Genomic DNA, 141174 nt, shown 5'->3' with positions numbered 1-141174 from the left:
TCCAAGTACAGGATTATGCCCAGCACAACATGGGGCCCAGAGAGTGGAGGCTGGAGATGGTGTTGGGAAAGAGCTCCCTGGGCAGGGCTTGGGGGAGGAGAGGAGCTACTGCCCATGGGGTCTTGAGCCAGGTTCTGGGTGCGCTCAGAGGAGGGAGGCAGAGAGAGCTGGGTGGGACCTCCAAAGGTGAGCAGGAACTTTCTGGATGGCCACCCCAATGAGCAGGGCCTTGAAGGCCGGCGGGGCATGGGACAAAGACGCACCCTTTGTTTCGAATGCTAGAGGAACTCTTTTGGGGGTCTCCGGGGGAGTTCCCTGGAGATCCACACACGGGAAAGGGGGTGAGGAAACCTCAACATTTCACCTTGAAGTAACAGAGCACCGCCGAAATCACCAGGGTCACCCAGAGGGGGTGCTGTGGACCCGTCAACCAGCTCTCCCCAGTGATGACACCCTAAGTGTACAAAGTCAAGATCAGAAACTTGCAGGGCGCCGGTGGCTCACGCCTGTCATCCTAGCTACTCAGGAGGCTGAGAGCTGAGGATCGCGGTTCAAAGCCAGCCCAGGCAGAAAAGGCCCTGTGAGATTCTCATCTCTAATGAACCACCACAACCGGAAGTGGCACTGTGGCTCAAAGTGGTAGAGCGCTAGCCTTGGGCAAAAGAGCGCAGGGACAGCGCCCAGGCCCTGAGTTCCAGCCCCACAACCACAAAAAAAAAAAAAAAAAAAAATCCACATACTGCCCTAGTGATTTAGCCCAAAACAATCAACAACCAAACAAGTCCATTCTTTTTTTATTGCTGAGCAGTGTTCTGTGAATGAATGAATGAATGAATGAATAAATGCGCTAGTTTGCCTGTGAGCCTATTAGCAGGACATCTTAGCTGCCAACAAAACTCCAGCACACACGTCAGCGATCGGGGGGTGGGGGGGGAGACAGGCTCCAGGGCCTTGTTTGTAACTGTTCAGTGCATTTTTGAAGAAATGTCACTTTTTAAAGTTCATGTTGATGACGTCATTGTGTTGACGTGTGTGTGTGTGTGTGTGTGTGTGTGTGTGTGTGCCTCCGTCTTCCCAAAAGGCTTTGAAATGACCTTTAATTTTTAAGTACATGCCATATTTTTTAAAAATATAATCAGGGTAGGGAAAGGAGACGGAATGCAGGAGATTTAACATCAGGGCAAGACAGAGACAGAAGCCGGCAGAGCGCCGTGGCTGCGTTTCTGTCTTCCGTGAAGCAGCAAGTGCACACGCACACGCACCCGTGCAGACACACTTGATTACTGTTACTTTGGGTCAGTGCCGGGGCTTGAACCGAGGGCCTGCGTGCTGCCCCAGAGCGCTTGTGCTCAAGGTGCTATTGCTCTCTACCACTCTGAGCCGCAGCCTCACTTCCAGTTTCCTGGTGTTTCCTTGGAGAGAAGAGGCTCCTGGGGCCTTTTCTGCCCTGGGCTGGCTTTGAACAAGCGATCCTCAGATCCCATCCTCCTGAGCGGCGGGGGTGACGGGCGTGAGCCCCCGGCCCTGGGCCCCTCTGTGACCTGGCTGAGGGGGTTTCTCCATCACTACACCAGAGGCCAGGAAGGGGCCCCGCAAAGCGAGTCTCTGCCCTCTAACAGCTGGACCGCCTGTGAGGGTTCTATGTCACTCTGTGGGGGGCTGTGCCTGAGCTGGGGAGGGGGGGGGCACCAGGACTTCCAAAACTGAGGGGGCAGATGGGAATGAAGACTGGGGCTTGGCCTCTCCCGCGCCTCCCCCTGCAGCCCAGGGGTCCACTGGGCCCCTCGGGATCCAACAGCCCCCCCTCCCAGCCCCACATGGCCTCCAGAGCTGCCCCCCCCAGCTCTGTGCTGATGGCCCTCCCAGGCTGCTCTGAGCCAGGCCCGATAACGTCCCCAGAGCCAGTGCTGAAGACGCCTCCTCCAGGAAGTCTGAAGACGCCTCCTCCAGGAAGTCCTCCTTGATGCCGGGGCGGGGGGGGGGGGGGGGGGGGGGACACCATTCTTCACCTGGGTACAGGTGCTGAGGGCCCGTATGGAGAGAAACTGAGGCCTAGGTGGGTGGATCCACCTTGCCGCCTCTTCTGCTGTCCTCCTGTGAAGAAGGGGGGGGGGTGTCTGGCCTAGAGGCAGGGAGAGAGGTCATCTTGAGCCCCCATTTTGAACGGAGAATCTGGGTTCCCCCTCAGCCTGGGGGGGTGGGTAATTCAGGCATCGCAAGGCCGGGCCAACTCGACCTCTTGGATGCTTTGTGCTTGGCTCTAGCCAAACCTCCTGGGAAATCTTGGGGTGCACAGGTCACACTACAGCCCCTCGGGAGACCCAGAAACCCAAGGCCTGGGGTCAGCGCCATTGCCACCGGTACCGTCCAGAATCCGGCCGGCTGGTGACAAGCCCGTGGAAGAGGAAGGGGAGACATTTCTGCGCAGGTCAGCCGGGAGACGAGGCCCCGCGGAGCCCGCCCACCCCGCCCGAGCCCCCTTTCCCGCGTGGAGACTGCCCCCCCACCCCACTTTGCTGCCCCCCCACCCCACTTTGCTCATCAAGCCAGCTCCCCCTCCTGACTCCCGCGCGCTGTCGGCTCGACCGCGATACGTCAGCTCGGGGATGTGTCAGGACTCGCTCCTCACCCCGTTCTCTGCAGAAAGGTGGATTCCCAAAGTGACATTCTCTCTATCCACCGGAAGTTCGGCCTCCTCCCCCCCCCCCCCCACAAATGTCACCATGGCCCCCTGGGAAGGAGGAGGGGGGAGGAACTATCTCCAGGCTGCATTTGTGCAGGGAAGAAAGGGAGCCTTTGTGGACTTGAGGTTTGGGAAGGGAGGCTGGGTATGAGCTACACCTCCAGCCTCCCCCCACCCCCAAAAAAGGGGAAGCAAGAAGGAGAAATAGAAACACTCAGCCCATCCCCAGCTCTACCTGTATAGGGGGTGGGGGTGGTGACCCCATTCTGTGACCTGGGCTCCCCAGTCAGGTCAGTGTGCCCTAGCCAAAGCTGTAAGCCAATCTGACAGCCCCCAGAAAGGCGGGCTGGTTCTCTGGGGGTGATGCCAGATTCTGATTTCTTTTCTTTTCTATTTGTCATGGGGCCTGAACTCTGGGCCTGGGCGCTGTCCCTCAGCTCTTCAGCTCCAGGCGAGCGCTCTACCACTTGAGCCACAGCGCCACTTCCAGTTTTCTGGTGGTTTATGGGAGATCAGAGTCTCATGGACTTTCCTGCCCGGGCTGGCTTTGAACCGCGATCCTCAGATCTCAGCCTCCTGAGGAGCTAAGGATGATAGGCATGAGCCACTGGTGCCCGGCTCAGATGAGCACTGAATTCTTATTATTATTATTTATGAGTACTGAATTATGGTTATGAAAACGGAATTATAAAACATTAAAAATGGAATTATATACTAGTAACAAAAATTGGACTTCCACTGAATTATTATTATATTATGGAAACTGAATTCTTATCTTGTATGCTGGCTGAGCAGCTTGACTTGCTCATGTGAAAGATGGACCGGTAGCCAGCTGTGATTCCGAAATCGCCTGATGTGAAGAGTTGACCACAGGCCTGGCCACAGGGGCTGGGAAGGTGGCTCCATGGAAGAGTGCTCGCCTAGCATGCAGGAAGCCCTGGGTTCCATTCCTCAGTACCACAGACACAGACAAAGCCGGAGGTGGAGCTGTGGCTCAAGTGGTAGAGCGCTCGCCTTGAGCCAAAGACGCTCAGGGACAGCGCCCAGGCCCTGAGTTCAAGCCCCAGGACTGGCAAAAAGAAAGAAAAAAAAAAGTCAGCCCTCCTGCACCCGTCTTGTGAGGTTCCGAGGTAACAATGCATGGTGTCTTGGGTCGTACATTTCTGATTCAAAGTCGCTGAGGAGGAAGCAGCCGCAGCCCGGAGCAGGCCCACGCAGGCAGGCCCTGAGATCGGGCAGCCAGATAGGTGTTGCTCACCGGATGGTTCCCTGTGGCAGAGCTCCGCCTGGGCTGGGCCCACGGGTCCCTCACCAAGACCCCCAGGGCACCCCACCCACCCCGGGGCGCCCGCCAAGCCGCCACACACCCTCCCCGCCTGAATATTGATTTAAGGTTTGGGAAGAAGGGGGTGGGGGGCGAACACATCTAAGCCGACCTGCGGCTGCGTCTCACCAAGAACGGCTCCTGACAGGCGGTCTGTGGCTAAGGACCAGGGCCCCACCTACGGTCACCCCCAAGACACGCCTCCACACCCCGCCCCAGGCCAAGTCCTGCCAGGCCAAAGCTCCTGGTGTACCCCCACTTTGAACAGCACAGGAAGCGAGGCTCCCAGTGCCAGGAGGGCAGAAATGGAATCACACCCAGACAAGAGCCTTCTGCAATAGGGAGATTCTCTTGGCCCCCAACTTCCATCCCACCTGGTGCCCCCCCCAAACTGTACACCCAGGGTTTCCCCGGGCTGAAGCAGGGGAGCAGCTCCCCCCCCCACACACACACACACCCTCCACAACACGGAGGAAACATAAATATTTCATGGGCAGCTCCCGCCCGGCCGGGTCTCCAATCATGTTTCCAATTGTCATGAAACAATTCAGAATTTCCAACTCAGGGCTAATAGGCTGCCCGTAGCCAGTCAGCCCGCGCAGGCCGGGGTAATTATTTTAAAAGCTTCCGACGGGACTGTTCACTGCCCCAGCTCCCCAGATTGCCTGTCTGTAGCAGTGGCGTTGACCCCCTCGGGCCCCCCAGTGCCCCGTCTCCCCACGCAACCGGCTAACACCTGGAAGGCAGCTGAGGCTCCGGCCCCGAAGCCTGGAAGTATGGCAGGGGGCTGGCAGCTTACAGCTGGGGAAACTGAGGCCCTCCACGGAGACACCCCCCCCCCAGCTTTGTATTTCCCAGACCAAACCATGAGTGGATGGGTGGATGGACAGATGGAAAGACAGAAGGATGGGTAGGGGTAGCCTCCCATTCTCTGACTCTGGGCAAAGGAAGCTCTCTCTCGTGATCTCTCTCTCTCTCTCTCGTGATCTCTCTCTCTCTCCTTTTCCTCCTTCTCTTTCAGTGTTGGGGGTGGGAGGCTAACCCCGAGCTTCGTACAGCTCCAGTGCCAGCAGATTACTCTGTGTGCAGTATAAAGTGGCCTGATCTCTGGCCATCTCCACCCTCCTCAGTTCCTCTCTGCCTCTAACAGGGATGAAGCAAGCCCGGTAGCATCTGGTTCCCAGCGGTCTCCAACTTCCTCTTCCTGTGTTCTGCTTTCTCACCTGTGCTCGGTAAACACGGGGCTATTATGCCTTTCAGATTGTCAATAAACCAATTTCTTCCCACCACCACCAAGTTCTCGCACACGCCAGAGGTGGAGAAACTGTCCCAGGAAACCCCTTAGAGCGTCGCTCAAGGCCCTTCAACACTAGGCTCGGATTTCCTCTCCAGCACTTCAGTGCCACAGACGGTTACTGGTTTGTGGGCCTGCCTGCCTGCCTGCCTGCCTCCTGCCTTCCTCCCTGCCTGTCTGCTGGCCTGCCTTCTTGGCTCAACTCAAATGAGCAGCAGTTGTCTGTCTGCACCTCTGTAATCACAGACACCAAAAAGGTTCTCTGGAAACTTCTGCTGATGCGAGAGAGGCGATCCAGCCAGGGCCCCTTTCACTAGGCACAGGGCTGTCATTTAAAACAAAAACCATGTGAGATGCCCGAATGGCTTCACTTTTGGCTGTGGCTGCTCGGGGATCTCAGGGTGGACAGACAGGATAATGTTCAACCACACGCATAGCCTACGTGACCCTCCTCTCCGCGTTCAGAGGTTCCAAGTCCTTCTCCTCATCCCCCCCATCTCTCTCTGTAAAGCTGCCCCCCCCCCCAGCTGTAAAACCACCTCTCCCCACAGATAACTGCAGGAACAACTCTGGTAGACTCACTCTCCTGACAGAACCCCAGCTCTTCCCCATCGCCTTGGGGTGAACTCCACACACACACACTTTCAACAGCTCCCCCACCCCCGGGCCCTGAGAACCTCCACAGGACTAGGGGCTTCTATGGGAAGCCTATCCTGACCTGCTACCAGCTCAGAGAACATGTTCCTGGGGGGTGTGGTAGCGATTCCTGCCCTTAGTGGGAGCCCTTCACCCACCCTTCTGGGGTGGAGCCTAGGAGTCTTGACCAGCCACAGCCCTGAGCCACTCTTCCCTACAAGCTGATTGGCTCAGGAGTGGGCATGTAAGCTGAACCCAACCAATCAGCGTAGCCAAATCCCTTTGCCTAGGCCAGGGAGGGTCCTATGGCTGGCAGGAAAGGCTCACTCAGCTCCGCTCCCAAAGAGCTTACAACTGGTGAGAGCAACAGGTTTTCTTGTTGTGGTTGTTTTCTTTTCATTTCTTGCTTCGTAGTACATGTTCTACCAGAGCTATGCCACCCAGCCCGTGAGCGCCGGCTTTTAAGCAATCATCGCACAAATATTCATTTCAATAGTCTTGAAATAAAAGCAGCGGAGGACAAAGATACTCTCCCTTGTTTCCACTAGGTATTGAGAAAAATGCTACTTAAAGAATTGTGTGCAGACACGCGCCAGCGGCTCACACCTACCATCCTAGCCACTCAGGAAGCTGAGATCTGAACATTGCAGCCCCAAGCCAGCCTGGACAGAAAAGTCCACCAGACTCTTATCTCCAATTAACCAGCAACATGAAGCAGGACGCAAAGGTGTGGCTCACGCGGTAGAATTGCCAACGTGGAGTGAAAAATTGAGGAGACCATGGCTGGCCCAGAGTTCAAACACCAATTCCAACACACACACACACACACACATACACACTACCAACACACATACATACACACACAGAAAACCAACATACATACTGCCAACGCACACACATAAATACATACACACAGAATACCAACACACACAAGAATTGTTCTGGCTTTCGACAGCACTGCGACTAAAGACGTTTGTCTACTATTGTTAGTGTGAACCAGTGCAACAAATTCGTCTCTGGTTCTTGTGGTGGGAGAAAAGCTAACAGAGAAAAGCTAACAGAGACGCCGTCAACGTGAGCCATGAGCTTTTCCAGTCAGAGTCCTGGATCACCGCTTCGCCCTTCCAGTCTTCCTTCTCTCTGACTCTCCGAGCCTCTGCCTTCACCGTAGACGCCTATGTGTCCCGAGACAGCGAAAACCTAAAGGGGAACCGTAAAAAACATCCTTTTGGGAAAGAAGAGAAAGCGGGGTTAGGAAAGGTGTGTTTGGGCCCATTCCAGTCTCCCCTAGAACTTCCTGGGTTCCAGGGGGACCCTGATCAAGCCCCACCCCACCTGCCCCCCACAACCTTTCCCAGCTAGAAACTTCCTAGTCGCCAAACAGGGGATGGAAACAGATCTTATTAGAGCAGAAAAAGAGGACTCCGGCCTGACCCAACCTGCACCACCAAGGGAAAGAACAAAAAGCAGAGGAAAGCCAAGAGCAACACGGATGCCCAGGCTGCACGCTGGCTGCCCCGAACCCAGGGCAGAGCCCCCCGGGCCTCCGGGGCCTCACTGGCTGCTGGGAAACAGGAGTTCTCATCCTCCCATTTTCCAGACAAGGAAGCTAAGGCTGGGAGAGGCTCCATCCCTTCCCACCCGCACCCCATCCCCACCCGGCACCCCATCCCCACCCGACACCCCAAGCCTTGCAGGCCATCCAAACCAGAGGCTCTGCCCGGGAAGGAAGAGGGGCAGAGCGGGAGGAGAAGTTCACACACTGCCCAGTGCCAGGAGCAGCCAGCCAGCCAGCAGCAATGGGGATGGTGCATTTCCTGAGCGGCCACCAGAGTGAGGGACACCCCGGCCGGCTGGGCAACCCACCCGACCTGGCCCCTGATGCCCGGCCACTGGTGGAAGCCGCCGAGGGGGACAAAGCTGGACTTGCTGAGAAAACTGCCAACAGGCCATTTCCACACAGGAACAGCCAGAGGAGACACAAAGGGCTGGCGGTGCGGGACGGGACAGGAGGCCCCACGGGGCAGGCTCCAAGTCGGGGGGCGCTGGCCTTTCTACCCTGCCACCCCCCCAGGTCCAGTTCTGCAAGCACTAACTACCAGATTCCCTTAACCCTTTCCGCCCTGTGCGCACGGAGCTGCACACACAGACACGCACGCACCCATGGGGGGCTCCTGCGTTCTGAGGGAGCAGGGAAGCTTGTGGGAACCTCCCTTCCCCACCAGCCACTACACAAGGAGGCAGTTGGGGGGACCCCCCGTGGGGCTTGGGATCCTGTCCAGGCCTTCACAAACCAGGTTGGGGAGGATTTCTGGGTTAGGGAGGGAGTGGGGAGGGGGGAAGGGGCTCCTGGGTCTCCGGTGTACCCCGGGGCCAGGCGGCCCCCAGACGCCAGGACGCGCTGGGGGGGGGGGGACAGATGGGCGGACACAGGCCTGAGGCCCCCCCCCACCCCGCAGCAGCAGCCGTCGGGGACAGCGACCCTGGGACTCAGGACCTCGGACCTCACCGCCCCGTGTCCGGGGGCGCCCGGGGAGCCCCCCGACCCCACCTCACCCCCCACACCGCTCCAAAGCCCCGCGGGCCCCCGCGCCGCCCCCTCCCCGCCGGCGCGGGCGGGCGCCTCGCTCCCCCCCCCCCCCCGCCCGCCTCCCCGGCCCGGTGTCCCCGCCTTCCCCGCGGGCCGGCGGGCGGCGGCGGCGGCGGCGGGCGGAGCGGGGAGGCGGCGGCCCCGACCCCGCGCTGTGCGCGCCGGGGATGTAGCGCACCGGCCCCGGGGACCCGACCCGCGCGCGCGCGCGCGCCTGCGGCGGGAGGCGGAGCAGGGGTCCCCGCGCCCCGCGCCCGAGCCCACCCCGGAGCCGGCGTCCCGCGGCGGGCGAGCCCGGAGTCCACGAGCCGCAGCCCGGCTGGGGTAAGAGGCGCGGGGGGCGGCGGGGGCCCCGGGGCCGGGGCCGCGCGCCCGGCTGCGCCCTCGCCCGACCTGTCGGCCAACCCTGGGTCTGCGGGAGGGGGTCCCCCACACACACACCCCAGGGACCCCACAGAGGGGCCGGACCCGTCGGGGCCGACGGCTTCGCGGCACCAGGGTTCTTCTCCCTCTCTCCTCTTTTCTTCAACGAAAGGCGCCTGGCTCGCTCGCTCGCTCGCTCGTGGGGCCCCGGGGTCCCCGGAGGGGAGGGCGGCGCGCACCGCACCAGCCCCGGGGTCCCGCCCGCCGCGCCCCCCAAATCCTGCATCTCCCCCCCACACACACCACCCGCACCCCAAACCCGCCCTCCTCACAGACGGGGGGCTCTGTTCCCCAGTGCTTTCCGCCAAGTCCCAGGGAGACGTTACCCCGCGGCCGGGCCTGGGGTCCCCGCCGCCGGGGGAGGCTGCGGGGGGCGCAGGTGGTCGGGGGGGGAACCGGCTTCCGATCAGGGGGGACCCGGGCCGGGGCGAAGCCAGGGCCCCAGCCCCGGATCGCAGTACCCGGGTGAGGGGGGCCGAGGGGGGGGATGTAGAAATTTCCAGAATCTAATATATGTATATATATTTATATTTATATTTGAACCCACTTTCCCGAGGAAGCGTGGCCTGCCTGTTCTCTTCATAGCCCGTGTCCCACCCTGGAAACCACCTGGGGGCCCCAAAGGTGGACATGCGCCCCCCCAGCCCTCTCCCCGCTTCGCTTCGGGGAGGACACGGGGCGGGGAGGGGGGCGGCGAGGGGGGCGCAGGGTCCAGGGTCTGCGAGCCAGCGGGGACCCCTCGGGACGCCCCGTCTCATGCCAGGGTCCTGGCGTGTGCAGAGCCGGCTGGGTGGACCGGCCGCGTCCTGGAGACCCGAGACCTTTGGAAAACTCTGAGCTCTTGGGTGCCCTTGTCCCCAGAAAGCAGCTGGTGGAAAGACCAGGCGCGGCCTGGCGAGGAAGAAACAAAAAAAGCCCATTTTGTGTCCCCCCCTAGTTTGGGGAGCAAGCCCCTGCCCGCTGGCCTGGCCGCCCCTGCCCGAGGGGAACCCGCGTCCTGCAGGCCCAGGGGGTGACCCGGCCCGGGCCTAGGAAGTCGCGGTGCTACCGGCCACCGCAGAGTCTCCAGTTCCACGGGGAGAGTAGCAGTGGTCTCCCCCTCGACCCCAGGACAGACAGGGGGACCCCACTACTGGCAGGAAGCGTCAGACCGGGGTCTTGAGAAGCCTAACAAATCCAACAAGTGTACCAGCCTCCACCTGGGCAGCCTAGGGTGCCCGACCCAGTCACTGCTCGTGTTCACACACACACACACACACACACACACACACACACACAGCTTTTTATTGGGGAGGGGTGTTAGTTAGATCATGCTGGAGTAGCTAGGTGGTCCCGGCTCCACACTTCCCAAACTGGGTTTTCTAGTTTGAGCTTCTTCTACCCGGGAGAGACTGGGGGCCCGGAATGTCCCCGAGACTCGCAGATGGCCCTGGGGGCAGGCCGCCGCGCATTCCTGCCTTTTCCCTAAAATCCCTTGATTCCAGGAGCAGGGATTAGGGCAGCGACGGACACCCCCGTGGGTGTGTGGGAAGATGCCCCCCGCGGGGCCACCCCACCCGCCCCTCCCCACTGAAACTCCCCAACCATTCTTCTTGGGCCCTGGGTCTGTTTTGAGTCAGCTGAGCTTGAGAACAAGTCCCTGCAGTGATCACACACTCACACACACACACACACACACACACACACAGCCCAGGCTCCTCTGTTCAGCTCTGTTAGGATCCTAAATCTCCCCCCCCCCCCAAATTTCTTGAAAAAAATCACAGAATCCTGGCTGGCTCTGTGGAGCTATGGATAGAAGGGGGGGGGGAGCGGAGGCCTGGTCCGTGCCTCAATGCACCTTCTTTACCCAGCCACTCCCCATCGAGTTAGCCGCAGTGGGCAGCTGCCGTTGGAGTGGCAGGAAATGTGGCCAGCCGTAGGTCAAGCGATGCCCAAGGTCGCACAGTAGGCTGGAGGGGGCTGCAGGAGGCTTGCTACGGTTGGGAAGAGCGGTGTGTGCGGTGTGTACAAGTGTGCGGGAAGCCCCTACCTAGGGACTGTGATGGGGAGGAGAGCTGGGGGACAGGCAGCTTCTCCAGCCAACAAAGGGTGGGCTCTGCGGCCTCCTCGCTCAGTCCCTCCCTCATCCCCCACTGGACCGCAGCCCTTCCTACGGTCCCCACTGACCTCGGCCCTGAGTGGGGCTCCCGCCTGGTGAGGATACTGGAAAGTGCAGGTAGGGCCTTTCTAGGGCGCACGGCGGCGAGCAGGCATCCAGGTGGGGGGTGCCTGCCCAGAAAACTGGCCCGCACGGGGGCACAAGATAGGCCCAGGGCAACCGCACACTTGCTACCGAGAAGCTGCGGTGACAGAATCGGGGAAACCGACCCCCACGCGCCCATGCTGGCAGACCGCTCGTTTCTGCTGTCTGCGGGCTTAGGATACACCTCTCCCATCTCCTACAAACACACGCGTGTCTACGTGCACACGCGCACAGCGTACCCACCCTGCGTGGAAGTGGGGTGAGGATCTGAGCGTGCCCAGGGCCCCCTCTGAGCCTTCCTAGTCCCCCACATACACACACCTTCCAGGGGTCATCATAAGCCTCCCCACCTGAGCCTCGGCCTCCAGAGGCCGCGGAGGCCACTGCACCGGCCAGGCCCTGGGGCTCCGAGTCCTCTCTCCATAGCCCAGAGTTGGGGACATCCCTCCCCCCGGGGGTGGGAGACAGGCTGGGTTCCACCCTGGCACAATCCTCATGGGGGATCCGGGCCGGGCGCGAGGCCTGGCTGCCTCCCTGAACCGGGAGGAGGATGCGTGTCCACGCGCTGACCAACACCTGCACTGTGGGTGCAGAGCGGACACCCGGGAGGAGACCAGGGAGCCTGGCGGGCGGGTGAGGACGCCACCCCGGGTCTAGGGAAGGGCTTCCCTCCCTGGGGCCTCCTCCCGCACCCCACGGCCAGCGCCCATCCATCCCTGGGCCGGCCGGGCAGGTCAGGGCCGCGCCTCGCCCCGGCTGCCGCCTGTTTGTTTAAGTCTCAGGGCCGGTTAACAATTGTCGAGCAAAAAGCCTTAGGCAAACGTCGCTGGACCAGGAGGGCCGAGCCGGGGACCCTCGGGGTGGGGTGGGGGGGCTGGAGGGCCTGTGTCCGGTTAAGGGGTCCCCCATCCTCCAGAGCAACCCCTTGGGAGGCGATGTGGAAGCCCAGGGTCGGGGCGCGCGGGGCTTGGCGGCTGCCCGGGGGGGGGGGGGGTCGGCCAGCACCGCCGCCCCCGGCCCCACCGCGGCCTGAGCCCGGGGGGAGCCAGCGCGGGGGGCGGGGGGCGCAGGCCGGGCAAAGCTCCCCAGCCCCGGCGGCCGGAGGCGCGGAACCCGGGAGGAGGAGAAAAGGGAAGGTGTCCCCGCCATCCCCGACCCCGGGCGGGGCGCACGGCGGGAAGGGAGGCTCCCCCAGCCCGCACGCGCCCACCGCACGCGTCCGGTGTCACCCCCCCCCCCCCGATCCCGGGGTCCCGGCTGCCGGGGCGGCGGCGTCCCGGGGCCCAGCGGAGCGCGGCTGCTGTCACGCAGCCGGGCCCGGGGTCCCGGGAGGCGAGTCCGGGGGTTGGGGAGGGGCGGGAGGGCGCGGGCCCCGTGGCCAGGCCGCGGCCCGCCACCGCCCCCCCCCCCGACCCCGGGGCTCCGCTCCCCGGCCTGACGCCGGCCCCGAGGCGCCCGGGCTGTCCGCGCGCTCCCGGCTCGGCCGGGAACCTTCGCTGGTCCCGGGCTGTTCTCCACCGCGCCTGTGGGATGGGGGTGTGGGGGGGAGCGGAGTGGGGGGGACGGGGCGGGGGGGGCACGGGGTGGGCACCGGAACCGGGCAGTGGAGTCTTTTGTGCGGCGCGGGCCGGGCCCGGTGTGTGTCACCGGGGAGGGAGGGGGTGGGGAGCGGCGGGAAGGTGGCGCGCGGGGAGGGCGGGCGCGGCGGGCGGGCGGGCGGCTCGGGGCTGGGTTCCGCGCCCGCGCGGCTCGCTCGCTCGCTCGCTCCCTCCCTCCCCGCCCCCCCTCCCACCAGGGCCCACCCCACCCACCTCCCCTGGCGCGGGGACTGCTGGAACCTGGCGGTGCGCGCTGTCTCTTTAAGACAGACTCCTGCCGGCGCCGTCTTGGAGCCTCAGTAAACCGGCCCCAAATCGGGAGCCGGAGCCGGAGCCGGGGCCCGGGGGCCGGGGGGCCGGGCGGGCTGAGGCCGGAGCGGCGGGGGGAAGCCTGCCGAGCGCCGAGCTCCACTCCGCGGGACCGCGGGAAGCCGCCGCCGCCGCCGCCCGCCGGCCTCAGCCCGCGCGCCCGGCCCCGCACCCCGGGCGGCCCATGGAGCGGGCGCGGAGTCGCCGCGGGCGCGCGCGGCCCCGGGGGGCAGCCGCTTAGACGCCGCTCTCGTCTCCCCCCCCAACCCCCCCGCAGATCGCAGACCGCGGGGCGGCCGGGCGCGCCCAGCCCGGGGCTCCCCGGAGCGCCCGCCTCCCCCCATGGACGCCTTCAAGGGCGGCATGAGCCTGGAGCGGCTGCCCGAGGGGCTGCGGCCGCCGCCGCCGCCCGGAGCGCACGACCTGGGGCCCGCCGCCTTCCACCTGGCCCGCGCCGCCGACCCCCGCGAGCCGCTGGAGAACTCGGCCAGCGAGTCCTCGGACACCGAGCTGCCAGGTGAGCGCGGGGCGGCCGGGGTCCCCTCGCCGCGACGGCGGGCGCCCGCTCACGCACGGTCACACGCGTGTGCACACACGCACACGCAGCCGTGGGAAGGGGGAGGATCGGGCCGGGGCGAGGCCGGGGGGCGACCCGGACGGGGCGCGGGGGCGATCGCGGCCCACGTGCGCGGGGTCCCCGCGCCGGGGTCTCGGCTCCGCCGCCCCGCGCGCCCTTCCGCGCCGCCGCGGATTTTGTCTCCGGAGCTGGGGGGTGGGGGGGTGTTCTTTCCCGGAGACCGGGTGGCGATCGCCGGGTCCGGGTCTCTCCTCCTCCTCCCCGGGGCGGGGAGGGGGGGTCCTGGGGAGCCTCTCACCCGCTCTTCTCCACCCCAGTTCCCCGCTCCGGTCGCGCTCGCCCGGGGGGTCCCCGTGGGCGCGCGGCGCCGGCCGTGGGCCCGGATTTTGTTTTGTTCTCGCTGGACTCCCCGGACTCCCTCGCCCGCGCCGTGCTGTGCGTCCCGGGAACGAGTCCTCGCTCGGCTTTGGGGGTTAATTTCTTTTCTAAAAAAGGAGGGAGAAAGAAGAAGAAGAAGAAGGAAAAAAACCCCTCCCTCGCCGGGCTGCGCGCTTGGTGTTTTGCTTTTGCAGAGTTTGGAGCGGGTGGTGTTGGGTTGGTTGCTGGTGGCGTGCGTGAGCGTGTAAGTCGTGTGTGTGCTGAACCCCGGAGAAGCAAACACAGGTTGCCTTTCAAAAAGGCCCTGGACGGAGGGTCACTCGGGCTGCGTGGGCCTGTTTTACTATTTACACGCGCGCGCGCATCCCCGGCCCGGCCCGGAGGCCTCCCCACCCGGGCGGATCCAAAACAACCTCCTTAGGAGACTTGATTCCTGCAGACGGATTTTTCTTTTTTTCCTAAAAAAGAAAAAGAAAAGTCCCTCCAAAATGGCGCATTTCTCCGGGGGAAAATATATTTTTCCCTCCTCAAAAATGCGTCTTCACGGTGTTGGGGGTTTTGGGGGGGGGGGGAGAGAATTGAAATCATGAACCAGAATGCGGGGCGCTCTGCTTGGGACTTTTTTTTTAAAAAAATGAACCCGGCGAAGGGGTTGGTGACGCCGGCCCCGGGGCCGACACGGTTTCTCCACCATGCCACAGAGGTTTAAAAACCTAAAAAAATGAAACCAAAAAAAAAAAAAAACCTCCCCGAGGAGCGTCCGTCCGTCCGTCTGTCTGTCCGTCCGCCTGGAGGGCGCGCGCGCGTGGAGGCTCCGGGTGTGCGCGCGGGGTTGGCGGTGTCCCGCGTTCGCCCGCTCTGTCCCTGGCCGGCCGGCCGGGGGTGTTGGGGCGCGGGCCGGGCTACGTGGGGTGTCCGGGGCTAGTGCTCGGCGGGGCGCTGGGGACTCTTAGGCGCCTGTGCTGTGCGCGGGTTACTTTTCCTTTTGCGCTTCGGTGAGGGGTCCTACGGCTTGCGTGAAACGCCTAGCTTTGAAGATAAGAGAGAGAGAGAACGAGAAAGAGAGAAAGAACGAGAAATAGAAAGAGAGCGCGCGCGCGCGAGGCCCGGAGCTGCCCACCGGCCGGCCGCGCCGCGCTGGCGAAGGTTTTCTAGGCCCGGGAAGTTCCGCCAAGGCCCGGAACCCCAGTGCCTTCCCCGGGGTGAGGGCGGGAGAGAGCGGGAAGGCCCGGGGCGCTCGGGGCTTTGCCTTGAGACGACCTCCTCCCCAGCCAACTTCATTCCAGAAAGTTCCATCCTGATTCACATTGGCAGGGACACCCCGCCCGCATCCTCAGACTTGGAATCTACCCGGGGGCGCGGGGTGGGGGGGGCTCCCGCAGCGGCGCAGGCCGGGCCTCGCCGGGCTCTGGGGCGCGGGGCGCAGGCCGGGCCTCGCCGGGCTCTGGGGCGCGGGGCGCGGGGCGCAGGCCGGGCCTCGCCGGGCTCTGGGGCGCGGGGCGCAGGCCGCTGCTGGGTTCGGCGGAGCCGGGACGGCGCCCGGGAGGCCGGAGCCGGGCCTCCCCGGGGTGTGGGGTGGTTGGTGACCGCGCCGAGCCACCCTCCCACCCCGGCCCGTCCCTCTTGGCCCCGCGCAGACAAGGAGCGCGGCGGGGAACCCAAAGGCCCGGAGGACGGCGCGGGCGGCGGCGGCGGCGCGGGCGGCGGCGCGGGCCCCGAGGACCCCGCCAAGAAGAAGAAGCAGCGGCGGCAGCGCACGCACTTCACCAGCCAGCAGCTGCAGGAGCTGGAGGCCACGTTCCAGAGGAACCGCTACCCCGACATGAGCATGCGGGAGGAGATCGCCGTGTGGACCAACCTCACCGAGCCGCGCGTGCGGGTGAGCGCGGGGCGCGCGCGCCCACGGGAGGGGGGGAGCCCGCCCGCCTCGACCTGCACCCACCCCACACGCACGCTGCTCCACGCGCCCCGGGCGCGGCCTGCCCCGCAGCGCCGGCCCCGCTCCCAGCGGCTCCCCGAGGCCCCGGGACTCATTACGGAGTCGCAGCACACCCAGGGGTCCCCCCCACCCCGGACTGGCGGAGGATTTCCCCCTGCCCCCCCACCCCGAAAGCGAAAGGGAAAGGCCAGGAGAAGGGAAGGACGGGCCGGCAGGTCCTCCCCGCCTCCCAAGGCGTCTGGAAACTTCTTGGAAGTTGAGGTCTCCTTCTGCGCTCAGCTTCCCCTCCCGGGGACGGCCTGGCCGGTCACCCCCGGCGCGCGCCGAGGTCGTGACTCCTTCTCCCTGTAGGTCTTGGGGTGCAGTGTGGGGGGGTGCTTCCACCAGGCCGCAGTACCCTTCCTCTGGGTTCCCAGTAAGAGCAAGAGCTTGGACAAACCCTTCTTCCCCGGGCGGGCAGGCGGCGGCGGCAGCGCTGCCCAAACCGGGCCAAACCCCAGTCCGCGGGCAGAGCCCCCCGGCTTTGAGCCGCTCCCCCAGTCAGGTTGGCCTGCTGGCGAGTAGCGGGGTGAAGGAAGACTCAGCCATCTCGAATTCGTTAATTCTGCCCGGGGTGGTGTGTATGTGTATTTGTGTGTGTGTGTAGTTGATGGGGGGTGGTAGAATCAGGCAGCCACAGTGCTGGGTCCATGCCCCCCCAAAAAAGCTGAGGTGCTCAGAACCGGCTTGGGAAATAGCCCCTGGACTGAAGAAAGGTCCCGAAGGGCAGGCGGCCTTCAGTGGGTAGACTTAGCTTAAGAAAGGATGTGATCGTTTGGAAGGAAAGAAAAGGTTCTCACCAATCTTTTTTTTTTCCAGGAGAAAAGGTGGAGATTAAGGGGAACCAAGTGGGCCCGCGGAAATTAAATATTTGTGGAGAAACATAGTTGGCAGATATTTAGGCAACAGGAAAGAAATTAAATATTTAAGGGAGCAGCAAACGGATCGAGTATTTTAGAAAAAGAACCAAGCATTTAAAAGAAACAGCGGAGGTCAGATATTTGGGGGGAAAGAAACACCCTGAACATTCGGGAAAGAATCTAAAAGGATAGAACGGAGGATTTAAAAAAAAACAAAAACAAAATTTAGACTTAGGGAGAAGAAAGGGAGCGTAGCGAACAAAAACACCATTCGGGGGTAGAAAGGATGAAACGTGGTCAGCAAAAACGGACTCGGGCTGCGCAGCCAAGGGGAATAGATGGAGGAGTTGGAGACGGTCACTTCTTAGGGGGCAGCGCGCGTCCTTTTTGTGTTCGCGGGACAAAAGGAATCAAGGGATGGACTATTTCGAGGCTGGAAGGGAGACGCGTTGTTGGGGGGGGGAGATGGAGAAGTAGAATGGTTGGAAAGGGGGGACAAGAAGAAGGAAAAAAACAAAACGAGAGCGGAGAAAGGAGAAAGAGGGGAGGGGGAAGGAGAGAAGTTTAGAATCCGTGTCGGGAAACCTGGGAGGGAAAGGAAGATTGGTTGCAAGAGGGAGAAGGAAAGAGAGAGCGAGTGAGGAGAGAAAGGAAGTTTAGAATCTGTATCCGAACGGGGAGGGACATGAAGATTGCAAGCAAGAAGGAGAAGGGAAAAAAGGAGGAAGAGAGATTTAGAATCCGTATCCGGAGAACAGGAGAGGGAGATGAAGATTGGTTGGAAGAGGGGAAGAAGAGAGGAAGGGGGGAGAGGAAAGATTAGAATCCGTCTCGGGAGAACAGGGAGGGAAGTGATTGCATGCAAGAAGGAGAAGGGAAAAAGGAGGAAGAGAGGGGAAGGAGGAAGAGGGGGGGTTAGAATCTGCATCAGAAGACGGGGGGGGGGGGGGATGACTGTTGGGGAGGAGGAGGAGGAGGAGGAGGAAGGGCACGGAAGTGTGTGTCCGGGGAGATCGCGCTTCCGTGCCAGGAAGAGGATGAAGATGGGGGTGGGGGGGGAGAAAAAGCAAAACAAAAAACCCACCCTACTTTCTGGGGATCAGTTAAGGATCCCCGGGGAGGGGTGTGTGGGGTGGGGAGGGAGGCGACGCGGGCCCCCGGGGAGGGGGGAGCCGCGGGGTGGCGTTGGGGCGCGGCCTTGGCGCGCGCCCCCCTCCGACCTCCCTCCGCGCGCACGCGCGCGCGCGCGCTGCCTCCCCCAGGTCTGGTTCAAGAACCGGCGCGCCAAGTGGCGGAAGCGCGAGCGCAACCAGCAGCTGGACCTGTGCAAGGGCGGCTACGTGCCGCAGTTCAGCGGCCTGGTGCCGCCCTACGAGGACGTGTACGCCGCCGGCTACTCCTACAACAACTGGGCGGCCAAGAGCCTGGCGCCCGCGCCGCTCTCCACCAAGAGCTTCACCTTCTTCAACTCCATGAGCCCGCTGTCCTCGCAGTCCATGTTCTCCGCCCCCAGCTCCATCTCGTCCATGACCATGCCGTCCAGCATGGGCCCCGGCGCCGTGCCCGGCATGCCCAACTCCGGCCTCAACAACATCAACAACCTCACCGGCTCCACGGCGCTCAACTCGGCCATGTCCCCCGGCGCCTGCCCGTACGGCGCGCCCGCCTCGCCCTACAGCGTCTACCGGGACACGTGCAACTCCAGCCTGGCCAGCCTGCGCCTCAAGTCCAAGCAGCACTCGTCCTTCGGCTACGGCGGCCTGCAGGGCCCGGCGTCGGGCCTCAACGCGTGCCAGTACAACAGCTGACCGCCCGCGGCGCCCCGGGGGAGGGGGACGCGCGCGCGCGCGCAGGGGACGCGCCCCGGGGGAGGGGGACGCGCGCGCGCGCGGAGCGCACGCAGGGGACGCGCCCCGGGGGGGGACGCACGCACGCGCGCGCGCGCGAGGGACCACGGCGCCGACCTCTGCTGCGCCTGCGCAGTCACCCCCCCCCCCCCCATCCATCCATCCGTCCGTCCGTCCGTCCGCCGCCTTCTGCCAGTTTGGTTTCGTGTTTGCTTCACCGGACCCCCCAACTCTGCCCTCCAAGAACAAAAAAAGTACTATTTTTTTTTTTTTTTGGCCAAAAATGAAAAAAAAAAAAAAAAAGACCAAAAGGATAAGAAAAAGCTGGAAAGCGGCAAACAGAAAAGTCGGAGGGGGAAAAACCCGCCAAGCTACAAATGGATGAGTTGCAATTTCCACACGCCTTCCCCTCCCCCCCACCCACATCCGGGGATGCACGGGTGGTGTGCGCTTCGTTCCCCCCACCCCGCCCCGCCCGGGACCCCGCGACCCACACCCCACACTCCGCGCCCCGCCCCGCCAACGACGTGCGGACAGATCCACGATGGAGCCGTTTGTGGGGCTGTGCGTCTGGGCGCACCCCTCTGTCCCCAGCCCTGAGCTGAGCCGCTGCTGGCCCAGGCAAACTCTGCTCCACCCACCCCGCGCCCCCGTCCGGGAGGGGACCCCCCCCCCCAGTCCTCACTGCGCCCTCCCCCAGCCCCCCCGGAGAGAGCGAGGGGCGCGGCCCCAGGGCCCCCCGCGCCCACTTTGCACACCCGCTCTCCGCCCCCCCCTGCGCGCCCCGGTGTTTACAGCGTCCTGGTGTATGTCGGACTGACTGTACAATTATAAATCTGTCTATATCGACTTGTCCATGTTACGTCTATTAAAACCGTAGCCCGAGCTCCCCTCCTCCCCCGCCAGACTGCTTCATTCGGCTGAAGAGGGAGGCACCCCGAAAAGCGCACCCCCAGAGTAGGATGGAAAGCTAGACGTCCCCCCCACACACACACTGTTACTCTGGCCGGACTCCCCGGCCTCTCCCACCAGCACCCCCTCATTTTCCTCCCCTAACTCCACCTCTGGACACCCCTGCCCTCCCTCCCTCCAGAATGTCGGGGTGGGGTCCCCCTCCCCAGACCCTCTTCTGGACTGGGGTGGTTGCTTCTGGAGGAATCCATCCTCTGCCCCCCCCCTTCTTGAAGCCCTGGCCTTGCTGCCCTCCTCCCTGGTACCCCCACCAAAGGGAGGGCCTTCTCCCCAGTGGATGGAGAAAGTGTCCAGCCACACAGGACTCGCTTCAGTTCCATCCCAACCCAAGGGGGCTGCGGCCGCCTCCGCCCTCCCCGGGTGTTGGAAACTACTGAACAAGCCCAGCCTGTGAACTGCGCCTCCCGCCTCCCGTCCAGCAGTTACTTCTCAGGGCAGTGGCGGGAGGAAGGAAGGAAGGTGAGGGACAGGGCGAGATGTGCTGCAATTCTGCAATCGCCTGGTGATGCTGGCCATCGCGGCCTGCCTGGGAGTCGGAGCCCAGGCCGGCCTCCGCTGGGGAGAGCCCTGCCATGGCTCCCTGAGCCTCCTCCAGACAGGCCCAGGTCCTACCGTAGCCCTGGAGATGCACCCACACCCTCCCCCCGAAGCCAGGTCTCCCCACCTTCCAGATGAGCCTTGGAGTGGAGGGAATCCTCCCTGGAGGACCATCCAGACTTGGGGGGGGGGGAGCCCCGTGGTCTGGCCACCCTTCCCCCCACAGCTCCAGTGCAAGAGCTCAGACCCTCTCTGGAAACATAAACACGGCCACATCTGTATTCTGAGTGCCTCCCCCAGACCCCCACACATCTGTCCAGGCATGGTTGGGGGTGTGTGTGTGTTGTGGGGTGGGGGGGAGCCCCGGGACTCCGTGGAAGGCAGGAGAGGCTGGAGAGATGGAGAGAAGGCCGTGTGGGGAGGGAAGGCAGTGGGAAGCAGAGAGGAAAGCTCTGGAGAAAGTCAGCTCCAGCTCCAGGTGAGAGGGCTCCCCGACCCCATTCTGGGGCTCCGGTGTGGGTGAAAAACCCTTCCCTGCTGCGCTGAAGCCCCCCAAGGAGGAACCGGGACTCCCTCCCAAAAAATGCCCTCCTCTGGACACTGCAGAGGTGACTATCATTCATTCATTCATTCATTCATTCGACGTTGTTGTGCTCTTGATTTTGATGCTAGGGATTAGACGGAGAGACACAGCCCCACTCCACCCCCTTTCCTGGACAAGCGACCGCTCAGGCCTGCGACTCTGGCCTTCGCTCTGGAGCCCATGGCAGAGGGGGAGTTGCAGGAGTGGCTGTGGAGAGATCTCGAGTGGAGCCAGAGCCCTGCGCGAAGTACACAGCCTCCTTGTGAGGCTGGGACTTTCACAGTGCCCCCCCCCCATGAGCACGAAGCGTGAGCACACGAGGCCACGCATCCATCTGGCAATGCTGGACTCAAGGCAAACCCAGCCTCCGCACGGATCACCATCTGAAGAGGGCCATACACAACTAGCCCCCCCACCCCCTGCTCCCCAAGAAACAGACCACTAGATCTGTTCTTCCATGGCCCTGGCAGAGTGACTCTCCCCCTCCCACCCCCCCAATAGAGGCAGAAATTGGGGGTAGGAGTGAAAAGGAGGCTGGCTCTTTTAGACAGGAAAGGAAATCGAGACCGGCCACTGTGTGTAACCTTTACCTCCTGAAAACGAGAGTTGAAGTCACCTCCCCCAGGCTTCCAACGCCAGGCGGGCTGCAGGTCTCCCTCCCTCTGGGCCATGTATTCCCAGAGTCCGGCTACCCACAGCTGTGGGAAGGGGCTGTGGGAGCCACAGCTGGAGATCTGCCCTGGAGATCTGGGTGGGGTGGGGGAGCTGGCACTGGGGGGAAGGGGGCTCTGTTACTGAGCACTGCAAGCATGCGTGTCTGTCCAGGTGAAATATCAGCCCCCTCCCCCTCCCCATTCACAGAGAAAAAGTGGGGGCTGGGTAGTTTGGTCTGCCTTACCTTCCACACTTTCTAGGCTAGTTCCTGGGTCCTAACATCCGCAGGAAGTTTTGCTGTTTGTTTTTGTTTTTTTAGTGTGTGCCAGTCCCGGGGCTGGGGCTTGAACTCAGGGCCCAGATGCAGTCCCCGTGCTTTTGTGCTCAAGATGAGCCCTCTACCACTTTAAGCCACAGCTCCATTTCCAGGTCTTCAGGTGGTTCATGGGAGATAAAGAGTCTCACGGTCTTTCCTGCCCAGGCTGGGCTTTGAACCTTGATCCTCAGATCTCAGCCTCCTTGGTAGCTAGGATGACAGGCGTGAGACAGTGGTGCCCAATTGGCCACTACTGTTTTCTGTTTTGTTTTGTTTTGAGGGCAAAGGCTGGAATTCAGATTTCACTTTCGGAAGGGACTTCACGTCTGGGAACCTCTCTGGTCTTCATAAAAAGGAAATCACCTTTTCACACAAAGGAGTAACAACTCACCTTGGTTGTTGCAAGAACGGAGACAACGCATGTGACAAAAGCACTCAATAAACGATGGTTATGGATAGCATTAATTACTGCTGTTATTCTAATTTCACTTTAGGACCAGGAAGCCCTGATTCCCCCCTTGGGCTTCTCCATCTCAGCAGGGCAACGTCTAAGCCACTGGGAGCCAGTGGCTCACACCTGTCATCCTAGCTACTCAGGAGGCTGAGATCTGAGGCTCTCCATTCAAAGCCAGCCCAGGCAGGAGAGTCCATGAGACTCTCATCTCCAATAAAATACCAAACCCAGAAGTGAGGCTGTGGCTCAGTGGTAGAGCACCAACCTTGCGCAGAAAGAAAAAACTCAGGGACAGCGCCCAGGCCCCCAAAATGAGCACGCATGTGCGGTTGTGGGGTTGACAGGGCATGCATGCACACACACACACACACACACACACACACACACACACACACACACACACACATGCACCGGTCCTTTGGGGCTCAGCTGGATTTTCCTCCCCAGTCCTCAGTGTCACGTGAGCCATGATGGACAGTTCTTGCCAACCAATCCTCTTCCTGCCCTGCTCTAGACACCATCCTAGGCTTGGGCACCCAAGAATCCAGCTCATTCCCCTGGAGTCCAGCTTTTCATCCACAGACAGGGCCCAGGTCCTGCCATCTGCTGGGCCTCCAGGGGAATAAGGACCCTGCTCTGATGGCTACTGAGATGGGGCACACATGCACCCCAGATTCTCCTGTTTGGTTTTAAGAACACTTCCCATGTGTCTGAGGGGCTGTTCACCCTTATTTTTTTGTTCTTAAGAAGCCTCTGAAGTTCCTAGGGAACAACAGTAAACTCACCCAAAGATGGCCCCTCTAACGAAGGGTAGAGTCAGCCCTTGCACTTGGGACCCTCTGGTCAGGTTCTGTGCTCTTAGCACAACCCTGCGTGTATCACATTTGTCCTCTTCAGGTGGGAAACAAAATAAAAAGGTGTAAGTCACAAGCCAGGCATGGTGATGCACGCATGTAATCCCAGCACCAAGGAGGCCGAGGCAGGAAGAGCCAGTTCTAAGCCAGTCTGAGTGACGGGAGTGTGAGGCTGTCTTAAAGCAATTAGGTAAATTAATTGTGCAGAGGTGTTTGTGGTTTATTTGTTGGTTGGTCGTGGGGCTTGAACTCTGGGCCTGGGTCCTGTCCCTCAGCTCTTCAGCTCAAGGCGAGCGCTCTACCACTTGAGCCACAGCGCCGGTTTTCTGGTGGTTCATTGGAGATGAGTCTCAGGGACATTCCTGCCTGGGCTGCCTTTGAACAGTGATCCTCAGATCTCAGCCTCCTGAGTAGCTAGGATGACAGGCGTGAGCCACCAGCGCCCGGCTTTGTGCAGAGGTTTTGTTGTGGTATTTATACATGTGCACAGGTGTACTATGATCAAACCCACCCCCTCCATTCCTAAATAAATAAATAAATGTAGGCAGGCAGGCAGGCAGACAGACAGAGTTCAAGAAGCTGAGCTTTGAAGATCCAGAAGAAAGAGAAAAGCTGAGCACAGGGTGGATTTGCCCTTCAGAGCTCAGGCCTGTGTCAGAGCAGCAGGGGGCGTGGGCAGCCCAGGGTATAGAACAAAGAGTCCTGGAATATCAGCCCTGAAACCCAGACACACACACACACACACTCACGTGTGTGGGACAGACACACATACACACACCTCTGTGCTGTCAGTACTGGGGCTGCTCCTCTCCTGGGTGGCCTTTGTTACCTTCAACCTCCCAAGAAGTCCCTGTGCCCCCCTCCCCTCCCCCCTGCAGGCTCTGCCCCCTGCCCCTTGCCAGGAGCCCCAGAGCATTGGCCCCAGCACTGGCGGGCTAACTGGTGCTACCCAGGCAGGTGTGCACCTATCAAGCAGCTGCTCGGGAGCCAGGAGGTGGGGCCTGTGCGGGGCACCAATGGAGAGCTGCAGGAGGTGGGGCAGGAGCAGCATCTGGGTCAAAACAGAGGCAGGTGTCTCGGTGCTGTTGTTTCTCTTCCTAGCTGCGTCCTGTGGCTTTACAAGGTCACACGGCTTTAGGACTCGAACCCGAGCCTGATGATTACAGAGCGGTTTGGGGCTTTTTCTCTTCTAGGCTGGCAGAAGCCACCAGGGCAGTGCTGCTCAGAGTCAGACCAACACAGGGGTCTGAGACCCCTCCCCCCCCGGTGGGGAGAAAGGAAAGTCCTGGATACTATGTTATTTATTTATTTTTGTCAGTTGTAGGGCTCAAACTCAGAGCCTGGGCGCTGTCCCTGAGCCTCTTTGGAGTGCTCAAGGCGAGCACTCTACCGCCTGAGTCACAGCTCCACTTCCGGTTTTTGAGTGGTTCATTGGAGATGATAGTCTCATGAGGACTTTTCTTCCCCGGGTTGGCTTTGAACCACGATCCTCGGATCTCAGCTTCCTGAGTAGCTAGGATGACAGGTGTGAGCACTGGTACCCAAGATATTCTTATCTCCAATTAACCAGCCAAAAAAAGAAAAAGCTCAAGTGTGGTAGAGCCATAGCCTTGAGCAAAAAAAAACTCAGGGACAGAGCCCAGGCCCTGAGTTCAAGTCCCAGGACGGGTGGGCCTATGCATAGATAATTCTCCAATGGCCCAAAAGCATAAGAAACAATGTTGTGTCATGAAACTTCCCTCATTTAGTATTTAAAAAATCCTGAAAAGAGCCAGGTACCGGGGGCTCACGCCTGTCATCCGAGCTACTAAGGAGGCTGAGATCTGAGGATCGCGGTTCAAAGCCAGTCTGGGGCAGGAAAATCCGTGAGACTCATCTCCAATGAACCACCAGGAAACTGGAATTGGTGCTGTGGCTCAAGTGGTAGAGCGCTCCCCTTGAGCTGAAGAGCTGAGAGACAGCGCCCAGGCCCAGAGTTCAAGCCACAAGACTGACAAAAAACAAACAACAAACAAAAACCACCACAAACTGAAAATATCAAGCACTGATGAGAATACACTGCTGACAGAACTGTAAAATGATGTCACTGCCAGACTTGGAGAGAAACCAGTTGGATGGTTCCTCAAAAACTTAAACAATTGCCTCCTGATCCAGCACTTCCCCTTCTGGTTGTGTTTATACTCATCCATGCTCACAGCCACAGCTCAGACACATTCATCCTAGCAACCAAAGGTGTAAGTGGCCCAGGTGCCCATCAACAGGCGAATGGACCCACAGAATGTGGTGCGATCATTCTAGGAATATTATTCAGCCTTAAAAAAGGATATGCCAATATATGGTAAGTGAAATTAGCCAGACATGAAAGGAAGCACATTATTATGATTCCACTCATGGGGGTTACGTAGGTAAATCCATAAATAGAAATCAGGATGAAGGCAGTTAGGGACTGAGGGAGGGGGAACTGGGAGTTACTCTTTTATAGGTGTAGTGTTTCAGTTGGGAACAAAGAAAGTTCTGGAGAAGTATACAATGTGAATGTATTTAATGCTATTGAATTATACTCATTAAAATGACCTAAATGTTCACGCCTGTAATCTTAGCTACTCAAGAGGCTGTGATCTGCCCATGTAAACAAAGCAAGACGGGCTGGGAAGGTGGCTCAGTGGTAGAGCGCTGGCCTTGCATGCCTGAGGCCCTGGGTTTGATTCCTCAGCACCACATAAGCAAAAAGAAAAAAAAGCCGGAAGTGTTGCTGTGGCTCAAGTGGTAGAGCGCTAGCCTTGAGTTGAAGAACTGAGGGACAGCGCCGAGGCCCAGAGTTCAGGCCCCATGACCAGACCCCTCCCCCCCCCCCAAAAAAAAACCAAAAACACAAAGCAAGAGATTTTATTTTTTGGTGTTTGTGGGGTTTGAACTCGGCCTAGACACTGTCCCTGAGCTCTTTTACTCAGGGCGAGCGCTCTACCACTTTGAGCCACAGCCCCACTTCTGGTTTTTGAGTGGATAATTGGAGATAAGAGTTTCACAGGAACTTTCCTGCCCAGCCTAGCTTCCCACCTCGATCATCCTCAGATCTGTCTCCCAAGTAGCTAGGATGACATGTGTGAGACACCGGCGCCTTGCAAATCAAGAGATTCATTCTTTTTGTTGTTGTTGTTGTCAGTCGTGGAGCTTGAACTCTGGGCCTGGGCGCTGTCCCTCAGCTCTTCAGCTCAAGGAGAGCGCTCTATCACTTGAGCCACAGCGCCACTTCCGGTTTTCTGGTGGTTTATTGGAGATAGGAGTCTCACAGTCTCTCCTGCCCGGGCTGGCTTTGAACTGCGATCCTCAGATCTCAGCCTCCTGAGTAGCTAGGATGACAGGCGTGAGCCACCAGTGCCCGGCTAAGAGATTCATTCTTATTTCCAATTAGCCTGCAAATTGCCAGAAATGGAGCTGTGGCTTAAGTGGTAGAGTTGCCGGCCTACACTTCTTAATTTTTTGGTGTGTGTGCCAGTTCTGGAGCTTGAACTCGGGGCTTGGGTACCATCCCCTGGGCTTTTTAGTTCAAAGCTAGTCCCCTATCCTATGAGCCATGGCTCTGCTTCTGAGTTTTCTGGTGGTTCACTGGAGGTTAAGTCTCACGACAGACGGACGGTCCTGCCCGGGCTGGCTTTGACTGCGATCCTCAGATCTCAGCCTCCTGAGTAGCTAGGATGACAGACGTGAGCCACAGGTGCCCAGCTTTAATTGCACTTTAAAATAAAAGTAAAAAGAAAGTAAACAAGGTGATAAAAATAAACACAATGAGTAATGAAACAGTCTAAAGCATTGTACTATTTTTGTTTGTGTACAACAGAGAAATTTCTGGATGTGTGCAGTGTTATTTAAACAATACAAAGTGGGGGGGGGGAGGGGATGGGAAGGGGAAACAAAGGAGGAGGCTACAATGCTTGATAAGAAATGCACTCATTATCTTGCCCATCTTGTAACCCCTCCGTGCAGTATTTTCACAATAAAAAAAAAAAAACAATACAAAGCTGGGCATTGGTGGCTGACGCCTGTCATCCTAGCTACTCAGGAGGCTGAGATCTGAGGATCACGGTTCAAAGCCAGCCTGGGCAAGAAAGTCTGTGAGACTCTTATCTCCAATGAACCACCAGAAAACTGGAAGTGGCACTGTGGCTCAAGTGGTAGAGCGCTTGCCTTGAGCTGAAGAGCTGAGGGACAGCGCCCAGGCCCAGAGTTCAAGCCCCACAGCCAACCAAAAAAAAAAAAAATATATATATATATATACATGTGTGTGTGTGTGTGTGTATGAAAAGCTGAGGGGGTGGGGGGAGAGGGAGAAAGGGACGGAGGGAAGAGGAGAGGATCTATTTCTCCCTAAGATGCATCAAGTACCTGAGAGCCAGCCAGGATGACAGGTGAAAATCTATACCCATGTCGCAGAAATACAATTTTTGTTTGCAAATACATTCCAATAGTAGGTTCCACCAAGAACATGCGGCAGGAGGAATGGCTGGGAATGATCTGATTGCTGTGTCAAGGGAGAGCTGGCCTCTGAAAAAGGAGGTTCTCTCAAAAGGAGCCACCTTCTTCCCTCTGTCAGGCCCCACACCCCCACACCCCCCCGCTCAGCAACCTCTCCATTTCTACCTGCACACACACACACACACACACACACACACACACACACCATGCCCGCCAGCACGCCATGGAATCTTTATTAAAGAGGTCCAAGTGACCAAGGTTTTACTACCCTACTAAAAATACTCATGCTTACTTAGCCTGTTTAATAAGCACCCAGTCCTAATTTTTCTGCCTGGGTAAACTAAAACATCATTCCAGAAATACATTTTTACTGAAACAAGAAGGCCTGCTTCCCCCTTTCTGCCTTCATACCTCGCTCACTCCTTCCCCTTATCTCTCCTTTCCTATCACTCCATCCCTGCTCCTACCCTTTTGAAATACACACATATATATACATATATATGTGTATAAGTATATGTGTGTGTGTGTGTATTTCAAACATACAGGGAAAAGTAAAGTGGAATTTGGACTTGGCTTCCATGTAAGATGGACCAATTTTTTTTTTAAGTGTTGGTAATTTGTCCTGAAAATGGATATAGGGCATTGGGCTGGCACCGTTTTGAAGAATGAGGTTTTATGAGTGGAAAACTGTACGTGTGCTGTGCTCCTACACACACACACACACACACACACAACATGCCCAAGACAGTACACACGCATGGTAATCACGGCTAATAATGCCGTTATTGCTATTATCACATTACATTATGATTAGCTATCAAAATCAGACAAGGCTTGTTAGCCCATCTAACTGAAGTAAGGGTTTAACGTCCCGGCGACTGCATGGGAAACACTCCAAGAATGGCTGGCGTTTTTGCTGCTTGCTCAGCTGTCGCAGGCTGCGGGGCGGGCATTCCCACCGTTCCTCTCCTCGCTCTATCCGGGAAGCCGCCAGGAATCCACACCCAGCCTTTTCATGCACACACATGCTCACACACACCCAAGTTAATAAAGGATATTTTACATGATACACACACACACACACACACACACAAAGCCAGGTGCCGGTGGCTCATGCCTGGCATCAATCCTAGCTACTCAGGAACGAGAGACCTGAGGATCGTGGTTCAAAGCCAGCCATGGGGAAGAAAGTCTCTGAGACTAATATTTTCAATTCATCACCCAAATGACCAGAATCGGCACTAGGGTTCGAAGTGATAGAATGCTGAGCAAAAAGCCAAAGCAAGAATGAGGCCCTGGGTACCAGCCCCAGTTCCAGCACATTACAAAATAATAATCATCATTAAAATAATAGTCTTTCCTTCATGAGGACAAAAGTAAAGGTCACTCAGCAGCCTCCAGCACAAACATGGACACCTAACCCAGGCCACCCTGCTCACCGTGACAAGGACATCATAGCTGTTACCCTAAGAAGGCATTTTTTCACTCCATAAAATCTAATCTCTTATGAAGAAACTCTTATTTATAATGGCCACATGCTACAGATCCCTAAGAACTCAACCACTCTTCTATCCAGGGAGTATTTAGGTAATCCGTTATTTTTTCTGTCGGTCATGGGGCTTGAACTCAGGGCCTGGGCGCTGTCCCTCAACTCTTCAGCTCAAGGCGAGCGCTCTACCACTTGAGCCACAGCGCCACTTCCAGTTTTCTGGGGGTTTATTGGAGATAAGAGTCTTATGGACTTTCCTGCCCGGGGCTGGCTTTGAACCTCCATCCTCAGATCTCAGCCTCCTGAGTAGCTAGGATGACAGGCGTGAGCCACCGGCATCCAGCTATTTTTGTTTTTGTGGCACTGAGATTCCAACTCAGAGCCTGGCACTTGGTAGGTAGGTTTTCGAGATGGGATCTCTCTGCCGTGTCTCCTAACAATCCTATTTGAAGCCTCCAGCGGAAGCTAGGATGACAGACGAAACACATCACGCTCAGTTTCTTCCACTGAGATGGATTCTTATTTTTATTTTTTTCCTGACAAATCGATAGATGTATCCGTATATATGGTAAATACCCCCTTATCTAGGCATCTTCATGCCTTTGTCCCGGGATCTCTTAGGATAATTTCAAGAATGGCTGGGCCCTAAAAGTACATTTATAAAATCAAATTCAGTTGTGGGGCTTGAACTCTGGGTCTGGGCGCTGTCCCTCAGCTCGTCAGCTTAAGGTGAGCACTATACCACTTGAGCCACAGCGTCACTTCCAGTTTTCTGGTGGTTCATTGGAGATCAGTGTCTCACGGACTTTCCCACCCAGGCTGGCTTTGAACCGTGATCCTCAGATCTCAGCCTCCTGAGTAGCTGGGATGACAGGTGTGAGCCACCAGCACCCTGCCAATCCTAGATTTTTGTCTATCATGTCTGTTACCTGAAAGGAGGCCGGGAAGGAACTGTCATTTGTGCATAAGTGGTTTTATTCATTTCTCCTTCCCAACCAGTGTGTTTTCCCATCTCATCCCTTTCCAGATCTTTTCCTTCTGCTTGCTCTTTCAGGGCTCAGGTGAAAAAAAAATACTACTCTAAGCTGGGCAGTGCTGACTCACGTCTATCATCCTAGATACTTGGGAGGCTGAGATCTGAGGATCACGGTTCAAAAGCTAGCCCTGACAGGAAAGTCTGTGAGACTCATCTCCAATTAACTACCAGAAAATGCTGGAAGTGGAGCTGTGGCTCAGCCTTGAGCAACAAAGCTTAGGGATGGTACCCAGGTACCTTGAGTTCAAGCCTCATTACTGGCACAGAAAAAGGAAGAAAGGAAGGAAGGAAGGAAGGAAGGAGCGAGCCAGTGGCTTATGCCTGTAATCCTAGCTACTCAGGAAGCTGAGATCTGAGGATCACGGTTCAAAACCAGCCTGGGCAGGAAAGTCCGTGAAACTCTTACCTCCAATGAACCACCAGAAAACAAGAAGTGGCGCTGTAGCTCAAGTGGTAGAGCGCTCGCCTTGAGCTGAAGAGCTGTGGGACAGCGCTTAGGCCCAGAGTTCAAGGCCCATGACCGACAAGAGAAAAGAAAAAAGAAAAAAGGAAGGAGAGAAGGGGGGGGGGATCCCAGGGGCCTGTAGCAGGCGGGCAGCGCGCAGGAGGCGGGCAGCGTGCAGGAGATGGTCGGGCTGTGCTACCTGTCATGAGCAACCCTGCCACGGCCTCCACTCGGGCTGTGGTGCTGAAGCTTGGGGAGAAGCGAGCCGAAGCCAAACCCTCTCTCTGCCCAGGCTGTAATTTCCTGATTAGACGCCCAGTCACCACCCTTTTGGCACACACTGATTGCTTCCTGCCGGTCCTCTGCACCGGTCCCGTTCCCGAGGCTCCCGAGGCCTCCACCACCCGGGCCAGCATGGAGAAGGCCTCCCCCCCCCCCCCACACCCCCTCTTGAGCCCCTTCTCTCAGCCCCTGCTCAGAAGGGGAATCCTGGCTTGATTTGTAAAGTTCCAGAAATCGTTTTTTAACAAGAAAGAAAGAGAAAAAATAGAAGGCTGCGGGGAGCCAGCACAGGAGAGGAGAATGCGTGTGTGGCCTGTGTTCCAACGCCCCCTGCCCTGCAGTTCACCCACCTAGAAAGTGGGGAGACTGCTCTGCCTTGCGGCAGACTGTTTTACAAAGAGCCAGATGCCCTCACCCGGGGAGATCTTGGTTTCCCCTTGGCTGTGCGATCGCGGGTAAATTACATCTCTCCTCTTTGTACCTCAGTTTTGCCACGTGTTTGACAGAATTACTTAAAAAACCTAAGTCTGTCTATAATGGTGTACAGTTGGGATGGAGGTGTGCGTGAGAGAGAGACAGAAGGCAGGGAGCAGGAACTTTTGGGGCCCAGGACCGAGGTTAAAATACCGATGGAGCGCTAGTGGCCTGTGTCCCCCTGGCTACTCAGGAGGCTGAGATCTGAGGATCACGGTTTGAGTCCATGAGATTCTCATCTCCAATTAATGAGCAAAACGTAAGAAGTGGATGTGTAGCTCAAGTGGCAGGGCACGAGCTTTGATCAAAAGAGCTCATGGATGGCAGCCAGGTCCTGAGTTCAAGCCCCGATACCGGCATCAAAAAACAAAGAACAACAACGAAAAGGAATAGAGATGTACTTAAGAGCAGCAACATCTGCCGTGTTGAAGCCAGACTGGTTTCCAGAACATTCTGTCTCACCTACATCTGAAGACGGCAAGGGACACAGGCCCCAGTGTCTCCCAGTACTGAGTTTCTAGAAAATGATCAAACATATTCTCCAGCCAAGCACCAGTGGCTCACACCTGTCATCCTCACTACTCAAAAGGCTGAGAGCTGAGGATCCTGGTTCAAAACCAGGCAGGGCAGAAAAGTCTGTGAGACTCTTATTTTTCCAATTAGCCACCAAAAAGCTGCAAGTAAAGCTGTCTGCTCAAGTGGTTGAGTGATAGCCTTGAGGAGGAAAAAAAAAGATGCTCAGGGACGGCATCCAAGCCCTGAGTTCGAGTCTCAGGACCAACTGCGCATGCGCGTGCGCACACACACGCACACATACACGCGCACACACACACACACACACACACACACACACAAATACTAACCAACCCACATATTCACGGTCACTGCTTGGTGGTGAAATCAACCAGTCATTAAAAATAAGTAAATAAATACATGTCCAGCCTTGGATTCCTGGTCTTCCTGGAGAGACCTGGACTTGGACATGTGGGGATCCAGACCCAGGTCCTGCGGGTGTCCTGCTGCCGCTCCCCTCCCACACACCCTGAACCCCAAGCTGGCAGGCTGGAGACCAAGCCACTCCCTGGGGGGGGGGGGGAGGACAGCCCTGCTGGCTCCCGAGGGCGGGGCTGGGAGGAGGGGGAGCTGCCTTCCCACAGCCAGGCAGGGGCCGGCAGAGCCACTCTGCCCCTGAGCCAATCAATAGAAGGTCTGGGCCGAGCCTGTTTGAGTTGGTGAGAGCCCAAGTGGGAATTCCAATCTGCCAGTGTTTGCTCTGCGGCCCCAGAGAGCCAAATAGAAAGGCTGCTTTGGGACTCTTCGCCAAATAAGACTCTGCCAGCAGCGCCAGGCCAGCCCTGTGCACGTCACCCCGCCCCCCTCCCGGCTCTCTGAAAGCCTTCTTGTGCCCTTCCAGATGCGTGCCATTGTACTCAGAAGTCCCTGTGGTCTAGGCCAAGGCTGCCTCCAGCCTGGCACCCAGTCTGATTGACCCTTGACCCCTTCTGAACCAGCTCTATCTGGAGATCTTTCTCAATCATCTCTGCTCACAGCCATAGCTCCACTTCCAGCTTTTCCTGAGTGGTGTATTGGAGATCAGAGTTTCATGGATTTTCCTGCCCGGGCTGGCTTCGAACTGTGATCTTCAGATCTCAGCCTCCTGAGTAGCTAGGATGACAGGTGTGAGCCACCAGTGCCCGGCTCAAGCTTAGATTTAACATCCTATTTTTTTTCCTCCCAAGGAAATAGGTGAGATTTCCAAGAACTAGACACTTGCCAAGGAACTCAGGGCTTCTAACTCTAAAACTTGAACACTTTATGCCTTACTGCCCCCAAGGACAAATTTTTAGGATATCTGTTTTTTGTTTTTTTGTTTTTGTCAGTCATGGGCCTTGAACTCTGGGCCTGCGCGCTGTCTCTGAGCTCTTCATCTCAAGGTGAACACTCTACCACTTGCGCCACAGCAGACAAGAGTCTCATGGACTTTCCTGCCCAGGCTGGCTTTGAACTTCGATCCTCAGATCTCAGCCTCCTGAGTAGCTAGGATGACAGGCGTGAGCCACTGGCACCCAGCAGGACACATTTTTAAATCGTTGGTGGCTCCAGAATGCCCAGAGCAGTAATGCAGAGTTTACCTGAGTTACCAGGGCACACCCAGCATAAGCTGTTGACAGTATCTGCTTTGCCCAAGCTCTAGGACATAGACATGGGCTGCGGTCACCAACCAACCTGGCCCCCAAAGCTTCCCCTCTCCCCCCTGTTTGCTGGCAAGGGTACCAGCAAACCTGGGACTCCTGGCATCTTCGATTACCTCTATTTGGCTGGGTCAGAGGGGTGCCAGGACCTTGGTACTTCTGGGAGACATTTGTCCAGCAAGGATGCAGGTAATGCTACTGTTGAAGCGAAGGGTTTTAGGCTCAGAAAGTAGAGGGTGTGAAGCAGGGGCTGCTGGGGCGGCTCCAGACTTCAATACAGGGCCTGTGGGAAATCAGACCAGACTTGCAAAGGGAGTGGGTGGGCGGAGGGCTGAGACTCTGCCAGGTGTTGGGTGCTCACACGGATCACATCCCAGAGTCGTCCCCCCCCCCCCCCCCCCCGTCTCTATGGGCTTGGGTTTCGGGGCTGGGTGAAGTCTCTGAGTTTGTTTTATTTTTTTGCTCAAGGCTAGCACTCCCAGCTCCACTTCTGGTTCTCTGCTGGTTCAATGGCGATCAGAGTCTCCCGGACTTTTCTGCCCAGGCTGGCTTTGAACCACGATCCTCAGATCTCAGCCTCCTGAGTGGCTAGGATGACAGGCCTGAGTCCCCAGCTTGCAATGGGTGCTGGGAACCATTCTCAGCTTGAGGCCCTCCAGCAGCTTCCTCAGGAGCCTGCTGGGTCCTCAGGGGCAGATCTGGGGAGCCTTGGTACCATCATAACCCCTGGTCATGTGGAGTCTGAGCTTCCCTCTTCCCCTGCCTTTGTGGGCTACATCATGGGTGGGGTCCCAGGGAGTCAGATTTCATAGGCACCCCCAGTTCCCACAGGCAGGGAAGCCCCCCCACCCCCTGACATCATAGCAAGCCCGCAGAGGCCAGCTCTGAAAAGCTGTGTTTTAATGGGGTTGTCGTGGCTTTGGAGGGACTTCTAATCAAAGGTGTCTAACATGTCAGAGGTATCCTCAGGCAGGTCCTCGAGCATCAGGGCCAGCACGTTCACGATCTCATAGTAGAGCTCTTGAAGCCTGGAAGGTGAAGCGAGAGGGGACACCTGAGGCCGGGCAGCGGGTTGCAGGCCGGCCCCACCACAACATACACCTGGCAGGTGTGGGATCAGACTGGAGTAAGGTGTTTTATTTGTCATGGGGCTTAAACTCTGGGCCTGGGCGCTGTCCCTCAGCTCTTCAGCTCAAGGCGAGCGCTCTGCCACTGGAGCCACAGCGCCACTTCCAGTTTTCTCATGGTTCATTGGAGATCAGAGTCTCACGGACTTTCTTGTCCAGGCTGGCTTTGAACCGAGATCCTCAGATCTCAGCCTCCTGAGGAGCTAGGATGACAGGTGTGAGCCACAGGCACCTGGCTTGGAGTGAGGTCTTGAGAGTCAGAGGCGGTGGGCTGGCACTGGGCAGGAGGCAGGGGCTGGGCATGCATTAAGTTACCCCGTGTATCAGGTAGGAGACAGATCCCTGGACTGCTTTAGGAACTGTGTGGTGTGACAGATACAGCCTGCTCCACATGGAAGACAAAAGCGGGCCTTCCCTGCTTCCTTCTTCCTTTACGTTTCTCCAGTCCCCAAAACTCTCCAAGGGGCTCTCACATTAAAAAAGTCCACTGAGAGCCGGGCGCCAGTGGCTCACACCTGTCATCCTAGCTACTCGGGAGGCTGAGATCTGAGGATCATAGTTCAAAGCCAGCCCAGGCAGGAAAGTTCATGAGACTCTGATCTCCCATGAACCACCAGAAAACCGGAAGTGGCGCTGTGGCTCAAGTGGTAGAGCTCTGGACTTGAGCTGAAGAGCGCAGGACAGCGCCCGGGTCTAGAGCCTTACATACTTTACCATTGTGTCATCGACACAGTGGCTGTCGTGGGACAGGTTGGGAAAGGGGCTCTGACCAGTCCAAGGTCACACTGGAAGATAGTGGCAGCACCAGGCTAGGGCTCCCCACTAGCTACCCAGCACCCCTCTTTCTGCCCCCTGAGAAGGGGGAGGAGTAGGGAGATGCAGGGCGCCCCAGCCGCAGGCCTGCCTGTTCAGCACACAGCCCCTAGGGTCCCCCCAGCTCCCCTAAACCTGTCATCAAACCCCTTGTTCTCCGGGAAGGGTTTAGCCCTAGACACCTCCCCAACCTCCAAGTCCGGGGCACGGGAAAAGGCTGGGGCTGACTCTTGTGTTTGTTTCTCGGGACCAGGGTCTGAGCCCAGGGCCTGAAGCTTGCTAGCCAGGCGCTGCACTGCTTGAGCCACGCCCCCAGCCCCTCAGGACTGACTTGTTGATGGTGATGTCCTGATTGTCCAGGGTGGACAGGTAGATGTCAATGAAGGACAGACTAGTGCCGAAGTCATCCAGCACCATGGGGTCCGTGTGCTGCAGCGTCTTCTTGAAGTTCTCCACCAACTCGCCAAAACTCTTGTTGGAGCTTTTCTAGAGAAGGAAGAGAGACATGAGAACGGGGACAAGGAATGCTAAAGCTCAGTGACAGCTGTCACCCTAGCTCCCTAGGAGGCTGAGGTCTGAGAATCGAGGTTCAAAGCCAGCCGCGGACAGGAAAGTCCAGGACATACTCACCTCTAATTAAAAAACAAACAAACAAAAAAAAAAACCTTGGAGGTGAAAAAGGTCAGGGACAAGCCAGGGTGGCTCACGCCTGCAATCCTAGCTACTCAGGGGACTGAGATCTGAGGATCACGGTTCAAAGCCAACCTAGGCAGGAACATTCATGACTTTTATCTCCAATGAACCACCAGAAAACCGGAAGTGGCGCTGTGGCTCAAGTGGTAGAGCGCTCGCCTTGAGCTGAAGAGCTGAGGGACAGCGCCCAGGCCAGGAGTTCAGGCCCCATGACCAACAAAAAGAAAAAAGACTCAGGACACACACACACACACACACACACACACACACACACACACACACACACACACACACACACACACACACACACACACACACACACACACACACACACACACACACACGGCTAAGATACCCAGAGATCTGGGGAATCCTCTACAATACACCCCAGAAGTTTATCCTGACCCTTCTGAATCTCTCATGGATGAGGCAGCATCGTGAGCCACCAGCCCTAAATACAGGAGGCCAGGGGTAAACTGAGGCACCTGTGAGGGCCCCGTACAGCCCCTTGGGTATGGTCTAGACAGACGTCTCCACCCTGGAGAGGCACAGGAGGGCTGTTCTGGTGGCGAGGGGACTCGGCAGGGCGGCCACAGCTGGACCGAGCACACTCAGGAAGAAAAGGGAAGCCACACCCAGGCGGCACAGACATGGCCACTCCTGCTCTGGTTTTCGACAGCTGGGAAGCTCAGGATGAGTGCCACCCGCCAGGGCCTCTGGAACCAGGTGAGCCCTGAGCAGCCCCAGCCCAGGGCCCAAAAGACCCTGTAGCCTGTCATGAGGCTGAGCTCTGAGGATCACAGTTTGAGCCTGGACCTGAAAGTCCCTAAGACACTTGCAATTAACCACCAAAAAGCCAGAAGTGGAGCTGTGGCTCGCGTGGCAAAGCACTAGCCTTGAGCACAAAAGCTCAGGGACAACATCCAGAACGTGAGTTTAAGCCCCAGGACTGCCCCCTTTCTTCTCCCCCGCCCCCCCCAAAAAAAAGCATCCCAGTAGAATTCTGCGCACAAAGGAGTGGGCAGAATAATGACCACATTTAACACCCCAATTGTAGCTTGGAGACACTCAAGACTACAGAAAGCAAAGCTTGGTGTGGAAAATACAAAGGAAAGATACCTGCTGTACCTAGAGCCACCCGGATCTGAGGCCCCTGTCCTCTGCCTGCCCTCCGCCGCCACTTCCCCGGCCATTCCCTCAGCCGCCGCTGCGTGTACCCCCTGCCCGTGGGTGACTCACCTGCGTCTGGATCAGCCTACTGACCCTCTCCTGCTGCCGCCGCAGGATCACCTGCTTCTCCTCCATCATGGTTGTGTGCCGCTCGATCATGAGCTCGCGCTTAAACTTCTTGATGGAGTCCTAGAGAGCCAGAGGCTGGCGGTGAGGGGCAGCTTCCCCTGCCCACTGTCCCCTCTCCTGGTCTCCCTCTCCCTGCCTAGCCTAGCAGGAAAATCTGTCCACAGCTCCCAACTCAAGCTGCCAACAATGGCTGTGTTGGCTTCCCCAGCTTAACTCTGCTTCGAGCAAAGGCAGACGTTTAGAGAAAAGGGCCGTGAGGGTGAGAAGGACCCATCTAGTGATCTCTGTGTGTGTGTGTGTGTGTGTGTGTGTGTGTGTGTGTGTATAATGGGACTTGAACTCAGGGCCTTGAACTCTCCCTTAGCTTTATCACTCAAGGCTGGCACTCTATGCTTTGAGCCACAGTGCCACTTCTGGTTTTCTGGTGGTTCACTGGAGATAAAGACTTTCCTGCCCGGGCTGGCCTTGAACTGTGATCCTCAGATCTCAGCCTCCTGAGTAGCTGGGATGACAGGCGTGAGCCCCCAGCATCCATTGAGGGACCCATTTTTGTCCACCTCCACATCCCATCCGGAGACTTGGCCTCCCCCGTGGCCTGACCCCTCTCCCCCACATCCCTCTCCGGGAGCACAGCCTCACCTCGGTATGCATTATCATCACCCCCACAAACATGTTGAGGAAGATGAAGGAGGCCAGCAGGATGAAGGTGATGGTGAAGATGCGGCTCACCAGGAAGTTCTGGTTGTCCAACTCTTCTTGCAGGTTTGTCCATCCGTCGACCTGCTCAGGCAGAGAGGGTCATGTTGAGTGCCAAGGCCCAGGACAGTAGCGCCTGGGTCTCACCCCTGCTAGTAGGGGGTGTGGCTGGGGGCTGACAAGGAGCTGCCACTGCTTCTAGACCTGCTTGGCCCCTCCCAGCCCAGCGTCCGGAGCCATCCCCAACCCCCTGCAGACTCTATTCTCAAAAATCTCCCATTTTCTCCCCAAAGACATTATCCCTTACCAGCCCACCTTGAAAAGAAATAAGCAAAACAAAACAATGAATGGAGTTGGAGGCGTGGCTCAGGCGTAGGACATCAGCCAATGAGCGAAAGCATAAGATACCGAGTTTGAGTCCTGGTTGTAGATGGATAAGGAGGAGGAGGAAGGGGAGGAGGGGGAGGAGGAGGAGGAGGGGGAGGAGGAGGAAGAGGAGGAGGAGGAGGAGGGGGAGGGGGAGGAGGAGGAGGAGAAGGGGGAGGAGGAGGAGGAGGAGCAGGAGGAGGGGGAGAGAGAGGAGGAGGAGGAGGAGGAGGAGGGGGAGGAGGAGGGGGGGAGGAGGAGGAGGAGGAGGAGGAGGAGGGGGAGGAGGGGGAGGAGGAGGAGGAGGAGGAGCCACCAAGCACCTGTGGCTCACATTTGTCATCCTAGCTACTCAGGAGGCTGAGAGCTGAGGATCATGGTTCAAAGCCAGCCCGGCCAGGAACATCTATGAGACTCTTATCATCAATAAACTACTCAGAAAAAGCCAGATGTGCTGGGCGCTGGTGGCTCACGCCTGTAATCCTAGCTACTCAGGAGGCTGAGATCTGAGGATCGCAGTTCAAAGCCAGCCCGGGCAGGAAAGACTGTGAGACTCCTATCTCCAATAAACCACCAGAAAACCGGAAGTGGCGCTGTAGCTCAAGTGGTAGAGTGCTTGCCTTGAGCTGAAGAGCTGAAGGACAGCGCCCAGGCTCAGAGTTCAAGCCCCACGACCGACCAAAAAAAAAAAAGAAAAGAAAAAGCCAGATGTGGAGTTGTGGCTCAAACAGTACAGTACTAGCCTTGAGCACAAAGAGGCTCAAGGATAGTGCCTGGGACCTGAGTTCCAGCCCCAGAACCACCAGGAAAAAAAAAAAAGTAAAGAAACAACAAGAACAATACTCCATTCTTTAGGACTCCCACTGAGCCTAAAGACTTCAGGACTTGGCTCTGCAGACTTCTCCTGGGTGGCTTTGTGCCAGTCCATTTTCAAAAAGGCTTTGTGCTACGAGTCTCATTTATAACTTCATCCAAAGGGAGCATCGTGTGAGAAGACTTAGGACCCAGTACCACGTGTGGAAATGACTTAAAGAGGTCCCAGGATTAGAGACAGCACTAGCTCTCTCCTCACCCGCCGGCCTGCGGGGTCCCAGGGTACCAGTTCTCAGTGACCCCAGAATCAATGGAATGCCCAGACCAGGGGGAAGGACCACCTCCCCCCCCCATTCCCGCCCTGCAGCCCTGCAGATCTGCATGGTCTCCCTGCAGCCCTGCAGATCTGCACGGTCTCCCTGCTCCGGGGCCCTGCCCACCGCCCTGCTCTTCAACAGTACCGTGGCCAAGCTGAAGAGGGTGAAGAAAGCCACGGCCAGATTGCCCCAGTTATCCAGGTCGCCCTTGTCCGAGACTCCGAACAGGCAGAAGCCCAGGATGGAGAAGATGTACATGAGGATGAAGAGTAGCGTGAGCACGGAGGCCACAGTGTAGACCGTCTGTCCCACGGCCGTGATGAGGGTCTGCGTGGAAGGGAATACGGTCATCAGGCATGCGTGGCTGGCTGAGCCAGCTCAGAGGCCTGGGGTCCCCTTTGCCGGGCACACAGCTGTCCTTAGCCCCTGGTGGCAGGGAGATCTCCAGTGAGTGCTGGCAGAATGAATGAATGAATGAATGAATGAATGAAGTGGATCAGAACTTGTATGTCCTGGGGGCCACATCTGTCCAGCAGTAGCATCTGCCTTCAGCTGCCTGGGGTGGCCTCCCGTCCATACCACAGATGCCCCTGTGGTCATCCCAGGATGCAGCAGGCTCGAATGCTCGGCCCCAGGCCCAGGGGTCTGGGAATTGCCCTGCATTGGCCATGGAGAGGGCTCCAAGGCATAGGTTTCCCGCTCTTTCTGGGCCTGGCCTTCTCTGGGCCTGGCCTTCACTGGCCGGTCCTCAGCTTGTGACCTCAGCCTTCCCCGCTATGAAATGGGGCAATTGTCTCACCACCCCCTATAGGGCTGGCTGAGACCCGGGGAACAGTGTATGGAGCCTCCAAACCTAGAGTCTTGTAGAGAGCAGATACAATCTCTCAATTGAGTGCATGAAGGTCTATCTGTCTGTCTGTCTATGTGTGTATCTATCTATGTATCTATCTATGTAAGTATGTATCTATCTATGTATCTATGTGTGTATCTATGTAAATATGTATCTATCTATCTACCTATCTATCTGTCTGTCTAATTGTGTGCGCACGCTGGGCGTGTGTGTGCTCATACGCACTCCTAGGGCTTGAACTCAGGGCCTAGGTGGTACCCCTTAGCTTTTTCACTCAAGGCAAGCGCTCTACCACTTTGAGCTCCACTTCCAGCTTTGTGGTGGTTCATCGGAGATAATGGTCTCACAGACATTCCTGCCGGGGCAGGCTTCTAACTGTGATCCTCAGACCTCGCAAGTAGGATGACAGGCGTGACCACCAGTGCCTGGCTCCAGTTTGGTTTTCCGTCCACCTTCCTTACTTCTGCTGCTACTAGACACCAGCTCTGATACCCAGCACCTCAGGCACTCATCACCTTTCCTTCAAGGAGAGAACACAGGGTCATCTATCCCTAACCCCCCCCCCCCCCCAACAACAAGGGGAGGGGTGTGGAGAAAAGGGGATCGTGACTTGATGTACCCTGAGAAGTCTCCAACCCCCAGCCATGGAGGGAAGCGTTGCTTGGAGGTGTGGGAGGCCATCACAGGAGCCCAACAATGGCTGCAGGTAACAGGGATGAAAAGATACAGAGAGCTGCGGGCTGGGAAGGTGGCTCGGTGGTAGAGCGCTTGCCTTGCAATGCATGAGGCCCTGGGTTCGATTCCTCAGCACCACATAAGCAAAAAGAAAAAAAAAGCTGGAAGTGGCACTGTGGTAGAGCGCTAGCCTTGAGCTGAAGAGTTGAGGGACAGTGCCCAGGCCCAGAGTTCAGGCCCCATGACCGGACCCAAAAAAAAAAAAGAAAAGATACAGAGGGTTAGGTGCCAGTGGCTCATGCTTGTCATCCTCGCTACTCAGGAGGCTGAGATCTGAGGATCGCAGTTCAAAGCCAGCCTGGGCAAGAAAGTCTGTGAGACTCTTATCTCCAATAAACCACCAGAAAACTGGAAGTGGTGCTGTGGCTCAAGTGGTAGAGCGCTGGCCTTGAGCTGAAGAGCTGAGGGACAGGACCCAGGCCCAGAGTTCAAGCCTCACGACCAAAAGAAAAGACACAGAGGGGTCAATGATTACTTCAGAGGCCACACAGCAGGATTTGAGAGGAGTTGGGCAGTCCTGTAAGGTTGGGACACCCTGCATCAGAAGAGGAGGAAATCCCAGGTGCAGGCATGTGCGGGCAGGGCTGGGGCACGTGTGTGGGCAGAGAGGGGCACAAAGAGTCCTAGGCAGCAGAAAAGATGGCCCCGAGAGAATACGCAGAGGGGATGAGAGAGGGGGCAGGCTGCAGTCCGGAGAAGACAGCGCCAAGGGCCAGGCCAAGAAAAACAACACCCGGGAGAGGTCAGGTGGGAGACACAGGAAGCAGGGACGAAGGGAGCAGGGGGGATGAACCCTGGACCTAGTGACAGGGAAATGGCCAGCCACCTTGTGCAGGCCACTTCCTGCCAACAGAAGGAAGAAACAGCCCAGAAATGGGCCAGGAACAAGGAAGGAAGAAGAGGCAAGACTGGACACAGACACAGACAGACAGACAGACAGACACAGACACACACACACAGGCAAGCAAGAAAAGAGTGACTGCATGAACACACAGGCCCCGCCCCTTCCTCCACGGCTGCTCCCCCACAGAGTTGTCTGTGGACCTGGCACAGGGTAAGATTTGTTCTGGAAGCTTCTGGGGCAAGGAAAGGCTAGTCACCCCCTAATCTCAGCACTTCAGGGGAATTTGGTGGAGTGGAGTTAAGAGGCTACCCCCAGTTCAAGTGCCTGGGTCACCTCAGAGAAGAGGCAACAATACCTCTGCCATCTTTGTTTTGGGGGGAGAGGGAGATGTAGCGTCTATTCATTTCACTATTGTCTTTTTCCTTTGGCCCTTTGCCTCGTCCTATCTACATTTCAGATTTCTACTTGATGTTCAACGTGCTTTTATTTGCTTTTTTTTTTAATATGGAAAAGATGACACTGTCCCCCAAGAACTGGAGATAAATGGGAGTTGAAAAAAAAATAAAGAGAGGAGAAGAGAGGGAATGGGAGAAGCAACCAAATTTTAGCCAAGTCAGACGCTGGTGGCTCACACCTGTCATCCTAGCTACTTAGGAGGCTGAGATCTGAGGATCAGGGGTTCAAAGCCAGCCCAGAGCAGGAACGTCTGTAAGACTTATCTCCAATGAACCACCAGAAAAATGGAAGTGATGCTGAAAGTGGTAGAGTGCTAGCCTTCAGCCAAAATTGCTCAGGGACAGCACCCAGGCCCTGACTTGAGGCCCCAAGACCAACAAACACCAAAACACCCACTTTTATCCAGTGGAGGAAGCAAGCTATATGATCCAAGTTACCGAGGCCTGAAGAGGCCTAGGCCTGTAAGACAAGTCATCTGTACTATCAGAAAGTCAGTCACTGTGGCCCAGTGGGTTTGGGAGAGAATTATAGAAGGGGAAACATTGATCGAGATGCTTTGTACTCATTTTTTTTCCCCAGTCCTGGGGCTTGAACTCAGGGCCTGGGCACTGTTCCTGAGCTTCTTTTGCTCAAGGCAACAACTCTGTCACAGCACCATTTTCAGTACTTTCTGTTCACGTGGTGCTGAGGAATCAAACCCAGGGCTTCATGCATGCGAGGCAAGCACTCTACCGCTGAGCCACCTTCCCAGCCTGCTTTGTACTCTTAAACTTGACATATTAAAACCCTCTGTACGACTACTTAAAGAAATAAAATGAATAATGATATAAAAGCGGAACATGGGGGCTGGGAAAGTGGCTCAGCGGTAGAGCGCTTGCCTCGCATGCATGAGGCCCTGGGTTCGATTCCTCAGCACCACATAAGCAGAAAAAGCCAGAAGTGGCGCTGTGGCTCAAGTGGTAGAGCGCTCGTCTTGAGCTGAAGAGCTGAGGGACAGTGCCCAGGCCCAGAGTTCAAGACCCACAACAGACCAAAAAAAAAGCAGACATATGGAAGCTAGGAAAGAAGAAAAAGGAGGAGGAGAAGGAAGAGGAGAAGGAGGAGGAAGAGGAAGAGGAGGAGGGGGAGGAGGAGAAGGAGGAAGAAGAGAGAGGAAGAGAAAGGAAGAGGGAGCCAGCCTCTCCTCAGCACAGGAAGGGGGGGGATCACATGACCTCTGTAGTCGGACATACCTTTCAAACCTTTTCAACTGTCAGCTGACCCTATTTAACTGCCCCACGGTCTTGGGCCTCAAGGTATTCATCTGTAAAGTGGAGCTTCCAACACCTATCTTAGCACTGTTTTCAGATTAATTGAGATGATACTGGCTCAACCTGCCACACACCGGAAGGGGAAGCCAGCAGTGGGCTGGTAACTTCCTCCGAGGCTGGTGGGCCTCTTCCCTGCCCTCAGGCCCTGAACACTCACCCTGATCCCTCGGCTATAGGGGATGAGCTTGAGAATGCGCAGGGACTGGATGCCGTCCGCCACGTTGAGGTAGCGGTAGTGTTTGCCCTTGATCTTGCGGAGCAGGTAGGGGATAAAGATGATGATGAGGATGACTACATCCAGCAGGTTGTAGCCGTCCTTCCAGTAGTCGAGGGGGTCCACATAGACTTTCAGGCAGAACTCCGAGGTGCAGATGGACACAAAGATGATTTCTGAGATCTGCAGGAAAGGCAGGGTTGGAGACATCAAACCAAACATGGAGCCCTACATCCTGGCCCTCTCCATCCCCACCAGGGCCTCGAGGTGGGTCTCACTCTCCTCCCCTTCTGTACCTTTCCTGGCATTGAGCCTGGAGCTAGGCTGGACCCCAGGTACTTTGAATGGATAAATAAGTGGATGGATGGGTAGATGAGTGGATGGATGGGTAGATGGGTGGGTGGATGGGTGGATGGATGGATAGATGGGTGAGTGGATGGATAAGTGGACAGATGGGGTAGATGGATGATGGGTGGATGGATAGATAGGTGGGTGGAAAGGGTGGATGTATGGATGGGTAGATGTATGGATGAATGAATGGATGTATGGATGGGTGGATTGATGGATGGGGGATGGAAAAGGGGGATGGATGGATGGGTGGATGGGGTAGATGGATGGATGGATGGATGGATGGATGGATGGATGGGTGGATAGATGGGTGGGTGAATGGATGGATGGGTGGGTGGGTGGATGGATGGATGGAGCGTGGATGGATGGGTGGACGGATAGATGGATGGGTGGATGGATGGATGAATGGATAAATGGATGGATGGGTGGATGGATGGGTGGATGGGGTAGATGGATGGATGGATGGATGGATGGATGGATGGATGGGTGGATAGATGGGTGGGTGAATGGATGGATGGGTGGGTGGGTGGATGGATGGATGGAGGGTGGATGGATGGGTGGACGGATAGATGGATGGGTGGATGGATGGATGAATGGATAAATGGATGGATGGGTGGATGGATGAATGGATAAATGGATGGGTGGGTGGATGGACGGATGGATTGGTGGGTGGGTGGATGGGTGGATGGGTGGACGGATGGATAGGTGGATGGATGGATTGGTAGAACAGACCCTAGTCAATGCTCAACACATCAAACCATCTGACTATAAGGATCCCCAGAGAAGGTTTCAAGCATTCTCAGCATGAATATACAGTAAGTCCACCTTATATTTTGGACTTATTATATGCAGTTTTGACTAAGCATAGTCAAAAATAAACAAATAAAAGGAATTTCAAGCCAGACATTGGTAGCTCATACCTGTAATACTAGCTATTCAGGAGGCTGAGATCTGAGGACTGTGGCTCAAAGCTAGCCCAGGGAGGAAAGTCAGTGAGACTTGTAGCTCTAATTAACCACCAAAAAAATTAGAAGTGGTGCTGTGGCTCAAGTGGTAAAGTGCTAGCCTTGAGCACAAAGAGGCTCAGGGACAGCACCCAAGCCCTAGGACCAGGAAAAAAAAAGGGAGGAAATAAATAAATAGACTTGATATCTTTTTCTTCCCCCCCTACCTCTTTCGTTCCCTCCCTCGCTCCCTCCCTTTCTTTTTTGTATTGAACTCAGTACCTCATGCTCTACCACCTGAGCCATACTTTCATCCATATGTATTTTTAGTCATAATTTTTATTATTTTTAAGTAGTTGTACAGAGGGGTTACCATTGAATAATTCTGATTATAACTATAATGCATCTTTTCTTTTTTTCTTTTTTTTTGTCGCTCCTGGGGCTTGAACTCTGGGCTTGGGCGCTGTCCCTGAGCTCTTCAGCCCAAGCGAGCACTCTACCACTTGAGCCACAGTGCCACTTCCGGTTTTCTAGCAGTTTATTGGAGATAAGAGTCTCACAGACTTTCCTGCCCAGCTGGCTTTGAACTGCGATCCTGAGGTTCTCGGCCTCCTGAGTAGCTGGGATGAGAGGCGTGAGCCACCAGCGCCTGGCTATTACAATGCATCTCCATCTATAGTCCTTTTACTTTTACATCAGCTCTCACTCAAGCTTTTGCTGGTCAAATGCCTAATCATGTGCTAAGCAAGCAGTTCTAGGAACTGGGAAATTAATGGATGCCATAGAAGTGCCCTTCCCCACTGCCCCCCCCCCCCGACCTCCCCAGAAACCTACAGCCTAGAGGGGAGCCAGAAATGCTAAAACACACAAGAAGCATGCTATTTGGGTAGGAAGGAGAATAAGCCAGGGAAAGTAAGGAAGGGGTTTCAAAAAAGCTGGTCAGTCGCTGGGCGCTGGTGAATCATACCTGTAACCCTTGCTAGTCAGGAAGCTGAGATCTGAGGATCGAGGTTCCAACGAACCACTTAAAAAACACAAGTGGTTGCCGGGCGCTGGTGGCTCACGCCTGTAATCCTAGCTACTCAGGAGGCTGAGATCTGAGGATCGAGGTTCAAAGCCAGCCCGGGCAGGAGAGACCGTGAGACTCCTATCTCCAATAAACCACCAGAAAACCGGAAGTGGCACTGTAGCTCAAGTGGTAGAGCGCTCGCCTTGAGCTGAAGAGCTGAGGGACAGCACCCAGGCCCAGAGTTCAAGCCCCACGACCGACAAAAAAAAAAAAAACACAAGTGGTGCTGTGGCTCGATGTGGTAGAACGCTAGCCTCGAGCAAAAAAAACAAACTTACAGTGTCCAGGCCCTGAGTTCAAGACCCCATGGCCAACCAAGAAAAAGAAAAGGTTGTACAAGTCGTTATATGGAAAAACGAACTTTACAACTTTGGTGTGTGTGATGGGGGGGTAGGGGGTACAGGAAGGGATGGGAAGGGGAAACAAAGGAGGAGGCAACAATGCTTGATAAGAAATGTACTCATTACCTTGCCCATGTAATTGTAACCTCTCTGTATGGTATTTTCACAATAAAAAATAAAAGAAAAAGAAAAGAAAAAGAACAGGTTAGGAAGACTGGGAGTTTCACATGCAGCGCGTGTGTGAGCATGCAGGTGTGTCATGTTCCTTTCTCAGAATGCCATTGGTTATTCTTGGTCTGATGGCTAAGTTAGCTTCACGGTGTGCCTTGTCTCTGTGCGGCAGGTGGGCTGACGCACTCCACCAATGCAGAGGCTTTGTATGCAGAGCGCTGTGTCTTCCACGCACATAAAACCACCCACTGTAGGCTAGATGGAAGCTGTTTCTTTGTTTTGGTTATTTTTGTTTTTTTGGTTTTTTTTTTTGGTCGGTTGTGGGGCTTGAACTCTGGGCCTGGGCGCTGTCCCTCAGCTCTTCAGCTCAAGACAAGCGCTCTACCACTTGAGCCACAGCGCCACTTCTGGTTTTCTGGTGGTTTATTGGAGATAAGAGTCTCACGGACTTTCCTGCCCAGGCTGGCTTTGAACTGTGATCCTCAGATCTCAGCCTCCTGAGTAGCTAGGATGACAGGTGTGAGCCACCAGCACCTGGCCCTTTCTTTCTTTCCTTCTTTCTTTCTTTCTTTTTCTTTTTTTTTTTTTTGGTCAGGGAGGAAGCTAGAAATCTTAAGCTGCTAAGGCAATGATTTGTAGTTCGTATGGCATAAAAATGGACACACCAAGTTTATTGGAGGGGTTTTTTTCCTTGTAAGATTGTGTCAGCTAGATTTTCAAATTTGTAAGTATTATGTTATATATATATCATTTTAGTATATACTATATTAGAATTATATACATGTATAATATATATATATATATATTATGTACTTACCTTTTTTAAGTGATCCAGGTCTTCTACTTATTTTGATTGTTTCAGGGAGAAAGTTTCTTATTTTGGAACTAGATCTAGATCTAACTTTTGACTTTCTTGGTTCTTCCCGGCCCCCTGCCCTTTCTTCCTCCCCTCCCCCCCACCCTGCCACCCCCATCATGGGGTTTGAACTCAGGGCCTAGGCGCTGTCCCTGAGCTTCTTCCACTCAAGGTTAAACACTACCTCTTGGAGCCATGGCGCCCCTTCTGGTTTTCTGGTGGTTAGTTGGAAATAAGTCTCATAGGTACTTTTCTGCCCTGGTTGGCTTTGAACTGTGATCCTCAGATCTCAGCCTCCTGAGTAGCTAGGATTATAGGTGTGAGCCATCAGTGCCCAGAGGTACTTTGAATGACTTGAGTCTGTTTTTATTTTTACTGTTTCTGTTTTTACTTTTGCTATTTCCTTCATTCTACTAGTTTTGGTTTTACTTTATCCTGTTGCTCTTGTTGCTCCTTTCCCAAGATTTCAGTATATCTGTATATGTACTGAATATATGTGTTTATATATATTCTCTCTATATACATATATACTGGCAGTGCTGGAGATTGAATGTGTATATGTTCACATCTAAGCTAGGCAAGTGTTCTACCATTGAGTTTTATCCCTTTATTGTTTTTGTTTTTTTTTGATTGGTTGGTTGGTTTGGGTTTTTTGTTGTTGTTTTGTTTGTGTTAAGTTCTTACTATGAAATTCAGACTTGCCTCAATTTATGATCCTCCTATCTCAGTCTCCTGAAAGCTGAGATTTTAGGCATGTTTCATGATGTTAATTATTGACTTAATTGAGAAAATTCACATACTATATAATTCTTCCACTTTAAAGTTTGGGGTACCAATTCCTTTGTGTGTGTGTGCTGGTCCTGGAACTTGAACTTGGGGGGCCTGGGCACTGTCCCTGAGCTTCTTTTGCTCAAGGCTAGCACTTTTCCACTTGAGCCACAGTTCCATTCCTGGCTTTTTCCTTTTTTGATAGTTTAGTGGAGATCAGAGTCTCACAGACTTCACTACTAGAGCTGGCTTTGAACTGTGATCTTCAGATTTCAGTCTCCTAAGTAGCTGGGATTATAGGCATGAAATACCAGTGCCTGGCTCCTTTTGTTTTTTTTATTGTAGTGAATAGGTAAGACACATAGTATAAAATTTACCCTTTTAAATATTTGGAGAGGTACAATCAAGTGGCATTGTGTATTCAGTGTCATGCCTTCTTTATCCCAATCAGAGACTTTCCACTCAACCCCTCAAGTCTCTGGCAAAGTATTCTGCTATGAAGTTGCCCATTCGAGGTGCTTCAGGTAAGTGTAACCATAGAGCATTTGTCCTTCTGTGTCTGGCTCTCACTTAAGTTCTCATCCACATTGTAGCTCATCCGAATTCCTTTTTAAAGCCTTGTTAACAGTCCATCTTATGCACGCATCACTTCTGTGTATCCATTCATGTTTGTGGGCATCTGGGTGGCTCTTACCTTTTGCCTATTATAAATAAAGCTGCTGTACTCAGAGGCACAAACATCCGTTGGATTCTTGCTTTCTGTTCTTTTGTCCATGTACACAGAAGCAGGATGACTAGATCTTTTACCTGCTTAACCCCTTCTCTCCATGGTGTTTGGACCATTTGACGTTCTTACAAGCAACACACATCCGTTTTCACAAACGTTTGTTTATAAAACTACAGCAAACAGTCATCCTATTGGGTGAGACATTGTACATTGTTGTGTCTTGTTTTGCTGTACTAGTAGTGGGGCTTGAATTCAGGGCCTGGGTGGTATCCCTTAGCTGCTTCTACACAAGGCTGGTGCCCTACCATTTGAGGGCCACACCACTACTTCTGGTTCTGTCATTGGTTAAGTGGAGAGAAGAGTCTCACAGACTTTCCTGCCTGGGCTGGCTTTTTAAACTATGATCCTCAGATCTAAGCCTCCTGAGTAGACAGAGTTATAAGGCCTGTCATTGTGTTTTTAATTTGCATTTCCCAAAGGACTGGTGATGCTGATAATTGTTTCATAGGCTTATTGGCCATTTGTAATATCTCTGGAGAAATTATCTTTTCAAGTTCTTTACTCCTTTTTCCATCTAGGTTGTTTTGTTGTGAGTTTTTATTGTTGGTAGTACTGGTGGTAATGGGGCTTGAACTCAAGGTTTGGGCACTTTCCTTGAGCTTTCCTGCTCAAGGTTAGTGCTTTTATCACTAGAGCCACACCTCCACTTCCAGCTTTTTGGTGTTTAATTGGAGATAAGAGTTTCTGGGGCTTTCCTGCCTGGTCTAGCTTTGAACCTGGGTCCTCAGATCTCAAACTCCTGAATAGTCAGAATTACAGGTATGAGCCACTGATGCCCAACAATAAGAGTGTTCTTGGATGAAACAAATTATTTTAATGTTGACAAGCCTAATTTTTCTATTTTCTTGCCTAGGTGTTCATTTTCCCCTCTACTCTTTACCCAATCCAGGGTGATTACAATTACGGTCTGTATTTTCTTCTAAGAGTTTTAGCTCTTATACTTAGTGTGTGTGTTTCCTTTCTTCTTATTTTGGTCAGTTGTGGGGCCTGAACTCTGGGCCTGGGCGCTGTCCCTGAGCTTTTCAGCTCAAGACTAGCACTCTACCACTTGAGCCACAGTGCCACTTTTGGTTTTCTGGTGGTTCATTGGAGATAAGAGTCTCACGGACTTTCCTGCCCAGCTGGGTTTGAGCTGCAATCCTCAGATCTCAGCCTCCTGAGCAGCTAGGATTATAGGTGTGAGTCACTGGTGCCCGGCATGTTCAGGTTTCTTTGGGGTTCATTTGTATGTATGGTGTGAGGGAGGGGTCCAACCCGACTCTTGTACCTGTGGATTACTCACACAATTTGCTGGGACAATTCGATATCCTCATAGAGAAGGTGAAGAATGGTGAAGATGGAGAAGGTTGGAGACTGTTCTTCCTCCATCCAGTGGCTTTGGCAGCCTTGTCTAAAACCAACTGGCCATCGATATTTGAGCTTATTTCTAAATTTTCAGTTTCGATTCCACTGTACTGCCAGTCACTTTTGATGCTCTCATTTTCTTGCTTTACATTTTCTGTGCTGAAGTATCTTAAATACGTTGCTTCGTTATTATTTAAAAGAAAAAAAAATGTTTGGGGGGGTCCGGTCATGGGGCCTAAACTCAGGGCCTGGGCGCTGTCCCACAGCTCTTCGGCTCAAGGCTAGCACTCTACCACTTGGGCCACAGTGCCACTTCCAGCTTTTTCTGCTTATGTGGTGCTGAGGAATCAAAGCCAGGGCCTCATGCATGGAAGGCAAGCGCTCTCCCACTCAGCCACCTTCCCAGCCCCAAGAAAATTTTTTTGAAGCAGTTCTTAACTAGGTAGCCTAGGCTGGGCTTGAACTCACAAACCTCCTGCCTTTACCTCTTATGTGAGCGATTACGGTCAACACTCCAGGGTTCCATTGTTTCATTTGGCATAAAGTTTTACCAGAGCAAAATCTGATAACTTCCTTTTCCTTACTAGCCACATTACAGTTTCTTCCATCGTGTGTGTATGTGTGTGTGTGTGTGTGTGTGTGTGTGTGTGAGCACGCGCACGTGCGTGCATGCATGTGCATGTGCACACCAGTCCTAGGACTTGAACTCAGGTCCTAGGCACTGTCCCTGAGCTTTTTTTTTCTCTCAAAGCTGGTGCTCTATCACTTGAGCCACAATGCTACTTCCGGTTTTCTGGTGGTTCATTGGAGATAGGAGTTTCATGGAGTTTCCTGCCTGGGCTGGCTTTGAATGGAGATCCTCAGATCTCAGCCTCCTGAGTAGCTAGGATGACAGGTGTGAGCCACCGGCACCCAGCTCAAAATATATTTTAAAAGTCCTTAGGGGGGCTGGGAAGGTGGCTCAGTGGTAGAGCGCTTGCCTTGCATGCATGAGGCCCTGGTTCAATTCCTCAGCACCACATAAGCAGAAAAAGCTAGACGTGGTGCTGTGGCTCAAGTGGTAGAGCACTCTCCTTGAGCTGAAGAGCTGAGGGACAGCGCCCAGGCCCAGAGTTCAGGCCCCACGACTGACCAAAAAAAAAATCCTTAGGATTCTTTTCTCTATGGGAAAATGGCCCCCCAAAAATGCCTTCAAAACCTTACAACATTTTCAGAAATAAAACGGGCCTGCTCCTCCCGCTTACCTCAAATACCCTGAACAAGCGGTATCGGATGTCATAACTGGTCCACAAGACCATGAAAAAGGCATTGAGGGAGATGGTGGTGATGATAAGTGTCCTGAAGATGCGGCTCCCTATGACCTTCCTCATGAACGCCTGGCACTGATGGTCTCGCCTCCTGGGAGAAGGGGAGGGGAAGGTTTGGTTACCATAGGAGAGCTACATTCCCACAATACACCCAACGAAGGGATGAGGGACAAGGGAACATAAACACATGCACGTGCAACTCCTCCTCCCTCCTTTGTTTTTTTTCCAGTCAAGGAGAACACTCTAGCATTTGAGCCAAAGCACCATTTAAGGTTTTCTGGAGATGAGTCTCATGGAGCCCGGCACCAGTGGCTCGCGCCTGTCATCCTAGCTACCCAAGAGGCTGAGATCCTGAGGATCACGGTTCAAAACCAGCCTGGGCAGGAAAGTCTATGAGACTCTTATCTCCAATGCACCACCAGAAAACAGGAAGTGGCGCTGTGGCTCAAGTGGTAGAGTGCTTGTCTTGAGCTGAAGGGCTGAGGGACAGCGCTCAGGCCCAGAGTTCAAGCCCCACGACTGACCAAAAAAAAAAAAAAAAAAGTCTCATGGACTTCCTTGCCCGGGCTGGCTTTGAACCTTGATCCTCAGATCTCAGTGTCCTGAGTAGCTAGGATGACAGGCGTGAGCCACCAGTGCCGGGCTTCCTCCCTCGTTCTTATGCCAAAGAATCCTGTCTTTATTTATTTGTCATGGGGCTTGAACTCTGGGCCTGGGCGCTGTCCCTCAGCTCTTCAGCTCAAGGCTAGTGCTCTACCACTTGAGCCACAGCGCCACTTCCAGCTTTTTCTGTTTATGTGGTACTGAGGAATGGAACCCAGGGCCTCATGCATGGGAGGCAAGCGCTCTACCACTGAGCCACCTTCCCAGCCCCTCCTCTGTCTTTATTCACTGGGTCAATTTTTTTTGTGTGTTCCAGTACTGAAACTTAAACTCAGGGCCTGAGCACTGCCCCCGAGCTCTTTCGTTCAAGGGTAATGCTCTACCACTTGAACCCATAGCCCTGCTTCTGGCTTTTTGGTGGCTAATTGGAGATAAGAGCCTCATGGACTTTCCTGTCTGGGCTGGCTTCGAACTGTGATCCTCAGCTCTCAGTCTCCTGAGAAGCTCTGATGACGGATATGAGCTGCCAGTAGACGGTGTAGTCAACCAATTTTTGTTTAGTGATGACTACTGTCAGGTAATACAAGGACACAATGTAAACACTATTAAATATTCTCAGTCCATAAGGAAAAACTAATAGCAAGAAGTGGAGGTGTGGCTTAAGTGAAAGCCTTGAGTGGAAAGGCTGAAGGACAGCACCCAGGCCCTGAGTTCAAGCCCCGGGACAAAAAAAAAATATCTAAGAAAAACCACTAGGCCAGGCGCCAGTGGCTAACACCTGTCATCCTAGCTACTCAGGAGGCTGAGATCTGAGGATCAAGGTTCAAAGCCCACCCAGGCAGGAAAGTCTAGCATGACAGGAGTGACCACAGGTGCCCGGCTCCTCAGCACAATTCTTAGCAACAGAGGGAGTGATTTACTTCAGATTCTTGATTCTTGAATGGACAGCCTCAGATGCGATATGTAACAATGAACCAGAAGCTTTTTTCCTAGATTCCTTGTCCACATGGTGGGTCATTGTTCAAATTTTCAAGCTTGACTCCTCACTTTGGATCATGTGACTGAAAAAAAAAAAATCTCCGCTCAGGGATCCCTCCCGTCTGGACTCCAGGGGGCAGCAGAGAGGGGTCCACCAAGGGAATCTCTGCTTTATGAGGTCACTGCCTGGGCATTCCAGAGGCCACTGGTCTGCAGGCCTGTCCTCGGATCCGTCTTCTCACTGATGGTAGTTGCTTCTGTACAGCAAGAATACGGACTGGGCAGAAGCAAGGAACAGGAAATCAGAGGTCAGGAGCGTATCCAGGATCCAGTCAAATCATCCATCTCTTCACCTGGATAGGTGGGCACGGGGCATCCTGACATGAGAAGCCCAAAGACCACATGTGCTCCAGCAGCAGCAGCCCACACGGGCCCACGGCCTGGAGGGCATTTCTCTAGCAGGACACAGCTGGGCATGTGGTGCACGCCTGTAATCCCAGCCCCAGCAGTCAGCAGGCATGGCAGCTTGGGAAATCCTCTTCTGACCAAGGAGCTGGTTGAGACACCAACCCACACATTACAGCTGAACACTGTAATGGGTCTCCATGTTGCAGGGGCATCTCACAGAACTCAAGGTTCAACAGTGTAGTTCTGGCCGGGATTAGAAAGCCTGTAGACCCGTCCATCCTCACACTGTAGCTCCACGCACCGATGGAAGTCAGGCTAGTGCTCAGACGCCTCAACCGCCCACACTGTTTTCCGCCTCTGTCCAAATCATCAAGAACCGCCCCCCCCCCCCCCACTTATTCTTATTGATCCAGGGTTCCTAAACCCTAACAAGTCAGAAAGCTAACTACCATTTCCAGAACTTCCATTAATTTCGCTTGAGAAAAAGACACTGTGAAAAAACTGTGCTGGCCCTGGCTTATCATCTGTGGAGGTCATCTGAGGGGGTCATAGGTCATGTCTGTTTAATTCCTCTCTAATGATCGTTCAGAAGGAAGGAGGAGGAAAAACAAAAGCTTCCCACATCAGAGAAACCACCATCATCACACAAGGGGCAGGAACAGGCTAGCGCCCGGGGGCCTCCATCTTTGACAACGTCTCTTTCAAGATGCAAAGTCAGTTACTTGAAGCAAGTCTGGAGATTCAGTCTGCCTGACTTCCCCACCTGATGGAGGCTCTCTGCCTCTCCCTAGTATAAAGTTTATGAGTTCCAGCAGATACAACACCTTTCACATAGACTTGGGTCAAACCCTCACATGGATGCTAATTGGTAACCATGTGCCCAGAAGAGCCACATCCAGCCCTCCCCACGATTCTTCCCGTCCTCCATGTTTCCACAGTTATCAAACACAGTCCCTGAGGATTACGGTCAAAGGGATGGCATTCATGATCCAGTACAAGGAGTTAAGGGACACCACAGAGGAACAAACCAACCCAGAAGGGAGAATATTCTACCTCTGTCAGTGGAGGAGTGGGGGGAGAAGAGCCTTGCTCTAGGCTCAGCATTTGAGATGGTGGCATTGTAGCATGTATGATAACCACGGCTTCCCTGGGATGCTTACTGAAGGGCAGAGGGTCATGCCATGCTATCTGGAATTTGCCTTCAGATGCCAAGTTTGGTTCCCACCTGGGGCATGGGGTGGCCGGGGAGGGCCAGGTTGCTGCTTCTAACAGAATCATTCTCTGGCCTCTGAAGTTGGATGTCTTACAAAAATGATCCTCATTAAACCTTGAAGCTGTGAACTCACGGTTCAGGGGTCACAACCTGTAAATGATGAAAAGCATCCTCAGCTCCTCCCTAGCTCTGTGAGTTCAACAGTGACGGTGGGTGCTTGTGCCAGTGCATCTTCCTGCAAGCTGTCTTCTCCTTCAACAACAACAACAAAATACAACCAAAAGCCTGGCACCAGTGGCTCATGTCTATAATCCAAGCTACTCAGGAGGCTGAGATCTGGGATCACAGTTGCAAGCCAGGCCAGAAAGTCTGTGACACTTATCTCCAATTAACCAGCAAAAAACAGGACTTTGGAGGTGTGGCTCAAGTGATAGTCGGCCTTGAGCAGCAAAAGCTAAGGGACAGCACCCAGGTCCCGAGTTTAAACTGCAGTACTGGCACACACATGTGTATGTACACACACACATACACAGTTTTCTCAATATTTGTGACTTCTGTATTGTAATTAAGTACATAAGTTACAACAGCAGCTAAGAGCCAAAGCAACGTTAGCTCCCTAAGAATTACTATATAACAAGTTGTCATGTCGAAAACGAACTTTATAACTTTGGTGGGGGGGGAGGATTGGGTGGGGGGTGGGGGTGGGGGGGAGAGGCTGGGAAGGGATAGGAAGGGGAAACAAAGGAGGAGGCTACAATGCTTGATAAGAAATGTACTCATTATCTTGCCCAGGTAATTGTAACTCCTCTGTACAGTATTTTCACAATAAAAAAATAAATAAATAAATTTAAAAAAAAGAATTACTATATAACCCAATTATGATTCTTTTTCTAACGTATAGCTATTCTCTAACACATCTATAAAAATCATGATTTTGAATTTCTGGATTATAAAGCGTGTGAACATTCTCCTATCCCAACTTTTGGTCTTTAAAAACACGACTTCTATAACTTAATAGTTACCTGGGTTGGTTTATCGTATGTATGTGAATAGATACAATGAAAAAATGCCTCAGGCTCAGGCTTCGGTCATTTTGTATTTAAGTACTGATTATACAAAACGTAAAAATGCTAATGGGTTTACAACGCCGTCTGTTGGTGTGAGGTGCCCGCCACAGCTTCTCGCCTGTGCTCAGCACGGATCCACGCACGCGAGGGGGCGGTCACACCGCAGCGGCGGCTTTCTCAATAAACTGCGCCAGCTTTACATCTCTCCTGGTCAGCCCGCCGCAGTCATGGGAGGTGAGAGTTATCTGGACCTAAGAAAAGGACAAGTGGATTTCAGGGCCCTGGAATTCTCCTTGGGTGGCTCAGAAGACAATCTATTATTCAGCGATCACATTTGAGACTGGTGGGATTATACGATTTGGAAAACACTGCGTCACGAATAAACCCAGTGAACGCCGGGGGCCAGCAGCCACCCAGGATAAAAAGGATGAGAGAACTCGGCCGCCAGGGTCTCAAAGCCTTGCTTCTTGTGGGGTGGGGGGCTTGGGGGGCAGCCATCAAGTTCCATTTGAACTCCAATAGTCAAATTATACTATTTTAAGGCTACTGAGAAAAACCAAGTTTCCAAATGTAACATCTTAGCAATCATGTTAGGAAAGCACATTTCCAAATAAGGGAAGGGGAAGATTCTTCTTGTTGTTATATTTTCTTAGTATCAATTAGTTGTAAAAGGGGAGGAGGGGGCTTTTCATATAGAACATTGCTTTTTTTTTTTGTCGGTTGTTGGGCTTGAACTCTGGGCCTGGGCACTGTCCCTCAGCTCTTCAGCTTAAGACTAGTGCTCAACCACTTGAGCCACAGTGCCACTTCTGGCCTTTTCTGCTTATGCGGTGCCGAGGAATCGAACCCAGGGCCTCATGCATGCAAGGCAAACGCTCTACCACTGAGCCACTTTCCCAGCCTAGAACATTGTTTCTTAACCAAAAAATAAAAAATAAAAAATTAGGGACCAAGAGAAGCCAATTAGGAAAGAAAGATTCATCCTTATATTACGATACTTTATTATTTTTTTTAAATTACAAACATGAGCCGGGTGCTGGCAGCCTTTAATCTTAGCTATTCAGGAGGCTGAGCTCTGAGGATCACAGTTGAAGCCTGGGTAGGCAAGCCCATGACTCTCATCTCCAATTAATCACAGAAAAATGCTGAAAGTGGTGCTGTGGCTCAAGTGGTAGAGTGTTAGCCTTGAACAAAAATGAGCCTAGGAACAGTGCACAGACCCTGAGTTCAAATCCCAGGATTGGCCAAAAAGAAAAAATAATTATAAACATGGTAAAGTTTTCTTTTTCCAAAGTGTACATAAAAAGAGAATATAACTCCTCAAAGACTCCAGATGACAGACATTCCAAACAAGTGACCACAGACAAGGACATCTTCGGGAGAGAAGCTTCTTCTTACTCTGCCCTAAAACTTCGTAGTCTGTCCTGTGTCTGCGGAGTTGAACAAGCATTATGTAAAGTACAATGAGCTTAGTGAGGCTAGAGTGTCCTACCTGCTACCATTTCCTTCAAGAAATCACTCTCAATTTGAACATTTCCCCAATGGCTGGTGTCCAAGTATAATTTAGAAACCTAACCTGGCCCAACTCTGTCATATTCATTCTAGGAGGCGAGCATGAGCTCATTCACCATGCTTATAAATGGTCATTGGAGATCAGAGTCTCACGGACTTTCCTGCCCTGGGCTGGCTGTGAACCGTGATCTCAGCTTCGGACTGGGTTACCTTGTTGCACACCTTGAACACAAGCAGACTGGGTTACCTTGTTGTACACGTTGAACCATTCGGGGTGATGGTTCATCTTCTCCGCCTGCAGGGCCACTCGAGACATAAAGCCAAATGCCTGCAGGGAAAAAAGAAGAAGATGACGACGAAGAAAAGGTCAGGATAACTGCATCCAGTGTCCTGGGCCCTGGAGAAGTGTGCAGGGGGGGCGGGAGGGGGGGAGGAGGCGCGAGGAGGGGAGCCAGGCAGCACAGTGCCCTGCTGCTCAGCAGGAGGCGGGGAACAATCAGCCTCAAATAAACAAACCAGGAAATTGGTCTCACCCACTGACTGGTCTGGACTGTTTAATTGTCCTGGGGCCTAGCACAGGAATGCCTCCCCCCCTTCTTCCCCATCCCCTCCCCGGCAGTCCCCTCCCTACCCCAGCCCTGGGTGTCTCTACCTGGCCTCAGGCCTGAGCAGGCAGCCACCTTGCCCACAGCTCTGTTGCTTTTGTTTTGGGGACTGGGTTGCTAAGGCACAGAACACACAGCACAGTGCACAGCGCGAGGAAGGCACTGGCAGGCAGGCAGGCAGGCAGGAGCTACGGGCTTCCTTACCGCACCTCTCAGTGCAGGAACGGAGGCTCGCCCGCCCCTCGGCTCCCCTCCCCACTGGCAAGGGGGCGGGGCTGCCTGCTGGGGTCCTTGGCTGGGGCCCACACTGTGTTTCAGGGGACAGCGCTGGCCCTCAGGCCTCAGTGAAGAAGCAAAGGCAGCCCGGCCACAGGCTACCGCGTGAAATGCAGCAGAAGGCAAACTTGCTCTGAGAGCAAGAAAAAGGAAAAAATTTTGTTTGCTTGCTTGCTTTCCGATTTTTATGAGGGTGATTGCCGACAATAGCACTGTGAGAGGGCGGAGCACCCCTGAGACTCAGGTAATGGTCCCAGGCCCACCCACATGAACCAATATTTAACTTCATTACCCTATCCAGAAAACCCTACCTGACGTCAGCGGGGCCACTGCTCTGCTATTGGACTCTAGAGTGCGTTTCCTGCTTAGCAGAAAGACAAGCCAGGCCATCTTTTTATTTTTATTTTTTCCCCATTGGTGGTGGGGCTTGAACTCTTGGCCTGGGCGCTGTCCCTCAGCTCTTCCGATCGAGGCAAGCGCTCTACCGCTTGAGCCACAGCGCCACTTCCGGTTTTCTGGCGATTCATTGGAGATCAGAGTCTCCCGGACTTTCCTGCCCAGGCTGGCTTTGAACCGTGATCCTCAGATCTCAGCCTCCTGAGTAGCTAGGATGACAGGCGTGAGCCACCGGCGCCCGGCGCCATGCCATCTGAAAAGATCCCACACCACTGGTCCCTGGGGTTCCCCACCCACAACCAACGCTATTTGGGATAATGACTTCCATTTTGACATTCCCACAGAAAAAAGCAAGTAAAACTCAAGCAAAATCCATCGAAACCACGTATGGAATTGTCTGTGGAAGGACAACTCACTTTCTTGACACCTCTCACTGCATCTCATGTCCAGATCACATGCAAAGGTGAGGCCGGCCCAGAAAGCCTGATTACTGAAACAGAATTCACCTGCATTGATAAGATGCAGTGAGTATTTCTCCTCTACCCTCTGCCTAAAGTGCCTGCTTTTGCTAAGCATTACTAGAATTACAAGATGAATGATCAACACGGACTAAAAAATAAGAAGAGCCTGGACTTTTGGACCAGGGGCTTCTGGATTCAAATTCTGACTGCTATTCAGCTGTCATGTGACTTAATTCCAAACCCTAGTTTTTTTTGTTTTTTTTTTTTTGGTCCGGTTGTGGGGCCTGAACTCTGGGCCTGAGAGCTGTCCCTCAGCTCTTCAGCTCAAGGCTAGTGCCCTACCACTTGAGCCACAGTGCCACTTCCAGCTTTTTTCTTTTTGCTTATGTGGTGCTGAGGAATCGAACCCAGGGCCTCAGGCATGCAAGGCAAGCACTCTACCACTGAGCCACCTTCCCAGCATCCAAACCCCAGTTTTCTAACCAGTAAAACATGGATGATTAAAAAATAACCAAACAAAACACCTCGTTGCTGGGTGCAGTTGGCTCACACCCATAGTCCTACTCAGGAAGCTGAGATCTGAGGACTGCAGTTCAAAGCCAGCCCAGGTAGGAAAGTCTGTAAGAACTCTTAGCTTCAATTTAGTACCAAAAAAAAACCAGAAGTGGAGCTGTGGCTCAAGTGGTAGAATGCTAGCCTTGACCAAAAAAGCTCAGGGACAGCGCCCAGGCCCTAAGTTCAAGCCCCAGGACTGACACACACACACAAGCTTTTGTGTAATCATTCTAATTCAAGATGTGGTAACATATATAAAGGAGTGCTCGTAGCACTTGGCAAAGATCAGATTAGCTGTGGTATATGCTGCTGCTGACTGCATAAGCCTTAAAAAAAAATTAACAAAAACTGCTTTCCCACAGGCCTGAGAATCTGTTGCTATCCCCCAGAAAAGTGACTTCTTTCTCTTTCCAGTTAGTCACAAATAGAGGCTCAAACGCCTATATCCAACAAGCAGATCAGGGTACTCTGATACTCGCTAATTGGGGAAACAGTTTAAAGCAAGAAATCATGAGGGCACTGGCCAAGTTCCTAAGCCCAACCATGCTGTCCTAAAAGACCCAAAGTGATGCTGAGACTCTCCTGCCATCTCCCCAGAGCCATGTGGACACACATGTGCACCTCACGTCTGGCCATTAGCCCCACTTCAGTGCAGTAGCAAAAATCTGTTTATTCGGGCTGGGAAGGTGGCTCAGTGGTAGAGCGCTTGCCTTGCATGCCTAAGGCCCTGGGTTCGATTCCTCAGCACCACATAAGCAAAAAGAAAAAAGCTGGCAGTGGCACTGTGGCTTAAGTGGTAGAGTGCTAGCCTTGAGCTGAAGAGCTGAGGGACAGCGCCCAGGCCCAGAGTTCAGACCCCAGGACCGGATCCCCCCCAAAAAATCTGTTTATTCTAACAAGTACATGAGACTTCATTAAAAGGAAACTCTCACAGCCTAGGGGGCATATGGACTGGAACTAAAGTATCTACCTATCTAAGTACGTGTGTGTGTGCGCGCGCGCGCATACCAGCTCTAGGATTTAAAGTCAGGCCTTAGGCACTGTCCCTAAGTTTTCTTTAACTAAAGACTAGTACTATACCACTTGGGCCATAGCTTCTTGGTGGTTACTTGGGGATAAGAATCTCATAGATGTGCCTTTGGGGCTGGTTTTGAACTATAATCCTTAGACCTTAGCCCACTCAATAGCTAAAATTACAGGCATGAGCCACCGGTGCCCTGGTTAAGTACAATTTTTTTTTTAATAGTCCATAATGCATTTTATTCTGTAACTTTATCACCACAATATGTTAGATGTGTTCCTATGGCTGAGTGAATTTACCTTCTGATTGACAGTAGCTTTGGAGTAGCTTTTCCACTTATCTCCTGCAGCTCTCCATTTGTTTCCTCAGGAAGGATGGCTTGAGAGGATTGGTTGAATTATTACACTTCTGAAATATCTGCCTGTTACATTTGATTTTGAACAGTAGTTTGACCGGGTATAAAATTCTGAAGTCTGTGTAGGAATTTTTCCTCTGATTTTATATCGAATGTTGGTATGAGGAATTTAGAAGTTAGTAGATTCTTAACAATGGTTGAACTAAAAGCCTTAATGTTTGTTTGGCTGGTGCTCTACCACTAGAGCCACACCTCCAGTCTAGCCTTTTGCTGGTTGTTTTGGAAACACACTCTCGAAGACTATTGTTCCCTGGCTGGCTTTAAATCTCACCCTCCTGGGTAGATTTACAGGCATGAGCTACTAGCAGCCTGGAAGTAGATTCTTTTCATCCTTCATATGAATTCATCTTTTTGACTAGATGTCAAGGATTTCTCTTCAAAGCTCACTGACTTTACTAGGATAGATATTCATGAGCAAATTTTTTTTTATAATCTACAGATTTACATCTTTCATTTTTTTGGAAGCTTTTCTTGAACTATGTCTGCCTTTTTTTTTTTCCTGTCTTGCATTCTTTTGTTCTAAGTACCATTTAGTTTTACATTTCCTTTGTCTTAGGTATTTATTATTTTGCAGTTCTCCTTAGTTGTTGTTAATTTGTTTCATTCTGCTCATGTCCTTGGTCCTGTGCTTGTTTAAGTTTTACTGGTTGTTGATGGTGTCCATGCTGCCTTGAGCCATTTCTAGCTTTCTCTCATAGAGTGGAGTCGGGAGGCCTGAAGATCTTTAGCTCTTACTGGGAGGTAAGATACCTTGCAAGCGAGTATCGTGAAGATTTGATTCTGTCACGCTGAGTACAGTAGAATGATCTGTGTCCTCAGAGCTGACTGAATATCCTTGTTCCTAAGAAGGAGCTTTAAGTAATTCTGTATGGTTTGCCAGAATTGTGATATTGTCTAAAGTGCATGGCAGCTGAAGGAAAATATGCAACATCGAGGAAAAGATCAATTTGGATGGCTTTTGAATGTGTGCTTAAAAATTGTACTTAGGGGCTGGGAAGGTGGCTCAGTGGTAGAGCGCTTGCCTTGCATGCATGAGGCCCTGGGTTCGATTCCTCAGCACCACATAAGCAGAAAAAGCTGGAAGTGGCGCTGTGGCTCAAGTGGTAGAGCTGCTAGCCTTGAGCTGAAGAGCTCAGGGACAGCGCCCAGACCCTGAGTTCAAGCCCTAGAACTGACAGACAGACAGACACACACACACACACACACACACACACTAATTATAATATCTATAAAGTCAAAATTAAAAAACATTCCCACACAAAGTATAACTTAAATGAAATTTTAAAACATACCAAAAAATCCATATCATAATTTAAAAAAAATAATGGAGAAAAATACTAGTTTTTTCATGTTTTATCAGACTAAACATAGCTGTCCAAAAAATAAAGAGCCTAAATCCAAGCAATTAAAAAAAAGAAACCTGCTGAGTATCGGTGGCTCCCAGCTGTAATCTTAGTTTACTTAGGAGGCTGAAATCTGAGGGTTGTAGTTCAAAGCCCACTGAAGCAAGGGAATGGGTGAGACTCAATCTCAAGCACTAAAGAAAAAAAAAAGCTGGAAGTAGAGCTGTAGCTCAAGTGCTACAGTGCTAGCCTTGAGTAAAGAAGGAAAAAAAAAAAAAAACTCAAGGACTGCAACCTAGGCTGAATTCAAGCTCCAGGACAGAAGAGAGAGGAGAGACAGGAAAGATGGGGGGGGGGGGGGGGAGGACGGAGGGGAAGGGTGAGAGAAGAGGGAGGAAGAGAGAGATCTTAACACTGGATCACAAAGCAAAGTTCAACCACAGGCAATAAAAGCACAATAGCAAATACAACACACACACACACACACACACACACACACACACACACACACACACATCAGATAGGTTGGCATAGAGCAAAACATTAAAAGTTATAGAGTGGTTATTTACTTATATAAAGTACATCCACAGTAAAGATCAAGTAATTATGATTATACTACAAATAACACAGCATCAAGATTAATGAGACACAGGACAAACAGAAGCATTTATGATTGGAGACTTTAATTTCTTCTCTCAACATATTATAGATTAAGCAAACAGAAGTAATGACAGGACATACTTACATACAAAATTTAAAAGGTAAATCCAATGTATTTTAAGCTCTAAAAACCAAGACTACAGCTTTTAAGTACCCACTGGATGTTCACAGATATTGAATATATTTTACTCACAATAAAAAAAAAAACTTAATTCCAAAAAGTAGAAATAGGTCGCCAACATTCTCTGATAAAACTAAAAATAAAAAGATGTAAAAAAAAACCACCTGTAATTATTTTTAAAGTCTTCTTTTAAAACACTTGATCAAAGGAAAAAACTTAAAATTAAATAAAAACTAATAATGCAAGTATTATTATACTTAGGACACATCTAAAGCAATAACCAAAGTAAATATAAACTTTAAAAATATGTAAATGAGGGGCTGGGAAGGTGGCTCAGTGGTAGAGCGCTTGCCTTGCATGGGTGAGGCCCTGGGTTCGACTCCTCAGTACCACATAAGCAAACAGAAAAAAGCCGGAAGTGGCGCTGTGGCTTTAGTGGTAGAGAGTAGCCTTGAGCTGAAGAGCTGAGGGACAGCGCCCAGGCCCAGAGTTCAGGCCCCACGACCGGACCCCCCCAAAAAATGTAAATGAATAAAATAGTGGGTGGAGTTTGGTCAGTAGGGAACCTGCATGAGGCTCTATGGGACACACAAATAAAGTTAACAATCAAACTGCAGGAACAAAAATAAAGTTAAGAATCTAGTCTTAGCCAGGCAGCGGTAGCTCATACCTAGAATCCTAGCTACTCAGGGGGCTGAAATCTGAGGATCATGGTTCAAAGCCAGCCCCGGACAGGAAAGTCCATGAGACTCTTGTCTCCAATAAACCACTATAAAACCCAAGTAGCACTGTGTGGTAGAGCGCTCGCCTTGAGCTGAAGAGCTGAGGGACAGCACCCAGGCCCAGAGTTCAAGCTCCATGACCAACAACAACAACAAAAAATAGCATCCAGCTTAAGAAGGTAAAGAAGAAGAAAATACGTAGATGGGAGCGGGAATGAATATAAAGAGGAAAGCAGGAATAAATGAATTAGGAAAAGAAAAATGAAAAAAAAAATGCCCAAACCAGTTATCTGGCAAAAAGTTCTAGGAGATGGGGGAGGAAAGCAGAACAAATTAAAGCAATGAGATTGGGGAAAATACGGACACAAGGGGAAATCCACAACATGCCAAAAATACCTCAAGAGAAATGCAAGCTTCACACAAATGAATTTTTAAAGCATAGGTAAGAACATTTTCTGAGAAACAAAAGTGATCAAAACTGACCACAGTAACGAAAAACCTACACAAGCACCAGAGAAATGGCCTGCCAGACAGCAATGACCAGATTACACAGATCTAGAGTCTGTGAGTGAGGGGAATTCTCCAGAACCTTAAAGGAATAACGCTGACATAGGCCACAGAGGAGAAAGACAAAACAACCCCAAGTTATCTTCACAAGCCTGCATACCATTGTCTCTGTGGTCTCACGAAGACAGCGCAATGAAACCGGGGACCACACCACACTAGTTCAAATCTTAACAAAGCCTAGCAACACCATGGAAAGAGCGAAACCAAGCTTTATTCTAATGCAACCATGGCTCAACGTTAGGAGATAGATTAACATAATTTATCATGTCAATAAACCAAAAGAAAAAAATTGTATGATGATTTGCACAAATTCTTAGAGGCAGGTGTGGCCACGCAGGTCTGTAGTCCCAGGTACCTGGGAAGAGGGCGGTGTAAGCACTAGAGTTTGTGGCAACATAGTGAGACCCCCATCTTAAAAGAAAAGAAAAAGAAAAACAACTCTTGAGATAGGAATAGATACCCCCCTCTTAATAGAATATTAAGAAATAGAAAGTCAGGAACTGGTGGCTCACACTTGTCATCCTAGCTACTTAGGAGGCTGAGATCTGAGGATCATGGTTCAAAGCCAGCCTGGGCAGGAAAGGCCATGAGACTATTATCTCCAATACACCACCAGAAAACCAGAAGTGGCACTGTGGCTCAAGTGGTAGAACGCTAGCCTTGAGCTAAAGAACTCAGGGACAGCGCCTAGGCCCAGAGTTCAAGCCCCAGGACCGACAAAAAGAAAAAAAGAAATAGGATGGAAAATATTTTAAATCCAAACAGGGACCGAGAATAGGGAGCATATAGCATTCCTATACAAAAACAATTAGAAAATATATTGGAAAATTTATCTAGGTGTAGAAGTAAGCTTTAATGCATAAATTCTATACACAGAAAGCTTAAGAGCCACTACTAAAAACCAGGTAACTCTCATGACATTGAAAATGCTTTCAGCTGAATGCTGGTGGCTCACGCCTGTCATCCTAGCCACTCAGGAGGCTGAGATCTGAGATCACGGTTCAAAGACAGAACAGGCAGGCACGTTCTCAAGACTTGCATCTCCAATTAACCAGCAAACAAGCTGGAAGTGGAGGCATAGCTCAAGTGGTACAAGTGGCAGAGCACTAGCTTTGAGCACAAAAGCATGGACAGCATCCAGGCCCTGAGTTCATGCCCCAGGATTCACACACACACACACACACACACACACGCACACGCACACACACACACACACAGACAAAGGAAGTGGAGCTGTGGCTCAAGTGGTAGAGCACTCACCTAGAACTGAAGAGCTGAGGGTCAGCACCCAGGCCCAGGCCCAGAGTTCAAGACCCATGACTAACCAAAAAAAAAAAAAAAAAAAAAAGGGCTGGGTGCCTGTGGCTCACGCCTGTCATCCTAGCAACTCAGGAGGCTGAGATCTCAGGATCACGGTTCAAAGCCAGCCCAGGCAGGAAAGTCCGGGAGACTCTTATCTCCAATGAACCACCAGAAAACTGGAAATGGTGCTGTGGCTCAAGTGGTAGAGTATTGCCTTGAGCTGAAGAGCTGAAGGACAGCGCCCAGGTCCAGAGTTAAAGACCCACAACTGACAAAAAAAAAAAAGTTTCAGGGCTGAAGGAGTGTCTCAGAGGGTAAAGAGCTCACCTAGTAAGCTCAAAGCCCTGACTTTAAGCCCCAGTACCACCAAGAAAAAAGTTTCTGCTGGACATGGCAGTAAACACCTGTAATCACAGCACCCAGGAGGTTGAAGCAGGAGGATCTGAATTCAAGGTCAGCCTGGGCTACATATGGTAAGCTTACCTCAAGAAAACAAAATAAGAAAAAAAAAAAGTTTATCTTAATGGCAATAAAACCTAAAAAAATCAGTTGGTGGCTCACACTTGTCATCCTAGCTACTCAGGAGGCTGAGATCTGAGGATCACGGTTCAAAGCCAGCCTGGGCAGGAAAAGTCTGTGAGACTCTTATCTCCAATGAACCACCAGAAAACTGGAAGTGGTGCTGTGGCTCAAGTGGTAGAGCACTCACCTTGAACGGAAGAGCTGAGGGACAGCGCCCAGGCCCAGAGTTCAAGCCCCACAACCAACAACAACAACAGCAAAAGTTCCTATACCTTTTTTTTTTTTTTTTTAAATGGGCAAAGTCCTTTGTCCATACATAGTAAAAATCCAGAATGGTTCTAAAACATAAAAACTGCTCAAAGGGCTGAGTTCATGCGGTAGAATGCCTGCCTAGCAAGCACAAGGCCCGATCCTATGTTCCAACTCTAATACTAAGACAACAGAAAACAGAAACAAAGGCCTGCTCCATCTCATTCATAAGAGAAGCACAAATCAAAACTAAGGGAAACATAGTAGTTTGTTAATAATATTCTGCTGATGAAGACGAAAAAGAAAAGCATTTTTGTACATTGTTGTTGTGTATAATTTGATACATTCATCAAGGAAGTCAGTCTGACACTATCCATATTAAAAATGTCCCCACTTTTAAGGGGGGGGAGGGAGGACAAAAACCCAAACAATTTCACTTCTAGGCATCTTTCCTGGAAGACACATTCAGACTTAATTGAAAAGTTGTAACATGACAGCATCACTGCCTAGAGATACAGACTTGGAACTAAGTGGTCTGTGTGGTACACTTATACACTGAAATACATGCAGCCATTAAGTGTCCTAAGGAAACTATCCTCCGACAGGAGAATGCCTCCAAGATTGCTAAGTGAGAAAGACACGAATAATGGTAGTCTGTGCATTGCATATGAAAGAATATGCATGAATATCCCGAGAATGATACACAAGAAGGGTAACGGGTAATAGCGAATGTCAGGAGAGTGTAAGAACCAAACCCAGTGATTAAGAATATAGAAAGGGAAAAAGAGACAATATTCTTTGGTACCATTCATATCTGTGTGTATGTATATACACACACACACACACACACACACACCCCTATATACACACATATACATATTCACATATATATGTATATCTATCTATTCAATCCATAGTTTTAGAAATTAGTTTGGGGAGAAAAAGTGACCAAACCATGCAAATGAAGTCCCTACCATAAAGGGAACTAGAATCCTGAAATGCACGTAATATGGTTCATATTAAAATATTTTGGCTCATGTTAACTTCTTAACATATGCCTACCTGTTTAGGTGGGTTTTTAGTGCCAATTTACAGCATAGTTTGTCTATGAGCCATGTTCTGCCCAGCCACGGCCGTTTCAAACCAACATATGGCCAACAAATAACATATAATGGCTGATAATGGTTTCAGTCTTTCCTCTATTGCAAATTACAAACATTTTATGAACTAGTCAGTGAATGCATGATGAGGTATGACTTTTTAAGTCACTCTGCCATTTGAAGGAAGGTAAGCATTACAATCACAGTAAATTGAGCCAATAAAGTTTGTCATTTGGAAATCTCCAAACCATCAGCAATTAAAGATTCTTTCCATGAACCCCCAAATCAAGTATTCTTTGGGAACTTTAATTTTTCCAAAAGTCCCTCTTGTTTCACTTTATTCCACGGAATAAAGGGCTATGAAAGACTATCAGATGCACAAAACCAAAGCAAAAACCCTGTATCAGTCTGTGAAATGTTTAACAGCACCCTGAATTAAAAATGCAGCCTCAGCCCAAATAACATGTATGAGTTATTAAAGTTCTAAGACTTGACTTCTAGCACATATTTACAATACAAATCTTTCATTACTCAGAGAGATTCTCTTTGATATATGTCCTTTAAATCAGCTGCCTTTTATATTTTGATTATAGGCCATTTTAATTATGTAGTAAAAAAGAACATATCTCCCACTAAGAAAATGAGCACCAGCTACTCTAAAGTAATTTCCCCAGCACAATCTCCATTAAGCCTCTAAATACTTCCTTTACTAATTCAATGAATTAGAACTCTATTGTTTATGAATCACCTTTATGTTTGTAGGCCTATAACCCTTCTTTTATAAAACACAATTGCTATGGAAGGAAATGATATTTATGTCTGATTAGAAATGAAAACACGATTACAAAAATCAGTTTGGGCATTTCTTCACGTCTTGAAACATGATCGGCAATTTACTCTAATTGGTGATCAAGGAAACTATCTTGTGATCAATTAAAGTAATTACCAGATTCCGGCAACACAACCTACCTTAATTTCGGCTAGAGTCTGCACTTCTTCAACTTTAATTAAAAATAATGAAAATTATTAAGCAAAATGCAAGGCAAGATCACTGCCAAGCACGTACATGTCACGGGACGAGACCTTCCCTTGGCACGGGTGACTTCGCCATCCCTTCAACCCTGCGAGGAAGGGCCTTCTGTCCTAGCGCGTGACTGCGTCTCGCCGTGGAGTCTCGCCGTGACCTTCACATGGAAAGGCTCGTTCACTGTTCTCGCCACAACAAAGGAAACATGAGATCTCAATTTGCAGGCCCGAGAATATCCTCTAGAATCCTGAGAAACAAGCCCAACCAGAGATGCACCTCCATCTCTGTTCTTTTTTTTTTTTTCCTCTCACTGATCAACTGCAGACTTTAGGGTCAGAGGCCTGGGTTCCATTCTAACTGCTACAAGTCTCTTAGCCATGTGGTATCAGAGAGTTCTTTAACCTTTGTTTCCTCACGGGCAAAAAGGAGACAACTCAAGTGTCATCTCCACGGTGCGCCGGGCACTCTGTGAAGCACTTAGGTGACACGTGGAGAAAGGAAACTCACGTCTTGTGTTCACTCCTGTGTTCACCGGGTACCAGGTACTCCGCTAAGCATTCTGTGATGCTAGGGATGGCATCGTGAACACGTCCTGTGGCCAGGAAGGAAGAATTACTTCCCAATCCAAGAAGAGCAGCCTGAAGACCAAAGAACCCCGCCTCTGCGAGGCTCACCACCAGAAACGTCTTTTCAGAACGATTCCTTGAAGGGCGTTAGCTGGCTCGGGAAGACCTGTGGGACCCGGCAGTGTGGTGGAGAGACTCTGAGTGGCGCGGGAGGCCACGTCTCCCGAGGAATCGGAAGTAAAGGCCCAGGCTGGGGCTCATTTCCTGGGCAGTATTGGCTTGTGTCTGGATGCAGGCACAACCCCACCGCTCTCAGCCCATTAGACAATCTGTTCTCCATTTGATCCACTATCGAGTAGGGGGCTTTTCCAGGCTCTGAACACCAAGCCCACAAGCCACTAGAAGAACAGGAGGCTCCACAGCACCCCCTCAGCTAGGGTGGTGAGGGTGCCACCCATGAAAGCGCACCTGCTCCGAAACGCACCCCCTCCTCCCCCAGGAGCTGTGACAGAACATTGTAGAGGGCTTCCAAAACATTATCTTCGCCAGGCACCACACGCCTGTCATCCTAGCTACTCAGGAGGCTGAGATCGGAGGGTCACGGTTCAAAGCCAGCCCGGGCAGAAAAGTCCATGAGACTCTGATCTCCAATGAACCACCAGAAAACCGGAAGTGGCGCTGTGGCTCACGTGGTAGAGCGCTCACCTTGAACTGAAGAGCTCAGGGACCGGGCTCAGGCCCAGAGTTCAAGACCCACAACCGACAAAAAAAACATTATCTTATATCATCATTTTTTATAAGTACCACAATATGCTAAGCCAGTTGGAAAAAGAGGGCAGCTCTTTAGCTAATGACATGTATCATTTGTATTTGTGTATGTGTGTGTGTGTGTGCATGTGCCAGTCCTAGAGCTTGAACTCAGGTCCCTGGGTGCTATCCCCAAGAGTTTTCACTCAAGGCTGTCACTCTACCACTTGAGCCACAGCTCCACTTCCAAGTTTTTGGTGGTTAATGGGAGATGAATTGTATCATGGACTCTCCTGCCTGGATGGCTCTGAAATAGTGATCCTCAGATCTGAGCCACCTGAGTAGCTAGGACCGCACCACCCTGCCCATCTTTAATATATCAAGTTAAATTTTTGTAAAAAAAAAAAAAAAAAAAAGATGAAACAGTTTTCTGTGGCAGAATCAGGCCTTACGCTGTATTAGTAAATATGCCTAAACTACTAGACTACAGAAAGCTCTCATTAGACATATACACAATTCTATCTAAGGGCCTTCATTTCTGTTCTGTTCTTAGTGCAGGTTCTCTCACTGGATGGATTTCACACAGCCGATGTCTGCCAAAAAGATGTTCTGGGCAAGATGATCTTTTTCCTGAAAAGACACTACTTACTTCTCATTCCTCTGCACATGAATTTAGGATTGCATTTCCCCATAGCTTCATCCGCTACTGTTGCCCAGACCCCCTACCCAGTCTGACTATCGGCTTCTTGACGTTCTCACAGTCGCCTTGAATCCGTGTATTTCACCCGTTAGCTGTCCACACGTTCCCCATACAGCAGACCCGAAACACGGATTTCAAAACCACCCAAGAGGACTCTACCCGAGAAGCACTCATCACCAGAGTTTCCTAAGATCAAAATTTCTTCTAGCCTGGCGGCTCCCTGGGGCTGGTATCAGCGAAGTCCTGCTGGGAGCTTTCTCCCCTCCTGCTAGTAATCCAATTCATTGGCTTTCAGTGTCTCATGAGGTAAGAGGAATTGGAGAGACTAGCAAAGTTGTCGTTTGTTTTCTCTTAGCAATCCCTTTAAGAAGTAGAATGGAAGCCCCACGGTATTTGCAAAACTACAAATGCATTTAAGCCACTAGGATAACAGAGTATCTGACCAAATACATTGGAAAAACGAAATAATAAATGACGGTCTGCTCTGAGCTTTCTCCTTTATAATTAACCGGTTCTTCAGAACTTAACAACTACTTAGCACTACATATAGCCAGCTTCTAGCTGACATGAAGCTGTTTGCCCTGCTCCCATACTACAGAGCTTCGTGCATGGACTTTCGCAGAGCTAGAGAAAAGACAAAAGGCTTCTGCTTATACCACACATAAAAAGTCAAGATGCTACAAGAATATCAAGAGTGCAGACAAGGCCCATACCTCATCATGGATGTGGGGGTAGGGGGGGGAGCCTCAAAAATAATTTAAAGCACCAAAAAACAAAAAAGCAGTAATAGTACAGTCCCTATACTTTCTACAGGCAGTGTATCCAACATCTATCAACCACATAAAATAACATCAGCCCACTTCTCATCACAGAATATCTGATGACAGAAAGAAGACTGTAAAACACCCACCCATCCACACCTAGCCTTTCTCTTAGTTACTTTTAAACTGGCAATCAAGTCCCCTTTGAAGAGTTTTAAAGGTTTAGAGTTTCTTCAAGGAGTGCCAGTGTTTTCTGCAAGTAACACGCATCGCCCAAACACTGATTGTGGCTGAGTAGAAGTCTTGCTCACTCGGCGGAGTCGTTCACTGTGGAGGAAACCAGCCTACCAGAGTCATGAGCTGAACGCCAAGCCAAGCAAGCAGCAGCCCCGAAAAGACCTCCGTCTCCTAAGCTGTCTGGGTTTATTTGTATCAAAGTGCACACATGGGGTTGTGAACTTGGAAACGTCCCTGAAACCTGTCTTCAGACACTGAGCTGACGCAAACCACAAATACGTCCAAAAGTTCTCACAACCTGTGATGAAGAGGCTTTAGGAGAGTTAAATTCTTACCTCTCTAGATTGAGAGCAGGCACTGGGTTTGGGGCTTGAAACAGTATTACCAAACAATTAAAGAAAGATCTCGGGGCTTACAGCCACATAGAGAATGAAGCAAGCTAGCCCTCTTCTGGGTATCAGAAGACTCACGGGTCTGGGGAAGTATTGTCATCATAGTCCGAAAAGTTCTAACTCTCACTATGTTTTGCTCTGCGGCACAGCACCATTCCCAAACCTCCACCAGGCTCTGTCAACCCAAAGCCAGCACACAGCTTCACCGGGGGGGGGGGGGGGGGGGGGGGGGGGGGGGTGGTGACAGAAGTCTCACAAATGCAGAGCACTGAGCACACAAAACAGGCCATCCTAGAACCCTGAAAAGGGTCCCATTTGTTTCATAATTCATCGTATCTTGAAAGGAAAACAAAGGTGTATATAAGCAAGACTGTCTGTCCTGTCCTCCTGAGAACAGTCCCTTCTCTTGGGCAGGTGTGACAGGCTGCCAGAAGTTTCTTCGGATGGTCGTGGGGTTGGCTCTGAGAGGAGAGAGGAGCGCTTACCACTACTGATGCAGCTATAAAGCGATGGAGGGGGGGAGGCACAATCCTTCACGTTTGTTTTTAGAAAAGCTTACTATTTCATACCTTATGCAAATCGTACTTTGTCTATTAGGCAATATTCGAGAAGTAAACTCGAGTCAAATCAAAGGCTTCAATAGCCTTGCCAAAAAGCACTGTGATTTTCCTATAAAAAATTATTCCAATTTGTTGATCTTACATAGGATGAAACATACTGTAACAATCTTCATAATTTATGTCCTGTTGGGACACAATGATTTAAAGTAACATAATACAGAGCCGCATCACGGCTAATCTAAACCACCTGACCAGATAAACACCAGCTTCCCTCCTCTCTTCAGCAAGGGCATTTCTGTTTATTGTCATATAGTTTCCTCATCCTAGGAGCACGCAGGGGAAAGACAGCCAACCCGCATTTCGGTGGGAGGCTGAGCTGGCCTCTCCCACGTCAGGGGGTTTGAGAGTACCCGGGCACCCGCACAATGTCAAGGGCTTACCAGACAGAAAACAACCCGAGAATTCCACCCTCCAAACCCTTTACAGCGAAGCAAATGTACACGCAGCCAGGGCAATCCGGACCAGGTGTGGTGCTCTAAACCACCATCTTTTGGTTGTTTTTGAATGTCACTGAAAAGGTAATTCTTGGAAACAAATTATGAGGCTTCCTCCAATGAGCCAACTTTTATATATATATAAATGCTTCCATCGTACCTTGTGTCATGGATCCAAGGGACTTATGATTTGATTAACTAAAAGACTCAGACACCCCAAATTAACCTTTGTCGTTTGTGTGGGGTGAGGAATCCGAGTGGAAAAAAGACAACGCAGCCCATCCCGGGCCGGGTTCAATTCTGAAACAGGACCAGGCGGGCCGATTCCGCAAGGGAGCTTTCTCCCAAGCCTGAATCCTTCAGCCTTCAGCCTCCTCCGAGTAAGCAGAACCATAGAGGCTCGGGAGGGCTTGCCTGGAACCTGAGGACAGGGTCTAGAGTTTCAATCTCCAAAGGGGAGGGGGGGAAGTGCAGGAACATATGGGCATTCGGCAGATAACGAGTCACTGAAAAATATTTTAAATCAAAACAAAACGCCTGTCTGACCAAATTTTTATAAACTTGGTCGGGAGAGAGGAAAACAAAACAATTGTTTAAGGGCGGTTTCAGATATTGCTTTCTGCTGTTACTGAGAATTTTCAAAGCTTTTCACGCTTCGTTGGTAACAGCTCTGCTTCACGAGCTGTTCTGGTAAAGTCCTGCCAAAGAAATGGTCTGATACACTTTATTACAAGCTTATCAATTTGCTTACCCAGGCAAATATATGTAATTATCTTTGCCCAGAAAGGCCAATGTGAAGTAGGGCTCCCTCTACTGAGCCAATAAGATGACTAAACCCCAGCAGGCGAGCCCTGCATCTGCTCCCCGTCCTGCTCCACCAGGGTCCCCCACGCTCACCTGACCGACTCAACTTCTATGGATCCCCGAGTTCAAAACCTAGGCCTGACCTCTCCCAGGTAGCTGGACAAGGGCGGGTGCCATAGTGACACTGAGCTTTCTGATCTGGGAAGTTAGGGGGAAAATATGGCCAGGGGCCGGTGGCTCACGTCTGTACTCCTAGCTACTCAGGAGGCTGAGATCTGAGGATCACAGTTCGAAGCCGACCTGGGCAGGAAAGTCTGTGAGACTCTTATCTCCAATGAAACACCAAAGAACTGGAAATAGAGCTAGGGCTCGAGTGGTGGGGTGCTGGCAGTGCCTAGGCCCAGAGTCCAAGCCTCAGGACTGGCACCAAAAAAAGTGGGGGGATTGGAGGAAGGCGAAAATAATTTTGGAGTCTCCTTTTTCAGGCAATAGAAGTTCAGCAACCTGGGTTTAGACCTGACATCTCTGCATCTGTGGAACTCTACAGTACAGGTAGCATTCCGAGCAAATGCTGTTAACTGTGACTTCTTGCCCTAAGGCACTTCTAACTTACTCCACCAAGGCGCAACTTGCTAATTGTTTCCACCGCATCACATGCACCTGCCCGGGTGTCCAGAGCCAATCAGAAACCAGCTCTTACTACTCTGAAAGGAGAAGGACTTGGGTTTCCAGGGGGTAATCTGGCCTCTGACAGTAGAGGTTCTCGGGTGACACACAACCCATCGGATGACACTAAGCTCCACCACCTACGGACCCTACACCTCCACTTTTATCCATCTGTATACCAGAGCCTTCACCCAGGGATTCCATTTCTAGATTTGTGCCTTACAGAGTCACGCTGGGCCCAGGGAGATGCTGGGATACCTGTTTCAGAACTGAAAGGGGAATGGGGAAACAACAGCTCATCCCAATACTGGATTTGCAAAAGAACAAAGCACTTGAAAACCACGTCTCCTATAACTGCATAGTGTGAACCAATGGAAATCCAAACCCCGAGCTGACACCCAGACCTGGGGCCAGCGCCCCAGTGACTGGGCTGAACGGTCTCTCCTCTGGGCCTCTGGGTAAGAGGAGACAGACAAGCTGTACCCACCACACAGTGCTGTGCCCCCACTCAGTAAGTAGTGTCCACTGAAAAAGGCACCAAAGCAAGGCAGTGCCGTGCTCTGATATATACAATCACACCATCTTCTACAGGGGAGCGCCCGTATCTTCTCTTCTAACCAAGAGGTTTCTCTGCACATAACTGCCTGCGTATCTCAGGACCACACTCTGACCACCGAGCCTCCACCTTCAGTTCTGAAGGCAAAGAAGTGACTGGTCTTAAAATTACTGCAGGGTAAGCACTTGCCTAGCATTGGCCATACACTGGGTTTAATACCCGACACAGGGAGGACACCAGACCAGAATAGATCCTCTGTGCAGCTCTGTGGAATAGGTTTACCGGTCTCCCAGAGATGAAACTAATTGCCTAGCCTCACACACCTGGGATTCAAGTTCAAGGTGCATTCATGTCCACTTCCATTTTTCTTTCTTATTCTTTTTGGTCGGTCGTGGGGCTTGAACTTGGGGCCTGGGCACTGTCCCTCAGCTCTTCAGCTCAAGGAGAGCGCTCTACCGCTTGAGCCACAGCATCACTTCTGGTTTTCTGGTGGTTCACTGGAGATCAGAGTCTCATGGCCTTTCCTGCCCAGGCTGGCTTTGAACCACAATCCTCAGATCTCAGCCTCCTGAACACCTAGGATTACAGGTGTGAGCCACCAGCACCTGGCTTCATTTTTCTTTTTCTTCTTTCTTTCCTTCTTTCTTTCTTTTGCCAGTCCTGGGGCTTGAACTCAGGGCCTGAGCACTGTCCCTGAGCTTCTTTTGCTCAAGGCTAGTACTCTACAACTTAAGCCACAGCGCCACATCCAGCTTTTTCTGTTTATGTGGTACTAAAGAATCAAACCCAGGCTTCATGCATGCTAGGTAAGCACTCTACCACTAAGCCACCTTCCCAGTCCCTCATGTCTACTTCCAAAGCCTGCATGTGTGTAACTCCCTAGAGTCCGCTGATGTTTTTCCTACTTTCCTTCTTTCTCAAATTATAACAATAACAAGATTCCAGTAATTTTTTTTAAAGTTTACTTACAAAAGAAAAGCAAGGCATCATAGAAGGCTTAGGAAAAAGAAGGAAAAGGGTATTATATATCTTGGTTTCTTCTAGTGTTAACCCCCTGCGCGAACACACACAATTGTTATAACATGCATTTAACTGTGTATCTGAATGGAACCACCTCGTAACAGAACATCCTACTCGCGTTCCACAAGCACTACAGATTCCTTTATACTCTGAAGAGCTACACAGTCGTGGCAGGCAGCTGTTACAGAAACCGTTCAGGGCAAGAGAGACAGGCCATACAAATACACCCTTAGGCCAGGCTTTTGGAACATACAGACTGAACACTACACCAACATAGACTTGCAGAGTTTCAGGGACAAAATTAGAAGCATAATTGCACAATTGGGGGACTAAACCCTCAATTTTTAATTTTTATTTTTATATTTTTGTCGGTCATAGGGCCTGAACTCTGGGCCTGGGCATTGTCCCTCAGCTCTTCAGCTAAAGGCTAGCACGCTACCACTTGAGCCTACAGCACCACTTCCAGTTTTCTGGTGGTTTATTGGAGATAAGAGGTTCACAGACTTTCCTGCCCGGGCTGGCTTTGAACTGTGATCCTCAGATCTCAGCCTCCTGAGTAGCTAAGATTACAGGCATGAGCCACCGGTGCCCAGCTAGTTAAACCCTCAATTTTTAAATCCCTTCTTTCAAGGCCTACTAAAAACCTTAGACAACGTAGCAATGCACCTATTAAAACAATCAGCTACATCGGGTTCATGTCAATGACATGAAACCTCAGGGGACAGCCTATCCACCCTTGAACTGGCAGAGACACCGCCACCTCATCCTCCCAGGGGAGGCTGAGTGTCCTGTGGGGAGGAGACTTACTTCTCAGGAGACTGAGTTCTTCGTGCACCAAGAACTCGCAGCCACAGTGTGACTGGATGCGCCACCTGATCCTCGTGTCTACAAGATGGCTTGGCTGGGAGGGGGGGGGGGGGGGTACGTTTGAGGGCCCAGTCAGGATGCAAACCAGAGAACACAGCACTGCCCTGAAATGACCCATGTCTTCAGCTTTCAAAACTCTTGATACCCAGAGAGCATCCCAAAGAAGCCCCAGCCTCCGTGACCCTTGCAGCCATCCATTCCTACCTGGTAGGAATGAGAGGTTTTCTTTGAAACCTTGCCAGCTATGATCAGTGGCAAATCGGGGTTCTAATAAAACAAGAAGCACGCTGAGCTGTGCATGTGGAAGTAGGCAGCTGAAGGACACGCCCAGCACAGAACACCAACCAGGCCTTGGGAGTCAGGGGCAGACAGCACCAGAACAGGGCTACGCACAATCCTTCCTTGGACGCGACTTCTCCCGGCCTCAGCACCTCCACCACAGGAAGAAAAGGGCAGACCAGTGGCAGGTGGGCTCCTCCTCTGCATAGCCAGGAGGACAAGAATGTTGTTTCCTGGAGATTTAAAGGGAATTAAGAAGACACAAAGGCCGGTCGCAGGTGGCGCATGCCTGTCATCCTAGTTACTCAGGAGGCTGAGATATAAGGATCACAGTTCACAGCCAGCCTGGGCAGTGAAGTCCGTGAGACTCTTATCTCCAATGAACCACCAGAAAACCGGAAGTGGCGCTGTGGCTCAAGTGGTAGAGCGCTAGCCTTGAGCTGAAGAGCTGAGGGACAGCGCCCAGGCCCAGAGTTCAAGCCCCAGGACTGGCAACAACAACAACAACAAAAAGAGCTAGGTGCCAGTGGCTCACGCCTGTCATCCCAGCTACTCAGGATGCTGAAATCTGAGGATCATAGTTCAAAGCCAGCCCAGGCAGAAAAGACTCATCTCCACTAAACTACAAAAGAAGCTGGCAGTGGATCTGTGGCTCAAATAGTAGAGCACTAGCCTTGGGCAAAAAAATAACCCATCCTCTTCTTGCAGTTCAGTCAGGGCCTCCCTAGGCTAGTAATCATATTGTTTAGGAGGTGGGTGTTTATTTTCCAGGGTTGCTGGGGAGAATCTAGAATTGTGTCAGGCATGAAGGTCTACTGGGGCACCTTGGAAGTGTTTTTACAGGCTCTGGTAAAACTTTAAAGCAGTTAAGTATCCAACTTATCTCTTGCTCTCAAACACCGTGACACAGAGCTGCAGACAAGACATCTGTTGTGGACTTGAGAAGGAGTGTTTTTTCGAACTTTCTTGTGCATTTCCTGCGAAGCTGCCGCCTGTGCCTTTTTTACCTGCGGTGGAGACCGGGTCGGCACGGGACTGAGGTTGCACACACGGGGCCTGGTGGCCTCTGGGTTTTTGCAGAGTCAAAAAGCTCCCTTCTGTTTAGAAGGACCCCCAAAGTAGACGAAGGCTCTTCCCATGACCCCGGCAGATACATCAATGTGGGCACGAGAGGGTACAAACACAAGCCTCTAAGAGTCCCAAAGTCTCAAAGTTCACCAAGCAACAAAGTCTGAAATTATCAAAATGGCTATATTAATTTAAGCTTTTAACAGAGCTGTGACTTTGACCTGAGAGTGCTGAACGATGAATGACAGGTTGAACAAAAGAAAACCTAAATACGCCTCTTGCATACCTAAGATTGAAGGCTGGAAATTTCTATCAACATTTAATACCAAGCCAGGAACAGTGGCGTGCGCCCTTAATCCCAGTTGTACAGGAGATAAGGATAGGATTGTGGTCAAAAGCCAGCCCAGGGAAAAAAATCAGGAAGACCCTATCTGAAAAACACCTAAAACAAACAAGGCCTGGTGGTGTGGCTCAAGCGATAAGAGCACGGGCCTAGCAAAAGCAAGGCCCTGACTTCAAGTCCAAGTATGGCGGAAAAAAAAAAAAAAAAACGTGGGGAGCCGGTGGCTGACATCTGTCATCCCAGCTACTCAGGAGGCTGAGATCTGAGGATCGAGGTTCAAAGCCAGCCCAGGCAGGAAACTCGGTAAGACTGTTATCTCCAATAAAACACTAGAAAACCGGAAGTGGTGCTGTGGCTCAAGTGGTAGAGCGCTAGCCTTGAGCTGAAGAGCTGAGGGACAGCGCCCAGGCCGAGTTCAAGGCCCACGATCGTCCAAAAAAGAAGAAATTTAATGTGTTACTCAGTTGTTTTTTATAGTCAGATATATCCCAAACATGCTTTGTTTCAGGATTGGGGATTGAACCCAGTTACCACTGAGTTTTAAGTCTCAAGCCCTCAAATATGACTTTTGGTGGTGGTGGTAGGTCTTAAATTCTGGGCCTTGGCACTGTCCCTCAGCTCTTCAACTCAAGGGGAGCACTCTATCACTTTGAGCCACACCCACTTCCTGTTTTCTGGTGGTTCATTGGAGATAAGAGTCTCATGGACTTTCCTGCCCAGCCTTGCTTTGAACCGCAATCCTCAGATCTCAGCTTCCTGAGTAGCTAGGATGACAGGTGTGAGCCACCAGCACCTGGCATGACTATTTTTGTAAAGAGGATAAAATCCCAATTATAATAGCAGATTAAAGAAAAAAAATCTGCTCACCAAGGACTATGGGGAACATAAACGTCATCATAAAGTAGCCGGTTCTTACAAGATCCAATTAGAACCTGTGGATTCCAGATGAGCAACAGGGCTCTCCTTTATTAAAAAGCTTAAAAAATTATAGCTAAATTAAGAGTTCTTGGTACAATGCCTTTCTTTTGTAATTTTATGAGTTAGTAATGAATGAGTTTGGTTATGTCAAAACAAATGGGAAATAGCTTAGGTTTTACTGCAATATTTTAAACCTGGTGGTAAATTCTTCTAATGGCATTCAAAAAACACATATGTATGTATGCATACTAAAAGCAATGAAAATTCTAGACCTTTCAGGCCTTGTGCAAGTATCTGTGCTGTCTCCCAATTCCACTGGTGTCCTACTATACCCAGCTGCTCCTTACCAGCTCCCCAGCCTCTGCTCTCACACAAAACTGTGTTAAAGGTTTGTTTCCAAGCTAAGGTAGTTCAACCTAAACTTTATAACTTGGGGCCTTAAAGGACCCCCATCTAACAGACACAGCCACCGAACAAAAAAAAGACTTCTCCAAAATGGGCTGGGTCACAAGGGAGGTGAGCCGGTGAAAATCAACTCCCAAACTCCCAATGGTATCACCATGTCATTTCACAGTTGGGGAGTAGTCAGGTACTTAAAAAAAAGCCCCATCAGCACAGTTTTGCTGACCTTTTGAGAGGAGTCTAAGGGGCCAACGCTGGCGCGTCACTTCCTGCACCGAAGCCCAGAGTTAAGAGTGAGGACCCGTGGCAGCGGCGTCCTGGGCGTGGAGGCCAAGGTCCAAAGCCCCAAACCCCGACGCTCACAAAGCTCACAACCAGTAAGCCTTGGAACTAGTGTTTTGAGTCTTGGCTCTTTTAACTGGCTAATTCTGCTCTGTACCCAAAAGGATTCCATTCAAATTCTCCCCAAGTCTTCGAGCAGCTTCATGCTCATTTCAGGGCATTGTGAGTTCTCTTCCAAACCAAATGAGAGGCAGAAACCAGCAGCAGCAGCAGCAGCAGAAGGGGGTGAGGGGAAAGCTAAGTAACATACATAAGATGGCTTGCAGTTTTTATAAAAACCAAGTGGAGAATTACACTCTGCTCGCACTGATCATCGGAGGGCTGACGGTGGTTCTCAAGGCAGATGTAACATTTTAACAAATGTGATTGTTTGTGAACCAAATAATTCTGATCAAAAACTTAATTGCAGCCCAAGCGAGCCCTGCGCTCTGTCACCGTAATCCACTCTGACAGGAGGCAGTGAGTGGAGAGTCCTACTGCAAGCCGAGCACATGCGAAAGGTCAGGTCTGGCCTGGAACTTCAAAACCGTTAACGTGTCAAACAGCGTGCCTTAGAGCCCAGAACGGCTAAGCACTGGATTAGCGGATGTCCGCTGCGTGGGTCTGATGTGCTTTGGGCAGGTAATGGCTAATTGGTAAATAGGCAATGGATTGTAACTTCCTTCTTTACCTCTTGCCAGCAGAACCCATTTTTAATTACAGGCCTGGAATAGTGCGATACTGGATTTATGATGGGGGTCTCGACGTAACAGAAGAACTGATTTCTCAGATGAAACTCATTTGTAATAACTGAATGAAGGAAGCAATGTGTGTATTTAAGAAATCGATGCTGTGGCTAGAATGAGCGAAAGACATTTCACGAAAAATTTCATCGGCTTGTTTATCCAATAGCCGTTATGTTGCCACATTTTGCCAAATAAGGATTTCATTAGAAGAAATATATGCTTTGCTCACATACAATAATCTGAAGGGGAAAAAAAAAAAAGATTGTATAACAGAATTTTGCATGGCTTAAAATTCTAAATACAAATTTAGTTAATCCCACAGTCTTCATTTTTAACATGGAATGTTTTTCATGAAAGAATCAAACTATATATTGCCTTATAAGTCAACGCATGCAAAAGCATTTTATACCTATTTAGTGCAGTAAAACTGACTTTAAATTATAGCCATTTCTCTGGTATCTGAACCACTTAAAGTAACATGACATTCATGAGTGATAAAAGCTATCGTGGGTGCTTTAATGATTATGGTGGGATTTAACTCACTTCTAAATTGTGGGAGAATAATGCTTCTCTCTAAAAATAAGCAAATCTTCTAATATAATTTCTGTTCTCAAAACCAGCCTTTTAAGGCCGTGTCTCGGGCCACAGTACAAATGTAGTTCCTAGGCTCTTTACTGCACAATCACAGACTCCAGAGGCCAGCATGGCAGGGAGACTAACCTCCAGCAATGCCATGGTCCTCATCCCTCTCAGACCATCCACGGACACCCTAGCAAGCAAAGCCACACATCTGCCCCCAAACGCAACAGACAACCGACGAGACGGAGAACTGTGTTCAGCAAGACAAGCTATCACTCAGCTCATGTTTCTGCTTTCTACACAAGATCTGAACACTTGAATGGATGTAGAAACTCCAGAATCTTCCCAGCGGTCTGCTCCTGAGAGTCTGTGACACTCTGGGTTACCAGTCCTGCTCTTCTGCCCCGGGGCTGGCGGCCCTGAGCCAGAGCAGTTGCCCTTCAAGGAGCTTAGTTAGGGCAAAAAGGCCAGCCAGACAAGCTGAGGGGACAGCAACGAGGGAGGGCTCCGTGGAACTACTTCATGCTGTTGTCCCTCTTCCCCTTCAGTGTTCAAGTAGAACCACCATGGCCGTCTAGAGTCACAAGTAGCAGACTTAAGCTACAGACTTAAGCTACCTACGTGTGCAAAGAAGAGATGTCATAATTACCCCCCAAAAAACCTTCTTAAGGTTCCAAATTGGTCATTTGTGGTCTTTCTGCTAAATAATTCATGTCGGATAGCTTCTACAGTACTGGAAATCTACCTGTAACAATGAATTACCAGACACAGAAAACTTTCCTGCTGAAGGCTTGAGATGATCCACAGAACAGGAAAGACTTGCATACCAAGTGCAACTGGAAGCAGGCACAGGCACACACACACACACACACACACACACACACACACACACACACTCACACGCATGGCACAGACATTCCCTGACCTCGGTGCCAGCACCAAACACCACCACTGTCGCCTAGGACCAAGACGCTTGCCAAGGAGATTGTAGCTCTAAGGAAGACAAGACTTTGCTTTATTTCTTAGCTGGTTTATTTGCTCCTACATGTTTTCAATGACAAAATGTCCTAAAAGTTGAATTTGTAATATTTAATTCTGTTCTGAACTCTGTGTGTGTGTGTGTGTATGTGAAATACAGAGAAACGTTACTATCTTCCTTTCAGGGAACTCTGTAAAATAAGGCGGACTCTGAAGAAATCCATCATTCAATTCTTATTTGTAGCAGCAGATCCTCTGTAATGCATAAATTATTTTGATTTATGGTGAATCATTATTGTATTCGTAAATGCTGGGAAGCTGGTGAACAACGTGATATAATGACACCCCAAAATAATTTTATAACTGCAGGTGTGCAACTCATAACATGTGGGAGAAGACTCAGAGGATAATGGGGAGCAGAGCAGTCGGGGAAAGGGATGAGGGCATGCGCCCCAATTTCTGAGCCGTCTTTAAAACCACACTGCCTTTAAAACCAGGCTGCGTGTATTCAGGCAGAGGCAACATTCCACAAAGTAATGTTACAGTGTTACAGTCTAAGGAGAAACAGCAAAAACTGCTTCCTAATTTACAACAACCCAATCACACTGCTGACTCTCTTTTGAGGTTAAATGCTACTGACATAAGCTACACCTGAATCCAATCAGTGCGGAGACGTTGAGAAGATTCACACGAAAGGACTAAATTTGTCACAAATGGGTTGGTTTCCGATCTTAATGTAGCCACGTTGCTTTACCGTGACCTCCATTGAACAAATCAACTTAATGGGCACTACGAGTGCTATAAAACTTAACAATGGAGTGATTTTTAACTTTTAAAATATAGTTATGAAGCAAAATGTTGGATAGCTTCTACAATACTGGAAATCAAATTAAATCTAGATGTTTTTTAACAGTCCTGACAGATCTAATCCTAGTTACCATGTAAATTTATGGTAAGCTGCTGGAATATTAGCCACAGGTGCTACTTTTAATATATGGGCCGCATCTGGCTGGGAATAGAATTTCTCAGAGGACTGAAAATGACCTCACTATCAGACAATGGAAAGGGGGAAAAAATAAAAAAATAAAGAAAAAAAAAAAAAAACAAGACCACTGTGGCATATAAAAAGCTGAAGATGTGGTCTACAACTAAATATTTCACATAAAATTCATTTTAACTCTGCAGTTTAGGCTAAAGGATATTATGCTTTCAATATTTAAGAGGCGTAGATATATTTGAACCAAATTGCCAAAAGATGAAGGATACAAGACAGTTATGAGTACCCAGCTTCATATATAATACTCATTTTGCAACCTTTGATCAAGTCAGAAAAAAATGATGCACCAAGACTTGAAAAGAAAATTCTTTCATGGATCCCAAACACGCAACGTGATCAGACACCCCTATGCAAAACCAAACTGAAATGCTACAATTACTGAGCTCTAAGTAAGCGGCTAGCTTCCACTTATAGCTCTGGTTATGTTTTCAGAGTTCTTTGGCATTATCATCACACCCAAGAAAACAATCTCACCAAGTGGAATGGTTTTAAAGAGTCTCCTACCTCATTATCATCCAAAGTGTGAGAGCTGGTGATTATCACCCGGAGACAAATATAAAGGAGAAACCAAATCTCAAGGCTCTTGCCTATCCAATTCAAAAGCAAAATTTTTTTTAAGACAAACATGCACCCAACCGAGAATTGTGTGCCTTCTAGAAACATTCGACAGCCATCATTTGCCAGAGAACTGGTAAGTGTGGAAGTGTGACAGAGGACTTACAAAGATTTAATTTCCTCTGAAATAACTCTTCCTGAATTAAACAAGCCTTCTTTATCTGGGGAGAAAAAAAAAAAAAAAAAAAAAAAACTCAGGAAAACTTTTCTTTAACAATATTCCCTCTACCCTTCACTAAGCTTTGAGAATGGTAGCAACAAAGCCCCGTGACACAAGATTTTCCTTGTGGGCTTCTCAGGTAACTTCAAGGGCTTCTTCAGAAGATCGATTCTATCTAGGTGATGATTTGGCCTTTTCGGAGGCAGGGGCTTGCAACATAGCCCAGGTTAGCCTTGAGCTAACCTGAGAGCTGCCATCCCAGGCACTGGTCAACACACATGGCTTCATTTTACTTGTGTGTCTGTGTACAGTACTAGGGTTTAAACTCAGGACCTCGTGTGGCTAGGCAGGTGTTCTACCTCTTGAGTAACATTTTCATTCCTTTTTGCTTTAGTTTCCTGGGGTTTTTTGTTTTGGTTTGGTTTGGTTTGTTTTTGCCAGTTGTGGGCTTGAACTCAAGAGTTCTTTTTTCCTCAAAGCTAGCATTCTACCATTTTGAGCCACAGTCCCACTTCTGGGTTTCTGGTGGTTAACTGGAGATAAGTCTCATGAACTTTCCTGCCCAGGCTGGCTTTAAACTGCAACCCTCAGAGCTCAGGCTCCTGGGTAACTAGGATGACAGGAGTGAGCCACCAGCGCCTAGAAGTTATTTGTTTGTTTGTTGTTGTTGTTTAATAGAGTCTCACATTTTCACTCAGCATCTTCTGCTAGTTAAGATGACAGGAGGATATCACCATGTCCAACTTTCTTGGTTGAGATGTGAGGGAGTGTCTCAATAACTTTTTGTCCTGGCTAGCCTCAAATCATGATTTCCCCCAATCTCTGCCTCCTAAGGAAGCTAGGATTACAGGCCTGAGCCACCATGCTCCGTCTTGATTTACTTTTTGCTACCAAGTCACTGGTCTATGCTTGATCTCAAGGGCATCAAGATCCTGAACACCATCAGCAAAAAGATTAGTATGTCTCCCTGGTGTTATACATTCAGCTGACAGCATGTATACAGAACATTCAGAAAAGAGAGGCTCATAGAGCCTTGACTGTGAAGATAGTTACTGAAAAAAAAGCACTAGCTAAATTAAAATGGCCTTTCTAGTCAATGAAATGCTACATATAAAACCTACCATTAGGGGCTGGGAAGGTGGCTCAGTGGTAGAGCGCGCTTGCCTTGCATGCATGAGGCCCTGGGTTCGATTTCCCAGCACCACATAAGCAAAAAGAAAAAAAAAAAAAAAGAGACTCATCTCCAATTAAACACAGGGACACACACACACACAAACCTACCATTAGCCAGGCCCCCGTGGCTCACGCCTGTAATCCTAGCTACTCAGGAGGCTGAGATCTGAGGATCGTGATTCAAAGCCAGCCGGGGCAGGAACATCCGTGAGACTCTTATCTCCAACAAACCACCAGAAAACCGGAAGTGGTGCTGTGGCTCAAGCGGTAGAGCGCTCACCTTGAGCTGAAGAGCACAGGGACAGCGCCCAGGCCCTGACCGACAAAAAAAAAAAAAAAAAAAAAAACTGAAGATCAGGGTTCAAAGCCAGCCTGAGCAGAAAAGTCCCCATGAGACTCTTCAATAAACTACTCAAAAAAATCCAGAAGTGGCACTGTCTCAAGGGTAGAGCAGTTAGCCTTGAGCACAGAGGCTCAGGGACAGTACTGAGACCCTGAGTTCAAGCCCCAGGACTGGCAAAAGAAAAAAAACAAACAAAAAAATGCACACACACAAAAACTTGATAAAACTGTGTCACAACCAAGGACTGGACACGCACACTACTGTTGTAGTTACAGGGGAAGCACGATGTTTTGTTTGGCTCAGTGTCAAGCATGTGTCATACACAACACAGAGAAACACAAGCAGGAGGATCACACTCCAGACAAAGTAAGGCCCTCACTCAAAACAAAACCCAACACCAAAAGGAGCTAGAGGCATGGCTCAAATGGTAGAGCACCTGTTTAGCAAGCCCAAGGCCGTGAGTTCAATCCCCAGTACCACAAAAACAAACGAACAAAAATGGTTCGGAGGTAAGGCCAGGCTGTAATCGCAGTGCTCAGCAAGCAAAGGCAGGAGGATGGAGAATTGGAGGCCAGCCTCTGTTATTTAGTGATATGCAGTGAGATGTTCTGCTGGAAAACAATACAACAAAGACACTGGGAATTTCAATGGGCCTCTTTCCTACTTGACAGCTGTGGAGAGTGGCTCAAAGAGCCAGAAGTTCTCAAGGCAGCTTCTAGCTGCTCTTTGCAGACCTTCTATCTATGATGACTTTCTTCTCCAGATAGAAGCTGACTTCTCCTCTCTAACAGATTCAGGGTTGATAAGTGATCAATCAAGCATTAGAAATTAATGCTTTCTGGGCACAAGGTTAGAGAAGCCCTAAAAATCTGCAAGTCAAATGGCTATCAGTAGCTCACAATCTTTTTCTTCAAGATACACACCCCCAAAAAACAAACGATAATAAGTAATATAGACTTAACTTGGAATAATAGACTGCTCATAAAAGGTGTGAGATGGGGCTGGGAAGGTGGCTCAGTGGTAGAGCGCTTGCCTTGCATGCCTGAGGCCCTGGGTTCAATTCCTCAGCACCACAGAAGCAAAAAAGAAAAAAAGCCGGAAGTGGTGCTGTGGCTCAAGCGGTAGAGTGCTAGCTTTGAGCTGAAGAGCTGAGGGACAGCGCCCAGGCCCAGAGTTCAGGCCCCACGGACCCAAAAAAAAAAAAAAAAAGGTGTGAGAGACATCCCTAAACAAAACTTCAATCTGGTAGTTCATACATGTCACGTTACCTACTTGGAGGCTAAGAATATGAGGATATGTGGTTCAAGGTCAGCCAGGCAGAAAAGTTTGCAAGACCCCCTATGGCTAAGCATGGCAGCACCAACCTGCCATCCTAGGCTAAGTGGGAGTCTGAGATTAGGAGAGTGGAATTCCAGGCCAGCTTCTGCAGAAAGGTCTGTGAGATCCCATCTCAACAGAGGGAAGTAGTCCATGTGGTGTACACTTTCAACTCTAACAGAGGAAAGACTAAAATAGGCAGATTAAAGTCCAGGGGTGCCGGGCACTGGTGGCTAATACCTGTAATCCTAGCTACTCAGGAGGCTGAGATCTGAGGATCGCGGTTCAAAGCCAGCCCAGGCATGAAAGTCCTTGAAACTCCTATCTCCAATAAACCACCAGAAAACCAGAAGTGGCACTGTGGCTGAAGTGGTAGAGCACTCACCTTGAGCTGAAGAGCTGAGGGACAGCACCCAGGTCCAGAGTTCAAGCCCCAGAGCCAACAAAAACAAAACAAAAAAAGTCCAGGGTTGCCCTTAGACAGGAAGTGAGACTCTGTCCTAAAAATAACCAGTGAAGCCGGGGGCCAGTGGTTTATGCCTGTAATCCTAGCTACTCAGGAGGCTGAGATCTGAGGATCATAGTTCAAAGCCAGCCTGAGCAGGAAAGTCCATAAGACTCATCTCCAATAAACCATCAGAAAACCGGTAGTGGTGCTGTGGCTCAAGTGGTAGAGTGCTTGCCTTGAGCTGAAGAGCTGAGGGACAGCGCCCAGAGTTCAAGCCCCACAACCAACCAAAAAATAAATAACCAGTGAGCATAGGGTACCAGTGGCTCATGCCTGTAATCCTAGCTACTCAGAAGGCTGAGATCTGAGGACTGCAATTCAAAGCCAACATGGGAAGAAAAGTGTCTGTGAGACTGTTATTTCCAATTAATTATTCAGAAACCAGACATGGAGCTGTGGCTTAAAGTGGTAGAGCACTAGGCCTTGAGCAAAAGGGCTCAGGGACAGAGCTCAGGACCTGAGTTCAAGCCCCATACCTAAATAATAACCAGCAAAAAAGAAGGCTGGAGACATGGCCCACTGGTAGAGCACCTAGCAGGCACAAGGCCAAGTTCAAACCTCATCTCTACAAACACACAAACCACACAAACCTGCATTCCACATTCTGAGTTAGTTTATTTATTTATTTATTTATTTTGTTCATGGGGCTTGAACTCTGGGTCTGGGCGCTGTCCCTCAGCTCTTCAGCTCAAGGCGAGCACTCTACCACTTGAGCTACAGCGCCACTTCCAGTTTTCTAGCGGTTTATTGCAGATAGGAGTCTCATGGTCTTTCCTGCCTGGGCTGGCTTTGAACTGCGATCCTCAGATCTCAGCCTCCTGAGTAGCTAGGATGACAGGCATGAGCCACCGGCGCCCAGCTCTGAGTTAGTTTATAAGTCTGCAAAAGTTAAGACTTACGTTAAGAGAAGCAGCAGCATCTTCGGGTAGAATGTATAGGACTGGAATTATGGCCCACCTCCCATTTCCTCTCTAAGTTGGAGTCCATTCCTTAACTTCTCTGACTTTTCCCCCATTAGCGAGATGGGGATACAAACGCCTAACCTTACAAGGCTACAGGGACGCTATTTCCTAAGTCACCTAACAAAGAGCCACTCACAGTAGCTCACATGCTCACTAGGCCATAAAACACTTTGTGACTCTCCAACTGTGACAAAGGCAACTGGTTTGGCTGCATTTCAGACAAAACAGTGCAACAGGGAAAGTCACATGTACCCAGGCATGGTGGTGGGCATCTGTGGCCACTGGCACTTAGGAAGATGAGATAATAGGAAGATGAGACAGAAGAATCACTCGAGCTGGAGCTTGAAAAACCTGGCAACACAGTGAGAGCCGATCTCTAAATAATAAGCAAAACCAGCTGGGCGCCGGTGGCTCTGTCATCCTAGCTACTCAGAAAGCTGAGATCTGAGGATCACAGTTCGAAGCCAGCCCAGGCAGGAAAGTCTGTGAGACTCTCCTCTCCAGTGACCCAGCAGAAAACCAGAAGTGGTGCTGTGACTCAAAGTGGTAGAGCGCTTGCCTTGAGTGAAAGAGTTCAAGACAGAGCCCAGGCCCTGAGTTTAAGCTCCACGACTGACCAAAATAAAAAAGCAAACTGTCTGTATACAGAATGAACTTAGAGCAACATTGTGTGTGTATGCACATGCACCGGTACTAGGGCTTGACCTCAAGACCTTGTGCTCACTTGGCTTTTTTTTTTTTTTTTTACACTACATTTGAGCCATGCCTCTAGTTCCACCGCTTGGAAATTAACTGGAGATAAGAGTCTCAGATTTATCTGCCTGGGCCAGTTTTGAACCATGATCCTAAAATCTCAGGCTCCTGAACAGACAGGATTATAGGGATGAGCCACCAACACCTACCTTAAAGTAACATTTTACATAAAATTTCTGAATTTGGGGCAGTACTAGGGAATGAGCCCAGGGCAACTGAGCTTCAACTCCAGTTCTTTCTAAATGTGAGGAGACGCGATCTTGCTAAATTGTCCAGGCAGGCTTGAAACTTGTGACACTCTCGCCTCAGCCTCCTGAGTGGCTAGGATTACAATCAGTTATACGTTGTACAAATATACAACCTACATTAGATAAAAGAACCCCACAAAAAAGTAAGAGAAATCAAGCACTGAACCCTATCAGAAAGGAACAGACCACAGGCTAATGTCTGGGGCTTCGGGGTTCTGTATTCTTCCCGAGGCTGGCCTGCACCCCCACCCCACCCCACACTCCCGCCAAAGGTGCTGAGGCCGCTGTGCTGCGGGATCCCGCCGCCTTTCTTTGGTATTCACTTACTTGGCATCTCAGCAGAACTGAACCCTCCCCTCTCTTAAATCAGCTCGTCTTTTCTGTTCTGATAGGACACTGACCTGCTTTCCATCCTAGTTCTCTAATAAATCTTTTCCCCCTGCGTCTTTTGCTGGCTACCTCTCTATTCATCTCCTACCTTGGGTTTCTTCCTACACATCTATGACTCATTATCTACAACCCAGATCTCACCTCCGAGTTCCTCAGACATACAACTACCTTCTCCAAGTTGGCAGTTCAGTGTCTCAAAGCAACCCATGCTTAACAGTCACCAAACCAGAAATCTTGATCCTGGCCCCCACTCTTGTTCTTCTCCCACAGTTTTCCAGCTCAAAAAATACCATTTCTACTAGGCACCAGTGGCTCATGCCTGTCATCCTCGCTACTCAGGAGACTGAGATCTGAGGATCTTGGTTCAAAGCCAGCCTGGACAGGAAAGTCCCTGAACTTCTTATCTCCAATGAGCCACCAGAAAACCGGAAGTGGCACTGTGGCTCAAGTGGTAGAGCACTCACTGTTGGATCCCACAGCAGAGAGGGACAGCCGCCAGCATCTCGCCTGCTTATAGTATGGGCTGGCTGGAGTCGAGTCGCTTACTGGTGCTGAAGCTTCTGTACCCCTCACCTCTACAGGCAGGAATGCAATCTAATCAACTCTTGGGTATCTTAGAATTTGAATCTCTAGAGGAAAAGGCTCCTGGCAGAGGAGTAACAGGAGGCGGGGAGGGGAATTAGGGCATGATGGCAGGCAGCTCTGAGTGCCTCTGAGAAGGTAACATCTGTTCTGTAACATGTGGTAGGAAAGGGCTAGGGTTTTCTTAGAGCGGAGACTGGATACACTGAAGTGGCATGTGAGCCCAAAGGTGGCAGGTGCTCAGGAAACTGCAGACAGAACTCTAGGAGGAAGGCAGGCAGGGTATCCCGACCAGAAGCACAATAAAGACAACTGGGAAGGATTTTTTGTTTGTTTGTTTTGGTGCCAGACGTGGGCCTGGGCGCTGTCCCTGAGCTTCTTTTTCTCAAGGCTAGCTCTCTACCACTTGAGCCACGGGTCTACTTCCATCGTGGTTTATTGGAGATAAGAGTCTCACAGACTTTCTTGCCTGGGCTGGTTTTGAACTGTGATCCTCAGATCTCAGCCTCGTGAGTAGCTAGGATGAGAGGCTCCCTAGCTGACTAGGGAGTTCTCAGTGACTGGTGATGGTGCAACTTTTCAGTTTCAGGTTTGAGAAGCAAGCAAAATAAAGGAAAGGAAGGCAACAACTTGTGCCCATTTACCTTAAGCTTGAGGCAATGCTAAGTTGGGGGGGGGGGAGTGCCCACAGGAAGCGCTATGCTGATCTGTGCCCCCAGCTCACACCCAGCTTAGGGCCCTCACTTTTCCAGCACATTGCAAACAAGTTGTGTCCTTTTTCCTTTCCTATTCTGGACCTATGCCACCTGCTAACCCCTTCTTTGGTGTCTTACCTCACAAACATTTATCAGTTCTTTGAGAACCAATTCTACCCTTCCCTTCTCCAGCGAGGCACCCCAGAGTACATCTCCTTCAGCTTACTGGCATTTCCTATTTTAATTCTCATTAGCAGGGCAATTTGAAAAAACATTAACCACCTTGCAGAGTATGCACGTGCCTACTACCCTCCCATCAAGACCAGGAGCTTGCCAGGCACCGGTGGCTCACGCCTGTCATCCTAGCTACTCAGGAGGCTGAGATCTGAGGATCACGGTTCAAAGCCAGCCCGGGCAGGAAAGTCCGTGAGACTCTTATCTCCAATAAAACCACTTGACAACCCAAAGTGGCGCTGTGGCTAAAGTGATAGAGCGCTCATCTTGAGTTGAAGAGCGCAGGGACATCGCCCAAGCCCAGAGTTCAAGACCCACAACCGATAAAAAAAAAAAAAACAGAACTTGCCAGGCGCTGCTGGTCACGCCTGTAATCCTAGCTACTCCTGAGCCAGAGATCTGAGGATTGTGATGTGAAGCCAGCCTGGGCAGGAAAGTCCGAGAGACTCTTACCTCTAATTAACAAGCAAAAAGCCAGAAGTGGAGCTGTGGTTCAATTGGTAGAGTGATGGCCTTGAGCAAAAAGTCGGCAAGAGAGCAAGAATGAAAGACCCTGAGGACAAGCCCTAACACCAGCACAAAAACAAATGAAAACCTGAGTGCTCCTACGAGCAGAGACGAGCTGGATACTTGAGTTAACATCTTCCTTCCGCACCTTGAGTCGACATGCTGATGGAGGAGCACCTGGCAGCTAGACCAGGCCACTGGGGCCAGCCTGCCTGGAGCAATCAAAGCACCTGGGCTGTGTGCACAATCTGGGCTGCACTGGCGCGGACAGAGCACCTGCAGTCCGTTCTTCACTGATGGACGATGAGGAAGAAGGTGGCGTTCCTGCACTGCTGGCTGAGAGCGCAGAAGCAAACACGTTCATTAGCAGCCGCTGCTGTTTTGATAGGACTGATTGTATTGACACAACTAAATGACCTTTGATTGCTCAACAGTGATACTTAGGTAGCACAGCTTTGTTTGTGTGCCTGGTGAGCACTCGCTTTCTCAGGGAACCATGGTGAAACCCATCTGAAGAGAGAGAGTCACCAGGCAGGCAGTGCTCAGAAATCAAGATGCCACCTGAAAAATAACAGAAGGAGCAAAAAAAAAAAAAAAAAAAAAAAAGGTGTTGCTGGAAGCAGGGACACGAGGCCAGCTCCTAGTGTGATGTAACCCAGCGTGACCACCATCGATCACGTGACCCCGTCTAGCTCAGCGTCACCTGCAAGATTCCCTAATGTCGCCACAAGCCGGTGGCTCTCAGTTGTACTAGCTCCTCAGGAGACTGAGATCTGAGGATCGAGGTTCAAACCCAGCCTGGGCAGAAAAGTCTATATGAGACTCATCTCCAACTAACCACCAAAAAGACAGAAGTAGAGGCATGGCTCAAGTAACGGAGCGCCAGCCTTGAGCAAGAGCCTAAAGTCAGAGCGTAAGAACCTAAATTAGGCCCCAGGGCTGGCGTGTGCGCCTGTGCGAGCACATGCACAAGTCTCTGCATGTGTTCTCATGCTCCAGTCCAGCCGGGATCAGGACAGCATGATGGTGAATTCACTGCAGGAGAAAGGATGCTACAAGTCTATATTTTCTTTAAAAGGACACAGAGAGCTCGGTGCCAAGGAAGAAGAGCCTCGCCCACCATTTCACGTTGTTGAACCAAGTGTCTCCAGTAGACAGTCGGCCACTGGCCCCTGGCCAGCCCCCAGGATGGGCGAGCAGCCCCCATTCCCACATTCTGAAACATCAGGGCCATAGTTGTAATGCCACAGGCCTCGAGCATCCAAATTCACTGTGCAAACTCGTGATCGCGGCCATACTGAAACAGTAGGCAAGCTGGGCACTGGTGGCTCATGCCTGTCATCCTAACTACCCAGGAGGCTGAGATCTGAGGATCACGGTTCAAAGCCAGCCTGTGCAGGAAAGTCTGTGAGACTCTTATCTCCAATAAATCACTAGAAAAGCGGAAGTGGTGCTGTGGCTCAAGCAGTAGAGCGCTTGCCTTGAGCTGAAGAGCTGAGGGACAGCGCCCAGGCCCAGAGTTCAAGTCCCACGACCAATAAAATAAATAAATAAATAAATAAAATGAAACAGTAGGCAGTCTTGCTGAAGAAAAACAGAAAACAGAATGAGAGCGCAAGACCAGAATACTTTGAAGTTATTTTTTAAGAGCTCCTTCCAATTATTTTCTGCAATTCTTGAGCCAGCAGTCCATTGTTATTAATTCATTTTCAGCCTATTTCAGTGGGACCAGCAACACGGGCCTCAGTAATCTCCTAACTCCACTGTTATTTTCTTGTCAGTTAAATTTAAAGCAACCCATTGGTGACCACTTTATACCAAGTTAATCTCACCTAAAGTGTTCCACAAGCTCTAACAGCTATGCTAAGGTTTTATACTAATAAAAAGCAATTTACATAAGTGAAATTTATGTCGATGCATTTCAGGACAATTTTTTTATTTTATAATAATTATGGCCCTCACGTGATAACATCTGTTGATATTCACAATCTAAACCTGGCAAAAATCTAAGCACAGCATGTTCCATGCGCCATGTCCATTATCTGTGAAAAGCAATAAAAGAAGCAATGAACGCATTAATCATACCAATATCATCTGCAAGGCATAAATCTGCAATACCTTTCACGTCAGCCCAAACTGCGTTTTTATTTTTTACACACCTGATTTTTTTACGCCACATGTAAAGAGGTAAGACAAAGACTGTGGAGGAAATTATATGTCTTGGCTGTTTGACTTTTATAAAATACTCAGGGCTAAGTTCTGTAAACACGAGATTTACTACATGACTAAGAAAAACTGATGCAGTTAAAAGTCCATTTTTATTAAAGGGCGGTGTAATGAGCCCGCGCCCTCGCTGCACGGTGGTGGTGTCATATGCACACCGTTGACACCTGGTTCACATTTGCTCTCATCTATTGCGTGTGCTCTTACATATACACGTCAGGTCTGACACAGACCACAGAGTCAAGACTCTAAGCCACGGCACTTGGGGTCCAGGGTGGATGAGTGTCCCCCGTCCCCACACTGCAGCCCGTGGCCAGAGAAGTCAGGTGCGAGAGAGGACACTCGTATGCTTCTCATGGGCTGCCCATGCCATCTGCCTGTGTTGACCATTTTGGACAGTCCTGAAGTTGGTTGGCAGAAGGCTTCACCTCTGTATAGACTCATTCCCCTCCCCTGGAGGACGCCGGCACTCAGATTCCAGTCCTGCCCAGGGCTCCCCTCCAAAGTGAAGGCCAACGTAAGTAACAGATGCATTTGTATTACTTTCCGAGGTTTAGGTAAAGTTTGTTAACTATGAAAGTCTCTACTCTCTATTCCAAGGAGAACTATTGAACAAAGCTGAGGAATGGATACGTACTAAACACACAGTGTCATAACCAGTTTTCCCTTTGCCTATTCCCAAATGCCCAATTATCAGCCTAAACTTTAAAACAAAACGACACTCTCTAGCCTACATGATGCCACGTCCTGTGCACCCTCTCTGGGAGGCTTTTCCTGCTCTCAACAGGTGGCGCTTAGATGCACTGCTGACTCAACTTTGATGTGCACAAGAAAAATTACAAAACCCAAAGCCAGATTGCTGGTATCTCACGCCTGTCATCCTAGCTACTCAGGAGGCTGAGATCTGAGGATCTTGGTTCAAGCCAGCTCAGGAAGGAAAGTCTATGAGACTCTTATCTCCAATTAACCAGATAAAAAACATAAGTAGAAGGCGGGTGTTGGTGGCTCATGCCTCTAATCCTAGCTACTCAGGAGGCGGAGTTCTGTAAATCATGGTTCAAAGCCAGCCCAGGCAGGAAAAGTCTGTAACACTCTTACCTACAATGAACCACCAAAAAGCTGGTGATGGAAATATGGCTCAATCAGTAGAGCACCCAAACAAATCTCAAAGACAGTGTCCAGGCTCTGAGTTCAAGCCCCAGTACCAGAAAAAGAAAAATCTAAATAAATTCACTCCCAAGACAACTACAGAGATGTCCACCAAAACCCTGCAGAAGATGAAGACTTACATTGACAGTTGTTTTTATTCTAGTATTAAGACTCTGATGTCACAGTTTAAATATTAACCAAAGCCTATTATCCAAGTCCTCAATAAAACATTTTTATAAAGTGAGTGAGCAGTGGTAACTTTCAGCTGCTCTAGCAGGAGCTCCCTGAGCACAGGAAAAGAACAAAGCACCAAGTCACACGTGCTAGGGACACAGAACATGGTCTCTCTGGCTCTCGTAGTCTTTCAGGAGCATCAATTAACAAATGTGAATGTGAGAAAAGCTAGAAAGCAGACGGAGCTGGGACCCTGCCGTTGGGTGAAGCAGGGGAAAGCATCTCTTGGAAAGGGACAGTGCAGAACAGCAGCCAGTGCATACGATCCCACCTCAAGCCCAACTCGGTGATCTATGAAACAGAAGACGCGCAGGAGTTCCTCCAGCAGCAGGGGCTCCTCACTAAGCCTGGGCCTTGGCTGTTACCAGTAGGAAACTCCATGGAGCCACCCAGAATCCTTCCTTTACTAGGCCAAGCGTAGTGCCCTGCCACCACTGCCCACCTATTTCTGATACTGAGCATGGGTCTCTGCGGAACAAGGGTAGCCTCCCAGTCTCTAAGCATTAGAGAAGGGGGAGAGCCTGCACCGGGGTGATATCCAGGTGGTTGCTCCGGCTCTGCAGGGCTCCACCTGCTGGCACCTGGAAGAGCTGTTTCCTGCACCCCAAAGCTTCCCCTCCACACCTGCTTCTGAAGCCTAGACTGTCCTCTGGTTTTGTAAGCTTTTCATCATCTCTATATATGATGATACACAGGGGAAAAAAAATCTTTTCTTGTTATGGAACACGCACACCCACATTTCTAAGTGACATTTCGTTCTTTCAAGGCAGACGCCCTTCGGTTGCCAAACACCCAAGAATACGTTAATGTCACCTACACACCTTTCCCTCCTTATGTCTACATGAATAGAACAGAATAGAAAAGCCCAACTCTTTTGCAAACGCCAACCCCACCCAGTCTGAGTCCAGGCACTCAGAGCATGGAAACTCCCTGCCTGAGTCTCAGCACAAAATGTCACTTCCGAGCCCCTGCCACACCACCTGTAACCACTTCAACTGCCCAAGCTGGGAGAATCCCACAGAAGCTAGAAAACTAATTTATGAACTGAGCACTGGTGGCTCACACCTGTCATCCTAGCTACTCAGGAGGCTGAGATCTGAGGATGGCAGTTCAAAGCCAGCCTGAGCAGGAAAAAGCCAGAAACTCTTATCTCCAATTAATCACAAAAAGCCAGAAGTAGCGCTGAGACTCAAATGGTAAAGCACTAGCCTTGAGACAAAAAAAAGCCCAGGGACAGCCCCAAGTTCAAACCACAGTAACCAGCACACATGCATGTAAACACCAACACACAAGAAAGAAAGAAAAAAGAAAGAAAGAAAGAAGGGAGGGAAGGAGGGAGGGAGGGAGGGAGGGAAGGAGGGAAGGAAGGAAGGAAGGAAGGAAGGAAGGAAGGAAGGAGAAAATGAATTTAGACTATGTGGAACCACAGAGCCTTCAAGAGAAGATCAAATCCATTTTGCTGACCAATTGTTTAGTAAAACAAACAAACAAACAAAAAAACAGGACTGGGAAGGTGGCTCAGTGGTAGAGTGCTTGCCTTGCATGCATAATAAGGCCCTGGGTTAGATTCTTCAGCATCACATAAGCAAAAAGCTCCAGAAGTGGCACTGTGGCTCAAGTGGTAGAGTGCTAGCCTTGAGCTGAAGAGCTGAGGGACAGTGCCCAGGCCCAGAGCTCAGGCCCCATGACCAGCCAAAAAAAAAAAAACAGCATTAACAGGCTTTTTATCCAATGTCAGCGAACATATTCCTAAAACGTATAACTCATTTTCCATAGGGAAATATACTAATGCAAACTTGTGATACCATTTTTCATACAGCAAGCATGCTACTTAAAATTATAATGTCCAAGCAAGTGTAATTCTATTTTTTTTTTTTGGGGGGGGGCAGTCAGCCATAGAATTTGAACTTCTCTTAGCTCTTCTGTTCAAATTTAGTGCTCTACAACTTTGAGCCACAATGCCACTTCAGGTTTTCTAGTGGTCAATTGGAGATGAGTCTCAGATTTTTCCCACCCAGTCTGGTGGGAAAACTAGGATTACAGGCGTGAGCCACCAGTACCCAGCTAAGTAGCTCTTCTCAAGGGACCAGGCTTTGCCCGTAAGTCTAGCTACTCAGAAGTCTGAGATCTGAGGATTGTGACTCAATGCCAACCAGGGTAGGAAAGTCCATCAGATTCTTACCTCAACCACCAGCACTGTGGCTCAGTGGTAGAACACTAGCCTTGAGCAAAAAAGCTCACGGACAGTACCCAGGCCCTAAGTTCAAGCCCCACAACCAACAAACAAACAACCAAAAAAAAACCTGTTGTAAACCAATGAATACTATTGTAAAGAACTGAGGAAAAAAATGGCCAGAGTCAGGCACCAAGGGCTCATGCTTATAATCCTAGCTACTCAGGAGGCTGAGATCGGAGGATCATGGTTCATAGCCAGCCTGGGAAGGAAAGTCAGTGAGATTCTTATCTCCAATTAATCACCAAAAAAAACCCAAAAAACCAACAACAACGACTGGAAGTAGAGCTCTAGCTCAAATGGTAGAGTGCTAGCCTCAAGATTAAAAAGAAAAAGAAAAAGAAAAGCCCAAGGACAGAGCCCCAGCCCTGAGTTCATGCCTAGGACTGGCCAAAAGAAAAAAAAAAAAAGGCTAGGTATGGTGGTACACAGCTGCAATCCTAGTACTTGGGAAGCAGAGGCTGGAGGATTGTGAGTTAAGGTCAACATGAGCTATGTAGTGTGAGATCCTGTCTCCAAAAATAAATCCTGAAAAATACATATAACCTATTGGAAAAAAAAAAAAAAAAGACCACACAGAATGTATCTTTCTATCTGGCAAAGCTTTTTTGCTTAGTTTCTGGGTTTTTTGTTTTGTTTTGTTTTGCCAGTTGTTGAGCTTAAACTCAGGGCTGCCGGGTCTCACTCAAAAGTTTGCCTACTCATGGCTGGTTTTTTTTTTTTTTAAACCACTTGAGCCATGCATCCAGTGGCTAAGCCCCTTGTAATCCTAGCTACTCGTGAAGCTGAGACCTAGAAGACTGAAGTTTAATCCCAGTCTGAAGGCAGAAAAGTCCAAGAGACCCCATCTCAAACAAAAACAAAAAACAGCAAAAAGCCAGAATGAAGGCATGGCTCAAGTGGTAAAGCACCATCCACAAGCAAGCAAAGTGTGTGCAGCTATCATCCTTAGGGAAGGGGGTCTCCTCCAGTTTGTCTAGCTGAAGTCTTGGTTTCTCCCCACTCCTGCTGAGGACAGACATGCAGCAAGGGAGACGTGCACCGGCGATGACAGCTCACAACAAATGCACACCCAACTTCAATACAGGTAGGACTACTTCTAGAAGAAAATCTCTAGATGAGGACCACGGGTTTTACAAGAGTACTTGCCTAGTATGTGTGAGGCCCTGAGTTCGATCCTCAGCTCACTGTGTTTAATTAAAAACAAAAAGTTACCAGGCATTGCCCAATTGATGCCTCCAAAAACACTGGCTCGAATGACATTCCCAGGTCATCTTGACCTACCTTCCTCCGTAGCAGCCTTCCCTCCTCTGCCCACAGAGGGGCCACAGGCCACCGTTCTGTCACACACCCTCATCCCCTTCGCTATTCTCTTGCTCCACAGCACTCACCCAGCTCTCCTTCAACCCAGTCCTAAAACCTCCGCCAAACCCTGCCTAGGCAGCTGCACAGGGCAAGACTAAACCCACAAACTGTTCAAACATCTTAGCTGCAAGCACACTGCCCCAGACCACCATCTTCACCTCTAGATGACTGCTCTTGCTATACCTCCAGATCCCCAAGGCCACGCCCCCTTCCACGTCCACCTGCTCTCAGCTGAAGGCTTCACTCAAAAAATAGAAGCAGGCTGGGCCTCAGTGGCTCATGTCTATAATCCTGGCTACTCAGGAAGCTGAGACCTGAGGATCGATGTTCAAAGCCAGCCCGAACAGGAAAGTCCATGAGACTCTTATCTTCAATGAACCACCAGAAAACCTGAAGTGACACTGTGGCTCAAAGTGGTAAAGAGGCAGTCTTGAGCAAAAGAGCTCAGGGACAGCGCTCAGACCCTGAGTTCAAGCCCAGGACGGACAAAAACAAAACAGAAGCAATCAAGTTCTTCCCAATCCATCTACTTCCATACCATTTGCTCCCTCTTCTTTCTCATGACAAAGGACATACTATATTTCAGTCCTATCCTCTCTTGGAAAGAACTCTGTTTGCCGGGCACCAGTGGCTCATGCCTATAATCCTAGCTATTCAGGAGGCTGAGATCTGAGGACCATGGTTCAAAGCCAGCCTGGGCAGGAAAGGCTGTGAGACTCTGATCTCAAATAAACCACTAGAAAACCAGAAGTGGCGTTGGAGCTCAAGCAGTAGAGCGCTCGCCTTGAGCTGAAGAGCTGAGGGACAGCGCCCAGGCCGAGTTCAAGCCCCATGACTGACCAAAAAAAAAAAAGAACTCTGTTCACACAATTACTCGTTTTGACTTTTTTTCTGTGAGGCAGGATCTTGCTATGTAGCCCCAGCTGGCCTTGAGCTCACAATCCTCCTACCTCAGCCTCCCGATGGCTGAGATTTCAGACTTGTGTCACCATGATGCCCAACTTCCCTCTGACAATTCTCAAGCAGGTGAGGACACGTAGGCCACCACCAGCTCACCCAATTTCTCCACCTGGATGACAACGAAGTATTTCAAGCCTAATGTGTCCAAAATGGGATTCTTAACCCTCTTCTTCCTCCTGCCCTCTTTACAGCTCCATAGGTGGCATCAAAGGCACCGTCCTTCACCCTACACCCTGAACCAAATCTCGGGGTCACCCTTGACACTACTTCCTGACATTCATCCATCAGCCAGCCTGTGTGTGTGTGTGCACACACGCGTGCGCATGTAATCCACCCCAGTCCTATCAGCAGACTACATGAGACACGACACATTTTTCTCCAATTCCGCTGCTACCTCCATAGTGTCCACTGTCTCTCAACTCAAACGGTAGGGCACCAGCTCTGAGAAAGCTAAGTGAGCGTGAGGCCTTGAGTTCAAGCCCCAGTACAGGGTGGGGGGAAGCAGCTCCTAGTGTGTGAGAGCTGACCTAAAACTCAAAACCAGGCCTTTACACTCTCCTTTCTGATTTTGTTTGGCGTGGGGGGGGAGGAAGGGAGGGGAGAGGGAGGGGGAGAGGGAGGGAAAGAGAAAGTCCTGTCATGGGGCTTGAACTCTGGGCCTGGGCGCTGTCCCTCAGCTCTTCAGCTCAAGGCTAGCGCTCTACCACTTGAGCCATAGTGCCACTTCCGGTTTTCTGGTGGTTCATTGGAGATGAATCTTGGACTTTCCTGCCTGGGCTTGCTTTGAACCACAATCCTCAGATCTCAGCCTCCTGAGTAGCTAGGATCATAGGTGTGAGCCACGGGCAACTGGCTTGGCTTGGTTTTTGAGACAGGGTGTGACTAGGTAGCTTAGGGTAGCCTCCAACTTGTTAATGCAGCCCTGGCTAGCCTTAAACTTGCTCAAACTTGTGACCCTTCTGCCTCAGCCTCCCTGGGGCTTGGATTACAGGTGCCCCTGGCCATACCAGCTGGGGTTCACTCTGCACATAGCACCCACAGCAGATAAATCAGGACAAAAGCAGAGTGCTCTAATAATGACTTCTGAATACAGGTCAAACACAAACTTTGTTCAAGCCACAAACTACCACATCATATTTCCCAGCTGGTAGCTACTGCTTTCCCCCACGCACACACCCAATTTCAGCTCTGACCCACTTTAGTGTATTCTCCGCATAAGTAAGATTTATTAAAATGCTGAATCCTAGAACTGCCTATTTCCTGACATCGAATCCAAAGCAAAGCATGGATTCCTCAGAACTTGGAGCCCCAAACCATCACAAGTCTTCCCAACACTCTTCTGAGATACTCCCTCACAGCAATGAGCCCAACTTGTAACTACAGGTGTATCCGGGTCACCTTTAGCCAGAGCACTACCACCGTCCTCACAGTACCAGTGCCGCTGCATGAGCAGAAGTCACAGGAACCTGCAAGAAAACAGACTCCTGTCATCCTAGCCACTCAGGAGCCTGTGAGCTGAGGACTGAGGTTCAAAGACAGTCCAGGCAGGAAAGACCGTGAGACTCTTATCTCCAATGATCCACCAAAAAGCCACAAGTGGAGCTGTGGCCCAAATGATAAGAGCACTAACCTTGAGCAAAAAAGAGCTCAGGGACAAGCCCAGGCCCTGAGTACAAGCCCCAGGACCAACCCAAAACTAAAAGGAAAAGAAAACTGCAAGTCATCATCTCGTGCTGCTTCTCTGAGTTTTTCCCTGCTGCCAACTGATTTTCTCAGCAGCTGCCTCTTTCTTCTAAAAGCTGGGTACACGGGGAAACGGAGCGGGGGCAGGGGGGTAGGGAAGGAGAAGCCTGAGTCATGCAATGTCTCAGGGAATAACGAACAGTACAACTCACCAAGGAAGCTCTGCTCAGCTTCCCCGGCTCCCGTTTCTGAAGGTGCCTGGAGCATCGGGCTAGCTTGGTGCTGCAGGACTGACTCATGGGCAGAGCCTGAGGCAACACCACTCAAGTACTTTAAGCCACATGTTCAAGCCCAATAAATTAGCCCAGGCTTAAAGAAGTCAAGCTGTACACATGTAAGAATTTTAATAAGCTTGGAAAATGCTACCTAGAGCTATGCAAAAGCTTACTGTACCAAGGGGATCCCCTGCCACCAGCCGCAGAGTGCTAAGCCTCTGACAAGAGCTGTCGAGCGGCGTGGGGCAATGGGGACGGGGAGTCTGCGCGGTGCGAGTTGCCTTCGCAGTTGGGGAATCACAGCAGATGGCTGGCAGCCAGACGGATGGAGAACAGAATGGGGCAGGCAGCACAGTGGAGCCCATGGCGTTTACTAGGAAAACAGGCCAAGGGATTGGGTAGTGGAAATCTGGTCCTCACACGCCCTGTAGGAACTAGCAAACACTGCGATCAATGTCCCCATTTATCACATGCCCATTTGGACCCAGAACTGTGCCAGGCACAATGGACGGTCATTCAAGCAAACATGGTCTCATTCCTAAAGGCTGACACCTACCATAAATAAAAACAATAAATCTGTCCAAAGGATTACTGAACTCACTGAACAAACATGAAATAGCCAAAAGCATTTACCTTACGTAAACGCAGTGGGGTAATCACTGAAGGGCTAAGTCATGGGAGATGACTCTCTAAACGGGGTTGGGCCCAAATGGAAGTTGCTTAGTAAAGGCTGAGTCTCCAAAAGGGGAGGTCAGGTTTTAAGAAAAGCTTCAAGGGCTGACTACTGGGCTTAGGGAAAAGGAAGGGCACTAGGAAGAAGATAAAGCTTACAAGATGATTTATAAGCAGATATACAATTATAGGAAGATAAAATACTTACTAAACTGCTCAGGAAAAGAAAAAAAAAAGGAGGAAATCAGGCAAGCAGGTGTGTGTTTCTCAAATGGTTTCATTTATGTCCCCTCTGATAGATTTAAAAAAAAACAAAAAAAACAACTCAAACCTTTTTTTTTTTTTTTTGTTGGTCGTGGGGCTTGAACTCTGGGCCTGGGCACTGTCCCTCAGCTCTTCAGCTCAAGGCGAGTGCTCTACCGCTTGAGTCACAGCACCACTTCCAGTTTTCTAGTGGTTTATTGGAGATAAGAGTCTCCTGGACTTTTCTACCCGGGCTGGCTTTGAACTGAGATCCTCAGATCTCAGCCTCCTGCGTAGCTAGGATTATAGACGTGAGCCACTGCGCCCCAGCTTCACACCTTCTTTTAATGTTATTTAAATGTTATTTAAATATTTAAATAACACCACATCAAAGCAATGGTGGATTCAAAATCTGACTTTACAAGTAACACAAGCTTCCCCTCCCCCAGCGCTGAGACCTGCCCAGTGGGGCAGGAGCAGCTATCCAGCTATCCATAAGCATGCTCTCCCAACCCCATCACTGGACTCTTAAGAAAGGGGGGATGTGTCGGTTGGGTGCCGATGGCTCACGCCTATCATGCTAGCTACTCAGAAGGCTGAAATCTGAGGATCCTAGTTCAAAGCCAGCCTGGGCAGGAAAGCCAGTGAGACTCTGATCTCCAATGAACCACCAGAAAAATGGGAAGTGGTGCTGTGGCTCAAGTGTCAGAGCGCTCGCCTTAAGCTGAAGAGCTGAGGGAACCGCGCCCAGGCCCAGAGTTCAAGACCCATAACAGACAAAAAAAAAAAAAAAAAAAGGGGGGGGGGGGCGATGTGGACCTTGGCTCCAAATGGGACCAGACAACCAACTATGAGCATCAGAAAGTGACAATTTTTGGTGATAGAAACAGGCGTTGGCACTCGCAAGAATCCTGAGTTACCTGATTAAAATTTTTGAAGGAGAACTCCTTGTAGATGGCGTCTCTGTCACTTAACTCCGACCATCCTGCTGCTTTCAGAGGAAGCATAGCCTGGTTCCTCTCCTCAGCTGTCAGCCACTGGGCATCTGCAGACTATGAGGACACCACAGTTCAGATCTGAAAATGGAGAGGTTTGAACTCTTGTTTTTGTTGTTTTTTGGGGGGCGGTGCTGGGCCTTGCGCTCTCTTTTTCTCAAGGGTGGTGCTTTACCACTTGAGCCACATCTCCACTTCTGGTTTTTTTCACCAAAGAGTCTTAGAGACTTTGATGCCCAGGCTGGCTTCAAACTTTGATCCTCAGCTCCTCTGAGTAGCTAGGATGAAAGGTGTGAAGCACGAGTACCCAGCTAAGGCTTCAACTCTTTAAACAATACATAACTTTCATCTGAAGACAAGATGTAGATCCAGATGTCGACAGCTCACACCTTTTGTCCTAGCTCTTCAGGAGGCTGAGATGTGAAGATCGAGGTTCAAAGCCAGCTTAGGTAGAAAAGTCCTTGAGATCTTTATCTCCAATGAACCAGCAAAAGGATGAAAGGAGAGGTATGGCTCAAGTGGAAGAGCACCAGTCTTGGGCAGGAAAAGGCAAGTATAAACATAACGCCCTGAGTTCAAGCCCCAATACCAGCAGCACACATGCACGTGCATACACGCACACAAACACAAACACACACACACACTAAAAAAAAAAGAAAAATTGCTGTTAAGAACTAGTCATTAGAAAAAATGTCACAGAGGGACAGGGAAGGTGGCTTAATGGTAGAGTACATGCCTACCATGTATTAAGACCTGGGTTCAATTCCTCAGTTCAATTCCACATAAACTGAAAAAGCTGGAAGTGGTGCTGTGGCTCTAGTGGTAGAGTGCTAGCCTTGAGCAAAAAGAAGCTTGGGGGTGGGGGGGAGAGGATGGGAAGGTGGCTCAGTGGTAGACTGCTTGCCTCGAATGCATGAGGCCCTGGGTTTGATTCCTCAGCTTATCAGAAAAAGCCAGAAGCGGCGCTGTGGCTCAAGTGGTATAGCTCTCACCTTGAGCTGAAGAGCTGAGGGACAGGGCCCAGGCCCTGAGTTCAAGCCCTAGGACTGGCACACACACACACAAACACACACACGCACGCACGCACACACACACCCATACACACACACCTGGTGTGTGTGAAATAACCTGCCTGGTGAAATAATCTAAAATGTTCACTAAACTCCATGCTTTATATAAACATATTTGTATCTAGATGTATTACACTTTTATATTTAGACATACTTGGATATACTTAAATACTTCTAAGTCAACTCGGGTTGGAGGCATGGCTCAGTTGGTAGAGCACCTGCCAATGAGTGAAAGCATTAGCTATCAAGTTCAAGTCCCCACCCACCCCCACAAAAACACCAACTGGAAAAACTGTAGAAAAGAAACAGAAAACTGCCTTTGATCCGTACCAATGTAGCTACAAAGGCAAGCACTGAAGGCTCAGTGGATTATGCAGCAGCTGTCTGTTTCCTGCTGGGCCACAAACATTCCCACTGAGATCAAAAGCAGGCAGGGCTCCTCACAGGTGTCAGTAGCAGGACTCAGATGGAAATGGAGCCAAGCCACTCTGTCTACCTGACAGTCTCTCTGGTAGAAGGCCCACCCTCAGCTGGAGCCGTTGCAGTAATCTACACAAGACCTACAGAGTGTGAACCAACTTGGCCTCTCTGAATTCCAGTCGTCTAGTCTATAGTGGGGATATTACTGAACCTACCTGCCAAGATTTTCTAAAATGTTTAAGACCCCCAGAGCTAGCCTACCTAGCACATAGCAGCCCTCAAACCAAGTCTGTTTATTCATTCCTTCCCTGAGGGAATAATTCTACTTGGTCACTAGCATCTTGGGTCTCAAGACAAGCAAGATGTTGTCCACCTTCATGGCAATAGAGCAAAGGGCTTATCTTCTACCATTATCTTTTCAGTTCCTTTTAGGAAACTTCAAGTGAGCTCTAAACCGGCACCTTTGATGTACCAGTCCTTGTTTTAAAGGTGCCTGGGTGCTCAAGGCAAGGGCTGGAACTCTACCACTTGACTCACAGCACCACTTCCAGCTTCTTGGTGGTTCCTTGGAGCTATGAGTCCCACAGACATTTCTACCCGGGCCTGGCTTTGAACCACAATCCTCAGATCTCAGTCTCCTGGGTAGTAGCTAGGATGACAGATGTGAGCCACCAGTGCCCCACTGCCACAGAGCTATTTTAAATTTCTTCTAGGAAATCTCAAAACGGACTCCAGCATCACCTTGAAATGAACAGGCGAGTTCAATGCCACGTCTTTCCACTAGGTGGCTCTGCACGTCAAAACACACACACACACACACACACACACACACACACACACACACACACACACACACACACACACACACACACACACACACACACACACACACACACACACACACACACCGACTCCACAATAACTTTAATTTCTACACACACACACACACACACACACACACACACACACACACACACACCCCGACTCCACAATAACTTTAATTTCTAAAGCACGGAAGCTGAGAGTCTCGGGGAAGAAAAGATGATGTGTGTGTGTCAGCAACCAAAAAGGGATGTGATTGATCATTGATCACTAGCGCCTGCCAGAGCTCAGCAGCAAGACAAGCCGGGCAAGTGACCACGGGGTGAAGCCAGCGCCTTCGCTCTGAGTTTTTCTTTTGTCGGTGGTGGGTCTTGAACTCTGGGCCTGGGCGCTGTCCCTCAGCTCTTCAGCTCAAGGCGAGCGCTCTACCACTTGAGCCACAGCGCCACTTCCAGCTTTTTCTGCTTATGTGGTGCTGAGGAATCGAACCCAGGGCCTCATGCACGCAAGGCGAGCGCTCTACCACTTGAGCCACAGCGCCACTTCCAGTTTTCTGATGGATTATTGGAGATCAGAGTCTCACGGACTTCCCTGCCCTGGGCTGGCTTTGAACCGCGATCCTCAGATCTCAGCCTCCTGAGTAGCCAGGATGACAGGCGTGAGCCACCGGCGCCCGGCTTCTTCGTACTTCTTGTTGTTGTTTATAGTGTGTATGTGTCTGTCGTGGGGCCTGAACTCGGGGCCTGGGCGCTGTCCCTCAGCTCTTCAGCTCAAGGCTGGCGCTCCACCACCTGAGCCACCGCTCCACTTCCGGCTTTTTTTTTTTTTTTTTTTTTTTGCTCAGAAACTGGAGCTCGGCGACTGACGGGAGTTCCAGGCCCGGGCTGGCTTCGAACCGTGCTCCTCAGGTCTCAGCCGCCGCCGCAGTGGCTGCGATGACAGGCGTGGGGCAGCGGCGCCCGTCACGTGACTGTCACTGAGGCGCGGCCCCGCCCCGGCGCGCGTGACCGCGTGACCCCGCCCCCCCCCCCCCCCCCCCCGCCCCACGGCCTCCGCGGGCGCTCGGCACTCACCGTGGCCGCCCGGCTCGGGCTCCGTCCCCACAGCGCCGTCAGCCACCGCCGCGTCGGCCCCCGCGCCCCGAGGGCCGCCGCCGCCGCCGCCGCCGCCATGACCCCGCCCAGGGCCGCGCCTCCCGCCCGCGGGGTCACGGCGCGCGCCGGAAGCGCCCCGCCCCGCCCCTGCGGACCCCGAGGGCCCGCGTCATCAGCGTGCGCGGGGCGGGGGCGGGGGGGGGCCGTGTGCGCAGGCGCAGACGCCGCCGCGCCGCGCTGCAGGCCTTCCACGTGGAGCACACGTGCGCGCGTTGGCTCTCGACACCGACCGTAGGCCCGGCTGCACCCCGCTCGCTGCCGGTGCGAATTCTGATGGATCGGTGGCCCTGGTGCAGACTGCGGGCCTGAGACTGCTCCAGTAAGTGCGTCTCCACCCCCAGCCGGGGTTGGGAGGGCCCAGGGCACATTTGTTTAACTAGTATTCTCGCATTTTCTCGAGTCTGGTCTCCTTGCCTTCCACTGCAGGATATTCCTGAGGGTCCCTGGGCCCTCACTAATCCGCTGAGCTTTTAAACTGAACGCCTCCTTTCATTCTGTCTTGTTTGTTGACACAGGAGTTTGTGTTGTGTGTAGATCAAACTGGCCTCAAACTCGGGATCTTCCTGTCCCCGCCTCCATAGGGCTGGGAGTACAGGTGTGCAAACACAAGCCCACTACTTTATCAATGGTCAAAATGTAACCTTTTTGAGGGGGTGGGGGGTTGTCAGTCATGGGGCTTGAACTCAGAGCCTAGGCGCTATCTCTGAGCTTTTGTGCCCAAAGCCAGTGCTGTACCACTTTGAGCCACAGAGCCACTTCCAAGGACTTTTCTACCTGGGCTGTCTTCGAACCACAATCCTGAGATCTCAGCCTCCTCAGTAGCTAGGATGACAGGTGTGAGACGTCAACGCCTGACAAGATAGAACTTTTTTTTTTTTTTTTGGCAGTCCTGGGGCTTGAACTCAGGGTCTGGGCGCTGTCCCTGAGCTGCTTTTTGCTCAAGGCTAGCACTCCACCACTTGAGCCACTTCTGGTTTTTTCTGTTTATTTGGTACTGAGGAATTGAATTTGGTACTGGGAGCTTCATGCATGCTAGGCAGGCACTCTACCACTAGGCCACATTCTCAGTCCCAACATATCCTTTTAAAACATCAGGGCTTTTCATATAACTTACATCACTGTGTTTGTACTGATAATTACAATTTAATGACATTGGCAGTTTTGAGAGTATATATATATGTATATGTATGTGTGTATGTGTGTATATATATATATATATATATATATATATATATACATGCTTCAGTAGATTTTTGTTGTTGTTGTTGTTGTTTTAAGCCTTGCACCTTTGTCTCACACCAGTAATCCCATGGAGGAGGCTGAGATCTCAGGATTGGAGTTCAAAACCAGTCTGGGCAGCAAAGTACATGATTCTCTTATCTCCAGTTAACTACCAAAAAGTTGGTAATGGAACTGTGGCTCAAGTAGTGAAGTACTACAAAGAAAAGCTGAGGGAATGCTCACTGGCAATCCTAGCCGGAGGTCACCGCCATGTAAGACACTGGTCTCCTCCCAGGCTGATTCTTGGAATGGAATTAAAGGTGACAGTAAGTCTTGCTTTGGGTGTTTATGACAAAAAAAGATATATATATATATATATATATATACACACACACACATATATATATATATATATATATATATATATATATACACACACACACACACACTCTTGAAATTTGCTCAGAAAAATGGTGGCTCAAGCCTGCAATTCCACTCAGGAGGGAAATGCAGGAAAATTCCAGTTTGTGTTCACAGCCAGTCTGGACTTCACATTGAGACTCTACCTTCCCCCCCCCCCAAAAAAAAAAAAAAAACTTATGGTGTAGGTAAGGTTAGAATAATTAATAGCAACAGCACATTATTTGAAATCCATTAAGGAAGCCAGGCGCTGGTGGCTCACGCCTGTAAATCCTAGCTACTCAGGAGGCTGAGATATGAGCATCACAGTTCAAAGCCTGGAGCCCAGGCTCTTATCTCCAATAAACCACTCAGAAAACAAGAAGTGGCACTGTGGCTCAAGTGGTAGAGCCCTCACCTTGAGCTGAAGAGCTCAGGGACAGTGTCCAGGCCAGAGTTCAAGACCCACAAGCAACCAAAAAAAAAATCATTAAGCAGTAAATAAGTAAATAAAGGTACTGTGTGAGTGTGCACATTGGTGCTCTACTGTAATCCAGGACTCAAGAGATTGAGGCAGAATAGTGAGTTCAAGGCAAACCTGGGCTACAGAGAATTTACATCAATAAAAAAAAATTAAAGAGATACATTTTAAATGAAAAATGAAGGAACTAAGTTAGAACATTATTGACTAGAACACAGAGGAGAAAGATTATGGTCTAAAGATAAACGCACTGGACAGTCTGGCAGTGGCACAAAGCCAGCCATGCTGCCATTCCTCTTGGAAGTTCTGAAGTAAGAATGCTTAGGTGCATGCCTCATGTCTGGTGGCATCTGCCTTCAGCTCTGAGTCGATCTGGTTTGTTGAGATTGTTTTTCTGTTCTTTCTTTACTACTACCTTTGTGGCTCAGTTTCCTAACAGTATTAAGTACATTCAAGGCTGCAAATTTTTGGAGGACGTGTCCATTTGCCAGCTTTCTAATGAAGACTCTCCATTCAACTTCTCAAAAAAAAAAAAAAATGCTTAGGGTAGCTAGATGCCAGTGGCTCACGCCTGTAATCCTAGCTACTCAGGAGGCTACCATGTGAGGATCGTAGTTCAAAGCCAGCCTGGGCAGAAAAGTCCATAAGATTCAAATCTCCAGTTAGCCACCAGAAAACTGAAAGTGGCACTTTGGCTCAAACTTGTACAGCACTAGCCTTGAGCAAAAGAACTCAGGGACCACCGCCACCACCACCACCAACAAAAGCTTAGGTTTGCAGCTTGGTCCCACCACACAAAGCTGCATGACCAAAAGCAAGTTACCTGGGCCTCTGTTTACCCATGAGGATATTTAACAGTATTGATCTCCCAGGGCAGTGATATGGACAGGAGAAACAGTATAGGTAAATCACAGAACACAGCAGCAGGAACTCACAGGAAGCCACTGAGCGATGGAGTCACTAAGGATTTTTTCCTTTTGGTAGACTTGTCCTTGCAGGTATACATACATGTGAAGGTATAGATAGATCTTGGCTTTACCCACTTACTGCTTACTGCCTGGGTACCATGCCTAGGCGAGTCATTTAGCTTCAGCTTGGGACACGGTCCAATTCTGAGCCACAGTCCCCTCCTGCCAGGGGACACCTGGTCATAGCTGTACACAGCATGACACATAAAGCTGCAAATTGTCCCTCACGTACTACTGAGAGGACTCATTAACAGAAATAAGGTTCAATTTCTGTAAAACTTAGAGCATCTAAGGAAAGACACATTTCCTTGCTCTGAAATAGTAGTATACTAGTAGTTTATCATGAGGTAATCAACTATTTTGTATCTGAGTATAAGGAACAGCCTTTCAAAGAGTTTGTACAGGTTACATGTTGTCTTTCCTGACTACCTCTGGATCTACCACAGCATCAGGAGTTTCAAGGCTCAGTAAGTTCCTGCTTATCAACTCTAAAAGAGAAACAGAAACTGTAAACAGGCAGGAGACCAGCCTTATTACACATAAAAGAGGAGCTAGGTCTATTATAAAATTGTCACCTGGCCAGGCACTGGTGGCTGTGATACCTATAATCCTAGCTATTCAGGAGGCTGAGATCTGAGGATTGTGGTTCAACGCCAACCCAGGCAGGAAAGTCTGTGAGATTCTTACCTCCAGTGAACAACTAAAAAGCTGGAAGTGGAGCTGAGGCTCAAGTGATAGGGTACCACCAGCCTTGAGCACAAAAGCTAAGGGGCAGTACCCAGGCCCTGAGTTCAAGACATAGTACTGGCATTGGCACACACAAAAAAACTATGATCTGAAATTCTTATTTCTGCCTTCTATCTAGAACCATAGTGTCATTCTCACTATTTACCAAAATATATCTTCATGTTTCAAACTGGATTGTTCAAACTATCAGATCGTGTTCAAGTAGTATAAGCAAGAACAGGAAATTCTCATGAGAATCTTTATATTTCTTTTTGTAATACTAGTTAAAACACCAGTTTGAATTTTCTTTTATCCATTCAGTAGTTCAGCAAATGCATGATTCTTCTAACGTGACTCAGGTTGGAAGTCAGCAGTCCACCGGAAAGTACAGCCGTAGTTTCTTGGATGAAGGATGGAAATTCCTCGTTGCTCCTCTTTCTCCCCTAGGTCCATTCCTACTCCACGTGTTCCTGCTCTTGTCCCGGAATCAACCATCGAATGCTCTCGGTTCGGATGGTAGCATACATAATAAAACTAATTAAAAAGAATAGGGAAAACACAAGCAACCAGTCCACAGTTTTTATCAAAGTGCTGGGAAGAGGGCCTATTTGGTCTGCTTGAGTTACCACCACATTTTTCTTGGCTTCTATACCTGAAAGAAAAATCAATTGTTTCCATTTAGAGAGAAAACATACCCACCTCAGATTTGTCACAAGTCTGATGTGTGGTATGCAAAATGACATGCAATCCTAAAATAAACACCACGCTCGTCTAACTAGGTTGGATCTCACCTGCTTGTCAGCATAATTTGTGACTTGCTTTTCTCCCCACCACATCAAAGGGTCAGGAATCCATTCGGCTGTTCAAAGCTACAACTCAAGAATTTCTGTGAGCTCATCAGAGCTTTCTTTCTTGGAGACTTGCCTTTTGTTCTCTTGAGAGCAAAGTTCAGCAAGATAACCCATAAAGTTACTCTCTGGAATAGTGGGCTAAGTGATTTTAAATTCTCAGTGCTTTATATCAGTTATTCAAAGACCTATTGGGACAACCAGCCACCCTCAGGATCGGGGGTCACCAAATATGCTGAAGGCTCCAAGTTCTTGTCTATGCTCTGGGTTTTCCTGGACCATTAAACATAAGGGCTTCCTCTCCCCCATCCCAATCAGAAATCCAAGCTTGGTAATCCCACCCACTTCATGGTAGCCCTCTCTCCCCAACGGTCTAACTTGGCTCTGAGCTCTTCAGTATAAAGTGATTCCATGGGGCTTAGTCTATATGGGAAGCGTGTTCTGACGGGCCCGGCTTCCTGTGAGCATGCTTCAGGAAGAACTGGGCTGTCACAGTGGACGCAAGAAAGGCTCCAGAGCAGCAGAGTGCTCCAGGAGAAAAAGTAGCCATTTACCATGCTCCAGTTTTTGTTTTTGAGGGTTTTTTTTTGTTATTTTTTGTCAGTCATGGGGCTTGAACTCGGCACTGAACCTCAGCTCATCAGCTCAGGGTGAGCACTCTACCACTTAAGCCACAGAGCCACTTTCAGTTTTCTGATGGTTTTATTGGAGATAAGAGTCTCAAGGACTTTCCTGCCCAGGCTGGCTGTGAATAAACCATAATCCTCAGATCTCAGCCTCTTGAGTAGCTTAGGGTTACAGGCGTGAGCCACCAGCGCATGGCTGACACTCCAGTTTTTACAGAGTAAATAAGGTCCTAAGTACTGGCAAACATGAAGGAATTAAAATAACATCTGCAAATGGACTGATAACAGAGCACTACAATGAAACAGAACAAAGCAACTATACCCAACAGGGCGGAAGCATCCCTCAAGCACAGTCCAAAGAATACACTCTACATGTCTCCAGCTACAGGAAGCTCAGCATGGGCAACGCTAGGCTAAGAGTCAAGACTGGTTATCTTGAAGTTAGAAAAGCAGGAAGTAGAGCTGTGGCTCAAGTGGTATAACACTAGCCTTGGAAAAAAAAGCTCAGGGAGAGCACCCAGGCCCTGGGTTCAAGTCCCAGGACTGGCAAAAAAAAAAAAAAGGTACCTATAGGTAAAGTGCATGGTATATGAATTTTGTTAAAATTTCTTTTTTTTTTTTTTTTGGGTCCGGTCGTGGGGCCTGAACTGTGGGCCTGGGCGCTGTCCCTCAGCTCTTCAGCTCAAGGCTAGCGCTCTACCACTTGAGCCACAGCGCCACTTCCGGCTTTTTTCTTTTTGCTTATGTGGTGCTGAGGAATGGAACCCAGGGCCTCATGCATGCAAGGCAAGCGCTCTACCACTGAGCCACCTTCCCAGCCCCTTGTTAAAATTTCTTGATCACATTACACTTGCCATTATCAGGGAGACATTTAACAAGATCATAACAGTTTAGAAAACAGTTTTTTAGCACGAAGGATGACGGAAGCGGTGACTAATCAAGATGCGTTGTACACATAAACTGACATCGTGAATGGAAACTGGTTGAAGAGAACAAAGTTTTAGCCATGCCTATAATCCTACTCAGGAGGCTGAGATCTAGGGATCGTGGTTTGAGGTCAGCTGGGGCAAAAATTTCACTGACTCCTTCTCAACCAATAGCTGGGCATGGCAGTGCATGCCTGTCATCCAAATTATGGTGGGAGGCATAAAGGGGATCACGGTTCAGGTGCCAGGGCCTAGGCAGAAACTGAAACCATCTACATACAACAGCGCAAAAAGGGATGGGAGCATGAGTCGAGTGATAGAGCTCCTGAGTAGAAAACACAAGGCCCTGAAGGTCAAGCCCCAGTCCTTTCTTTTTTCTTTTTTTTTGTTGGTCATGGGGCCTGAACTCTGGGCCTGGGCGCTGTCCCTCAGCTCTTCAGCTCAAGGCTAGCGCTCTACCACTTGAGCCACAGCACCACTTCCAGCCTTTTCTGCTTATGTGGTGCTGAGGAATCGAACCCAGGGCCTCATTCATGCAAGGCAAGTGCTCTACCACTGAGCCACCTTCCCAGCCCGAGCCACCTTCCCAGCCCAAATCCCAGTACTATTTTAGAAAGTCAACTCTGTATCTTCTTCTCAGCACATTATTTATTTATACATACCTGTCTGATTAAAGATGAATACTTTCAGTGTTTCCAGCGTTCGGTCTGTATGATTAAATCTAGCCATTGGTTTAGCTCCTTGAAATAACAAAATGTTAGGGACAGCCACGGTGCCAAATCTGGTAGAAAGGCTGTAAAAGAAGTCCGTGAAAACCCACGTTGACCACAGATATCTTACAATTACCATGTCAGAATGGCTGGAAATCAGGAGAAAGGATCGGTTTCATGTGACCTATGGAGGTTTCTTTTCTGATAGTCAAACTTTGAGCACTTTGCTTTCCTGACCTTCCTTATTTCTTATGGAGTTACTCGTGACCCAAGTATTCCACTGTGTTGAGTTTCTAACTGTCAAAACAACTCAGGCCAGAACATTCTAATTCATGATCAAAGCACACTGTGTCTATTCTCCTAACAGAAGAAATGCCAAACTCCAGAATGGCCAGCCTTCAAAGAAGATCGACTTATGCTAGCAATTCATTGGGTGAAAGGAGGCAAGGGAATATAGAACCTGACATGCACGCCAGGAAGTTCACCATTTGGGCAGGAAGATGCACAACAGTCTTAGATCATAGTTAGGGCAATACAAAACATCTGAACAAAGTTCCCTGTGACTTATGTCTGTGGATCTTTGAAAAGGTTAAGCCAGGCATGGTGTCGTGGACTAATGGGGTCGTGGCTACTTGGGGTGCTGAGGCAGGAGCAGCACCCGAGCCTCAGCTCTTAATGCCAACCTGAGCAGCACAGTGAGACTCCCCTTGTTACCCACCTCCCCCCGCTCAAAAAAAGAGAAAAGACAAAAGCCCAGTGAACAGTGCAGAAGACATGTAAAACAAGAATATTTGTCCGCTGAGAAGGTGGCTCAGTGGTAGAGCGCTTGCTTTGCATGCATGAGGCCCTGGGTTCGATTCCTCAGCACCACATAAGCAGAAAAAAAAAAGCCGGAAGTGGTGCTGTGGCTCAAGTGGTAGAGTGCTAGCCTTGAACTGAAGAGCTGAGGGACAGTGCCCAGGCCCAGAGTTCAGGCCCCCCAAAAAAAAGTATTTGTCACTTTTAGGGCCAAAATCATCCACTAACTTATTAAATGTCTATATGGGACATGGAAGAAAGAACAAATGTAAATAAGAACAGAGAAGCTGGGTGCTGGTGGCTCACACCTGTCATCCTAGCTACTCAGGAGGCTGAGATCTAAGGATCACAGTTCAAAGCCAGCCCAGGCAGGAAACGCCATGAGACTCTTATCTCCAGTGAACCACCAGAAAACCAGAAGTGGAACTGTGGCTCAAGTGGTAGAGCACTCATCTTGAGCTAAGAGCTCAGGGACAGCGCCCAGGCCCAGAGTTCAAGCCCTACAACCGACCAAAAAAAAAAAAAGAAGAGGAGACCCAACCCCAAGGAAAGATACCTGCTGTGCCGAGACGCATCCAGTGCCAAGAAGTGAAGGGTTGGAAATGCCCGGGGCAGAGAATTAAAATGAGGGGCCAAACTGGCTGAGAAGCGGCACCAGGGGGTGTAGAACAAGACCAGGGTGCAGTCGCTACCATTTGGGTTCAGGAAGTCCATAAGATCCTGGGGTAGAAGGAAGAAGCAACTGTTAAAGTGAATGTTAAAGCCAGGCGCTTGGGGCTCACACCTATAATCCTAGCTACCCAGGAGGCTGAGATCTGAGGATCATGGTTCAAAGCCAGCCTGGACAGGAACGTCCGTGAAGACTCTCATCTCCAATGAACTACTCAGAAAATGCTAGAAGTGGTGCTGTGGCTCCAGTGGTAGAGTGCTGACCTTGAGCTGAAGAGCTCAGGGATAGCGCCCTGGCCCAGAGTTCAAGCCCCATGACCAACCAAAAACAAAAAAAAAGAACGTTAAATGTGCACACATTGTGGAAAGCCACTCCCACAGGAAGAGAAAATGCATGATAAAGGCTCGACAACTCTGCCATTTTGACCCATCAGCATAAAAGTATGGACAAGGTAAGAACTCCTGGCCTGCCTGACAATACTCTTATCTGCCATAATCCACTGTACATCTCATATGTCAACAGTTGGGGGGGGGGGTCTTTGTCCCCTTCTAGGCACTGGTGTTGGGCGGCCTCAGCCTGAGGTGAGGTCTAGAGGGAGGCCTTGGGTCATGGGGGAGGGGGAAGTTGCTGTTGAAGGACTGCGATGGGCCCCCTGATCTCCAGGTTCTCCTTTGGCTTCCTTTCCTGGTCCCGGGGACATGAGGTCAGCCTCACTACAGGCCCAAAAGGGATGCACCACCTCGCCATGTCCTGAGGTCTCCAACATGTGGAACTTAAACTTCTCTCTTTTTTTACGGTTGATTACCTCAGGCATTTTGTTGCAGTAGCACATGAAACCATCTCAAGTGGTGTTTGGCGCATTATGCTTCCCAAACTATCACCAAGCGGGCAGCAGCTAGGCACCAAGCAGCCAGGTGAGTGTATGCGGCCAAAGGTCAGTACACTTAAGGTGTGCGGTCCCTGAAACCAGCTATCCAAACCGTTACTGGCCGTCCCAGCGGAGACACAGCTGGCAAAGCCAGCCTCCGTGAGCAAGGCCCACGGTCCCCAGACACCCTGCAGGCGACAGGAATGCAGGCTGACCCCTGCCCCTGAAGGAGCCCTCTGGGAATTCCAGAACTTCCTGTGAGATCACCGTCCAGCTACCTGCAAACCCACGGCTGGGTCTGATGGCTGGGTTTGGAGCAGTGGTCTCAATTCTCACTCTAGAACAAACCCGGCTCCTTCAGAGGAAGCGGAAACTCGTCATCTATCCAGCTTATTTTCCAGAGGCACAACTAGTATAAGTAATGCCACATTGTAATTTTTAATTGAATTGTTTTTCATCTGAATTGTTAATTCAGATAGGGAGGTCTCACCAGGCTGCCCAGCCTGGTCTTGAACTCATAGGTTCAAAGAATCCTCTAGCCTCAACCTCCCCAGCTGAGGACAGGGCTGAAGATGTAGCTCAATTGGCAGCGTTCTCGCCTGACAAGGAGCTGGGACTGCGCATGCCCACCACAGCTCTATTCCATGACTTCTGTGCTGCCTCTGTAATAACTACCTCCTTTGAAACAAAAAGGGTCCGTGTGTTTATAGCCGTGCACATGCTATGCAGGTCACTGTCAGGAACCCTGATGCTAAGATTGGCCCAGGGAGCATTAGCTGCTAGCTTCCTGCGGCCTAGCTGCTCCCAAGTGGCCCAGGCAGGCCTGGAGCCCCTGGTCCTCCAGCCTGGCTCCGGTGTGCTGGGACTGCAGTCATGCAGGACCACACCCGGCTTCTAGAAAGCACGGTGGACAGTAGCTGTATCCCCTTTTTCTGTAAGCACCCTGGGGAGCCCAGCCGTTTTCACTGGGGCAGCCCTCAGGGCCACCCCTGGCAGCACCCTCATTCGCTGAGAGGGTTATTGGGGTGAGAGGATGAATGTGGAATTGGGGGGCTGGAAGAAGTAAGAGTAATACGGAGGTGCTCAAGGAGGATAGGAGTATTACTGGGTTGCTGGAGAATAGTATTCTTGGGGTACTAGAGGAGAATGGAAGTCGTATTGGGGTGCTGGAGGATGATAGTACTATGGGTGACAGGATGATGAGAGTATCAGGGTGCTGGAGGCGGGTGAAGGTATTATCGGGATGCTGGAGGGTGGGAGCACTATCAGGGTACTGGAGGGGGGTGAGAGCATCTCAGGGTGCAGGAGGGGGTGGGAGCGTCTGGGGCGCGGGAGGGGGTGGGAGCGTCTGGGGCGCGGGAGGGGGTGGGAGTCCGGGCGCGGGAAGGGGGGGGGAGTGTCTGGGGGTGCGGGAGGGGGGTGGGAACGTCTGGGGGTGCGGGAGAGGGTGGGAGCGTCTGGGGGTGGGGAGGGGGAGGGGGGCGTCCGGGGTGCAGGAGGGGCGGAGGGGGGTCCGGGCGCTGGGGGGAGGGGCGGGGGGGCGTCCGGGGGGGCGTCCGGGTGGGGAGGGGGGCGGAGGGGGGGCGTCGGGCGCGCACCCACCTGGGAGGCGTTGAGGATCCTCAGGGCGGCGCCCTGGGGCCCCGCGCCCGCCGTGGCGTTGCTCTCCTCGCAGTTCACCTTGGGCGCCTTGAGGCTGTCGGTGGTGTTGGCGTCGTCGGGGGCGGCGGGCTGCGGCTCGGGCTCGGGCGGCTCGGGCTCGTCCTCGTCCCGGTCCCCCCCGGTCCCGGTCCCGGTCGGCCCCGGCCGCGCCCAGCGAGAAGAGCCGCTCCCGGGCGCTGCACCGCGCGGCCGGGGCGCCCGCGCCGCAGGTGCCCGCGGGGTCCCCCGCGCCCGCCGGCCACGCGCCGTCCCGGTCCCCTGCAACTGCAAGGCGCCGCGGGTAACGCTCCCGAGGGCAGAGAGGGGCTCCCCGAGGGCCACCCCCATGGTCCAGCCCCGAGACAGACGGATGGATCCCCCAAGACGTAGCACAGCGAGCCGGGCGGGCGGCTCAGGCCCGCCGCCCCAGCTCCGCAGGAGGCTGAGAGCCAGGATCGCGGTTCACAGCCAGCCCCGGCAGGAGAGGCCCTGAGACTCTGATCTCCAAGGAACCACCAGAAAACCAGAAGTGGCGCCGTGGCCCAAGTGGTAGAGCGCTCGCCCTGAGCTGAAGAGCTGAGGGACAGCGCCCAGGCCCCGAGTTCAAGCCCCACGACCGACGGAAACAAAAAAGGAAACTAACACCTACTGCACAGAACTTAAACTAAGAGGCTGGCGCCGGTGGCTCACACCTGTCATCCTAGCTACTCAGGAGGCTGAGGATCGAACATTCTAAACCAGCCCAGAAAGAGAAATCTTTGAGACTCCAGGAAAACAAGCCAGAGTGGAGGCGCGTGGCTCAATTGAGCTCAACTGGCCAGAAGCCTCGAGTGAGAAAGTTAAGCGACAACACCCTGAGTTCAAGTCCCAATACAAGCATGTGCACACACGTACACACACACAGAGACTAACTGAGATGATGCTCACAGCTGGGCATCTGTGGTTTATGGGCATAATCCCAGCGACTCAGGAAGCAGCACAGTCAGAAGCCAGTTCAGGCAGACAAACCACGAGACCCATCACCGAGTAACCAAGAGAAAAGCCACAAGCAGAGCCAAGCACAGTTGCTCCTGTAATTCTAGCTACGCAGGAGGCTGAGACCTGAGGACTGGGGTTGGAAGCCAGCCTGTCTAGGAGAGTCTGTGAGATTCTCCTAATTAACCACCAAAAAAGAAAGAAAAAGAGCCAGAAGTGGAGTTAAGGCTCACGTGGCAGAGTACTAGCATTGAGCAAAAAAGCCAAGGGACAGGGGCCCAGACCTGGAGTTGAAGCCTCAGTATACACTCACTCACACACACACACTCACTCACTCACACACGCTTGCACAGAACACCTTAGGCTCAGTTCCCCGCTTTCACTGACAGCCGTGTTACCTCTCATCCTGGCCCACACTCAGAAGTCTGCCACTCTGGGGCGGTGGGGAGGGAAGGGACGGTAGGGGGGAAACAAAAGGAGGGGGCAGCCGTGCTGACAGGACAGGAACTCACTGCCTGACTCATGTTAACTGTGAGCCCCCCCCCTTACAATAAAAAATGTCAAAAAAGAGAAATCTGCCACGCTGCCTCTCCCTGTCGCAGCCCAGGGAAAGGAGAGAGGACCTAGCAATTTCTATGAAGGTCTGGACTTTCACAGGGGAGTAGGGGGGGGGGGGGAGGAAGGGGAGGAGGAAGACAGGGGGGAGAGGTGGAGGAGGAGGAGGGGGAGGACAAGGGGGAGAGGAGGGAGGGGGAGGAGAGGAGGAAGGGGAGGACAAGGGGGAGAGGAGGGAGGGAGGGGGAGGAGGAGGAAGGGGAGGACAAAGGAGAGAGGAGGAGGGGAGGGGGGAGGAGGAGGAAGGGGGAGGATAAGGGGGAGAGGAGGGAGGGGGAGGAGGAGGGAAGACAAGGGAGAGAGGAGGAGGGAGGGGGGAGGAGGAGGAAGGGGAGGATAAGGGGGAGAGGAGGGAGGGGGAGGAGGAGGAAGAGGTCGAGAGCAGGAGGAACAGGGGAGCAAGAGGGGGAGGAGGAGGGGGAGGAGGAAGACGGGGGAGAAGTGAAGGAGGAGGAGGGGGAGGACAAGGGGGAGAGGAGGGAGGGAGGAGGAGGAGGGAGAGAGCAGGAGGAACAGGGGAGCAAGAGGGGGAGGAGGAGGGGGAGGAGGAAGACAGGGGGGGAGAAGTGAAGGAGAGGAGGGGGAGGACAAGGGGAGAGGAGGGAGGGAGGAGGAGGAGGAGGAGGGAGAGAGCAGGAGGAACAGGGGAGCAAGAGGGGGAGGAGGAGGAGGACAAGGGAGAGAGGAGGGAGGGAGGGGGGAGGAGGGGGGGAGGGGGGGAGGGAGGGGGAGGGAAGAGGGCGGGGCGAGGGCTCGGGCCCGGGAGGCCGGCCAGGCCCACCGAGGCGGCTCATCCTGGGGCATCATCTGTGCGACGCTCCGGGCCGCTGACCAGGCCGCAGAGCAGGACGACGGCCGCCCCGCGGCGCCCCGCACGCGAGGCCGGGCCAGGAGCGGCGGGACGGGGAGAGCGCAGGCCCCGCGGCCCCCGGCCTCCCCCCCGGCCCCGGCCCCGCAGCCCCGGCCGCACTCACCCTCCAGGCCGCGGGCAGGAAGCCCCAGCACCCACAGCAGCACCTGCCACCCGCAGAAAAAGCCTCATGGCGCGGGACGGCCGGCGGCCGGGGACACCGCTCCCTCGCCACCGCCACCAGCCCGCAGCCGAGCCGCGAGCCGCGCGCCGCGCACCGCGCACCGCGGCCGGACCGGGTCGCGCTGGCGACGCGGAGGGGGCGGGGACCGGGCGAGGCCGAGAGCGCAGGCGCGGCTCCCGCCGCCATCTTGGCACCTGGCGGTCGCCCGTGGGCGCCATCTTGGAGTCGGGCGGAAGGTTTCCTGGCCAACGGCCTGACCCGGGTCTGGACGCTGTCCCTTAGCCTTTCCGCTCCGTGCTAGCGCCGCCTCTGGCTGCCCAGGCTGGCCTCGAACCTGGATCCTCAGGTCTACTGAGCTTCTGGGGGGGTTAGGCCCACAGGCCGTGACCCCGCCCAGGGTTCTCACCCCGCACCGGGATCAGGCGTGTGCGGACTTTTAACTGCTGTGAACTGATGACACCCCAAAGTACGGCATGCTGGGGACCTAGAACCAACCCCGCGGAAAGGCCTCTTGGAAGCTGCCCCGGCCAGGGCAGTCCTGCCCTGTGTAATAATAATAGGTCAGGAGACAGAGCCGAGGGCCCGCGCAGCCCCCCTCGGGATAGCTGGCTGGGAGCTGAGCTATTAGGAGTGTTAATTCTGGGCTTGGTGGTAGTGATCGCCTAGCAGGCAGGACGCTCTGGAGTCCTCAGTACCACAGACACAGAAAAAGGCATTAGTGCAGCTGCGGCTCAAGTGGTAGAGCGCTAACCTTGACCAAAGGCAGCTCAGGGACAGCGCCCAGGCCCTGAGTTCAAGCCCCAGGACTGGCAAAAAAAAAAATAACAAGTTAATTCTATGATGTCTATCATGGGAACCCTTCCATGTTTTGTACATTTCAATGACTGAAGCTGTCCCGACATTTGACAAGACAATTGTCAGACGTCATTAACGATACCCCACGGATACTTCTTACTGTGGAGTAAGTGGGTTCAGGAGAATCTGAGACAGGGAGAGACATGGATGAAAGAGCCCACAATTCTAGTTTATCACTACTGTCATCACCCCCATTACATAATAGCAAACCTTCGGGGGTACAGCTCAGTGGTAGAGCATTTGATTGCATAATAGCAAACCTTCCTCCTCTCTCCCACACTCTCCCATCTGATTGCAATGGTCCTGGAGAGCCAATAGCACAGAGCAGTAAGGGATTATTGTTTTTTTTCATCTATGAAAAGGAGGATGAGTTGACAAATCTGGACACTCCAACCTAGACACTATGTGGCCACTATTCACTCCCCACGGTGGTGTTTTAGCAGTGTGATTTGATAGATACACTTATAGATGTTTAGTTCTTGTCTTTAAATCAGCACTGTCTAAACAAACAACTCTCTAATTCCATAAATCCACATTTGACTGTCTGACCACCAGGTGGCGCACACACTGGTTTTCAGGGAGATTTGAAGAGTTCAGGTTGTCCCTGTTTCTAACAGGTTTTTGGTGTTTTGGTTTTTTTTGTAGGTTCTGGGCTTGAACTCTGGGCCTGGGTGCTGTCCTTCAGCTCTTCAGCTCAAGGCTAGGGCCCTACCATGTGAGCCACAGCGCCACTTCCAGCTTTTTTCTACTTATGTGGTGCTGAGGAATCAAACCCAGGGCCTCATTTGTGTGAGGCAAGCGCTCTACCACTAAGCCAACTTTCCAGCCCTCTGACAGGTTTTTTTTAAGAAACAGGAAAACACAAAGTTGACTTTTTTTCTTTTTTCTTTTTTGCCAGTTGCAGGGCTTGAACTCAGGGCCTACGCACTGTCCCCAAAAGTTCCTTTTTACTCAAGGATAACTAACATTCTACCACTTGAGCCACAGCACCACTTCCAGATTTTTCTGTTTATGTGGTATTGAGGAATGGAACCCAGGGCTTCACACATGCTAGGCAAGCAGTCTACCACTAAGCACCTTCCCAGCCTTGACATGATTCTTTTGCTGTAATGAATATCTGTCCATAGGTATGGCCTGGAATTATTCACAGGAGGCTCATTGGAATTGGAATTGTTAGGCACACCCACATACCTTCATTCCTGATGCTAAATTTGCCAACCTGGGGTCCAGTTGTGGGGCTTAAACTCAAGGCCTGGGAGCTGTCCCTGAGCCTTTTCAAAGCTAGCATTCAGTCACTTTGAGCCACAACTCTACTTTCAGTTTCTTGTTTTTGGGGTTTTTTTTTTGCCAGTCGCAGGGGCCTGAATTCTGCCCGGGCGCTCTCCCTCAGCAATTCAGCTCAAGGCTAGCACTCTACCACTTGAGCCACAGTGCCACTTCTGGCTTTTTCTGCTTATGTGGTACTGAGGAATCAAACCCAGGGCTTCAGGCATGTAAGACAAGCACTCTACCACTGAGCCACCTTCCCAGCCCCTATTTTGTTTTCTTGTGGTTAATTGGAGATGAATCTCACAGACTTCCCTGCTCCAGGTGGCTTTCCTGCCCGTGATCCTCAGATCTCAGCCTCCTGAGTAGCTAGAATTACAGGCGTCAAACACTGGCACCCTACTAGCCTAGATTTTTTTTAATCTGAAGATTCTTGTTCAACTCTCACAGAAGGTGGTAGCTAGTATTTATCTCACTGTAAGTCTCTGTGTCAAACTATTTTCCAAGATGGCCACAGCAATCTCCCTTCCCCCAACACACACACATTAATCCCACACACAGTTCTAAATGTAATTTTGTACTACCCGTACATCAATAGAGATCCTTTCTTTTTTTTTTTTTTTTTTGGTCAGTCATGGGGCTTGACTCTGGGCCTGGGCGCTGTCCCTCAGCTCTTCAGCTCAAGGCAAGCACTCTACCACTTGAGCTACAGCCCCTCTTCCAGTTTTCTGGTGGTTCATTGGAGATAAGAGTTTGACAGCTTTTCCTGCCCAGGCTGGCTTTGAAAACCACGATCCTCAGATCTCAGCCTTCTGAGTAGCTAGGATGACAGGCGTGAGCCACCAGCACCCAGCTACGAGTTCCTCCCTTTGAATGTAGGTGGGCCCATAGTCTTCCCTCAGTCCAAAGAATGTGACAGAAATGACCATGTGTAACTTCTCAGGCAACACAGCGTCCGTCCTAATCTTTTGCTGGAGGGTTTGCATTGACGTCCCAAACCTATGCCAACGACAGTCCTTGCTACTACAAAGCTAGCACAGAGCTGCCCTGAATAGTGCCCACATGAAGAATTTACTCCAAGACCTGGTCTTTTTTTTTTTCTTGCCATTTGTGGGACTTGAACTCATGGCATGGGCTGTCCCTGATCTCTTGCTCAAGGCTAGCGCTCTACACTTTGAGCCATCCTTCCTGCTTTTGAGTGGTTCATTGGATGTAAGAGTCTCTCGTGGAATTTTCTGCCCGTGCTGGCTTGGAACCATGATCCTCAGATCTCAGCCTCCTGAGTAGCTAGGATGACAGGCGTGAGCCACCAGTACCCAGTGTCTTAAAATAGGAGCCACTAATTTCACACTACCTATATGGGTCAGGAGTGGCTTAGCGAGGTGGTTCTTGCTCAGCAAGCTAGCTAGGGCACATACAAGCAACTATGACACAAGCACCGTGGCAGCCGTTCTATGAAAAACCTCTTCCTCGGGTTGACAGGGAAGAGACAAAGCCAGATGATTACAGCAGATGCTCCAAACATACCAGGTAACAACTAAAGGCCTTCAGGTGCTTGTGGGAATAACTGCCTAAGGCATGCAGAGCCAACACTGCAAATAACATGCATGCACTAAACAGGTGACAAATAGTGCAATTAAAAGTTAGAACAGTTTAAAGCAGCACCCCACAGATATCACTCAAGAGAATAAAAGGCATGAGAAGGTTGTTAGGAAGCAGCAGTGAACACAGTTACTACAGGATTCCTTCTCTTTATCAGGACAAGAGCAACCTGATCTTCACAAGGAGAAATTAAGCTGGCCACCAGTGGTTCATGCCTGTCATCCTAGCTACTTAGGAGGCTGAGAGCTGAGGATCACAGTTCAAAGCCAGCCCGGGCAGGAAAGTCCGTGAGACTCTGATCTCCAATAAACCACCAGAAAACTGGAAGTGGCACAGTGGCTCAAGTAGTAGAGTGCTAGCCTTGAGCTGAAGAGCTGAGGGACAGCACTCAGGCCCAGAGTTCAAGACCCATGGCTGACAAAAAAAAAAAAAAAAAAGAGATGCTCTTGTAAGAAATGGACAAGGCCAGGTGCTGGTGGCTCATGCCTGTAATCCTAACTCAAGAGGCTAAGATAGGAAAATCATAGTTTGAAGCTCAGATAAGTCCAAGACTCTTATTTCCAATAAAGCAGCAAAAAGAAGTAAAGCTGTGGCTCAAGTGGTAGAGCACCAGCCTTGAGCAAAAAGCCAAGCAAAGGAACTCCAGTCCCAGTTCTAGCCTAGTACTGGGAACAAAAGGAGAGGGGGGAGATGTAAATATAAAAAAGGGAGTTCCTGGGCTGGGAAGATGGCTCAGTGGTAGAGCGCTTGCCTTGCATGCCTGAGGCCCTGGGTTCGATTCCTCAGCACCACATAAGCAAAAAGAAAAAAGCTGGAAGTGGCGCTGTGGCTCAAGTGGTAGAGCGCTAGCCTTGAGCTGAAGAGCTGAGGGACAGCGCCCAGGCCCAGAGTTCAGGCCCCACGACCGGACCCAAAAAAAAAAAAAAAAGGGAGTTCCTAAAAAATTACTTTTTTTTAACGCCAGGAAGAAAAAGAGCCTCAATAAGCCATGTATCTTTTGTTTTACAATCTGAAATTTCTCTATCACGAAGTTCTTAAAATTATAAAAACACTGTATTGGAGGCGTTGCTCAAGTGAAAGAACACAAGGCAGGACAAGAGAGCCCAGTGGGAGCATAAAGCTCTGAGATCCAGCCCCAGTACCATCTTACAAATAAGATAAAGTATGAGCCAACTATATCTGAATTGTTAAGCCAAAGAGGGCATATTGAAGTTCAGATGTAAGCCTTAGAAGCATATTAGCCTACAGTATGTATCTTTAATAATGGAAATAAAGGGTTGGGAATATGGTTCAGTGATAAGAGTACTTCCCTCACATGCATGAAGCCCTGGATTCAATTCCTCAGTACCAAAAAAAGCCAGAAGTGGTGCTGTGGCTCAAGTAGTAGAGTGCTAGCCTTGAGCAAAAGAAGCTCTTGGACAGTGGCTAGGCCCTGAGTTCAAGCTCCAGGACTGGCAAAGAAAATAGTAACGAAAATAAAATACATCTGCAAGGATTTGAAATTACAAATATATATTTAGGCGGAAAAAAAACTATAGAGAGGCAAAATTCCACGAAAAATACACTATAATCATAGAAGAAGTTCACCATGCATCATTTTCTTACTCCAAAAGTATGTTAAAAAATATAGTAAACTGGCTGGGTACCAGTCACTCATGCCTATAATACTAGCTACTCAGGAAGGTGAGATCTGAAGATCATGGTTCAATGCCAGCCCAGGCAGGAAACTCTTTTGAGACTCTTATCTTCAATAAACTACCCAGAAAAAGCCAGAAGTGGCTCTGTGGCTCAAGTGATAGAGTGCTAGCCTTGAGCACCTAGGCCCTGAGTTCAAGCCGCAAGACCAGCAAAAAATAAATAAATGTAAATATATATATATATGTACATATATATGTAAACAGATGATTGGGTGGTTTTTAAAGTAATGACTTTATTAATAAATATACATCCATATGATGATGTAGATACAAATCATGAACACTACTCCATTCCCATACACATAATTGCACACGAGTAGCTCAGGTTCATGGACATTGAAACATACACAGTATCTATTCAGACTTTTTACAGCAGAGGACAACGTGCTTATTAGCAGTTAACTGGTAATTATTTTCCTTATAATTAGCTCTGGAAAAAGGAAACTGAAAACAGAACCAAGTAGTCTGATTAAATCACACACTTGTTTCGCTATAAGCATTGAAGTTTCCAAAAATGTAAATATACTGTGAGAACTGACATGTCTACTTGGGAAGGAGAGAGGAAAGCAAAGGAAAGGTCTGGATACCTCCTAGGGTGGAAGAGCAAAAATCTTTGTTATGGTAAAAACAAAAATATAATAGCGTCTAAACATTTTATGTCCAAGAAAAAAAAATTGTTTTGAACAACTGCTGTGAATTCTTGTATTTGACAATAAAGGGACTGCGAAGTTTCCCTGCATATAAACAGTGACTGACAGAGTAGCATTTATCATCAGTATCCCCTGAATTGTTCTTTTAAAGCTTCTTACAATATAAAGAAGTTTCCTTTTGAAACACGCACACTGTGGTTATTCTTACATTGGATGAATCACCCTTTACCTAATAAATGGATTCAGATATAGGTTTTTTTTCCTTCTTCCTTAACTCAAAGAAACTACTGTCTCATGGAAACACATATATAAATTCACATAAACATCAGCTTGGAATGAATACATATTATTTGGACAGACATTTCTTTTAAAAAGTAAATAAAAATCACAAAATTTTAGTCTAATTGAACCACTGATTTAAAAAATATCCCCAATATTAAAAATTAAACCAGATACTGTTTTTGCCAATACACTGTGCCAGTAATTTTTTAGTATCCAGTGCAAAACTCCAAAGATAGTATCAAAATCATCCCATACTAAAGATTAGCTATGCAAGGTTATATCTGTCAAAAAATGGAAATTTATCTGTATTAGCTCTTTATTGGCTAGGGTAATAGTAATAAATAAGGCATGTCAAAGTGTTTCTTAAAAGAAAAAAAAAGATAAAGCAAACTTACTTGAGTAGAAGATCATTACTGATGGACAGTTTTAATATATAATAGTGAAACCTATTTTGTGAAAAACAATTACACAGTATAAAATTAGCAATTTACCTTTTAAGGAAGAATGGGGAGAAAAGGCCAGTTTCCCCCACTGATTAAAATATAGGCAACTGTTTAACATGCTATTTCAGTGTTTCTCATGACAAGACACAGTGTTACGAAAGATGCACAATGTAGTCTTTAGATTATGTAGAAGTAGAAATATTTTATACTTTTAAGACTTCATGTAATCACTTAGATGTCTTTCTCTTCAGCATGGCACCAGTAAACTGTTCACAAAGAAACAAGTGGAATCAGGAGACGCTCAGCAGTGGAGGGAGGGATCTAGTATTTCAGGTACCTGCTCACGTGAACAGTAAATCCAGATTTTTTAAACGACGTTATCCATTCCCAACTGTAGCCATTCGTTCCTTTGTTCGGACAGCTTCTGATAATAAACACTATTATGAACACGCCTCCTTTAGTTGATTTCATCATTTCATAAACAAGCATACAAAATCCACCATACAATAGTACACCTGCCTTAACTTCTGACACACAGCACAGCACCAGAGCGGATGTGCTGAAGGACTGGGGAGTGGAATGAACGCAGGAAAGGGTAGGGCGTGTGTTTAACAGAATCAGGAATGAAAATAAACTCAAAGAGCGATGTTAATGGACCTGCTGTAAAACACAATGTGCAACCCAATTCCTGACAGTGGTGGACATTATTCTACACAGAATGTTTAATGAAACGCCTGTCTCGGGAAGCAGCTTGAAAGACCACTGCTAAGCAGCCAGGTGCTGCACATCAGCTTGAGAAACAGCTCGAAAACAGACACAGGAGAGTAGACGGACAGACGAACACATGAGTAAAGATGCAACATTTCTATGTGCCAGAAGTGATACTGTTCTGAGAAAATTATTACAGGTTTTATATCCTAAGCTTCTGCAAGAAGAAATTCTTGTGCAGCACTTTGGCTGCAAGAATGCTACGACTGCTTACGTAGTCATCCCACATTGCTCTATGGTTTGTGCAAAGCTGTTTTGTTGAGGTCACTGTTTTTAAGATGCCAGTGCACACAGTCCCCACACACAACACAACACCTCTTACTGTAAAGAGCAGCATAAAGTCCAGCTCATTGTGTCAGGCATCGCTGGAACACCTGAAGGCTTGCTGCTTTTTTCCTGATAAGAAAGGTATGAAACATGACATCCATTTTCAATCAAGAGTTTGCAAGAACTAAGAGCAAGCCCAACCAACACAATATGTGCCCTTTTATATTTTCAGTTACTTTTTTAAAGCTTTTGGGTTCTGCAAATCTACAGTTTAATCTCAAAGGCATTTAAAATTACAACTAATACAAATATTCTAACTTTAAAGTTCAGTGGAATTTTTTTCAAATCTGAAGTTCATAATTTTAATTTAGAACAAACTCAGAATAAATAAAACGGTATTAACAAGGACTACATTTAAAATTAAAAAAAAAAAAAAAGGGAGGGAAGAGCCGGGCTCCAGTGGCTCACACCTGTAATCCTAGCTACTCAGAAAGCCGAGATCTAAGGATTGCAGCTTGATGCCAGCCAGGGCAGGAAAGTCAATCAGACTCTTATCTCCAATTAACCACCCAAAAAGCTGAAAGTGGAGCTATGACTCAAGTGATAGAGTGCTAGCCTTGAGGGGAAAAAAAAGTAGCTCAGCGCCCAGGCCCTGAGTTCAAGCCCCAGGACCAGCGCACACACACGCACACGCACATGCACACATGCACACTTAAAAAAAATTACAGAAAGACAGACTTCCTTCTGTCCTTAAGTTTATCTGCATGCCCCATACTTTCTTCTGCTTCCTCTCTTGCTTCTAAAGCAAACATCACTGGGGAGAAGCGGTCTCAGTGGAGCTAGAATACCTTCTTCAATTATACTAACCAGAATTTTTTTTTTACATGTTTCATGCATAGATGGGAGTTCTATACTTCTGAGTGTCTGGGCTCTAATGGTCAGGAAACTGCATTCTGTTACACTAGCTTTACAGTCTACCACTCAGCTTGTGTCCTTTGGTAGGTAGAAACCTGAAAACACAGTTAAGTGCTAATGCAACAGGTCGATTCTCAGGAAAAGAAAAAACAACATTCCAAATAAATGAGAAATACCAGTACATGTGTTTAAATATAATACTTTAAAACTCACTAAGTATAATATGAAAGGCAAAATAGTGACTATAGCTATGCGCAGATCTTAAGAATGTTTCATTTCCTATTAAATATGTTACTCTCAGAATGCTCTGCATTTCACAAAAAAAGTCATGTGCTGTTTTTATAAAATAGTTTAAAGGTTTTCTAAATATGAATTATTTGAAGTGTTTGGTATATATGCTCTTAGGCAATTAAAAAAAAACAACCTATCACTGCTAACAGCAAATATGAAGTATTCTTTTAGGAATAATGTTTAAATCAATTAATACCATGTAGATCAATAAATTAGAAGCTGCTTAAACTTAGAACACACACACACACACACACACAACACACACACAAAGTTCTATATTCCAAACTATAGATATAGCTATGTTCTGTCTTAGGAGAATAAATGTTACAAAGTTACACAGCCATCACCTCAAGAAATCCAAAAGCACTACTTTGCCTTTTTGCTCCATCAGCTAAAAAAGCCTTACTATATACTGTAGGCTTACTTGAAACTAGTAGGTGTAATGGTTTTGGGTGTTTAGCACGCAAAGCATCTAATCAGAATGGCCCACGAGCTGTACAGAAACCTAAGATACAGCCCTAACTCTGAAGAAAGAACAAAACGATGGAGGGTTGTGTCGTGGAACCTATGTACAAATACACAATGCCATGCTGCCCACGCCCTGAGTGCCTCTGTTAGCCTGTGGCAGCTTCTGGGCCAAAGCAGGGGGAAAATCAAATAGAAAAACGAAACTGTAAAGAAAGCCCGGGCCACGGATTTATGTCAAAATGGAACCGAGAAGCTTTGGGATTCTTCACCCTCTCCTCCTGAGCCGAGCCCTCCTTTCCTCACTCACTCATTGGGTGGTTTGACCTCGCTGCTGGTTTCCTCTACCCCGTGAACTGCTCTGCCGTGCATCATAGGATAAGGAAAAGCAGCAGTGCCACAGCCATAACCTAGATCGGCAAGACGGGATAGAGCTTTAATGCTACCTGGAGGTCTCCCCGGGCTGACTTTGTATCCTGCAGCTTTAGTGGTACCCAAAGGTCTGCCTGGACTTGTCTTAAATCCAGCTGCTTTGGTGGTCCCCAAGGGTCTGCCTGTGCTGGTCCGGTAGCCTGCTGATTTGGTGGTTCCTGAAGGCCGGCCACGCTTACCAGATCGGTTGAGATTTTTCTTTTTCTTTAGTTCATCTTTTATCTCTATGCTTCTGCCACTTGTAGTCTGCAAATGTGTTTCATTTAACGGGTCTTGCCTCTGACACACCATGGGTTTGTGGCTGACTGTGTGGCTGTACTTGCTTTGCTGGGAGGCATAGATGTCAAACTGATCAGCCGCTCTCATGGCATCTTCGCTGAGACAGGAAGGTTTGCCAGGCCCACAGAATACTGGAGTACTGCTGGCAACCGGATGCATCATTTTCTACCAAAAATAAAGACAAATATGCATAAATATACAGGCATGACAGCATTCATCAAGAAGAAAGTCTTCCAACAACTACACAGATTACCTAAAATTAGAGAAATAGCTATGATTCCAGATGGTTTATGAACAAAAATACAAACCAAACCCCCCTGTACAGCAATTTTTGTTTTTTGTTAGCCATGGAGCCTGAACTCTGGGTCTGGGCACTGTCCCTCAGCTCTTCAGCTCAAGGCAAGAGCTCTACCACTTGAGCCACAGCACCACTTCCGGCTTTTTCTGCTTATACGGTGCTAAGGAATCAAACCCAGGGCCTCATGCATGCAAGGCAAACACTTTACCACTGAGCCAACTACCCAGCTCCTATATATTTTTTAAAAACCACACAAACCAGCAGATTCAAGGGTCTATGTTTTCTCAATTTAATTATGGATAGAGCCAAACATCATATAACTCAACTGTAATACTAATTTAGTGACCATAATATTTTCTGATTAGAAAATTGTTTAAGAACTAGTACCAGTGGCTCATGCCTGTCATCCTAGCTACTCAAGAGGCTGAGATCTGAGGATCATGGTTCAAAGCCAGGCCAGGCAGAAAACTCCATGATACTCTTATCTCCATTAAAACTGAAGAAGCTCAGGGACAGTGCTCAGCCCAGAGTTCAAGCCCCAGGACTGGCAGAAAGAAAGAAAGAAAGAAAGAAAGAAAGAAAGAAAGAAAGAAAGAAAGAAAGAAAGAAAGAAAGAAAGAAAGAAAGAAAGAAAGAAAGAAAGAAAGAAAGAAAGAAAGAAAGAAAGGAGAGAAAGAGGAGGAAGGGGGGAGGGGAAAGGGAGGGAAGGAGGGAGGGAACAGTTTAAGTAGAAAATGAATGCTACATTTTACAGGCTTTTTTCCTTTTAAATTATTCATCTCCAAAATGATAATAGTAAAAACAAGAACTGTCACTGCCATGGTCCTTTTTTCCTGCTTACCTAGAGTATCTTAGACTGTCTTCCTTGGCCTTCTATATTTCTCACATATACCTCTAACCACTTTGCACAAAACAGGCACTCCATCATTACTGCAATGCATTATTTATACAGAGCCCTGGGTTTATGTTACACTTCACAAAAGCCAGAATGTGCCAAGCAAAGAACACAATCTCTTCCCCCCCAAGATGCTTGTTTACTTCAAACATCTTTTTTTTTTTTTTTTGAGTCCAGTCGTGGGGCCTGAACTCTGGGCCTGGGCGCTGTCCCTCAGCTCTTCAGCTCAAGGCTAGCGCTCTACTACTTGAGCCACAGCACCACTTCCGGCTTTTTTCTTTTTGCTTATGTGGTGCTGAGGAATTGAACCCAGGGCCTCAGGCATGCAAGGCAAGCGCTCTACCACTGAGCCACCTTCCCAGCCCCTTCAAACATCTTCTATCCAAACGGAAGGTAGTATCAACATGGGCAAACAAAGGTTCCTATTACATAAAATAAGTGAACACTAGCCAGGCGCTGGTGGTTCACGCCTGTAGACCTGGCTACTCAGGAGGATGAGCACAGTTCAAAGCCAGTCCAGGCAAGCAAAGTCCATGAGACTCCTATCTCCAATGAACTACCAGAAAACTGGAAGTGGCGCTGTGGCTCAGTGGAAGAGCACTAGCCTTGAACTGATAAAGCTCAGGGACAGCAAGCATCCAGGCCCAGAGTTCAAGTCCCACAACCAGGAAAAAAAAAAGTGAACACATGAACAGTTAAGACTAACTACAAAGCAAGGTAACAACCATACTAACACACCTTTTATTTGGTGCCATGCTGGATGCTGTCCCTTAGCTTTCTCACTCAAGCCTGGCTACTCTACCATTTGAGCCACAGTTTCACTTCCACCTGTTGGTAGTTAACCAAAGATAAAATAAAAGTCTCATGGACTTCCCTGCCTCCGCTACTTTGAACTGTGATCCTAAGATCTTAGCTTCCTGAGTTAGGACTGCAGGCATGAACCACTGGTGCCCAGTAGCTCTGCTTTTGCCACTTGTAAATGAGTTTATAGATTTAGAAAACAGCCACAAATGAATATAAAAGTCCAGTTCCAAGTCATAAGGAAACAACTGCCTTAATCCTTCATATTCATAAAAACTTCAAGAAGCTGGGTGCCTGTGGCTCATGCCTGTAATCCCAGCTACTCAGGAGGCAAGAGATCCGAGGATTGCAGTTCAAAGTCAGCCTGGGCAAGAAAGTCTGTGAGACTCTTTTATCTCTAATATTTTACAGAAAAAGCCAGAAGTGACACTATGGCTCAAATGGTAGGATGCTAGCCTTGAGCAAAAAAGCTCAGGGACAGCGCCCACATCCAGATTCCAAGCCCCAGGAGACAGACAGACAGACAGACAGACAGACAGACAGACAGACAGACAGACACACACACACACACACGCACACACGACCTCAGCTATGGAAAGAGCTATTTACCAGACATCACAAACAGGCTCACAGCAAATGTCAGCCAAAACCACAGCAGACTTATTTCAGTTTATAAAGGCAATGGAAATGAGAATCAAACTCTGCTGACCTACTAAATATTTCATGAGAATTAACAGATCTATACAGAGCTATTGGCCAGCTGAACCACAAAGGAAAAATATCTACAATCAGATACTGGGAAGAGTTTTATAGTCTTAACAGATAAAATAAGGACAACCTAATTATAAATATTAAAGGAGACAATTTCTCACTCCCTAAGAAAAACTAAGTTGTTAATGATTACTTCGTTAACTGCAATTTCAATTACAGACAAAAAAAAAAGACACTCAAAATAAGCTCCAAAAATAATAGCAGCCTAAAATTAGTTTTTGAGCGTTTTCTATGTGCAAGCAATATATTTGGCACTTTACATTTATTTGATTTCAGCCTCAGTACATGCCTAAAAGAATTTCATGCTAGGACTGAGACTGTTGCTTAGTGATAGAGTGCTTGCCTAGCATGCATGAGGCCTTGGGTTGGATTCCTCAGCACTACATAAACAGAAAAAGCCAGAAGTGGTGATGTGGCTCAAGTGGTAGAGCTACTAGTCTTGAGCTGAAGAACTGAGGAACAGCGCCCGGGCCCAGAGTTCAAGCCTCATGGCCGACAAAAAAAATAATAAATTCCTCAACAACTTGCTAGGGTCAGACACTAGGAAATGGCAAAGCCAAATATGAATGTAAGTGATCTGAAATTTACAATGTACTACACACCGGTACCAGAGATAACTATGTGGGTGTTTCTACAGTATACTATACACCTGTATCAGAGATAACCACGTGGGCATTTGTAGTGTACTGCACACCTGTACCAGGGATAACACTGTACTATACACACATACCAAGGAAAGTAATTGAAGACAACAGGAAGTGGAAGGACCTCCCATGTTTATGGACTAGCAGAATTAATTAACATGAAAATAGCCATACTGCCAAAGGCAATCTACAAATTCAATGTAATACCTATCAAAATCCCAATGTCAGCTAGATGCCAGTGGCTCATGCCTTTAATCCTAGCTACTTGGGAGGCTGCAATCTGAGGATCACAGTACAAAGCCAGTTCGCGAGACTCATCTCCAATTAACTACCAAAAAGCCAGAAATGGCGAAAAGTGGTAGAACACTACCCTTGAGCACAAAAGCTAAGGGTCAGTGCCCAGCGTCCTGAGCTCAAGCTCCAGGACCAGCATAAAAAATAAATAAATAAAAAGGCATAGCTGAGAGCTGGGAAAGTGGCTTGTTGGTACAGTGCTTGACTGGCATGCATAAAGCCCTGGGTTCCATTCCTCAGTACCACATACAAAGAAAAAGCCAGAAGTGGTGCTGTGGCTCAAGTGGTAGAGTGCTACCCTTGAGCAAAAACAGCTCAGGGACAGTGCCCAGGCCCTGAATTCAAACCCCAGGACTGGAGGGGAAAAAAAAAAAAAAAAAGGGCACAGCTGAGCATGGTGTGGCTTATGCCTGCACCCTTAGCATTTGGGAGATTAAGGTAGGAAGACCAAAGAGTAGGAAGACAGCCTGGGCTACACAACAAGATCTAGTCTCAAAAAAATAAATAAAGGCACCCACTTCCAATTCCTTTAATCTCCAGGAATTTAGGCTTTGGCTTGCACTGAATTATGTCAACTTACTCTTGGTACTGGTTCATATTTATTGAGGCCCAACTCCATGTAAAACACTACTGCAAGCACTACAACACAAAATGGACAAGAGTAAAATTGTGTTTGCCACCCGACAGTCAAGACTTATATAGAACAAGTGTGGGTATTCTACAGGTTTCGCATTTCCCCTCCTTGATAGAGTATCCTGCTTATCCCTGCAAAAGGGACAAGTAATTTTCAGTGACAGTTACTATGTAAACAAGTGATAGAAGGAAACTAAAGCTAAGTCTTTCTTCCTTTCAACCTTTTGGCTTACAGGGTCTTGCACTCTGCTAAGCTTTCTCACCTCACTCAAGGTTAGCGTTCTAAGGCTTGAGCTACATTTCAACTTCTGGATTTCTGCTAGTTAATTAGAGATCAATCTCTCAGATTTGTCTGCCAGGCTAGCTTCAAACCTTGATCCTATCTCCGCCTTCTGAGTAGCTGGGATTACAAGCAAGAGTCACCAACACTTGGCTTTACCTTCTTAAAATAGGAATAAGTACTATTAGACCCCTGTGTGCATTATTGTATGTTTATATGCATTATATCTTTTCAGTATTTGGATTATATATGAGCACTAACACAGTACTTCATAATGCTTCCCTCTTCCTCTCCAGGATTTGCCAGCTATTTCTTTTTTTTTTTTTTTTTGGCTATGTAGCCCAGACTGGCTTCTTTTTTTTTTTTCTTTGATTGGCAGTGGGGCTTGAACTCTGGACCTGGGCACTGTCCCTCAGCTCTTCAGCTCAAGGCGAGCGCTCTACCACTTGAGCTACAGCGCCACTTCCGGTTTTCTGGTAGTTTATTGGAGATAGGAGTCTCACGGTCTCTCCTGCCCGGGCTGGCTTTGAACCGCGATCCTCAGATCTCAGCCTCCTGAGTAGCTAGGATTACAGGCGTGAGCCACCAGCGCCCGGCTCCCAGACTGGCTTCTAACTCACATCAGCCTCCCTGGTAGGAATAATTATAGGCATGTGCCACCACACTTAGCTACAAAGCTCACTGGAAGCACTCAGGTCAAATTTCTTAAGAATGTTAGAATGCAGCCAGGCACAGTGGCTCACATTTGTAATCCTAGCTACTCAGAAGACTGTCCTGAGAATTGGGGTTCGAAGCCAACCAAGGCAGAAAAGTTTATGAGACTATGAACTCTATTAACCACCAAAAAGCCAGAAACCGAGATGTTGCTCAAGAGAGTAGAGCTCCATTCTTGAGTGAAAAAGTGGTCTGGGAAAGTGGCTCAGTGTTAGAGCGCTTGCCTTGCATGCTTGAGGCCCTGGGTTCGATTCCTCAGCACCACATAAGCAGAAAAAAAAGCCAGAAGTGGTGCTGTGGCTCAAGTGGTAGAGTGCTAGCCTTGAGCTGAAGAGCTGAGGGACAGCGCCCAGGCCCAGAGTTCAGACCCCACAACCAGACCCCCCCCCCAAAAAAAATAGCTAAGGAACAGGGCCCTAGTACCTAAGTCAAGCCCTACTATCAACATGCACACACACGTACAAGCACACTCGCCTCACACTCACACAAGTGAGAATTCAAGGTGTTGAGTTCAAAACAACACCAAAAAAAAAAAAAAGGTGTGTGTGTACTGGGAATTCAGCTTAGTGGTAGACTGCCTGTCTAGCACGCATGAAGCTCTGGGTTCAATTTCTCAGTGCCACATACACAGAAAAAGCCAGAAGTGGTGTTGCAGTTCAAGTGGTAGAGCGCTAGAGTGCTTAGGCCCTGAGTTCAAACCCCAGAACTGGCAAAAAAAAAAAAAAAAAAAGAGCCAGGCATCAATGGCTCACGCCTATAATCCTAGCTACTCAGGAGGCTGAGATCTGAGGATTAGGGTTTAAAGCCAGCCCTAGCCCTGGCAGGAAAGTCCGTGAGACTCATCTCACGGTGGTTTATTAACCACTCCGAAAAACAGAAGTGGCCCTGAGGGTCAGGTGGTAGAGCGTTAGCCTTGAGCTGAAGAGCTGAGGGACAGCGCCCAGGCCCAGAGTTCAAGCCCCACGACCAACAACAACAACAACAAAAGACAGTTCTTTAAAAATGATTCACTGAAGCCAGGCCACTGAAGCATGAGACAAAAATTAACTACATTATCTCCATCTCAGAAAAAAAGATGGGCATAGTGCAGCAGTTCTGTAAGTCCAAACTCTTCAGAAATGTAGTCAATAGGTGAATTTGGTGCCACCTAAGCAAAAAACAACCGAAAAAGAATATACCACCTGAAAAATAAAGCTAAAAGAGACTGGGGGTTGTAATCCAAGTGGTAGAACACCTGCTTAGTAAAGTGGAGACACTGAGTTCAACCTTTAGTACCACAATCACTGAAAGCTGAAAGTAAGAATTTCCATTTAACCTTTTCTCTATATATATGTGTGTGTGTATTTATGTATGTGTGTGTATATATACACACACACATACATATATAGTGTGTTTCATATATATAGTGTGTTTCATACATATATTGTGTGTTTCAGTTCTGGGGCTTGAAATCAGGGCTTGTGTGATGTCCCTGAACTTTTGTGCTCAAAGGTAGGAGTGCTCTAGCCCTTTAAGCCACAGCACCATTTCTGGTTTTCTGGTGGTGAATTGGAGATAAAGTTTCACTGGGACTTTTCAGCCCAAGCTGGCTTTGAACCATGATCCTCAAGATCTCACCCTCCTGAGTAGGTAGGATTACAGGCGGGAGCCACCAGCACTGCACTATTTTTTTAAAGCAAATACTAAAAGTTGACCTGCCTGTAAGTTAACACTGTGTGTGTGTGTGTGTGTGTGTAAACTCCTGATGTCTTTTCAGTAAGCTCTCCCTTATGCAAGTTTCCTTCCCTTTATCTCTGTCTTTTTTTTTCTTTTTAGCAGTACTAAAGTTTGGACTGAGAGTTTCCTGCCAGGCAGGCGCTCTACCCCTTGAGTCACGTCCCCCAATTCTCTTTTCCCTTACCTCGACTAAGTGACAGTTATCATTGCCCACGGAAAGAACTATTTTTTGGGTAACTTTTCCAGGCATTCAGGAAGCTGCGTGAACCCAGGGGGGTGGGGATGGGGGTGGGGGTGGAAACCTCTTCAGAATCGCCAAGTTCTGTCCTCCTCCAAAGAACCAAACCTCACTCAATTCTCAGAGATTCCCAACAAGACCCTTGGCCTAAACCACTACGTATTAGATGATTCCCGAATCCTCAATTAATAAGTGTCCGAGGGCGACCCACCCCAAGCTCTCGGAAACTCCGGCCCATGCCAGCTGCTTCCCCCACCGCCCCCCCCCAAGTTCGGCCTGCCGACCGGGACGAGACAAAAATAACGGCCTCCTTTGTCTTGACTCCTCAGCCGGGCCTCCCGGGGCTGACTTTCCAAAGAACAGAATGAATAAATAATACATAAGCATTTACCTGCGGCGGGGGGTGGAAGAGCCGCTGCCAGCCCCCCTGGCGAGAGCAAGTTTGCAGAAGGCGCGGGCGCGCGCACGCACGCACGCACGCACGCGCGGGGGAGGAGGCGCGCGCGCGCCCGCCCCGCCCGGAGACCCAGACCCGCCCGCGCCCGCCCGGACCCCGCCGGGCCTCCGGCCCCGAGCCCCGGCCGGGAAATGCGGGCTCGACCGCACCCGAAAATAAGTCAATGAAAAGCAGCCCTCCCCCACGCCGCCCCGCCCCGCCGCCCCCCCCAGCGCGCACGCGCGCGCCCACCTCGGCCGCTCGTCGCCCGGCCCCTCAGCGCGTCCAGCGGCGGCCCATCGGCTGGGAGCCCCCCAGCGCCGCCGCCTCCGCTCGGGGGAGGAAGTGGGAGGAGGGGACAGCGCGGAGCAGAGGGGCAGGCAACGGAAGGCGGCGGCGAGGCCCACGCTGGCGTCCGGGTCCGGCTCCGGCCGCAGCCACGGCGCGCCCCGCCGGGCCTGCACGCAGGAAGAAGAGACCGGCGCGGCCCGTAGGAGCGAGGAGCGGCGTGCGCGAGCTGGCGAGGACCGCGCGCGTACGTACACGCACGTACGCACGCCCCCCCACCCACGCATCGCGAGATCGCGTCTCCCGCCCACGGGATCAGCGCCCGCGCTTTGGAGGCTACTGCGCTTGCGCGGCCTCTGCGCGGCACTGAGGCCGAGGCAGTCTGCCCGCGTGCGGATCCGGCCCCGCCCCCGGCCCGCGGCCCCCCGGCCTGTGAAACCGTTCTCACCCCATTTCTCGGAATACCGGGTTAATCACGGAGTCGGTTTCTACGACTGTAGAGGCCCGGAGGCCTCCCTCCGGCTCGTGGGTGGTTGTGAGCGTGGAGGATCGGGACCCCCCGACGCACCAGCTGAGGCCGGGGGAAGACAGCGATTCCGTCCTTAGGAGCTGGGGCAGGGAGGGAAAGGTGTGCAGGGACCTGGCCGTCTGGTGGGAGCTGTAAGGTGGCACTCTGATCATCTGCGGGACCACCTGGCGCTCATCAGAGGCTCACTCCTGCGACCCGGGGCGTGAGCCTCAGCAGTAGAGGCAATCGTCTCCACAGGATCCACAGTTTCTTAAGGGGTAGTTTTAGGTGTGATTCAGCCCTCTCCTCACTGGAACCCAACGTGATCACAAAGTAACTGGGGAGAGAAGGGCTGAGGCAGGGATGCCACGCTTCTCCCTTCCCTTTTAGTTAATAAATGGACCCAAGTCAGGAGTCGGTGCTTTTCAGCAAAACGGTGGTGTTCTTGTTTGCTGGTCCTGGGGCTTGAACTCAAGGCCTGGGCACTGCCCCTGAGCCTTGTTACTACCACTTGAGCCACAGCTCCATTTCTGGCTTTTTGTTGGTCAAATTGGAGATGAGTCTCATGGACTTTCCTGCCTGCCCCTGCTGGATTCAAATCACAATCTTCAGATCGCAGCCTCCTGAGTAGCTAGGATTATACAAACAGGAGCTACCACTGGGGCCAGCAGCCAGCAACATCAGTCCGTCTGTTATCCATCCATCCCTCCCACCACCCCCTCCCTTGGTCATGGGGCTTGAACTCTAGGCCTGGGCACTGTGCCTGAGCTCTTCAAGGCTAGTGCTCAACCACTTGAGCCACA

The 141174-nt window shown here is 50.3% G+C and overlaps 5 protein-coding genes across 9 annotated transcripts; 1 reads left to right on the top strand and 4 right to left on the bottom strand.

Annotated features, from left to right (window-relative positions):
* Positions 1 to 13441: 13441 nt before the first annotated feature.
* Positions 13442 to 18700, top strand: Pitx1 (paired like homeodomain 1). The gene is made up of 3 exons (XM_042667123.1): positions 13442 to 13616; positions 15692 to 15933; positions 18155 to 18700. The coding sequence occupies exons 1-3, from the start codon at positions 13442 to 13444 to the stop codon at positions 18698 to 18700; spliced, it is 963 nt and encodes a 320-aa protein (XP_042523057.1).
* Positions 18701 to 34431: 15731 nt separating this feature from the next.
* Positions 34432 to 53589, bottom strand: Catsper3 (cation channel sperm associated 3). The gene is made up of 8 exons (XM_042667121.1): positions 53492 to 53589; positions 51906 to 52059; positions 43977 to 44216; positions 39769 to 39951; positions 38072 to 38212; positions 37373 to 37492; positions 35772 to 35926; positions 34432 to 34528 (listed from the first exon to the last, which is right to left on the bottom strand). The coding sequence occupies exons 1-8, from the start codon at positions 53587 to 53589 to the stop codon at positions 34432 to 34434; spliced, it is 1188 nt and encodes a 395-aa protein (XP_042523055.1).
* A 2664-nt stretch (positions 53590 to 56253) lies between these two features.
* Positions 56254 to 108139, bottom strand: Pcbd2 (pterin-4 alpha-carbinolamine dehydratase 2). 2 transcript variants are annotated; one of them, XM_042667100.1, is made up of 4 exons: positions 108057 to 108139; positions 104597 to 104752; positions 57997 to 58077; positions 56254 to 56488 (listed from the first exon to the last, which is right to left on the bottom strand). In XM_042667100.1, exons 2-4 carry the CDS (start codon positions 104681 to 104683, stop codon positions 56393 to 56395), a joined length of 264 nt encoding a protein of 87 aa, XP_042523034.1. In that variant the 5' UTR covers positions 104684 to 104752; positions 108057 to 108139; the 3' UTR covers positions 56254 to 56392. The 2 variants fall into 2 exon arrangements, with proteins under 2 accessions (XP_042523034.1, XP_042523036.1); XM_042667102.1 differs by lacking the exon at positions 108057 to 108139 and adding an exon at positions 103395 to 103550 and having other exon boundaries at positions 104597 to 104650.
* Positions 108140 to 112177: 4038 nt separating this feature from the next.
* Txndc15 (thioredoxin domain containing 15) lies at positions 112178 to 121861 on the bottom strand. The gene is given in 6 exon segments (XM_042667120.1): positions 112178 to 112584; positions 114995 to 115125; positions 116397 to 116560; positions 118981 to 119160; positions 119162 to 119304; positions 121738 to 121861. Coding segments are annotated over 6 exon segments (939 nt in total). The 3' UTR covers positions 112178 to 112387.
* A 5415-nt stretch (positions 121862 to 127276) lies between these two features.
* CUNH5orf24 (chromosome unknown C5orf24 homolog) lies at positions 127277 to 140077 on the bottom strand. 4 transcript variants are annotated; one of them, XM_042667051.1, is made up of 4 exons: positions 139828 to 140077; positions 131591 to 132020; positions 129529 to 129602; positions 127277 to 128862 (listed from the first exon to the last, which is right to left on the bottom strand). In XM_042667051.1, exons 2-3 carry the CDS (start codon positions 132015 to 132017, stop codon positions 129562 to 129564), a joined length of 468 nt encoding a protein of 155 aa, XP_042522985.1. In that variant the 5' UTR covers positions 132018 to 132020; positions 139828 to 140077; the 3' UTR covers positions 127277 to 128862; positions 129529 to 129561. The 4 variants fall into 4 exon arrangements, with proteins under 4 accessions (XP_042522985.1, XP_042522984.1, XP_042522982.1 ...); XM_042667050.1 differs by having other exon boundaries at positions 127277 to 129602; positions 139828 to 140075; XM_042667048.1 differs by lacking the exons at positions 127277 to 128862; positions 129529 to 129602 and having other exon boundaries at positions 130770 to 132020; positions 139828 to 140075.
* Between the last annotated feature and the right edge of the window lie 1097 nt (positions 140078 to 141174).

The sequence above is a fragment of the Dipodomys spectabilis genome, unplaced genomic scaffold, assembly GCF_019054845.1.
Source record: "Dipodomys spectabilis isolate Male_0828 unplaced genomic scaffold, ASM1905484v1 ptg000375l, whole genome shotgun sequence".
Lineage (NCBI taxonomy): Eukaryota > Metazoa > Chordata > Mammalia > Rodentia > Heteromyidae > Dipodomys > Dipodomys spectabilis.
Note: the sequence above shows the minus strand (reverse complement) of the source record. Positions and strands in the feature narration are given on the sequence as shown.

What these genes read in the sequence shown, in the direction of transcription:
- Catsper3 (XM_042667121.1), bottom strand. Translation starts at nt 53,589, where the DNA reads ATGACCCACCATGTGGACAAGGAATCTAGGAAAAAAGCTTCTGGTTCA. An exon ending in GCTTGTTCAGGGTATTTGAG is followed by an intron (nt 44,217 to 51,905) that starts GTAAGCGGGAGG and finishes CCTTTCCTGCAG; the next exon opens with ATCTCAGAAATCATCTTTGT. An exon ending in TGATGATAATGCATACCGAG is followed by an intron (nt 37,493 to 38,071) that starts GTGAGGCTGTGC and finishes CTGGCTCTCTAG; the next exon opens with GACTCCATCAAGAAGTTTAA.
- CUNH5orf24 (XM_042667048.1), bottom strand. Translation starts at nt 132,017, where the DNA reads ATGATGCATCCGGTTGCCAGCAGTACTCCAGTATTCTGTGGGCCTGGC.
- Pitx1 (XM_042667123.1), top strand. Translation starts at nt 13,442, where the DNA reads ATGGACGCCTTCAAGGGCGGCATGAGCCTGGAGCGGCTGCCCGAGGGG. An exon ending in CTCGGACACCGAGCTGCCAG is followed by an intron (nt 13,617 to 15,691) that starts GTGAGCGCGGGG and finishes GGCCCCGCGCAG; the next exon opens with ACAAGGAGCGCGGCGGGGAA. An exon ending in TCACCGAGCCGCGCGTGCGG is followed by an intron (nt 15,934 to 18,154) that starts GTGAGCGCGGGG and finishes TGCCTCCCCCAG; the next exon opens with GTCTGGTTCAAGAACCGGCG.
- Pcbd2 (XM_042667100.1), bottom strand. Translation starts at nt 104,683, where the DNA reads ATGCTTCCTCTGAAAGCAGCAGGATGGTCGGAGTTAAGTGACAGAGAC. An exon ending in CCTTCAAAAATTTTAATCAG is followed by an intron (nt 58,078 to 104,596) that starts GTAACTCAGGAT and finishes TTTTCCCTGCAG; the next exon opens with GCATTTGGCTTTATGTCTCG. An exon ending in GGTTCAACGTGTACAACAAG is followed by an intron (nt 56,489 to 57,996) that starts GTAACCCAGTCT and finishes TCCTTTTCTTAG; the next exon opens with GTCCAGATAACTCTCACCTC.